General features: G+C 36.0%; 1 protein-coding gene across 1 annotated transcript; it reads left to right on the forward strand.

Annotated features, from left to right (window-relative positions):
- Positions 1-33045: 33045 nt before the first annotated feature.
- On the forward strand, positions 33046-92170 carry LOC145666978 (uncharacterized). Its single transcript, XM_081734638.1, has 15 exons — positions 33046-33093; positions 35854-35936; positions 42933-43048; positions 45299-45357; positions 48442-48606; positions 53371-53540; positions 55656-55871; positions 59323-59421; positions 63174-63333; positions 64598-64738; positions 67972-68144; positions 72646-72847; positions 73656-73845; positions 76965-77103; positions 85718-92170. Exons 3-15 carry the CDS (start codon positions 42958-42960, stop codon positions 89163-89165), a joined length of 5253 nt encoding a protein of 1750 aa, XP_081590764.1. The 5' UTR covers positions 33046-33093; positions 35854-35936; positions 42933-42957; the 3' UTR covers positions 89166-92170.
- The last annotated feature ends 36494 nt before the right edge of the window (positions 92171-128664 follow it).

Raw genomic sequence — 128664 nt, forward strand, 5'->3', positions numbered from 1 at the left:
CTGATGGTTGGTTTACTTGACTGTCATTCATGCAAACCCTACAAAACATGCTGAGCCTTACTTTGAAAAAAAATAAAAGCAATAACTTATATATTGATCCTTCTGGCACTGGCGCAAATCCCGGGGCTTGAGGGAAACATGTCCTTTCAATCTTGAAACTGGAGGGGACTGTCCCCCAGTAATCCGATTTGAATTTTTTTTTTTGGGGGGGGGAGAAATGTGATGATTTGTGTCCGACTGGCACAAAGGAAAATGAGATGAAATTGATGTCCCTTGATGTATAATAAACAGGGTTGCCCCAAAGTAAGTATACACCACTGCAATGATCAAGTATAAAATTCTAGTTTATGGATTTATTTGCTTCGACTGTTCCGGGCTTAAGTTATAAGTAAAACGACGTTAAGAACAAATAATAAAGAAACTAAGTCTACCTGTGTGATAACAATAAGAAATGATATATATATAATGCAGTACGGGACTGTATACGTACTTTTGGGCCACCCTGTACAACAGGTTCACCTCAGAAATCAGATTCATCTGCCGTGATATCAGTCTCATTCGCCCACTCCCCCTAGAATAAGCCTCAAATCTGGTCGCCTCCCTATGTTGAAGACAACTCTGCTCCCGTATCCCTCAGCAGCATTGTTTTTGAACTTCATAAATATTTTGAACATTGTTTTTTTTTTTAAATATGGGAACGATCTTAACCCCCCCCCCAATGTTGAAGACAGATTTGCGTCGATGCTGGGTATATTATGCATAAGGTGTAATTAATTGTTTAAGCATTTTGTGATAATTAAACTTACATTTCGTTTTTTTTTTTTTCTCTCTCTCTCTTCGTAGGATGGTTATATTCACGACATAACAGTAGGATTTAATGTAGATGGAAAAGATTTTGTTCTTGATCTCCAGTTAAATAGGTAAGTTAATTTATTATTATTATTATTATTATTATTATTATTATTATTATTATTATTATTATTATTAATACAGGTAATAATTTCAAACTACTTTACTACCATTTCGTGTTGTTGACAGTGTACGATGTCTACTTATTTTAGGAAAAAATATATATAACATTTTTTTTTGTTTCACTTTTTAAAAAGTGATAACGTTGTAAGCGTAGATGAATGTCCAATGTTCTCATAAATAATACATTTCTTGAATTATACATTTAATTACAAGTTGCATTTACTATTCGACATTCGTACTTATAAATGCATTATTTGATCCTATTCTTTACAATTGCATGTTGCCAACACGCGAAAGTTTTTTTTTTTTTTTTTTTTTTTTGTATAGTTGCATGCAATATTTTGTGTTTTTCATTTGTAAACGAGTTGTGTCCTTGTACACGTAAATCCTACCTTCTGAAGCGAACATTACCAGAGGTCAGGCATTGAGCTGCATTTCCCACAGTTTTACAGGTTTCGTTGTTAAGTCAGTATGTTCTGTCACTAGATAGTAACACCATTAATTATGTGTTGGAAAATGCTGTTTCTTTTTCAACAACAAAATTTTGAAGAGGAATTAAATGCCATATTTTTGACATATCCTATCATTTAAAAATAATAATAATAATAATTGGTACAAGGTTTTATACAAAATTGCTGAGTGGTGGAAATGGTACGAGGTGGATATTAAGCTCCCTCAAGTTACATTTCACAAAGTGTTACGACAGGCCAGATACAGGCTAAAGTTTCAAACTAAGGCAGAAAACTTACCTAGTGTCAGTGGCGGATCTAGAAAGTAAAAAGTGGGGGGGAGGGAGGGCAGCCAGAATGCAGACTATGATAAGTATATCATAAGTTTACAATTGTTCATGGGTCCTGCACAAGTTTCCAACTTGTGGCTAAGCGGTTAGCGTACGCGCCTTTGGCGTTGGAGACCCGGGTTCGATTCCCGGCAGGAGCTCATGTGGTTCGGATTCCACGTCAATCAGTAGGTCCACGTCTCATATAAGCCTTGCTGCTGAAAGGGATGCTAAACTAAAATCAACTCAACTCAATTTCCCAACTTAACTCTCTCCCGATGGATATTATGGGTAGGTTGGACGTTGACATTGTGAATCTCAAGTATTGTTTTACACATTTCATAACATAACATAGATGTAACTGAAGCTATATCTAATGTATCAAAAAAATTCAAAGAATAAAATGCAATGCTTAGTATAAACTTTCGAAAGGCCCTATAACTAATACCTTCAGTTATTGTTGTCTCTCAAAAATCTGGGTGAAGCTAGGGCTCCTCAGCCCCGGGCTAGGTCCGCCATTGCCTAATGTATTAATTCTTACATACAAGAATTAAAGCAGATAAGTTTTCCCCTAGTTTGAAGGGAAAAAGTTTAATTTTTACCGAGCAAGAGCCGCCAGTAGACAGATATTCAAGTATTCAACTTGATGATGCCTCTGCTTCCAACGTCTTTATTCTGGCTTTCTAAAGCGACCAAATAAATATGGTTTATTCAAATACTACTGGAGTCACAGTCATCTACGCTGACTTTTTAAGTTTCTCAATGAGTGCTCAGGCTTTGGCACTAACTTTTTATTTTTTTTTTTTTAAGTAGATCAAATAGAGCAGTAGTTTTCTAATTCTTCCTGTGGCGAAAAAGACTATCAAGGCCCGCTGAAATAAAATGAACTGTGAAATATTTTTAAGTTACAAGAACTTAAAACATACTTTAATTTATTTTAGCTTGATTTCCTAAATTTTATATTGAACAAAATTCTAAACATTAAGATTTTGATTGTTAATTCCAAACGTGTTTAGCAGTGTTGGCCCAAGTACAAAGACAGAAAAATAATAAAATTAAAAAAAAAAATGAAATCCATGAGTTTTTTTTTAAATCACCCTGTATAATCATGCCTTTTGTGCTGTATGGTTGCGAAACATGGTCACTTACTCTCAGGGAAGAACGCAGACTTAAAGTACTTGAGAATAAAATCCTGAGAATAATATTCCGATCCAAAAGGGACGGGAATGGGGAATGGCGGAAATTTCATAACGAGGAAGTGCATAACTTATACCGTTTTCCAAATATTATTGGATCACCAAGTTTAGGAGGCTCAGGTGGGCAGGTCATGTAGTCCATGGAAGAAAGTAAAAGAATGCTTTCAAAAATTTAACTGGAAACCCAATCGGAAAAAATCTGTTAGGAAGACCTGGACGCAAGTGGGAGAACAATATTAAGATAGATCTCGCAGAAATAATAGTACAAATTAGAAACAAACCAGTTTGGCTAAAGACAGAAGTCAATGGAGAGCTTTTGTGAATGCATCATTGAACCTTCAGGTTCTGCAGACCATGGAAATAATTAGTTTTAATTATATGGACAATTTGTTTGGTGAATTATAAACGAACTACTGAGTCGAGGATTTACATTTATGCGTCATGAAATTAAGTGAAATCTTTCAGTTTAACGTCCAACGTGTGACAATCGCCTAGAAGCAATTATTATTACATATGTAAATTATGTACAATCAACTCGATATTAAAATTTGAGTTAGCCAGAACACTTTTTTTTTTTTTTTTTAATGGAACATCTTTACTTTGCGATTCAAGCAGCTTCGATCGCAGGTAACGGAAAGACAACTTTTCTGCACAATAGATCCCGTTTCTTTCTGTCCTCGTGGCCCACACACAGGCTGAGCAATTAACAGGAATTCTTCGAGAAACTGCTAAAACATCCTTTTTACATTGGAATCATTCAGGAACCCTTTAGCTTTGTAAGCATGTCATAAACTCAACCTGAAACGTTACAACGATTTTTTTTTTTAAAGAGAACAACGAAAACCGCCACCACAACAAACCAAGTTGCGAATTTTATTTTTTTTAAAGAAAAGAAAGATCTTTTTGTTTATAGATAGGTACGCGCCCTAACACCGAAAGAAGCTACGGCAGTTGCAATACATTCGTCGAACATTACACACGGCCGCTCTACGCACACACACACACTCTAACAAATATCGACGAACTTATTTTTTTTCTAGTGATCCTTAATTAATAACTATGTGCTAGTGCATCGCCGTCGTGGTGTTTTGTGAGGGGCCTACCAGCTAACATTTCCTATTGATTAATATCGTTCAAACGCTGTAGACTACATTAAGAGGGAGAAGGAGTGCGCCACAGCGGCCGGAATATTGGTGTTCAATTTAACATGGGATCTCAACCAGTTTTTAGGCAAATCACGGTTTCATTTCGTTCTTTCGCAAAAATGTCTCAGTAGCGCACTAAATATGATGCATCTCATTTTAAAGGTGCAATTTGAACGCTGTGCGTGATATTTTCTTCTTATAAATACAGATAATTATAATCCAAATTCCCATAAGAAAATGATCAAAATCAGACGGAAAAGTCTTCTGTTTTTTTACAGTAAGGAAGAGAGCTAAAAACTCCGGACTTTTTTGAGAATGGAGTACAATCTTTGTATTTGTGCGCTACTGTACTATTTTTTCGCTGTTTCCAAAGACATCCATTTCACAATCGATGAGAAATTATATTCTTCATAATTGAATCTACAGAAATCAGAAATCAGATTTTTTCGTGTTCACGTACTTGGCCGTATAACTGCTAGATGGCACTATAGTCATTCCTCATCCCACTTTCCTTCTCAGCGGGAGCCAGTCCTTTTGAAAATCTACTTTGAACTTCTTAACAGAGGCGGGAGGAAGGAAATCATTGTGAAGAATGGGAACTTCAAACACGAGGAATGGCAAAATTTATGACCTCTTTGGTTGATGGTTTCTGTTTCAGCAGTACAGTGTGTTTGTAGATGGTTTCTGTGAGAAGTAATTTGTGTTTGTAGCGATAAAGTCAACCTTTCGACAAAAATTTGTGAAGGAGAAGCCGAACCAAAGTCTTCATTTATCTATTCCAAGAAAGAAATGAAAACTTCCTGCAGGACTAAGAATATACATGCAAGAGAAAAAATAAGATACATTATTATAATCTTTAGGATAGATTAATTCCCGAAATATTCTTTGTTTACCTGTCAAAAAATCAAGAATAATATGGTATAAAGCTCTTTCATCAGCTTCCATCGTACAACATACTAGACACACACATTTATATACATACATACATGTACAAGAGAGCGGGGCCCTAAGTTATAGCTTGTTTAGCTTACAGTAACTCCGGCACTGTAAATAGTATACATATACAGGCGCGGATCCAAGGGTGGCTATAGAGGCTATAGCCCCCCCCTTTGACGCTCAGGTATACACTGATAAAATGGGCTTCAATCCTGTTTACTCTGGATAAAGAGGCAAACTATGGTTTAGCTCCTCCCTTGATCATATCCTGGATCCGCCACTATATACACATGAATTGGTTATAAAATTATATATATAGTGGCGGATCCAGGATATGATCAAGGGAGGAGCTAAACCATAGTTTGCCTCTTTATCCAGAGTAAACAGGATTGAAGCCCATTTTATCAGTGTATACCTGAGCGTCAAAGGGGGGGGGGGGGCTATAGCCTCTATAGCCACCCTTGGATCCGCGCCTGTATATGTATACTATTTACAGTGCCGGAGTTACGTGTAAGCTAAACAAGCTATAGCTTAGGGCCCCGCTCTCTTGGGGGCCCCAAAATCTAAAGAAAAAACTGGATTTCTAAAATATAAGAAAATTTAAAAAAATAAAATAAAATTTATATATACGTAGCAACAGTGCTTCCTGCTGTGTAGCCTACGTTCGTGTAATTAATAGGGATCCTTCTACCAGTCTGCTTCCTAAATTATCTCTAGTTTCTTCATTGCTGTATGTAGGGTGCCTATGTTCATCTGGACACATAAAGGACCCCATTACCTTCAACAGCTTGGGGCCCCACTAAACCTAAATTCCGACTCTGACTATTTATGCATGTTTGCTCCCTATTTTTTCGAAGCAGTGTTTCTTTGATATTGCTTCCAATTCCGGCAGGTTTTACCAAGGGGGGAAGAGTCATTCGAGGCATTCAAACTAGGGACTGGACTACTTGCTTCCAACATTCTGTCCCCCATGTTTCCCGGTCTGAATCAATTGTCTAAAGCCCATAAAACATTCAAATTCATATGTAGATGTTGCTCATCAGTGTCGACACCTAAATATTTCTCAATCAACGGTAGGGGTGTTTGGTATCCTCAATCTGTCTCCCTCTTATTAGCGGAGCGGTAATAATATTCGGTAGTAATTCTTTAAAAAAAAATGCTTTTTAATGTATGTAGTAACGCATAGGAAACTAAATTTTAATATACCCTAGTAGTATAGAAACGTACCATACGGTACCTTACCAAAATAAACACCCTATGCCAAGGACGCAAACATTAACAATAATAAAAAATCATCATAGGTATTCTGCCTTTATTGGCAGGTCACTTGCCGCAGCTGAGAAGCTTCCATGCTCCACGATCCTCCGCTAACCTTTTCGTTTTCGCGTATGATCTTTCTGTTTTAATATCATCCATTAATTGTAGTCTCTTTCGCCCCCTCCCTCTCTTTCCCGCCACCATACCCTCTAGGACGTCCCTCATGATACAATCTCTTCTTAGCCAATGTCCTAACCAGTTTCTCTTCCTCTTCCTAATAATATCTAAAAGTGTTCTTTTCTCACCCACCATTTCTAACACTCTCTCATTCGTTTTCCGCTCGACCCAACTAACTCTTTCCATTCTTCTCCACACCCACATTTCGAAGGCTTCCAGTCGATTTTCGTCACCCTTACGCAATGTCCACGTTTCCGCCCCATACAGCACAACACTCCACACGAAGCATTTTATGAGTCTTTTTCTCAACTCTTTGTTCAAGGTCCCACAAAACAGACTTTTCTTTCTTTTAAAGGCTTCTTTCGCCATTCCTATCCTTGCTTTTATTTCACGTTCGCATTTCATGTCATTACTAAGAACACTACCCAGGTATCGAAAACTATTCACTTGTTCTATTTTCTCCCCTCCTACTTTTATATTTGACACAGACCCCTTCGTTCCAATCACCATGGCTTTTGTCTTTCTAACATTTATTTTCATCCCATATTCTTCAAAGCCCCTTCTCATTTTTCTAACATTTTATTGATTTTCTTTTCAGATTCTGCAACAAGGGCCATATCGTCTGCAAATCTTATGCATCTAATCATTCTACCTCCTACCGAAATGCCATCATCATCATGTAGGCTCTTTTTTACTATCTCTTCTAGATAGACATTAAATAGTGTTGGCGAGAGGCAGCATCCTTGTCGAACGCCCCTTCCAATTGTACTCTCTTCCGTCAGTTCTTCCCCTATTCTAACACTTACTTGTTGGTTCATGTATAAGTTTCTTATGAGTCTTCTATCTTTCCATTCCAACCCTATCTTTGTTAGAACTCCCAACAACAATTCCCAATTCACGCGGTCAAAAGCCTTTTCTAGATCAATAAATACAACATACACCTCTTTCCCTTTTTCTATAAATCTTTCACCGATCACCCTTAATAATCCAATAGCATCTCTTGTGCCCTTGCCTCTTCTGAACCCGAACTGCTCTTCCTCAACATCTTTATTTGTTCTTCCATATAACCTTCTGTTCAGTATTCGGAGCAGAATTTTAGCTGCATGAGATATGAGACTAATAGTTCTATAATCCTCACATCTCTTTGGGTTCGATTTCTTAGCCATCGGTATCATGATCGTTTTCAGAAAGTCTCTTGGCCATTCTCCTGTTTCATATATTTCATTGCATAGTCGCCACAATTCTTTCTTTCCCTTGTCTCCTATATTTTTTATGAATTCAATTGGTATGTTATCTATTCCTGTTGCCTTTCCATTCCTAATCTCAGATATAGCCTTTTCAAACTCATCCCGAAGAATACTAGATCCTTTATCATCCTCGCCTACTTCATTTTCCACTTCAACATTTAGGCTACACGGTCTATCCCTACTCTCATATAAGTCTTCAACGTATTCTTTCCACCTTCCTATGACCTCATTTCTCTCGCTGACTACCTTCCCATTCTTATTTTCTACTGCCATCATGATACTCCCTTGTTTCCTCCGAAATTCCATAGATTTCACCTCCTTGTACATTTCCTCATATTTCCCAACTCTTTCTAATTCTTCTATGTCCTCGCATTTTCTTTTGTAAAACTCTTCCCTCGCTTTGTCTGTTTCTCTTCGTAATTCATTATTTAACTTTCTGTACATCTTTCTGCCCTCTTCTGTATCAACCTGTTTCCACATCTTCCTCTCCCTCATTTTCTGCAACATCTGCTCTGTAACCCATGGTTTCTTAGCAGTTTTGTGTTCGCGGTAACCTACTGCTTCTTCTGCAGCCTGCTGTAAGCAACGTTTAATATGTTCCCACCGTGCGTTACTACCTGCGCCTATCCTTTCCTCGTTTGAACATTTTTCTTCGAATTTTTCAGCGAAACGATTTCTAATTTCCTCGTTTTTCAACTTTTCAGTATTCAACACTTTGTTACCTACTTTTCTTCTGCCTACATTTTTCAGTTGAATATCTACTTCGGCCAGCACAAGATTATGATCAGAGAAAATATCAGCCCCGGGAAGGGTCTTCGCGTTCTTTAAGCTATTCCGATACCTGTCCTGAATTATAACGTAGTCTATCTGATATCTTCCGCCGTCTATTGGCGATTTCCATGTATATCTTCTTCTCTTGTGCTGATTGAACCACGTGTTCCCAATTACTAGTGAATTCTGTCTACAGAAATTCACCAGTCCCTCTCCCCTTTCATTTCTTTCGCCTAAACCATATTTGCCTACGATACTACCTTCCTGTTTTTCTCCCACAACTGCATTGAAATCTCCCATTAGAATTATGCATGCACCCTTCTTCTCCCTATCTATAATTTCTTCTATTTTCTCATAATTTTCCTCTACTTCTTCATTTGCATGCGAAGTCGTCGGTGCATATGTCTGTATCACCACTAGATCCTTCGTTTTCCCTTTAAGTCTTAACATCATAACTCTATCATCAATAAATTCTACTTTCACTACCTTCTCTTTTAAGCGCTTTCCAAGAATTATTCCTACGCCATTATGACCTCCCTTTTCATTACCTGAGTAAAACATTCTATATCCTTCGCTGTTCAATACCCCATTACCTTCCCATCTAACTTCACAAACTCCTACCAAATCTAAATTATTTTGTTTCATTTCTTCTTTAAGATTTTCTAATTTTCCTCCCTGTAACATAGTACGTACGTTCCATGTCCCTATCCTAAATCTTTTGCTCTTCCTTGTCTTTCTTTCTCTGTTTGTCTTCCCCCCATTATTACTTTCTCGTCCAATAGTCCTTCCCAAGCCATCCCCCTCCCGGAGATCCGAATGGGGGGATATTTTACCTCCGGAACTACATTTTGACCTGCGAAAGACCATTGTTCATATGTTCTCTTTTCGCTGCTAGCAAACTAGGGAAAATAGAGTGGTGGTTTCCCGTTGCCTTCCACCCCGCAGTATCCCAGCCGTTAAAGTCACTCTGACCACGCCTGGGACTAATGTCCAAGTTGCCGTACCAATCACTATGATTTCCGCCAACTTGGCTACTGGAGAACTGCTGCCTTCTCCCAGAACACTCTTCGTCTGGCTACTCCATTTAGACCAATTCGGTAGGGGTGGCCCTTCTGGTAGTGAACTACCACCGACACAGCTCTAAATTTCACTGTAGCACGCAATCCTCCCCAAAGACATTCTTTCATTAATCAAGTCGCACTTAAAAGTTAAAAAAAAAAATGTTTATGCGTGACTAAAAAAAAAAAAAAGGATGCGCTCTCATATAGGCTTACAGTTACTTTATAAATTCTTAAAATGACGCGCTCCATTCTTTTTATTTAGTCTTGCATAAACAAAATTATTTTTAACTTTTTAGTGGGAATTTATTAACAAAAGAATGTCTTTAAAAGGTGTCTTATCATTTTTTTTAATTCGTTGGACACCTTTTCCAAATCCTAAAGTGATATGCAACCAGGGATACCAGGGCTGGTTAAAGGCTAGTATTTATTTTAAGATAAGGAAGTTGAAAATAAAAACATATTAAAATTTGCTTTTAAAATAAATAGATATATTGCAAAGTATGAAAGTAAGAATGGAATGTTGTATTGTCACCGGACTTACATCGCTCTGCAACAGTTCTTAGTTCTATGACGTCAGGAAATAAGTTCAATTTATACGAACACTTATTTAATGTTTGAAACAAACACCTGTTACAACCTTGTACACTCATGTCCAAAATGATTGTCGCATATCTATAACTGTCTTCTTGTAAAAATATCATGTAATAATGATTTTGCAGGAGGCTTTTAATACTGATACTATGTGTACAATCGGGAAATATATGTGGTAAATTTCATTGGAAAATACAGTAATTATAAATACGAAGATTAGAATGAGTAAAATAAAATGTTGCTAAATGGACACGAAAGTTTTGTTTTCGTTTTATTGTTCTTATTTACTGTTCTTTTGACATGAAATTTGCCACATACATGTCTTTGCCGATTGTACGCATACTAACATTATAAGAAATACCGGGTGAATTGGTTATAAAATTATATTCCTACAATAACATATTTATAGACATGCGACAATAATTTTGGACATGAGTGACACATCTTTTAATTCTATTGTTAATGAAGTGGTCTATTTCCCCCAATAAAAACCAACATCAAGCAGGGCATGTGCTCCCTCCTGTCCTTCTAAGCCGGCCCCCAAGGCTGAATGTAACATTGCGGCTTTTTCCTGTTATAATAGGAAAAACTCAGGATGGTCAGCAACTGGTATCGAACCCAGGACCATTCGAATGTGAAGGCGAGAGAGAGGGTAAATCTGGTAGTCATATTTTGAAAAGAAAATAAGGAAATGGATTCCACTAAAAAAAATGATTCACATTGTCAATACATTTCAAATCTTTGTCTGGGTTTTCTGCCTTTCAATTCCAAGTTTTTTTTTCTTTTTTAAACCACGAAGGCCCTAAATAAATTAGAATATCGACTCTCCCGTGTTTTTTTTTTTTTTTTAATATTGGCATGGTTCTTTATTTTATATCAGATTCTTCCCGCACTATTCTGTTATTTACCATAGGTAGAATCCTTTGAAAAAGAGACAGGCGACAAGTGCTTTAGTTCTCTATGGTATGTTTGTGACCGTTGTAGATATTTGAGTGGCTCTCTGACACGGAGCTGACGGCTGATATCATGTTGGTCCCTCTTATTTATTTGTTTCTTCAGTTCTGTTTCTCTTTTAGCCAAAAGAAAAGAATTTCACTCTTCTGTCCCATTTACAGCCGTAACCATCCCCCTCCTACGTTGTCCAACTTTGACCACATGCAGGGGAAAATGAAGGAAAAGGACAGGTGCATTTGCTTTGACGGCATTTCAGCGACAACCCCATCTGTTGCCAAAATAAGGAAACACTTTGAACTGCAAAGAGAAACTCTATCTTCGATTTGTCAAGGTCACTTGACTCCCGCCGGCTCTTAATAAATATTTTTCGAATTATTTTTCCTTTAAGAAAAAGTGTTATCAAAAGCAGAAGTGGCGGTGATCGAATTTGTTGATAGTGGCGGTGATCGAACTTGTTGATAGTGGCGGTGATCAAACTTGTTGATAGTGGCGGTGATCGAATTTGTTGATAGTGGCGGTGATCAAACTTGTTGATAGTGGCGGTGATCAAACTCGTTGATAGTGGCGGCGAACGAACTAGTTGATAATCGGTTGCTAAATGTCTGTGCTTCTAGCAACAATAGAAAAGGCTGCACATGTTTTGAATAGACAACATAGTGGAAAGTGTCAGCCAACTCCATAGGAGAACAGAATCAAACATCTACATCCCATGGAAGCCCTAGCATATGCTCTGTGAAGAGGCAAATGAGCGACCAGCCGAGTATCCAGCCCAGGAGATGCACGCGTCGGGATCCAAAGTAAGGACTTCAACCATAGAACTGTGACGGAAGAATGGCCCAGATGGAAAGAAGCAGGAGAAGCTAAGTGCCAGTGCTACATTTTTAACAAGTTTGACGCAAAGAAGAAAGTACGTGCCTGGTAAGAAGCAGTCATAAAAAGAAATGGCGACCAGTTGCGGTGAGAAGGTAGGAAATATAGTTATTTTATTTCTTCCCCATTATGACTCAAGGCCGGACTATTTTGGCAGATGTCATCCGTCGATTTCTTTACTTCGTTCCCCAATCGGGTCGAGACTGTTGGTGTTGTTTGATTCTCCGTTCCCATACGGAATGAACAATTAACGTGCCTTAATTTTCATCCAATAACCACAAATCCAGTTGCATGTCAGTGATCCATTTTATTTTATCGATTTATTCTATTTTATTGAAGAAATATTACATCTTATTGCATAACCTTTTGAGTTCTTAACTCCTCATCATAAACTAAGACTTTCTGTAACATAATTAATGAAGAAAGAGTCAAAATAAGAACCATATTTGTATCGAGTCCTAATATTTAGAATAATATTCATGTCTGTGGAACTGCAAATTTGAGAGTTGCACTTTGAATAAAACATAAATTCAATGTTATTAGTTATTTGATGATAATTGTTTGGATAGGCACTTTGTAAACGGAAACGAATTGTAGTTGCACATCTATAAAGGTTTTTTGTAAAAGCAAGAGTTTCGGCCTATCGGTAGATTAAATAATATACACAAAAGTTAGGATAATTCATAGATAAGTATCTAATTAAGCGACCCATTGAACAGACGGACTCTGATTACTGAAGACAAAAAGTCAACTGATTCAAAATAATGTCCAATTGATATCCCAAGTAATTTGTATCAATCTTATATGTGTATTTTATGGCTTGTTTATATAGTAATTAACATTGATTTTTCTTTGGTAATTTGTTTAGATAAGAATGAATAATGATTTGAATGTTTATATGTATGAATATTTAGCTATATGATATATGTGTATATATATGAATATTAAGATCCACAAGTGCACTTCTATCCTATTGTATCTTTTCTATAATTTCACGTTTCCATTCCCATTCGCTAGCAAGTCATGACTTTTAAAATAAATCAAAATTGTCCAATCATAACTTCTCTACAGTCTTTTCATTTTTTTAATTCTATTTTTTTAAATTCTTCTTTAATAATAATATCTGGAGGTGATAAATAAACTTCAATTTAAGTAATAACATTCTGTTTGCCACTGTTTAGTTATAAGCAGAGAAATTAAAATATCATTTACTGTTAGAAATTATTCAAAAACATATATGATAGCAATTCAGATTAATTGTATTTTTTGAGCCTCAATTGGAAATTAATAAAAAAGGAACTGTTAATCAGAAGTATGAAATGATTCAGGAAATCACATAATTGTATGCTGAGATAAGAAACTAAATTCTCTATTTAACGTTCTCAGGTGGAATCCTTCTGATTCCATAAAAATAATTCAGGTATTGTCATTAACATTTTCAAAAAGCAAACAATGGTATTGATTTCTGTTGAAAAGATTTGTTTTTCTTCTGTTATTTAACTTTTTTTTTTTATTTTATTGTTGACTACTATAAATTGGTATTCCCTCACTAGTAACTACCTTTATTTTTAATTAAAATTTTATTGCTGTTACCAAATTTCTGTGTAACTTTTGTTATTTAAGCAAAGTAGATTTAAATTCCTCACCCCTGCTAGACATAGTAAAAGCATTTTTTTTTTGTTTGTTTGTCTTGACATTACCAGTAATTTGGGAGATGCCTGAACTGACCACCACAGTCATAATTAATTTGAGTTATTTTGAATTATTTCGATTTGATTTATTTCTATTATATCTTTTCAATAAATCTAAAATCTATTGCAGCATTCAGCAATTGAATTTTTATTCAAAAATTCACTTGCCTCTCCAAGTGGTAGTCAGCACAGTCTGTCCCATAAATACTGCATTAGCGAGAAAATTTTCTTTCAGCTTTGCAACGTGTGACCGTTCTGTGGAGGTTGCGTAAAACATGTTTATTTTGTTTTATTTAAATTCTAATTAGCTGCGCAACTACTTTTTCCTAGCGCCCTGGTAATACCGTTTTGGGGGAAAAGTAGGACTTCGAGATCTGTATATCATTAGAAATATTACCTTTAAATTTCTCTACGCTTTGTTAATCGCTAATTAAACATTAGTCTTGTAGTCCTTGAGCCAGACCCCGAAAAATGGGGTGTCTGGTTTCATTTAGAGGGAGTAAATGCCACCCGCATTTCTGAGTAGCTAATATTCTGAACTTTCAGATTTGGCATGATACTTCTCTTAAAGCGGTAGCTTTCAGGGGGTAAACCCCCCCAATTTAGAATCTTACAGACATTTTTTACTTAGCTCAGTGGTCTTTTGGAATACCTATATATCTGTCCACTTTAGTCATAGAACAATGAGTTATACCTCTTTTGATTCGGAATTAAATAGGCTTTAAAGTGATGTAACACACTTACTTATAGTACTGACGAAAGGGAAGTAATAAGGGAAAATGTAAGAAAAATTCCCTAAAAATTCCCTTTTTACAATTTTCTTCTCTTATTACGTGGCAACACTGCATGAGGAGTGAAAAACTCCTATATTTCGGAGTAGCCAATACTGTAAGCTTTCAGATATGGTATAATACTTCACTCTGGGTGGTAGCTTTCAGTTGCTGAAACTCCCTTTTTAGATTCTTAAAGAAAATGGTAACGAAGTTCTGTGGGCTTTCGAAAGAGAAAGATGATCGTGTAGCCCTACCTGGAAATGTTGTGCCTGGTAAATTTACTCAACATGCTTGGGATAACATTGATAGGTTGGAGGAGACCCTGTCTGGAGCGGGAACCACTCATCGTGTGAATGGAATAGCAATACAGTTAGAATCAAAGTCACAAATTAGTAGTGTGGTTACAACAAAAATAGAGTAAAGACAAGACAACGAACCTTTTGTTGGTGCCATGAAAGAGCTAACGCCTTACATTCCTGGGATAAGAGTTGGTCCAGTTGTAATTGGGTATGATGATCCTATTTGTGAAGAGTTCGTTGCAGCGTCAAGGTCTAAGAATTTATTTTGGATTATGTTGCGGTGTATAGATCCCCAGAATCAGCTAATTCCAAGTTGGACTGGATTCAACATCAATCTACTGAGGGATCGTGAAATTCAACCAACAAGCATTAGCTACCTACCAACAATAAATTCGCCAGCAACCAGTATGACTACAATACATGAGATACTAAATCGTTCACTCATCATAAAGAAGCAACTACAACTTCAGTCTTTAGTTCTAACTGTTAGATCAAGCTATTTACTCAAAAGCAAATGAAATTGTATGGAAGAAAACTGAAAAGTACCGGACAATAGTTTTAAATCTTGGAGGATTCCATACTATTTGTAACTTCATGGGCATCATCGGCAGACCATTTCAAGATTCTGGCTTGCCGGAGCTCTTATCCGAATCAGGAACTGTTGCTGAGGGATCCATAATTCGAAGTTTACAAGGGAAGCACTATAACCGTGCTATTCGTATGCACAAGCTAGCATTTGAGTCACTGATGAGAATAATCCTCAATGAATTCCGGTTATGGTTACAGTCCGAGTACATAGATATCTTTCCTGTGCTGAGTCTAACATATCTCAATTGTTCGAGGAAATAGGAGACGCCACTACTAAGCAGTTATCTCGAATTTTGTCAGAACAGTCTTTTGTAACAATTTGGAAAATGTTTGAAGCATATCTGGACCATCTAAGGCACGAAAATGGTGACATATCTTCCTTTTGGATATCCTACGTCGATATGGTAGATGTTCTTTTAATGACAGTTCGCGCAACAAGAGAAGGTAACTGGCCGCTTTATCTGGTAAGTATTCGAAAGATGATCCCGTGGTGTTTTGCATATGACCATCTAAATTATGCACGCTATCTTTCGGTATATTACAATGAAATGTTAGGTCTTGAGAAAAATCATCCAACTGTGTATGAAACATTTCAGAGAGGCGAGTTCTCCGTCCAAATGGGGACAGTCAATCCATTTGGGAAAATTCCTGCAGACCAAGTAATTGAAGAGACTGTCAACAAAGATACCCAAGGGTCTGCTGGAATAATCAAATTTAGCACCAGGCAGGCTGCTGTTGAAAGGTACTATTTAGTTTCAGATGTAAGGGCAGAATTTCTACGTATCCTTAGAGAAGCCATAAATTCTTCGCTAAAAAGTAAAATCACTCATCATGACCTTTCACCATCGAGAATCAAGAAGGATGAAAAAAAAATGTTTCGTCGATGGTTGAGATATTGACGAAGGAATGGACAAATCCTTTCAAGGAATCTAATCTGCTAAATATATCTTCTGGTATGGTGGCTTCTGTAGACATCACAAACGACTTACTTAATGCTTATGAGAAAGGTGAGAAAGCATATAAGAACTTTAAAGAGCAACGCCTCCAGAAAGGTGTGCAGCCAGGGGCATTCCACGCTCCAATGCGTAAGCAAGGATTAAAGACGTTTGCCCATTCAAAGAAAAGTAAAACTATTAAAGTTAAAGGGAGAGACGTTATTCTGAAAGCAGGCAGGGGTATTTTTGCCCAGATGGCTATAATAGCTCAAAAAAGGAATCTGAACGTGAGGGAAGTGCTTGTTTATCCTCTTGGACCATTACCTTGGTCTCTGGCAACGCCACAGGGAACCATTAGGAAAACCGTCAAGTCAAAGCTGATGCATATGTTAAGTAGAAACTGCGAGTCAGAAACAATACCGGAAGAGACTTCATCATACATTGTTGACGAATGAGCCAGGTGCACAAATTAATGGAAGTACCTAAAACATTTGGTTTCATAGCAGAAAAGTTACTTTCAAAAATATTACTTGATTCTGGTCGTTGCCCACGTGTTGATATCATATTTGATACCTATGAAAGTAGGTCTATAAAAAATGCAGAAAGAATGCGGAGGGTCTCTGAGGACAGTATGTATATTCAAAACATCATGGCTGGACATCCAGTCAGAAACTGGAGAAAATTCTTGAGCAACACTAATAACAGATGTGAGCTCATTCACTTTCTGTGGAAAGAGTGGCAGCTTTCAAAGTATACTCAAAAACTGGGTAACAAAATTGTGTTTTTAACATGCGAGAAGGAGTGCTGTCAACTGTCTTCAACATTACCAGTGACAAACATTCCAGAATTATGGTCTTCACAGGAGGAAGCAGACACAAGACTTTTGCTTCATGCGTTTCATGCTCTTAGATCAGGCAGCTCTACCATTATAACCAACAGTGAAGATACAGATGTTGCAGTCAAAGTACTGAGCACCTTTGACGAACTAACAAAGCATGGAGGACATATTTTCCTGAAGAGTGGAACATCTAACCGTCTTTGTTACCACGATATGAACAAGATATATCACGCAAATGGGGAACACATTTGTGCAGCCTTAGCAGGATTTCATACTATCATAGGCTGTGATACAGTGAGTGCTTTTGCTGGTAAGGGAAAGTGTAAAGCTTTTACACTTTTTAAAAACGGAGAGTTTGTACAGGCACTGAAGGAACTGTCAGAAAGTTTTGAACCCAAGAAAGAGACGATGGATATAGTAAAAAAGTTCGTTTGTAGGTTGTATGGTCAAAATGTGAACTCTGTAAATGAATTAAGATACTCGCTGTTCTGTGCAAAGAAAGGTTTAGTTGAATTCCATCTGCTACCACCATGCAAGAAGGCTCTTGAGAAACATATCCAGAGAGCTAACTACCAAGCAACCATTTGGAAGAAGGCACTGGAAGCGAATCTTGACATACCAAGTCCCAATCTTCATGGCTGGAGGACAAACGCATCGGGTGAGCTTGACATCGATTGGATGGATTGTCGGCCTGCACCAGAAGAAGTGATGGAGCTGTTGTCGTGTACGTGTGCTAAGAACTGTGTGCCATCCGATTGTGAGTGCATGAAACATGAATTAAAGTGTACTGATATGTGAAAAATCCAAACATGTGCCAATTATCAAGATGAAGAAATATCTGAATTGTTAGACGAAGTTGTAGACTCAGATGAAGATGAATGAATCAAAATAAAGGATATAAGTATTCAACAAATACTGTGAATATGCAATTGGCTACAAACTATATCATAAGACACGCCTATTTTTCCATGTGATTATTATTTTCATGGCATATTTGAATGATGATCAACATAACTAATGTAATGTAAATAGAATGTTATTTAGATCTTGATATGTGAAGAATATTTCTATTGATGCTGTAAACATTACCATACTGAGTTACGAACTTCTCTTTAACTTACATACCGCCATGATATTTTACAATCAAAATATTTTCAAAGTTAAAACATTATGTTTTCGAAATGTTTATAAAGCATATAGATCTATTCTCTTGCACCATCCAGTTCACTTCAAACATCAAGCAATTTACGAACGGTCTGTAAAAAAAAAACTGAAACTGAAAGACATAACCCCCCTTCCTGCCTCCGCTTCTCTTTCCCTACAGAAACTTTAGAATTTTCTGATCTTTCATGGTCAGTTATTCAATTATATAAAACAAGGATCAGAAAACTTATTACAGTTTTTTTTTTTTTTTTTACATCAACTTTTCTCGAAATCATTACTAAATTTTCTGCCCCTCAAGGACTAAAGAATCTGAAAAGGGGGTTTTATTCCTTGAAAGCTACCGCCTACAGGCAAGTATCATACCATATCTGAAAGCTTATAGTATTGGCTACTCTGAAATATAGGAGTTTTTCACTCCTCATGCAGTGTTGCCACGTAATAAGAGAAGAAAATGGTAAAAAGGGAATTTTTCTTAATTTTTCCCTCATTACTTCCCTTTCGTCAGTACTATTGAAAACTGTGTTAATCATCTAAAAGCCTATATAATTATAAAACTAAAGAGACGTAATTTTTACTTCTGCGATCATAACGAACATAGTTAGAGGAATTTCGAAAGACCACGGGATTTCGTTACCATATTCATTAGAAATCTAAAAAGGGGGTTTTAGCAACTGAAAGCTACCACCCACAGTGAAGTATCATACCATATATGAAAGCTTATAATATTCGCTACTCTGAAATATAGGTGTCCTTTACTCTTCATGCAGTGTTGCCACGCAATAAGAGAAGAAAATGGTAAAAAGGGAATTTTTAGGGAATTTTTCTTAATTTTTCCCTCATTACTTCCCTTTCGTCAGTACTATAGGTAAGTGTGTTACATCACTTTAAAGCCTATTTAATTCCAAATCAAACGAGGTATAACTCATTGTTCTATGACTAAAGTGGACAGATATATAGGTATTTCAAAAGACCACTGAGCTAAGTAAAAAATGTCTGTAAGATTCTAAATTGGGGGGGTTTACCCCCTGAAAGCTACCGCTTTAAGAGAAGTATCATGCCAAATCTGAAAGTTCAGAATATTAGCTACTCAGAAATGCGGGTGGCATTTACTCCCTCGAGATGAAACCAGACACCCCCTCTGGCTCAAGGACTATTGGAGACCTGAGGTTCAAGCCCCGCGGCGTTAACTTCAGCTTTCCATGATTTAGCTTACTATCGCACCGGTGCAATCTTCGGAAACAAACCATCAAGAGCCCAGCCTTGGTAGGCAAATATAAATTTACATATTAATTTATTCAGATCTGGCGAACCCGAGCATAATGCATGTCATTATGATAATTATCACATGTTCATATTCAGGAATCGAGGTCAAATTTACATATCTAATAAATTTGACCAAAACCAACCTTTACAAAACTGGGCGCAACCGAACTAGGACCAAAGTACCCGTTACAAACGACTATGCTCTTTAGGCTAAGGGAGACGGATGATTAAAGGCAAGTGAATGATGATGGAAGAATTGATGGAATGAGAAATAGGAGGAAACAGAAGTGCCTTGAGGAAACCCACTTGCACAATGTTGCCCACTACAAACCTTCATGGCTTGGGATCGAACCATAAACGCCTTACACCAGAGGTGAGCTCTGTATAACCGAGCCATCGTGCTATCAAGAAAACTTTAAGGAGTGAATTATTCAGTGCCTGATTTAGATTTGATGAGGCCCTAAGCTATTGAAACAGGATTCTTTATGCGTCAAGCTTTCTTTTTTCACCGACAAAATGTCGCCATTTTTTAGGTTTGAATAGAGCCTACATGCTATAGAGTTAATTTATGGACCTAATGGATATCTTAAATGGAAACAAGGGCCCATTATGAGCAGGGCTGGGAAACAGAAGCTCCGTTATAAGCGGTGCAAGATAACAGGGGCCTCATTACAAGTGGGGCTGATAAATAAAGCCCTATTACTTGCTTCATAAAAGCCTAGTACATAGCAATACAAAACACCATTGTTGTATGTGCGTTTTATCTTATTTGCTTTTTCTTGTTATTTGAAAATTACATTACAATCAGTTTTTTTCTCTTTAAATTGTTTTGGGCCCCCAAGTGAGTGGGCCCCTAAGCTATAGCTTGTTTACCTTATACGTAAATACGGCACTGCATATAATTGTGTAAAAAGGAAAGTATTATAGTCTACTCTGAATTAGATTAGAGAAACTTTTTTTTTTTTTAATTTTATAGTTTACTAAGTACTATTCATTACATTTTTCTACTTTCTACTTTTCCCCTCTAAAGGTGCTAACCCTGATAAGCAGCCCCGTCTCGCCTTTGCTTGTGACGTCTAGAAAAACAGCGATAACAGCGCCCCTCTTTCTTGGCAGTCCTCAAATTTGATTGGCTGTTACTTGTATAGCACAAGTACGTCTGTATTACATAGCAACAGTCGCAACAGAAACTGTGCAAGATCATGTAAACATTTAATAATAATAATGAAACCTGTGAAAAGCTATTTGCCAGCTACAAAAGAAACAGAAATTCCGCCTTTAATGAAGCAATGAAATAGATTCGAGCCGAAACAAAAGCGTATAAATACACTAGACTAGCGCCAAAGAATAATCGTGCCACACGAACTGGTATAAAAAGGATACATTAACGCAACGAACAATGCTGGAACTATCAGCATTAACGCCATTCCTGTGTGACAATACAAATCATAGATCGGGATAGAATAAAAAGAATCAGAGGTGCCTTGCATAGAATTATTATTACTTTGTCGCAAGTAAAGTGATTGTAATTTGAGCATTTCGGAGTAAAATGATAACATAGTTCTTTCATGATACAATCAGAATGAAGTTCTTTGTGTTTGTGTTGTTCGGTGCGGTTTCTTGTAAAGTTTTTTCATCCAAGTAACTCAATTCCTGCATAAAGAGATAACAAGCTTGTTTTGTTCCCACGTCGCTAATGTACAATATATCCTAACGCTGTTCACACGTTACCACTTTTGTGAATTATTATTTTTTTTCAAAGAAAATCGTGAAATTTCATCAAATGTAGTTAAATCACCGACATGTATGTATTTTGCACGCTTTTTGTTTGAAGTTGGCAAAACTGTGCAGTGACTTACTGGTTTAAAAAAAAAAAAAATGTGCTCATCTCTGGTTAGAGGTGTGCGCGGGCTCCGGCCGTAAAATTTTAAATATACAACTATATTTCTCGGGTCTTTTCGGGCCTAACTTTGTAAATATACTGTACAACGATATTCATTAAACCTTTTTTCTGGAGAACCTTTAAAGCACAACTTCAAAATAAAACCTCTAATTGCTGTAAATAAAAATGTAATTTTGCGTTCATTATTAAATTTTTGTAATTCGGGCTGATTTCTGGCTCATTTGATTATCGCACGATCTCGGTGCGGGCTCGGGCCTAATGGTAAAGCATATTTCGGACTCGGGTGGGGCGTCACATTATAAATTCACGGTCCGGGCCGGGCGTTCGTAAAAATTCCGGCCCGTGCAGAACTCTTCTCTGGTGCGAGAAGTCCGTGATTCCATCCCGGGCCATGTGAATTTCTGGTGGACAATAAATAACGTATCCGTACGTTTCCTCTGCGTTCTCCCTTTTTCTCTCAAATTCTCATTCCACCAATTCTTTAACTTTCATTCACTTTCTTCAATATTCCGTCTCAAGGTATAACAGTGGGACATAACACTAAAAGATTTCATTTTATAATTGGACAAAACCTTACACTATATTCCAAGTAGCAAGAAAACTTTCGGCCAGTTGGCACGTGCTTGGTTTTTCGCTTTCTACGCGTGTCCTTTCAACGCGTGCTTTCATACAATTCACCTTTTCTCGTACTTCCAAGCGATACTGTAGATCCTTCGCAGAGCGTCATTGGCCGTTCATTAGATATTGACTTGCCGACAGCGTAAAATGCTTGCGTCAAGCTTGAATGGAACACTGAATGCAAGGTTACCCCCATGTAACTTCGTTACTGGAATCCAGCGTGCGACATTCTTGCACGCTTTCCAATCAAGCCGGATGCAAGCTTGCCGACTTCAAATGTAAGCTTACAGCAAGCGGTTTGCAAGTTGTCTCTGCTAACAAGGATATAAATAATCATACCTCCTTTTTTTTGTTTTAGGTAATTATTGACTGAGTTATTTCAAAAATAAATTTGTTTGTATGATTATTATTGCATCTGTGAGACTTTTTTTTAATGACAAATATACCAAGTAGTATTTAAAATTTCACTGGATGTGTTCTGTTCCAATTTCGGCTGGGGTTTTTAGCTGTCAATCTCCATTTATTAAAAAAAAAAAATGTCAGTTGCTCCTTATTGTTACAGTGAAATTTACTCTAAATAAAATATTCTTTCAACCATGTAGGAGTACTGAATTCTTTGTTTCATGTTCGCTGTGTATACGAGCTGTCTGCAAGTTGCGCAGATGCATTGCAGCTGTTTGCAATATGCTAGAAGCTGAGTCATGGTATAATTTCTATAAAGTAACCCTCTGCTGATTGCAAATATATGAGTAGGTATGAGTAGGGTTTACATTTTCAGACATAAACTACGTGCTTAGTACTTATTATGTGCCATGCATTAAGAGCCTGACATACTAAAAATAATACAAAATTTACCATTTTTCTTTTGTTTTTTCATAAGTGAAAGGAGATTTTAAAAAATGCAACTTACTACAATCATAATAATGTTATTCTACAACAGACAATATGAACAGAGTTGCCAACAAGTTGATACAAAAAGTAGCTAAATGGGAGATGAAATCACTTCAATTTTGGGTGAAAAGTCGCTAAAAAAAAAATATTCCTGAAATTCCGTCTTTCTTTCTCTCGTGCTCTCTCATCAAGTGTGTGATCATATATGCGATTAATTCAAGCCATAATATATCTACACTAGAAAAGCGTATACATAGAAACGTAAATTAATCATATATAACAAATAATAATTTCACTTTTAGTACAATATATATATATATATATTTTACTTTATGGTCAATTTCACTTCAACGAAATCAAAAATGAGTTTAGAAAAATGAACAAAAGTAAAAGTCTACACAGAAAAAAAATCATATTTCTTATCCCCTTTTACTGAAGTTTCTACAGATAATCACTTGCTATAGGCAATGCATTATTCGTGCCTCTAAACGGAAGCTCTGCAAACTAAAACACATTAAAGTTTGGAGTTGGTCCCCGTTAGAGGACAAGAGATACCAGCAACCAAAGCGGGAATAAGGAGATAAATGCTACGTACTTTGCCAGCTCCTCAACACTTGCGCTGATTCAAATAGGCAAAAGGGAAATAAACATATATCTGAACTAGTCGAGCTAATAGTACTTGTCTACAGGACTAGTTGTTTCGCAGCACGAAAGTCGCTAGATTTGTAACTAAGTCGCCAAATTGTCATTCAAAAATCACCAAAAAAGTCGCTAATCGAAAAAAATATTTTTTGTCGCTATCCTGGAAGTCGAATCCCTAGATTTAGCGACTTTCCCCAAAATTGGCAACACTGAATATGAACCTGAAGAATTTTCAGTATTGTCATCATAGAAATTGCAGTGTTGCCAGAATAACATTTCCCCCAAAATCTAAGTTAAGACAGCGACTAGGGGAACGAACTCAACTGCATTTGATTACGTATCATGTTGTTTTGGAATCCTGTGAACTACTTTTTAAATAATAGTTGTATTTAGCAGTAGCGGATCGTAGTCTGTACAAGCACCGGTTGCAATGTTGCAATATCAAAGGTATGTAGGTACGCGCAAGTGTTCCCCTCCCCCAGCATTCTTGAGTCCTATCCAAGAAATATTCAGGAAATATGAAGAGGAAAGTCTTTTAAGCTCTATTTGTATATTATTGATTAAATTATTTCTCGAATATTAATTTAATATATAAGCTATTTCCTTTTTTTCAAACAACCACTATCAATGTACGTTTATACACTATTTATATACAAAACCTCTAGACTCATGTTATTGGACACGAGATAAATCGAATATATAGTATGTGCTGTAAGCCATGAATGATGGCGTTAATCCGAAAAGAAGAAAAAAAGCAAGAAAATTGCATGCACGCAGTTAAACAAAATTATTTAATTATATAAACTATGCATTATTTTAGAATGGAAGGTCTTTCTTCGATCTTTCGGGCTTCAAATTTTTCTATGACTTTATTAAAATCTGAAATGCTGCTCGCCAAGTTTCTCTGAATAGAAAGAATCGCTACCGCAAATACTTTCCGCTTTATTTTCTTTGGGGTCCAGAAACACCTCTCTCCTCCGACAATACGCATTTTGTTAGCATTTCTTTGTATAAATATACGGAACAAAAAGTCCATTTTCAGGAACCACGTATTTTTTTGTCTGTAAAGAAGCATGAAATCTAAGGTGTTTTCCTTTGAAAATTAAAAAAAAAAAAATAGTTTAACATTCCAGCAAATTAGGCTAAAGAAGACAGATGAGTATTGGAAGTGAATGATTTGATATTAATTTATGCTCTCCGCCGGAAATCGAACACGGAATCATGTGCACGAAGGACACAGAGCTAGGAATTAGACCCGTAGTAAGACATTTTCTTCTTGGAGACTCGATTGACCCCCCTTCCCCCCAGAATAGGATTTTTTTAAAAAATAAATCTTATCCCAAGAATTTTCACCTTTGTATTATAAATGTTAAATAAAATCTATTGACTTCGAACGACCGCCCCCCAAACTTTCAGCCTGGATCCGTCCCTGCTACCACCAGACTTATATTTGTTCTTTGCGAGTTTGTTTTGTGAATAACTTCTTTCTTCCACGCGTCTGTATCTTCCTCACCCTATCAACTGAGTCAAGCGCTGCTAAGCGGAGGAATTCGTAACTATTACAGAAGCTGACCAGTTGCGGAAAAAATGCAACCGTAAGGGACCAATACGGGAAGATAGGAGCGTTGCAAGAATAAATCCACTTCCCCATGTTAAGAGATAGGAGCTCGCTGCCATATGCTCAATGTTACTGCTTCCAGTGGCAACGTTCGCTGCCACTGGAAAGGTAAATCTCTCTCTTTCTTTTCGTTTTTTAATTGACTTTTTTCAGAAATGCATCAATACTGTTTTGCGCTCAAGAGCAAAGGTTTATTTTTTACTGATACACTACTTTAACACTTAAAAATATTTTTAGTATTTAAAAAAATATCCGGTTGCACAACCATGCAACATATAGTACCAGCCGCCACTGGTATTTAGTTTGTAATAAAGAAAATAGTTTTAACATACAGTTATTAAAAGTATTCTGCCAACATAATGTTATTCTGGCAACACTGTAATTTATAGAAGATAGCAAAGCTGAAAATTCTTCAGGTTCATATTTTCTGTTGTAGAATAACATTATCTATGATTGTGGTAAGTCAGGGGTGCCCATAAGGGGGCTATGACGCAAACTGCGTCATTGAAATATTTGGGGGGGTTAAAATCTATATAAATATATTTGAGAGGGTGTAAGAATTAATCGAAAAGATTTTTTTTTTTTCATGGAAGAACACCTACGGATAGGCAACTGAGGGGGGTGCGTCATGGACATGAGGGGGGCACCACTGGGTAAGTTGCATTTCATTATCGCCTTTCACTTACGAAAAACAAGCAAAAGAAAAATGGTAAATTTTGTATTATTTTTAGTATGTTAGGCTCTTAACCTCCATTTTTTATTTGGATTAGTCGCTCGAGCGTCTCAGCTTAGCAACCATGAAATCGCTTTACGATCGATCATTGGTTTAAAATCTTCTACAGTAGGTTTTAGTTACATTTTGCAATATTGTGTACAAGGCAGGAAAAACGCATTGCCTTCCCGCTTGCTGCTGTGGTAATCATCCAAACCAAATAAAATCTCATCATTAGCTCTGGAGAACCGTTTACTGTTTGATTAGACTGTTCATTTTTGTGTGGATAAATTTCTGGTGAACTTCCCTCCTCCCCCTTAATGAGTGTATTTTATATGGTCTCATACATAATTAACTCATTTGAAAATAGAGAGAGAAAAAAAGATCGTCATCTGCTGGGCTTTCTCCAGAGAGAGATAATTGGTAGAAATTAACAGTGTATATCCCTGATCATACACTATTCATTCATTCATGAAATGAAAAGAAATGAAATCTTTTAAGTTGTGCGCCCGATGGTTATGCCGGCTAGTCTAAAGGAGACGGTGATGATGAGAAATGAATGAAATGGTGGAATCATCAAAGTGACTGGAAACGGGAGAACCCTGAGAAAACCAACGCACACGGTGTTTGTCCACTACAAAGCTCACTTGGCGCGAGCTGGGATCGATCCAAAGACCCCATGCACCAAAGGTGAACGCTTTAGCATTGAGCCACCGCGGCCCCATTCATGATTTTGCATCATATAAAATACATTTTCTACAATACTATTATCTTTAACAACAACAACAACAAAAGAGTCCAAAGATGAGAGATATACCGATCAATAGATCTGATTGCGCAGAACAAAATGATATCGTGAGTCAATTCTCATGCGTAATTTTCGAGATCACGGTTCTTTGCAAACCTAAAAAATCATGTACAATATTAAAATCGAACTGATAGTGAGGTATCCACTCATCAAACTTTTCTTTATGGCATTTGTTAGGCGAGATTCCAGCTCGTGCCAAGTGGACTTTGTGGCGGACAAACACCGTGTGCATGGGTGTTCTCGGAATTCTTCCGTTTCTTCCCACTTCATTCTTTCCACCATTGTATTCATTACTTATCATCACCGTCCCCTTTAGCCTCGCCGGCATAATCGTGGGACGTAAAACTTACAGATTTCATTTTATTTTATTTCATTTGTTAGGCGACAGTACACAGTATGGTTAACAAGATATAGTCAACAAATATTATTACGTTTAACTAACTAACAAACTAACTCCATGGCTATGGAACCTGGAGGATCAATACCGCGTTCACAAAAGACTCCTATCCTTAGCCAGCTGAATCCAGTTTCTACTTTGTATTCCAATTTCTGCGAGATCCATCTTACTATTGTCTTTCCATCTGCGCCTAGGTCTTCCTAATGGTCGTTTTCCGATTGGATTTCAAGTTAAAACTTTGAAAGCGTTCCTACTTTTTTCCATCCTGGCTACATGACCTGCCCACCTGAGCCTCCTAGACTTGATGATCCTAACAATGTTTGGTGAACGGTATAAATTATGTAGCTCCTTGTTTTGAAGTTTCCACCATTCCCCATTCCCGTTCCTCTTGGGTCAGAATATTCGTTTGAGGGTTTTCTTCTCAAATACTTTCAATCTGCGTTCTTCTCTCTGAGTAAGCGACGATGTTTCAGAACCATACAGCACAACAGACACGATTATTAGTTTATATATTTTAAGCTTCGAATCCGTGGACAGAATTCGCGACGACAAAAGATTTTAAACTGACGCTTAAATTATATTTCTGTAATTTTATCTAAAGATGATTCGTGTATTAGTCTTTGGAGCAGTAACGTAGCGTGAAGTTTTGAAATGGGTAGGCTGAAATTAGATTCGTAGCTAGAGGGTGGCTAGAAGGGGCCCAATCCCCTGAAACTTGCAATTTTTGTTGTATGTATATACGAGTGTAAAGTGAATTTAAGTTACCCCCCAAAAAGAACTATCCCGCCCTTATTTAAACGATCACGTCCTAGTATTCTGACTATGCTGTAATACTTGATAGAAAAATGCTAATTCATGCAATATATTTTTCATACAATGCACGAAAAAGTATAAGAGTGGTTCTGCTTCATATTTCCCTTACACATACGGTTTACTTATATATGCAATACACATATCACACATGCACTGTTTTACTATTTCAAAGAAACAAATATAAACGGATAGCTATAGGACGATCTTAAGTGTAACTTCCCCAAATCATAGACAAACTTAAACACTTCACCCACAACAACACATATCAGCATACTAATGGAAAACAGTGGACCAGTAGCTCACAGTCAATTGATCATTTTTACAGAAAAAGCAACTTTTAGATTGAAAGTATGAAAAAAAAAAAAAAGAAAAGAAACTATAAATCATCTGAGGTCTCCTTCAGTATCGATCTTCGAAAACCTTGCGGATAGCAACGTAACGCAAAAAATATGTCAATTATCGAAAACTAAAATGTAAATTTTACGCTGTGATAACGCAAACCAGTACGTAATAAGGTCCTTAAAGTATTAATACTATTTATAATAACATAACATTTTTATTCTTTCTCTCTCTCTTTTTTTCTTTCTTTTCTTGGTCAAAACTCGTTACTGGATGTGAGCTTCTAAATTTTTCATAGTCTCTGTTCTATACTTTCTTACTAAACCGCATCCTGTCGCTTTTGTTTCGCCAAACACCCAAAAGGCTAGCCTTTCGTCAACATTCGTCCACTTTCGTTGCATCATGAATTTGTGTATAGCTCAAGAAGTTTTCGTCTGCTGAGGGTGGCGGGAAAGTGATTGTCACCGCCCTATTCTCCTAATTACATGAGAGAAGCGGAAGGCTAGCCGCCGATAGCCTTCAATGGGTTCTTGCAGAAGCTTCGCTTCAACTCGCTTGATGTTTAAACAGCGTATTATAAAATAAATTCATTTTAATAAAATTAATTGTACCAATGTCCAAAAGCAACATTTGAGGCTGATGTATAAATAAATGGATAGGCTAAGCCTTATAGCCTTAATGGACACTACGTCCCTGCTTTGGAGGACATCAAGCTGAATCCAATGACATACCTAACATTTCTCATATGTACAGGGTTATTTGTAAATGATTTTCCCGATTTTAAAATTTAATTTAATAACCCTTTTTTTATTTATTCTCAGTGACATGCAACTTACGTTAAATGAAAGAAAAACTCAAAAAGATTATATATATATATATATATATATATATATATATATATATATATATATATATATATATATATATAGTTATTCCAAGTCAAAGATGCTCATTGTGAGTGTCTTTTGTAATTCGGCGTACATCAGTCTTATAAGTCTAATTCTTGCCACACTTTTTCCAACATCTCAGAGTCAATATATGCAATTACTTCTTGAAATGGTACTCAAAGTTCAGGTAATTTTTTTTAGGTAAGAGTGGCTGTAACACACGGTTTTTAACATAACTCCATTAAAAAAGTAGCACGATGTGATATTTGGCGACAGCAGAAGGGGGGGGGGGGGAAGCAGAAGACCTTCACGACTAGCATGGTCTTTCCGGTGATTTGTCAACCTTCTTGAGTTCAGTTCTGACATCCTGGTGTCAATGTGGAGGTGACTCGTCCTGCTGGAAAATAAAATTTTCCGTGTCCTCTTCAGCTGCGGAAAAATCTGCAGCATGTAAAGGTAGGAAAGTTCGTTTAGAGTGTCCTATTCCAAAAACAGAACCATATAATATGTACGGGTAACTGCACAAAACACATTGACCTTGGAGGAATCATGTAAATGGTCTTCATACACATGGGGATTTTCCAAAGTCCAGATCCTCACATTTTGTTTGTTTACTTTCCCCGAAAGGTGGAAGGTAGCCTGCCTCATCACTAAACACAACTGACTCAATAGGACTCTCTCTTTGCGTAGAACTATCCATCGCAACACAGAACTTATCTGTTATCCGTGTCAGTAGGTTTAAGCGCGTACAACTACTTCAATCGGTATTGATGAAATTTCAAACGTTTTCGCAGAATCTTCTACATTGTTGTCTGCTTCAGGTCCTCGGTTGCAGGATCCGTTGATTTTTGTGAGTTTCTGGCGAAAGTCGCACACATACACATACACACACACACACACGATCAACTACTTCCTCGTCAACTTCTAGCTGCTCCGTTGATTTCCTATTCCAGATACACACTTTTTCTTTAAATTGTCTTTACCACTTCAAATTGCGTGCCTTCGTTCGTAGATCTAACCCGGACTTCGGCGTGAAACGTTGTTGAACACTAACTACAAACTGTTTTAAATGAAATTCTAGAGCACAAAAGTCTTCGTTTTGTGTCATATTGTTTTACCGTCACCCTAGCGGCAGACTGCGTTACTAAACATCAGTTTGGCCAGCCACTAAGGCTTGTTGGACCATATTCAGAGTCACTTTTGCATATGATTAGCGTCATACTAAGGGTCTGACTACTGCATGAAACATAGTCAAACTCTTTAGTACGGCGCTAGTCACGCTGCAGAACGACTGAACACGGCCGTTTGAGATTTTCTTTCATTTGACATAAGTTGCAAGGCATTCTGAATAAATAAATAAATAAATAAATGTGTTATTAAGCTTTGAAATCGGGAAGATCATTTACAATAGCTCTGTAGTTTTCGTGAAAAACGAACTTTTATGGCGCTAAAAGAGTTATTCTGCTTTATATGTAAAAAGTACGCTGTTAACTGGCAGATTTTTTTTTTTTTTTTTCATAACAGTGACACAGATATCCCTAAGGCCTCTATACACTATGACAAAAATCCTAGGAAATATCTTCGGATTTATTTTCGGAAAAATGTTACGACATACCTCGTAGGAAATCCTACCCTTTTGTGCCATATACGTGAAGAGTTTTCCTGTCTGACCGAATGACGTTTTTTTCACTATCATGAAATAGTTGTCTTTAATAAAAGTACAAAATCGATAAATTAATTCCTATGCTATTTGCACATCGTACTGCTATATTGTTAAATTGCACTCCTGTAAAAAAACATATAAATCAGAAGATAAATTAGCAAAACATATCTCTTGTTTGTTTTCACATGTTGTGTTTTCATTTTCTCTCACCTGATGTCGCTTAAATCGAAATTTTAGGAATTTTCTTTCCCAAATAGAGCGTACTCTAAACAACAGAAATCGAATCGTTTAGAACATAGGAAATGACTTGCGATCTGATGCCATACGCGTTGAGATTTTGGTTCTAGGAAAAATCATAAGAGATTTCCTAGGATCTATCCCATAGTGTATTGTTGGCCTAACATATAAGCTATTGACTCTAGGAATAATCGTTAGAGATTTCTTAGGATCTATCCTATAGTTTATAACCAGCCTAACATATAGGCTACATCACACGAAGAGCTGTTTGAACTCTTGCAAACCAGGTGGGGAAAACAAGAAGACAGTTTAATTTGATATCATTGGTTTTGTTACAAGAGCTATTTGCAAATAGGGAACCAGCGCATTTTGCAAATCGGGGAAACGCTCGTGTAGGAAGAACCTAAGGTTTGTCCTGAATAATTTTCAGATATGAAACAACTGCGTTCAGCATCTCGCAGGCAGTGCGTACGTAACTTTATGCTTATTTTAGTGAAATCAACGTTAATTTGCTCGAAGGGAGAAAGCGACCAGAAACACGCAACCGAAGATCTAATGTTGTTGCTTCCAAAGAGACCAAATGTCATCATCTCGAGTAGTTACACATGTTACTATGATTTGAAGGACGTTTTACAAACAAAAGAAAATCTCAACGTGGTTTCCAAATTAGGCCTTTCGGTCATTTGGTAAAACAAACAAGAATAGAAACATATGTTAAATATTGAGTACAGTAAATTTTATGGTGCCTCTTGGTGGGTTCAAAAACACTGGATGAAGTTTGTGAGACAAAAGTTCACTTTTTAGTCTCCATAGTAGGCTTGTAATGAAGAGGAGGAGGTAAGAAGAAGAAGTGATTGAAATTACTGGTAATCGTTCGAGAAAATAACTTAATTGTTAAGAGCTCTTATCAGTGTTGCCAATTTAGCAACTTTGTCACTAGATCCTACGTTTATGTCCTACCGACTTTATATGTTTTGTACAATATATTTCTTTTTCCATTCAATCCGCGAATTACAAAATTTACACATTAATGTTTGGATATCACTTACGTACAAGTGAGTGATACGTTGGCAAATTCACTTGCGCGATCTTGTACCGTCCCCTTTGTATTCACCATGTTTAAAATTATAAACTCTTTTAGCGGACGTATTCCACAAAAATACCTAAGTGAGGATTTCTGCTGTTTTTACAAGACGCTGAATGTTCCAAATTTCACAACTATCAGCTATGAACTTGACACGGAAGGTAGTAGTAATCAAAGTTGCCAGTTGCAAAAGGAAAACATGGCTTGGAAAATTGTACCTTTTATTTCTGTATTTTAACTAGTGGTGGGCACAAAAACCGGTTTTCGGTTTTTCACCGAAACCGGTTATCGGTTTTCTCCAAAACCGGTTCGGTTTTTCACCGGATCCGGTTTCGGTTTTTCCAAAATTTGTTCTATTTCTTGCCAAAATAGTGTTTCGTTGTTCTCCGGAAACCGATTCCGTTTCCACAGAAATAGTTTTGTGTGTTTTCCAAACGTTTTCACTGAAACCAGTTTCGGTGAAAAATCGAACCGGTTTTGGAGAAAACCGAAATATCAGTTTTTGGGTTTCGGTTTTTCTAGATACCGGTTTCCGGTTTTTATAAAACCTGTTTTGCCCATCCCTAATTTTAACAACTGAAATTAACGTTTTAAAAAATTCACAGTTTGTCGCGTTTTGTGGCATATTTCGCTCAAAATGTCAGTTATCGCATTTTGTCCCGACATCAAAATATCTATTTCCTTATTCAATGTGACGTAGTTAGTTGAAAAACCAACTCTCGGCTTTGTCGGAAAACTTTTGTGATTTCGCAACTTGCGAAAAACTCCTGCCCCATCTAAAAGGTGTTTGCTTCTAATTGCAATTCATTTCTGAGAACTTATTTTATCATATAAATTACAAATACATCCGAAAATATTATGGATTTCTTATTTAATATTTTTTATTTTCTGTTTTACAGGGATCTGATTCCAAAAACTTATTTTGAAAAATACCAACACAATGGTCAACATGTAGTCAATAGACCAACAGGAAAGGTAAGTTTAGCTGAGATAATCATATTTTAATATTGCTGTTTTGTTCTTCAACTGTAAATAGAATAAGAGGCGATGGTGAGGGTGGGCCGTGACTCACTCAAAATTAGAGTGATTCACCTTGACAGCGTTAAAATCAGATGGTTTAATGTAGAAATTTTGTATTGGACAATGGTTACGTTAATATAGTCATAATATCCTTATATTGTATTCTATATGACTACTGAAACTGTGTTTATGTTGCATTCTGAATTTTTTCTATTCTTGAGACGAGTTTGTCGTTCTTTTGCCTGCTCCCTTTTCCCAACCTCAAAAGAAAAACTTCATTATGATAATTTTCTTTCGTTACATTTTTATTTCTGGGAGGACATAGCACTTAACTTTGGTGTGAGGGAATCCTGGTTCGTTCTCATGTCGTGTGGTTGTGTTCGTGGCAGCTCCACCTGGTCCGTGCCCTTCCCCCGAATATTTCGTAATTTTTAACATACAGGGTACTTCAAAATGAATATTGGGATTTTAAGGCTTTGTGGTATTTATTACAATTAACTTTGAATTATAAATAATACATCTAATGAAAAAGCAACTCAAACAGCTCTGTTCGCGCGCATGTGTATCCAGTGGTTACTCTGTCTGCCGTTAGAAAGCGCTAGTAGCAAAGATGGCGACTAGTGAGCAGAAAGCTCTTTGAGTTCTACATTTTGCGAAGACTGAATCTGTAGTTACAGTGCAATCCTCTGTGTGGAGAACTTTAAGAAGACGCCTGCGACTATGTCCTTATCGTTTGCAGTTGCTACAAGCTCTAAACCCTACAGACTGCGGCTTACATGCCAACTTTACCAACGAAATGACGATGAAGATTTTCTGGATCGTGTCGTCTTCAGTGATGAATCGACATTTCACCTAAGTGGCGATGTGAACACTCATAATGTTCTCATCTGGGATCAGCAAACCCTCACGAGATAATACAGTTGCAACAAAACGGTCCTGAATTGAATGTGTTTTGTGCCATATCCCAACTGAAAGTTTATGGGCCTTTCTCGCCTATCGACTGGATGTGTGCCGTGTGACGAGTGGTGTTCACATTGAACACTTGTAGGCAAAACGGTTTGAGTTGCACGTTTACTTGATGTATTATTATTTATAATTGTATGTAAAATGTAATAAGTACTAAAAGCTCTTTAAACCACAATATTAATTTTGAAACACCCTGTACATTTATATATTTTGTTTAAAAAAAAAAAACGTATTTAGCAAGAAAATAATTTATGAAGCCTGAAGACTTGATTTTCACTTCATCTGTACTCTTTCTTTCTTTCTTTTTCGTTTTATTTTCTTGGTAATATAGGTGGGGATACGTAATAAGAATTTAATGTCTTCGGGTGTAGAATAACTCTGGTTCAATACTACACAAACGTATTGTTTTATAGTAATGGAGCCCTCTCAAGAAAAAGAAAAAAAATGGATGCACGCCTAGTCTATGGGATAGTTAACTGAATACCTAATAGAAGATATATGAAAATTAACAATATGTAGTCAAATATGTATGTACAAAGCTCTCCCGAGTGCTCTTTCTGTTAAGAAAATTGAAAGATACAGTTCCTTATGAGTATCTGAGGAATTCATATTTTGCATTTTTTCACAGCATAATTGGATATGGGATTTTGCTTTGGGGTAACAGTAGCCAAGCACATGATGTTCTAGTTTTGCAAAAGAAAGCCATCAGGATTATTGTTGGAACACATGATAAAGAACACTGCAAACCACTATTTATCAGGCTTAAGATAATGACAGTAGTTAATGTATATATTTATCAAGTGCTACTTTACACTAAGAAAAACCTGGCAAATATGACACTCAGAGATGAAGTACATACATATAATACTAGATTGTGTAAGAAAATTGATATACCCTTCACTAGATTATCGAAGATCAAAAATAGTTATTTAGTTATAGGACCAAAGCTATTTAATAAACTAACATCCTCCATACAACAGCTGCCATTTAAGGTTTTTAAGAAAAAGTTATATGACTGGTTAATAACGAATCCATTTTACTCAATTCAAGAGTTTAGTGAATGTCAAGACATTGTGTCCTAGTTTGCAGTATCACTTTATTTCAAATATTATTAGGTTGTTCATAATAATATTAACCAATAACTGATTGTCTGTATGTAATGATTATTTTATATATATATTTAATATTAACCAATACTGATTGTCTGTATGTAATGATTATTTTATATATATATATGTAATATTAACGAATAACTGATTGTATGTAATGATTATTTTATATATATCTGTATCTGTATTTTATATATCTGTATCTATATGTATATTTCATTCGGACGTTGTCTATTGCTTGTAAAGCTCAATGACAATAAAATATTCTATTCTATTCTATTTAACTGTTAGAAATTCCTTGTTCCCTGTGCGTAAAAATCATTCTGCAAAAAATATTAGTTACGTACATTTATTTGTAAGGTGCGTATATTAGGACAGGTTTCAGTCGCAAGAGTGTTCTAACAGTCCTAAGCACACCTGTCAAAGTTAACGCTGTTTCCAAGCAAATCTGTATTGGACATGCTGTGAGGCATAGTGTTATAATATAAGGGGGAAATAATATATTTAACCTTGTGGCTTTTTTTTCTGTTGTCACGGTATATTGTGAAATTGTTTAAGGGAAGTTTCTTTTGCATTTTAAAATGTGTAGTTTTGTCTGGCGTGGAAATAATTATATTTAATGATTATGCTGTTGTTACAGGATGCTCAATTGTGCCACTACCAAGGAAGGCTGCGGGGAGTGGACAACTCATGGGCTGCTATCTCAACATGCAATGGCCTTAGGTGAGAAACTAGTTATTTATAACATCACTACATTATGTCTTGATGGTCAGGTCTTATTAGTTGGATCAGTATGCATGCGTATACAAATATTATAAAATGTATATATCCCTTTGCTTTAAGAGGCCACGGTGGCTCAGTGGTAGAGCGCTTACTTCTGGTGCCGTCTGTACACCACGTGAAGAAGTTTGGTTTATATGCCGTGATAATTTCACAACAAATATGGAAACCGGAAGTTGTAGATTTCTACTATTTCCGGTTTTAGTAGAGAGATAAGAGTGGAGATGGACAAATTGTTGAGACGTCTGATTGATTGCAGAGACGCGGTGGCTCAGTGGTAGATCGTTCACCTCTGGTGCGTGGGGTCCCTGATTCGACCCCAGCTCGCGCCAAGTGAACTTTGTGGTGGATAAACACTGTGTGCGTGGGTTTTCTCGGAGTTCTCCCGTTTCCTCCCACTTTCTTCATTCCACCATTTCGTTCATTACTCATCATCACCGTCTCCTTTAGCCTAGTCGAGGAGCGCGGTGGCTCAGTGGTAGACCGTTCACCTCTGGTGCGTGGGGTCTCTGATTCGATCCAGCTCGCGCCAAGTGAGCTTTGTAGTCGACAAACACCGTGTGCATGTTTTTTCTCGGGGTTCTCCTGTTTCTTCTCACTTTCACCATTCCACCATTTTTCATTCATTTCTCATCACCGTCTCCTTTAGCCTACCCGGCATAACCGTGGGACGTAATATCCAAAAAATTCATTTCATTTCAATTGATTGCAGAAAACTGATCCTCTTTATTACCGTTTTTACTCTATAGCGATTAACATTAAAACCGGAAGTTGAAATTCCGATAAGGTTAAGAGAGAAGATAGTACCTATTTTTAGAACGCTAAATTGATCTTAAACAAACCGCTGCTCGCCATCTTTTATCGTTTTTCTTCTATGTAGATTAATATTGAAACCGGAAGTTAAAATTATTCCAATTACTTCCTGTTTTAGTAGAGAATTAAGGACAGAGATATGAATTAAGGACGGATATGATAGATGGGTTGTCCATGAGACGAGGCATTTCTCGTCTTATCTCGAAGACGAGACCGGACTCGAGACGAAATGCTTGACAATTCTTGTCTCACTTGCGAAACGAGACTAAAAGTGTCTCGAATCTCGTAGACCAGTGCTATTCAACCTTTTTTTCTCGCGTACCCCTAGACACAGTTCGCCATCCAATTGTGTACCTCGAAAGCTCCGAAATTAACTTATTAAACTTAATGCACATGTTCTGTTGATCAAAAAAGGGGGTCAAATAGAGACCTAACAAAAAGACAATCAGTGTGTCAATCAAAAGACTATTCACAGGAGGATAAAATACACATCCGTAAACATTAACATGGGAAATTTCAAAACATATGGAAGACATCCAGTTCTTCTGAAGAGGATTTTTCGCTCATCCTCCCTCATAATTCATACACTGAGAACAATGTTAAAAATTTAAAAAAAAAAACTAAAAGTAACTTTAGAACTAACCTATTAATGAGATAACTGAACTTGTTTCCTGGACGCTAACCCTCGATTCTTGTCGAATCTTTGAGAGTGCGAGGATCAGAGCTAATTCTGGATACAAGCAATTTCTGTACTTCGTTTTTATTGATGTTAATGCAGAGAAACCTCGTTCACACAAATATATAGATGGAAATGGAAGAAATTATGAAATAACACTGTTACTAATTTCATTATACTCTTTTCGAGCATAAATACAAGTCACAGAATGACAAGGTAATGAATTTCATTTGCAGTGAACTGTCAGCAGACATTTCCAGCAGACCCCCAAAAGCAGCGTTATGTACCCTCGGAAACATCTTCACGTACCCCCGGTTGAATAGCACTGTCATAGACAATACCAGTTCACTCAAATCTTAAATATCAAGTTCTGTTTTAGTGTTACATAAGTCATAATAAAAAAATATATGAATTGAGAAAGTAATTGTACGAACACAAGGAAGAGTATTTTTCAACGTTTAAAGATACACAAGCCATTATGCGCACAATATACTACAATAATAAATATGGTTTAAATGTTATATCACATCCTTCGTAGATTTCTTTTGTCATGCAAGGTTTCTGATAACTTCTACATTAAACTAGGAAAATAATCAGGGTATAAATTTTGTACACACACTATAAAAGAAGACGAGATTTTTTTGAGACAAGACGAGGAAGCCTTATTTCTCGCCTCGTGGACGACACTAATTACAGGAAACTGCTTATCGCTATCTGTCACCTTTGTAGCTGTATATCGATCAATGTTAAAACCGAAAAATGGTTGATTTCTATTCCTTCCGGTTTGAATATCAATTTTACGGAAGGAACTCGATTCCTGACTTTTGACGATCTATACCCTAGCCAAATTTGGTGGTAACCCACCAAGTAGTTATTGACATTCTTGTCTCCCGGACGGACGGACACACGGACAGATAGGATAAATGTATACAAAAGTTTAGTAAACCGAGCTCTTTATAAGTTATGTTCTCTATTACCAATCATTTTCAATTGGGCGATGCATGTGGTAGGAGCACGCTCTTCTACACAGAGAAATGACGGAGACAAATAGAAGAATAAACAAGTATTGGTGACGACAGATACAAAAATAGATAAGTGTTTGCGGCAACAAATAGAAGAATAGACATGTGTTGGCGGCGACTAATAGAGAAATAGGAAAGCGTTGACGGAGACAAACAGAGAAATAGGCAAGTGTTGACGGTGAGAAATACAGAAATAGTAAAGCGTTGATGGCGACATAGAGAATAGGCAAGAGTTGGCGAAGACAAATAGAAAAATAGCAAACATTGGTGGCAACAAATGGACAATAGGCTAGTGTTGACGCCGACAAATAGAGGAATAGGCAAGTGTTGATGGCGAAAAATAGAGGGATAGGGAACTGTTGGCGGCGACAAATAGAGAAAGAGACAAGTGTTGGCGCCGACAAACAGGAACAGAAACGTGTTAACAGAAAACGTGTGAACAGTTGAAAAGGTTCTTGAGTTTTGACATGGTTTAATAATAATAATCTAACTCTTCTGGTGAGGAAGGAATCGAATACGGATCTCCCGCTCTGAGTGCAATTGCTAACCATACATTCTTGAGGGGAATTTACTAAGACGCATATGTCAGTGTCCGTAGTTTGAAGTTTGATAGCCAATGAGAATGTTTACTTCCGAACAGTACTTTAGAGCTCACTTTAACTAGGAGGTCCCGCATCAGTGCTGGAAAAGGATGTTAATAACCAATTCTTTAATGAATTAGTAAAAAAAGGCGTAAAATCATCAAAGTTCAAAGACAAAAGGAACACAAATCTTATGTTTCATGAGTGATTGTTTTTATGACTACTGACAAAAGGAAAACAATGTAAACCAGCTATACGAGACGCCTATAAAACATCCATATCTAGTGATAATGATCAAATGCTTACCTCTTTAATACATTCTCTTGTTAACATCTTTTGATCTCTTTGATCAGTTAGACTCTTGATTTCTTTGTCTTAGAGAAAGAATACATTGTCTTTTGAGTTACAGGAAATTCGTGTCTGAATTGGTTTATCCGTTGCTCATTTATTAACAAAAAAAAAAAAAAAAAAAAAAAAAAAAAGTTATGCACTTTTGGCATCCGATTTTGTAGTACGTCTTCACTGTTGTTTTGTGTACGTCCATGTAATCCATTTACATGTTCCCTTAGATTGTCTGAAGTTTTATTGCACATTGTCTTCGATTAGAATATTTGTAGTCAGTAAATGATGGAATGTCTCGAACGAATTTCGAAAAAAATTCCACTCAGAGGAGAATAGAATACTTAATCATGTATGGAAGTAAAATGACTCATCACTAGGGCTCGGAAGTTGAAGACCTAAAAATTGCCTTAAAAAGGACCTATAAAAAGACCTTTAAAATATCTTTAAAAAAGGAGCTAAGAACTGGAAAAAACGACGTAAAAATAAGACTCAGTTTAATTAGAATTACATATTTAATGAATATAATGCTCAAGAAATACAAGCTTGTGGTAGGTTCTTCCACAAACTAAAATAAGAAAACTTCCCACCTCCCCTCTTGCTGGAGGACATTGTTACGCCTGGTTTATCTGAGTTGTGATTGTTGCAGATCTGGTCTTGTCATTCCAGTCGTTGAAGAATGTCTTATCATTGGAATTTTGTTTTGTAAAGAAAAGATGTTCAAGAGGTGCTGGTGATTCAAGTTAATGGGGGAAAAAAAAAATCATACATATGAAAAGCTTTAAAGAAGACCAATAAAAAAAACGACCGAAAGAGGCAAAAAAGGACAAATAAAATCCACCATTTTCTGAACATATATTATGTTAAGCCTCGTCTTCAGGCACTCGTGAAAAAGAGGATTTTTCCTCAACTTCCGGGCCCTACTCATCACAAACTTAGAAAACTTAATACAGGAAAGAACTTACATATGTACTTAAAATATTTAGTATTTAAATTGACAATGTCTAGCACAGAATTAAAATAAAGTTTATATAGTATGTTAAGGGACACCGTACTCTAGTGGTTACAGCATTGGACTCACGTTCGCGTGGTCCCGGGTTCGACTCCAGGCCGGTGCTTCCTAATTTTCGGCGTCCACCCAGCGTCGTGAGGCAAACTGGGGAGTCACGTGAATAAAAGACTAGGGCTAGAAAGCTCCCGGTACGCCGGTTAGTCTCAGGACGACGCAGCGCGCTGACCACGTGCTCGTCGCTAGTCAGGACGTAGTTCAGCCGGTCGCTGGTAGATGGCGTTGGAGCGGCTCAGGCCCTCAAATGGGATGTTAAGCCAAGTGGTTTGGTTTTTATATAGTCTGTAATTATAAAATGCACACTATATTTTTTAAATGAGTTTTTCATAAGGTTTTCGGTTGTTTTTAAAGTCATCTTCAAGCAATAAATGAAAATAAAATAAAACATTTAAAAAAGAAACTTATATTTACGAACTATGTGTAACAAATGTACATTTGCAAAGGTACGATTTGAGGGAATGAGCAAACTCAGTGCAACTCCCTGGCTTAACCCTAAGCTTTAGTGCGGTAGATAATAACCCCACCGCAACCCATTTGACGATGGAGTGGGTGAACAGGATACGCCTGATCGCGGAGCAAAAGTCCTGCTAATTAATTACTGGGTGGAACGATTTGTAATGAGCTTAGTACTGTCAGTCATTGCATTTTGAGGGCGGTAGTTAATCACTCTTCTGAAGAAGAGTAATTCGATACAGCTATTATTACACGACCTTCAAGTTATAAGGTTACAAACCTACCTATTGGTTGAGGCAACTCCCCAACAAGAGTCAATTTGACAATATCTAATGACGACACCGAAACGTTAAAGGCAAGTTCACTTCTCTCCAATGACGTCAGGAGGAGTCTAACTTTACTGCTTATCCTATCCCCCTCTACGACCACAGCTCGGTGGAGTGTGACCCAGTCTAGGAGCTTTCTAGAAACCACAAAAGAGTCCTTCTACCCAGGCGTGCTAGATTTGGAAGATTAGTGGGGCTGCGGATGCTCTAATTCTGTGTGGAATACCTCCATGCTTAGGGAGGATGTGCGAGGTTCCTCCATCGGAAAATGTTGACCCTCTTGAAAATATGATAGGTAATTTTGAACGAAAATGGAATGTTCTTTTTTCGATTTTCTTTTCTTTTCTTTCTTTCTTTCTCTTTTTCTTTTTTCTTTCTCTTTTTCTTTCTTTCTTTCTTTCTTTCTTTCTCTTTTTCTTTCTTTCTTTCTTTCTTTCTTTCTTTCTTTCTTTCTTTTTCTTTCTTTCTTTCTTTTTTCTTTTCTTTTCTTTTCTTTTCTAAGTGGAAAATATTCTAGAATGAGAGCATAGCAGCGTAACCAGAAAGGTTCTAGGGTTCTAACCTAGAATGACCAGATTCTGACAAGCGAAAAGGACACATTGATAATGGTATATGATAGCCTATTGCGTCGGCAATACGCATGTCCTTATTTCATTTAACGATAATCTTAAGTTAATCATTTTTTTTAAACGACTTAACTAAAATATTGAATTAATTCAAAACAACTCCGAATACTTTAATGAATGACAAATACAAGATTGATGAAAGAATTAAAAACAAGGCACGAGGGAACTCCTACTTAACTTGGTTGGCATCACTGTCATAACTTGAAATAAGAAATTTGCGTACCGACATGTCGACAAGACCTTCTCAGTAAAAGGAATGTATTGCAAAACAACAGTCTGTTGATTATTTTTCTTCAGAAGTGTGTTGAAAAACACAGCAGTTTATCATTCAGAAAAAGAGTAGACCTACTTGTGATTCGAAATGTTGTGAATAAAGAATGAAACATTAAAATATCGAAAATAAGTTAATTCAGGACATTTCGCAGGATATTTTTTTAAAAAGGACATTTCTCGATTTTATAGCTGTCTTCGCAACACACAGGACAGCTCTTTGAAAAACAGTACTGTACTGTACTCCGAAAATCAGTATGTCTGGTCACCCTATTCTAACGGCCTATCTTAGTTCTCTCCACGACGTTCTGATCTTCCGCGCCACAATTCCAGGATTTCACGTTGTTGTGTTGTTGTTTTTATCCCCAATAAAATTCCTGTTCAAATTTTGTATTCCCCTCTTCGGTGTATGAGAAATTCCTTAAAATGTAGTGTACTTATTGTTGAAAGCATTCGAAAATTCGAGCTCGTAGCTTCCAGAAATCAGTGAATCCATATTTTAAAGGGGAAACATTGCTTAGGAATTCGAACTGGGTTTTGGAACGGATTAACCTCGAATTTCAAAATGTCATTATATACATTATAGATGCACAATACAAACATCATTTTTGAGTCATTTTAACTCTCGATGAAACGTTTCTAACTATTCAAGAAGGTCACTAGAAACAAATCTGTAGGTTAAAGTTGATCAACTCTTGTGGTTAGCACACACAAGTTACTGTATTAAAATATATTTTTCATATTGTGAATGTTTTCTTTTTCAGTGGTGTGATATTTGACGGTGAAGAGATGCATTATTTGGAGAGAGTGCCCCAGATGGGAGACGAGGATCTTCATTACTTTTACAAGCATTCCGATCTGAAGGCCAACTATACTTGCGGTAAGAAGTTCATTGTATTACACATACATACATGAAAATAGTACTTTTAGATAAATAACGCTTTTTAGGATCTTAATAAAACTTGCAATTAGGTACTGATATTATTATTATTATTTATTAATTTTATTATTATTATTATTATTATTATTATTATTATTATTATTATTATTATTATTATTATTATTTTCAATATTATTATTATTATTATTATTATTATTATTATTATTATTATTATTATTATTATTATTATTTGAGGGGTAATCAGAAAGTAAGGTTACAAAGTCTGTAGTGAAACGTATATATATTATATCATACAACCAATACAGCCAACAGATAGTACATACATTAGGTTATTTTTCGATAGTCTCCATATTGGTTGAGGCACTTGCCGTATCGTGGGATGAGTTTGAAGATTCCCTCCTGGTTAAAATCCTGTCCTTCCGTGTTCAGTCAAGTTGTCACAAAGTGTTTCACCTGCTTGTCTGAAGCGAAGCGATAGCCTCCTAGGTGCTCCTTCAAGTACGGGAACAGGTGAAAACCGCTCGGAGCGAGGTCCGGGTTGTAGGAAGGATGGTCTATGATGTCCCACCGAGCTATGTTCAAATCTGTTGATGCCGTGCTGGGTTGGCCACTGCGCTCCTCATCGGTGAACTTGTCTCCACCAGCTGCAAATTTTCAATATTATTCTGCGCCATGCTGACGAGACATTACAGTCTCTCTGTAAACTTCTACCAGCTGCCGGTGAATTTTAGCCGCGGTTACATGTTTCGCCCACAGAAATCGAATAACTGAGCGGACTTCTTCCCAAGAGCAATTTTCCAAACGAGTTGCCATTTGTATGTACCTACAGCTAGCGCCGTAGGCGGCGGGTGGCTGAAACTACACAGTCGCCAACTCTATGTATTACAATTACCGCACACTCCTCATTCCTCTATAACAGACGAAACTTCAGAAATATCAGCCTTGTAACCTTAGTTTCTGATCCTTCCTCGTACGATGTATAGTAATTGGTACAAATATTTCTGTAGTTTTTCAGCATGTGTCCTTAACATGTACGTAATTTCAGTTTTTTTTTTTTTTTAATAAATATTTGTTATTGTCTTGGCTGCGATTTACGGTTTCTTATTCCTTGCATTGGAAGATGCACACAGTTTATTGGAATAACACTGGTTGATTACTTTCAAATTGCTATCCTGCTCGGTGATCGAGTACATGTACGAAAAATGGCTACCATATTATTTGAATAATAAAATAATGTGATCAGAAAAATATGTTATAAAACAGGATAATTTGAGTTATATTTTGAATAAATGAAGTTAAATATAGGGCAAAAAGACGATATTTTAATTCGTAATACTGTAAATTGAAAATTCTTTATGAAATATTTAAACACACATTAAGAGCCTGCCTTAACTAAAAAATAATACAAAATTTACCATGTTTCTTTTGCTTGTTTTTCATAAGTGAAAGGAGATAATGAAATGCAACTTACCACAATCATAGATAATGTTATTCTACAATAGAAAATATGAACCTGAAGAATTTTCAGTGTTGTTATCCATAGAAATTACAGCGTTTCCAGAATAATATTTCCCCCAAAATCTAAGTTAAGGCAGACTAAAGGAACGAACTCAGTTGCATTTGATTACGTATCATATTGTTTTGCGATCCTGTGAACTACTTTTTAAATAACATTATTATTTAATTTTAATAAGTGTATGTTAAAATTATTTCGTTTATTCCATATTAAATACAACCATTATTTAAAAAGTAGTTCACAGGATTCAAAAAAAAAAAAAAAAAGATACGTACTCAAATGCAATTGAGTTCCTTACTCTATAGTAGTCGCTGCCTTAACTTAGATTTTGGGGGAATTCTTATTCTGGCAACACTGTAATTTCTATGGATAGCAACACTGAAAATTCTTCAGGTTCATATTTTTTGTTGTAGAATAACATTCTCTATGATTGTGGTAAGTTGCATTCCATTATCTCCTTTCACTTATGAAAAACAAGCAAAAGAAAAATGGTAAATTTTGTATTATTTTTAGTATGTCAGGGTCTTTAAGGGAAAAGGCACGCCCTAAAGATAATTTCGCAATTCCGAACAGTTTGTTATACTGATATTTGTTATAATATACTGTATTCTTCTTTTTCGAAACATTTTAAACATATTACTTTGTTAACTATTGTCACAATGTGTTTACCATGTAAATCGCACATCTTTTACCAAAAAAATCTTATTTTTCAGGATACTCAGGGATACCACATCATATCTTAGAAAATAAGGAATTTCATAGAATTCTCAGGGTAAGTAGAAACTTACTGTGTAGTCATAAAGTAATGCCTTCCTTGGATTTCTGGATCGGTTCTTATCGTCCAATTCCTCTTCTCTCTCTCTTTCTCTTTCTCTCAGAGAGAGACAGACGCTCGGTGAGTTAATTAGCAAATAATGTGACGTTCTTTGCTCCTCGCATTCACTTCGGCTTTCTTGCATGCTGCCATGCTGTTTATTTTCACAGAAAACGAGTTTTTTTTTATCCTTTTTCTGTAAAGAAAAGAAATAAACTTAAAATTTTTGTTTTCTTTTCAAAGACGTGTTCATTTCTGTCCTGTTTGCATAAGATTGTATAATGTGCTTTTCGTTTATTTAGTCTGAATCCCCATTTACACGCTTATTTTCTTATAGTTGTGCCAAAGAATTTAAAGGGGGTGGGAATTTTAAAAGCAAGAGTATTTGTTTACTTGGTGTTGAGTCTTCCTTTTTCTCTATCGAAACTACTGTATATGAGACGTAGACCTCTAGGTTTAATCTTGCACTCAGTGTCATGGCTGGGGGGTGGAAGCGAGCAGAGCACGGCCCCGAGCGTCGAAGTACGGGGGCGCGAAATTCAAGCGAGAAGAAGGAAAGAAGGAAACAAAAAAAGAGAGAGGAAACTTGGAATATTTTAGATCAACAGCAGTATTTTTAATCTAATATTTAATTTGACCAGGGTCAGAAAATGCATGTGCACATATATAAAGTGGAAGGAAAAAAGTGTTAAGAAAAAGTGGTCAAAATCAAGGAAAAGTAGGGTTTACTTTTTAAAATTTTCTTATCCTTCATGCCAACCATGGTGGCGTTTCGCGGCTGGTCTGTCGACTTCACTCATATGTACGGGGCGCCGTCGTATACTCTCGCCCTGGTCACTGATTTTCCAGGGCACGGCATTGGTTGTACTTTAACCATATTTGTCCTCATCAGGACGTCGAAACTCTGGCTTTGTATTAACTACATTTTGGTTGGTTGATTGGTTTCGCTTTCTTTTCAGCACCGGGACTATGTGGGACGTTGACTTACAGTTTAAGGTGAGATCCAAACCACAGTAATGCAAGTGAAATGAAATCTTTTAGTTTCACGTTTCATGGTTATGCCAGCTAGGCTGAAGGAGACGATGGTGATGAGAAATGAATGAAATGTTGGAATGTAGAAAGTAGGAGAACCCCGAGAAAACTCACGCGCACGGTGTTTGTCGACCACAAAGTCAACATGGCGCGAGCTGGGGTGAAACCAGAGACCCCACGCATCAAAGGTGAACGCACTACCACCGAGCCAACGCGGCCCCCACAGTTATGCGTTCAAACCCCAAGACTCTATTGCTGGGACTCGAACCTGATACTGTGCACCAAATACTGTTTCTACCACGTTTATTGCATTGTCTAAAGTTACTTGGCAATGTGTTCTTTTTCTAAAAAGTTATTAATTTATAAATTAAAAAATTAAAGAAGAAACAAGCTAAGATAAGAAACTGAGCTAAGCTAACGCTCAAACCAGTTGTTCCAATGAAACTAAGGTATACCCTGGGGCGGATTTTGAAGGCAAAAACTGGTAGGGGGTAGCCAGAACCCAGACTATGATAGGTATATCATGAGTTTACTTTAAACTTTCAAAAATATATAAGTAATAGCTTAAATGATTTTTGTTACTCAAAAAACTAGATCCGACGCTGAGTATACCCTAGCACATCTTCATTTGAGTTTATTTCCCCGAAAAGAATACTGTTCATACTAAATACATAGTATCTGAAATTCAGTTCAAAACCTTCACTTAAAAGAAAATATGATGTATCACTATTAAAACCTTTTCAATTCGGTAAGATAAAAAAATCAGGATATTTCTTGTGGACGTTGGCTGCATGTCGGTCCAGACTTCGTGGTACCCTGCTTGCAATTTTCGAATTTAAGAAAAAAAAAAAATAGTTTTAGTTGATGAAATGTAAAATATGTGTTTTTAATCGAACGCAGCTGAGTAACTTTAGAGCCTGACATACTAAAAATAATACAAAAATTTACCAGTTTTCTTTTGCTTGTTTTTTATAAATGAAAGGAGATAATGAAATGCAACTTACCACAATCATAGATAATGTTATTCTAGAACAGAAAATATGAACATGAAGAATTTTTAGTGTTGCAACAATAACATTTCCCCCAAGATCTAAGTTAAGGCAGCAACTAAGAGGAACGAACTCTACTGCATTTCATTACGTATCATATTGTCTTGAAATCCTGTGAACTACTTTTTAAATAACACTTGTATTTAGTTTGTAGTAAACAAAATAGTTTTGACATACTGTTATTAAATTTTAATAATAATGTTATTTAAAAAAGTAGTTGACAGGATACCAAAATAACATGAGACGTAATCAAATGTAGCTGAGTTCGTTCGTCTCTGCCTTAACTTAGATTTTGGGAGAAATGTTATTCCGGCAACACTGTAATTTCCATGGATCGCAATACTGAAAATTCTTCAGGTTCATATTTTCTGTTGTAGAATAACATCATCTATGATTGTGTTAAGTTACATTTCATTATCTCCTTTCACTTATGAATGAACAAGCAAAAGAAAAATGGGTAAATTTTGTATTATTTTTAGTATGTCAGACTCGTAATATCTGTGTTAATATATGTTGATTTATGACGACCAGTGAAGTTAAGAAATCAATCGTTACTTGATATATTTGTAATTTTATTATAATTTATAGTGCACATAAGAAAAGTTTGATTCTGTTCGCTTGTTAGCTAGAGCTTAGTTGTCTTTTCTTAAGATTGGAAATGAATAGTGGTTTCTAAAAATCAGAAGTAAATGATATAAGAACTAAATTTAGCATGTAGTATGGTTGAACATGTGAAAGAATATTCCAGGTGAACATTGTAATCTCACGTCATAGTGCAAGACATATTTTAAAGATACAGAAGTACAGCAATTTAGTAATTTATTTAGAATTACAGTGAATTAGGAAATTGTTAGGAAATTAGGAAATTGTTATTATAATTAGGAAATTGTTAGAAATATGTAATTTGTATTTGAAAGGTAGCAAATAATCTGTATATAACATTTCTCTGTTTTCCTTGCAGTACAAACGCAGTACACAAGTAATTCGTGGTCCATACAATGCCAACAAACAGTCTCGCTATGTAGAGCTTGTTTTGGTGGTTGATAACAAGGAATACAAAGAATTGGGCGAAGATTTACCAAAGGTCCATAATCGATGTAAAGATATTGCTAACATTATTAACGCAGTAAGTAAACTTTTCATCAATGCTAGACTTTTAAAGAAATATTTTCTGTTCAAATTCTCGGGAGAGCTATTTTATGTATAGGCGACAATTCAAGTGAAGTTACGTTCTTAGATTAAGAACACCCTTTAGGCGTTCATGTAAAGGGAACTATTCTAAATTCAATAATAACACGATGAAAGAATTGATGAAGGAAGAAATATCTCGAGAAAATTCAAGAATACGCATGTTACGTCTAGAAACCCCACATTGCAACGCTCGAGACTTCGAATAAAAGGAGATCGTAGATGGACATTTTCTTTTAATCATGCAGAATTGGATCATGCAGGGTTTTTGTATCTTCCTAAACTTTGATTCGTTTATTCTACAGGGGGTTAAAAAAAAAAAAAAAAACTGTCACAATATTTTAGAAAATAGATTCATCACATCAAAATAAGAAAAAAAAAAAGGGCATTTGGGCCTGTGGTCGGAAGTGTATAGTTTCGTAGTTATAGAGTGCCAAAAACGTGAAAAAAATGAAGTTTAAAGATCCATAGTTCCACTACTATAGGACCGATTGTAGTCGGTGTAACATAATTTCAAATCTTCAATGTATATTAAAAACTTCTAAAATTAAAGAGAAAAGAACAAACAGGATGAGGTTCCGTAAACGAACTTTCAAGAAAATGAAAGCTAAAAATGAATGTCCAAATACAATAACAAAATAAGGAACTGCATACAGGTGAAAAGCCAAAAAGCAGGATATATATAAACCATAGAAATGTTAAACAAAGGGGTAAAATTGGGCAGTCCTTTGACAGTCGCTCCATCAGTTAGGACAACTTAGAGTCAACCATCAGAACCTCATCAGGATGGACCTCAGCCTGTACCGCTATAACCTTCTGTAAGTACTTATTAATTATGCCGAGAAACAACCCATAAGAAGTTCGTGCGTGGAGGTCTTCCTCCATGACAGGCAATTTTTTTTTAAAATCTGTAAATTCTATATTATTGTCATGACCTTTTTTATGTACTACATATTATTGTCATAACCTTTTCTATATGTAACTATCTTCATTAAATTATCAAAAATGCATCAAAAATAGTATTATCTTACTACCGAGTATAACAATAAGCAATCTCCCACAATCACTTATTCCAATAGTAAACAAAAACCATCATTTCAAGTTACGAAACATCGGGTCAAGACATTACTGAGGAACTAGTATGTGAACTATCCAAATATCCATCTTTCAGAACCTCCGATACTTGTACAATCATTTTTAGAGAGGCTGTTTGAGGATACTTGATTACTCTCCACCTACGTTTCTAAAAATTGGGTGTACAAGTACTGGAGCATTCTGAAAGATGGATATTTGGATAGTTCACATACCAGTTCTTTAGTGATGTCTTTATCCGATTGCGATAGGTCCCATAGTAGTGGAGCTATGAACTTTTAACCCTTTGGGGATCTTGGCTTTTTGGGCTATTTTTTAGACTTTCAGTCAAGCAACTACTGCATCGTCACTATTTATCCTAGGATCATGGTTCATACCTCATTCTCTTCAGAATAGAGCTGGCTTTCAAGTGGTACCACTTGCATGCTCATACCATATACCAGAAGCGGGAAGAAAATGTCAAAGTGAAAATTTCGGAGGGAAAAATTTTTTCATCGAATTTTGCCCCCCCCCCCTGGACCCCCCCCTGTGTGAACGTAGCCATCTAAAAAAATCTGATAAATAGTACTTGGTATACTGAATGTGTGTGCCAAATTTCAAGTTTCTATCTTGAATAGTAAGGGCGGGAGAAATTTTATCAAAAATTCCCACAATGCCCCAAATTACCACAAAACACTATGATCTCAGGGAAAAAATTTCCTGAGACATCCCTAATTACCCTAGGGACATGTGTCGCCCATATTCTCTTCTGAATAGAACTGCCTTTCAGGCGGTACCATTCGCATGTCTCCATCATGTATCTAAGGTGGGAAATTCCAGAAAATAGGGATTTTTTTGGTCTAAATTTTCCTTTTTTCAACTTTTAGCCCCTCTGGACCCCCCCCCCTGTTTTAACGCAGAAATCTGAAAAAAATCTGTTAAATGCTACTCGGTGGACTGAATGTTTGTGCACAATTTCAATCTTCTAGGTGCAAAAATAAGCCCGCCAAAAAAAATTCAGAAAATTCCCCATGTTACCCTATACAGAAGTACATTTTGAAAAAAATTCACTGAGACGTCCCTAATTACCCTAGAATAATAATTCGACCGTCATTCTCTTCAGAATGGAACTGCCTTTCAGACGGTATGACTCCCGTGTCTCCATCACGTATGTGAAGCGGGAAAATCATGAAAAACGGGATTTTTTGTCTAAAAATCCCTTTTTTCAATTTGTTTTCCTTCTGGACCCCCCCCCCTGTTTTAATGCAGAGATCTGAAAAAATCTGAGAAATACTACTAGGGGGCTGAATGTTTGTGCACAATTTCAATCTTCTAGGTGCAAAAGTAAGCCCGCCAAAAAATATACCCACCATGTCCCATTTTTCCCTATATAGAAGTATATTTTTCAAAAAATCCCTGAGACGTCCCTAATTACCCTAGGATAATAATTCGACCGTCATTCTCTTCAGAATGGAACTGCCTTTCAGACGGTATGACTCACGTGTCCCCATCATGTATGTGAGGCGGGAAAATGACGAGAAACGGGATTTTGGGGGTAAAAATATCCCTTTTTTGACCCCTTTGCCCCTCTGGTTCCCCCTCTGTTTTAGCACTGACATCGGAACAAAAACTACGTGAAAAAATAAGCCCGCCAAAAAATATTGAACATAGGCTTCATAAGGAAAAATTTCTATTTCAAAATTATGACGTCATCACCTCCTATGTCTGGATGCAGGACGGTCTGAAACCATACGTAATGTCTTCTACAATGTATCTGGACTTAAAAAAAAAAAGGACGAAAAAGCTTAAATAGAAGAGAAATAACGCAATGTACCATGAAAAATGCGTTTGCTTCACGTTTTCGGCACCCTTTAACTCCGAAAATATCCACTTTTGAGCACAGATCCGTATCAACTTTTTCTCCTATTTTGATGTGAGAAATCTATTCCCAAAATATTGTGACACATTTTTTTAATACCCTGTATATTTATTGTTAAATTTATATATTTTCTGTATTGTTATCAGTTTGGTATTTGTTTTTTATTGTTATATATTTGTTATTTTTATATATTTATTATTTTATCTCTTATGTTTTTTCTAAGTTACAACATTTTTTCCGTATATTTTACTACATTCATTTTTAAATTTTATTTACGGTATTTCGTGTTGATCGTGACCCGCGACAAATAGCCTCAATACAGACGACTTCATTAAACCTCAATCAACCAATCTCAGACACTCTCTGGCTCATTCTGCACATTTTTCACATTCTTTATTGTTTTAAAGCTATTCTCTAAAAATTAAAAAAAAAAAAAAATGAGGGCGAACTTAGTCGAAGACCCTTATTTCCTGGCGACCCAATTAAATAAAAATGATTTACCTTGTAATTAAATAACAAAATAGATAACACCAATACATAAATAATAGCAATGCATCATTGATTATTGAAATGTAATTAATTCATATCATGTTTATGATATATATTGCAAACTTACGTCCTACTTTGAAATTTCATGTTGAAATCCTATTAACGAGGCTCAAATGAAAGGCAACTGAACGTTACAGAAGTCTCAGGTCATCGACTGTAGTGGTTATAAAGATGTTTGTATGAATTTCTGTTTACACAGAATAATACATACTTTCTATTTCAAGTGTACTCCTTCTGGCGCTGCTGTCGATATGTGATTTCCCGTACCTCCCTCGAAAGAGGAGGGACAAGTTGCTGCGGTCGAGATCTTTCAATTGTTGGATGCGGAGTGAATTATTTGCCACAATGAATTATTTCACGGACTTCGCTGTGCTCTGTCTTGTTAGCCACATTAAGTAGCCTACGATCTGAATGACAAATTAGAAACTCAGCTGAAGTCATTCACTTCCTTTCCCTAAGCAAAGGGAGGATTTCCTCCGTCAGAAGATGGCGGGGGTGGGGCCAAAGTATGTTTCATATATTTTCCGAGGGCACACTTGAAATAGAAAGACTCTACTAAAACGTTTATTATTCTTTCGGATAAACTATGTATAGCTAGACTATTATATATGTATGCAAGGAGTTTGGAACAACGCCGAAAAAATTGGACAATGAATCCTATCTATATAGGCCAACATGGGTGCACAAATACATCATTTCGGAGTTATAGCCCGCCGAAAGTTGGTCGGAACGATATGGAATGTATGCCATTTTCCAGTTTTTGATGTGTCATTATTCGTTTCTAGAAGACCTCATGAATTTTCTTGTATAATTTCAAGCTAATCCTCTCGCTGCCCCTCTTCCACATCCACTGATGCATTAATGGAGTCTAGGCTAAAATAATCACGATGACCTTTTACTCGACCCTTATCCGACATTTTATTCTCTAGATATGACTCTTTATTCAATCGTTTATTCCAGTACACTTCTGCACTCATGTTTGTCTAAAAAAAAAAAAAAAATCATATTTTCCTGTGAAGATTCACTTCCCGGAGTTTTTTAGTGTTGTTTCTTAACACCCTGTATATCGCCTCGAGAATATGATAGTGTTCAGCCACCCTGACATCTTTTATTTTCTATTTATTGTAAAGTCATAAGGTAATATATATGTGGTGAGTTTAGAATTGTCATTGAAAATAATTAATTTTCTTTTTTCATTTGTAGCTGTATGTGCCTCTAAATATATTTATTGCTTTGGTTGGAGTGGTGGTGTGGACGGAAGTGGATGAAATTACGCTGTCTCCCAACGGAGATACTACTCTTACAAACTTCTTGCATTATCGACGGGAAAGGCTTGTCAAGGAACATCCCAATGATAATGCTCAGCTTTTGACGTAAGTTTTACTCACAATAAAACTCATTATGTTTGTTTTTGAGCTTACTAATATAATTTCCAGATACGGGGAAACTAGGAATGGAAACTTCCAAATAACATATTACATCTTTTCAGAGTATGTCTCTTCATGGTTTATTCAGCTTCCCATCCTTTGAAATTGTATAGTGTTAATATTTATTTCAAAATACGCATTGAATTTTACGTAAAGCACATATTTAAGAATAAGAAAGGAAGAGTCCCTCACCACAAAGCATGATTCTTTACAGTACAAACTGAAGAAACCACACAGCTCAGATTCTGGAACAACTGAAGTTCATACAATAAGGTAAAGAGGAACTTACATTATCACATGTGATGAAAAAGACCTGTGTGGCTTCGCATGAGTCGCTAACACTCTCGCCTTCGGTGCGAGCGGTCCCGGGTTCGATTCCCGGTGGGGGCACTTCGTCGAAAAAGTGTAAAAAACTTTTTTTAGGCCAGCCATCCTGAATGAGATTTTTCTGTGTTTTTTTCTCATTCACCCAAGTAAATGCCGGGGTAGTACCGAACTTAACGGTTCCAGTCCGCTTCCTTCCTTCCCTTTGCTCTGATCGCCGAGGGACGTCATCCCTTAAAACGTGACGGGCTAACATGGCCCTAGATGCTGAAAGCCCAGAAATCTAAATCCTAAAAAGACTTGTTCTGTTTCACTTGTGCTTCATACGAGATTCTTCTCGTCCGAACTGGATGCAGGAGTTCTAATCTTTTAAACATATCTTTTTATTCACAAAAACAACTTTTACCTCTAACACGAAACTACGTGACTAGTGCTACTCCTCGGTAATTTGTATTCCATGAAGATTGAATACACTTAACGTTTACTTGTTTTCATTTCGTTTTCGTCATTATGATTCCTTAGAAGCCTGGATTGACAATAGACTTTAAACTTATCAGTGCTCTTTAAATATTTGTCTGTAAGTTTCATTCTTTTCTTTTCTTTTCTTTTTTTTTTTAAATATCATTGTATAAAGAAATCGATGGAAGCTCCTAAAACAGTTATTCTCAAAGAAGCTAAAACTTTAGCAAAACAATACGAATTCCATATTTTCCACAATTATCGACAAAAATTCAACATGTTCTTGCAAAACACAACATATCTGCTTCCAATATGCCCCCAAAAGTTTAGAAAAACATCTTACCGGATTTAAAAGTTACTTTGTTGATCCACTGAATAGGTCAGGTATTTGTCGTGCTCAATGCGAATGTGACTTCTCATATATAAGTCAAACGAAACGCAATATTAACACCCGAATTAAAGAACATGTTATACAATCAAAAAAGTTGCAAGAAGAGAGCATGTCAGGATTGTCACTTCACCTAAAACAACATACACATAATATAAAACAGGTTAATCTGATAGATTCAGGAAAAAACAAAAAACAACGGAAAATTAAAGACTCATTGTTTATTCATAAATATAAACCGACTTTAAATCTGGATTTTGGCAACATTGATAAAATCTGATTACCTACCTTTGATGTATATTTTAGAGCTGACAATAGTGACGTAACATAGACATCGCGCATCCTTCAACTCAGCTTTTTCTTTTGTTCACTGTGCCCTGCTCGTGACCTTTTAGTACCCGTCTCTCACTTTATATTTAATTGATGGTACTATGTATTTCTCTCTTCATATCATATTTCTCTCATCCATTTTTATTCTTGTTATCTTACCACTGAAGACAGAACTATTGTTGTTCCGATTGTGTTTGGAGAATATTTAGTTTTCGCACGGGAGAACTTATTAGTAAGTAACCAATTTTTTGTTAATTTGAATTATCCTCTCATGCGCCAATATAATTTTAGTGGAATGTAGATGTGTAAATTCAAAGAAACATATAATAGTTCTATAATTGTCTTTTCTGTTTCATTTATTAACTTTATATAATAGTTCTATAATTTTCTTTTCTGTTTCATTTATTAACTTTATCACTATATCAAATATAATTAATATTATATTTTTAAATAGAAACAGCTTAGCAGAATTTTATAATTTAAAGTTTTTATTTGTTCTGATTAACAGTTTTAACCCATGACCTATGAATATTTATTTATTTTATATATTTTTTTTTCAGACGAATCCAATTCGAAGGTGGAGTCGTGGGAAAAGCGCTTAAAGGTCCAATTTGTACATATGAATTCTCTGGTGGCGTTAGCATGGATCACAGTAACGTAATTGGCCTCGTGGCCACAACAGTAGCCCATGAACTGGGACACAATTTTGGTATGGAGCATGATTCACAAGATTGTGAGTGCCCTAAGGATCGATGCATCATGGCCCCCTCTTCCAGGTACGTTAAATAAAGCTTTAGCAAGTGTGAAGTGGTTTCCTGTTAATTGATTCACTATTTTATACAAGTAAGGCTCATAGTTAACTTATTTTCACGCCATTTCTGTAAAAGAAAACAGTTACAGTATTTCATTGTATGATATATACAGGGTGTTTCAAAACAACATCGACGTTTGGAACGTGATTCCTGACACCAAGATAAGACAAAAAGTACAGACCAACCTGGGTGCAGAAATCCGTCATTTCGGAGGTATAAGGTGCCGAAAAACATGAAGAAAATGAACTGTAAAGGTCCATAGCTCCAATACTATGGGATCTACCGTAGTTGGGTCAAGGCTTCACTTAGGAACTAATATGTGTGCTATCCAAACATATATGATTCAAAATCCTGCTCTACTCACGCAACAATTTTTAGAAAGGGAGTTTGGCTACGAGCATATAATTTGAAGTACTCATCAACTACCTCTATAAAAACCGTTGCGGAAGTACCGCAGGATTCTGAAACTTGGATATTTGAATAGAGCGCATATTAGTTCCTAAGTGAAGTGTTAACCCGATTACGGTAGGTCCCATAGTTTTGGAGCTATGGACCTTTAAACTTCAATTTTTTTTAAACGTTTTTAGCAGCCTATAACTTCAAAAGGAAGCATTTGCGCACCAGGTTGGTCTATACTTTTTGTCTTATCTCGGTATTAGGAATCACGTCCCAAACGTTGTCGATGTTCTTTTAAAACACCCTGTATATCACTACAATATTTTTACGTATAGCGGTAGTATGTTATAAAAGCATAATACAAAATAACTATTTTAACTGTTTTTTGAAAATTAAAGCATTAATATTACTAGGCCAAGATAACAAAGAATACATATTTCGTCAACGTTAAATGCAATTCATTGTTACTTTATTATGTAATACAATTACATATAGGGGATATGAGACGATTAGAAAATACTGACCCGCTCCGTTATACAAGTGAATATATAGAGGTAATAAAGAAAAAAAGATTTAGCAATTTTTTTTATATTTGACCTGCGGTGCTGTTGGGAGAATTTAATTTGGTTATATCGCAATTGGGTGATGATTTTCACCCACAAAAACGACCTATGCTCTTCTACACCCTTATTGTTTGTTAAATATATTGTACAAGATCAGAAGTACTTACAAAACCTCTAGTCCTGAAAGCCACTTCACACTCCGATTAACATCTCGCCATTACACACAACAACTGAAGTCGTGAATAGTGCCTACAGAAGTACCAGAGAAGGCAGGAACCGACATCTTAGTGGTTAGCATTGGCGTATTTACGGGGGTGGGCTATCGGGCTCAAGCTCCCCGAAATAAATTTGATAGTTTTTCGCATTCCACGTACAATAATAATCCTTCTTCTTACCATTTCCAAGAATTTCACTGACTTTCCATTTTCTTATTCTCTTTGTTCAGAAATAATATTGCATTCGTCAAATTTCATTCCATGTAAGAACTGCGTTCTTTTTTCTTTCTTTCGTTTCTCCTATCATACTTTCGACGGTTGTTAGTTGTGATTTAAGTCGACCGTAGTCAATAACACGAAAACTAAGAGGAGCTGATAAGCGAAACTGGTGTTCCACACCAACTTGCATGAATATCAACATGACGGGACTTTAGTTATTATAGCAAAAGAATATTTATATCGTTTTGTTATAAAGAAAGGTAAATGTTTGAATTAAAGAAAATCTAGAGGAAGGAATAAGTAGTCCGGGTAATTAGGTAGGCCAAGAGGATGCTTCCTTTTTCTTCTATGAATAGAATAAAAGGTTAGATTCACTGCTAAATTTTTGTGTGTATCGTATCACATAAGATTCACCAGTCTGCAATTCTTGCCTTTAAAACTGTAATCAGCATATTTACAGCTTCAACTTGTCTCAACATTTTCTTTCAGGTAAAAACGTACACATAAAACTGAATATTTCCATTTTGTTTTTCTAAAATGAAATCAGTTAAGTTGAAATGAAATTACAAATGTTCAACGTATGTTTGCAGGAGCGTCATTTTAGATTTGCGTGGGGAGGGGGAGCTGGGGTAAGATCCTACACCAACATGCGAGTTTCATGTTTTTTCCTAGTATATTAGTAGACAATCGATTAAAATATATTTAATTCTCAAACTCAATTGGGCAATTGCCCCCCTACTTCTCAATGACTCTTTTGTGTGTTTGTGTTTTAAAGAGTGAAAAGGAAAAATATAAGTGTTTATTCATGTGTTGTGCATATTCCCCACCCCACCTCACCCCCACCCGGAAACAAGGATCTAAATATCCTACTGGTGGTTAGTGTCAAGACCAGTGTTCGAAGTGGGGAAAAAAGCAGAGGCGATATGTTTTATTGCGATTTTGAATCCACATACCCGCGATCTAAATGTTGAAATACAGTAACGGTATGTTGCCTAAAAGATTGCATTTTTATTTACATAATGACTGAAAACCAGTGGAGAGCTTCTCTTTAGTTTCGGGAGGGAGACATGGAGAAACTTTGATCTCTCGCCAATGACTTTCTAAAAAAATATTTAAAAAATATCACCTTCTGTTGTGTTATAGAGAGTTATACACGAAAATGTTCAAAATCCGAGATTTAGAATAACAATTTCCTGCGGGTAAACTCCCGGAGCCCCCACTCGCCTGAGGAGTACTCCAAACTCCTGGAAAATCCGTCTCTCACAACAGATAACCCCTAAATCCGCCCATGTTCAAAACAGACTTTATATGAATTAAAACAAAATGACACTCATACATACGTAAGAAACAATTTAATATGGCACATCAAAATATAAACTAGATGAACTTGTTTGAAGATGCCTCATTTTAAAAACAAAAGGTAGGAAATAGGTAAGAAAAATGTCGCTGTTGTCAACTTAGAAATTATTTTAACATAAGAAATAAAATCTTTACGTGCTAAGCTATTCGTTAATTACTGTGTATAAAAATGGATTTATCAAATGTATTTAACATCTATTCCTCAGTGACGGTATATCTTGGTCACTGAAAAACCAGAGGCGGTATGGTATGCCTTCATCACTGAAAAACCAGAGGCGGTATGGCATACCACCGCATACCGTTTCACTTCGACCATTGGTCAAGATACGTACAGGAGAATCGTTGTGTCATTGTGCTGAGGTTTGTATAATTAAATGAAGTTATGAATATTTGTTTTAATTAAATGAAGTAACTTATTGTATCTAGATAGTCAGCAGCATGGCAGAATAAATATATATATATATATATATATATATATATAGCTATTGAAATTTCCATTGTTCTGATGTCGTTGTGAATTACGGTAATAATATTCAGGTATTGTTAATTGAATGATTAGCTTGAATCTAAAAAGTAATAATATTTTAAATTTGGCGAAATTCGTAAGAATTTAACATTATTGAGGAATATTTGTTTAAAGTTAATTATTTGAAATCTTTTCAGCACTGCCAGTCCGAGTCATTGGAGTTCGTGTAGCTTAGACTATTTGGCTCTGGCCTTTGAACATGGAATGGATTACTGTCTACGGAATAAACCAGAAAGGTAACATTTTAAGATTAGATTTAAGTTAGACTAAAGAAGACTGAATAGATATGGGATAATTGGTGGAATGAAAATGTGGGATGAAGAGAAAACTGACGAACATTGTGTTGTCCACCACACACTCCAATAGTCTGGAACCAAAAACTATGTATACGTTAAAAACAAAATCAGAAATTTACTTTTTCATGTGGTGAAATAAATACCTGATTTAGTTCTTATATCGCCTTACGTCTAGGATTATCACTTTGTACATCTTTCCCATATTGTTGTCCTACAATATGGCTTCTGTTATTTAAAAGATATTTTTTATCCTCCCTTCCCCTCTCCAGTTTTTGTTATCATTATATTATGCGGCAGAGTATATTTTCTCCTTTGTTATTTACTCCTTCTCATAGAGATGAAGTCACAGTTCTGAACATTAGATACGCAGATCGGAAGAATTATCCATTTCTACAGTTGCTGATACGTGACTGCGTATCCCACGCCTTGTTAATTCTTTGATTGTTGTTGCAGTTGTTTCTTCCTGAGTTTTACATGCGGTGCATCAAATGTTTAAGTCTGTAAGTTCGTATATATGTGTTTTAAAGATCTTTTCTATCTCTCTTTTCAAAAAATACGTATTTTCTGAAGATTTTTGAAAATATATATCCAGTGTGGTACATAAATGTGTCTCAGTATTTTGGGAACAGATTTATCACACCAAAATAAGAAAAAAAAAAGTTCGTATGGACCTGTGGCCAAAAGTAGATAGTTTTGGAGTTGTAGGGTGTCGAAAACGTGAAACAAGCTCACAGCTCCACTACTACCGGACCCATCGTAGTCGAGTCAAGACATCACTGAGGAACTGGTATATGAACTGACCAAATATTCATGTTTAAGAATGCTCCAGTACTTGCACAACAATTTTTAGATAGGTAGGTGGAGAGTGACCAAGTACTCCCAAACAGCCTCTCTAAAAATGATTGTGCAAGTACCGGAGGTTCTGAAAGATGAATATTTGGATAGTTCACATCCATCGTAGTTGAAACTACGATAGGTCCCATAATGGTGGAGCCATGAACTTTTAAAAGTGCACTTATTTCACGTTGTCGGCACCCTACAACTCCGAAACTATCCACTTTTGGGCACAGGTCCATATGAACTTTTTTTTTTTTTTTTTCTTAATTTGATGTGATGAATCTGCACCCAAAATATTGTGACACACTTATCACACTCTGTATTATAAATTTGTCAATTTCTGTACCGTATACATTTTCCTTCTAGTTGATTGTGCTGATTTCTAAAGAATGAACTCAGGAAAGGGAATGAATAGGAAAGGCAGCTGTGATAGGAGAACGATGGATCGGTTCCGATAAATACATATGACTCAAAGCTGTTATCCGTTCTCTTAGATTTGCTTTGTTACTGTATGTTGAAAAAGTTGTTAATTTAAGAGGTTCGTTCTTTTAATTGTGGAACATAGTTATGGTGAGAAAACAGTTTTTAGGAATAAAAAAACTCTCTCACAGTTATTTTTGTTTCTATCTCCATTAATTGTTTTATCCGTTAATTTTGCCTTAGTTGGAAATGAAGAACTAATCCTTTTGTATATTACTTCAACACATCACTTTTTAAAGAGATCTAGATGTAGTATACATTATTATTCAACATTAATCAATTATATATGCCAATTATATTTTAGTGAAAGTTGAAATTATGTAAACAGTTAACTTAAATCTGCATTAGTAGTTTAAGAGCCTGACATACTGAAAATAATCCAAAATTTACCATTTTTCTTTTGCTTTTTTTTGTCATATGTGAAAGCAGACAATGAAATGCAACTTACCACAATCATTGATAATGTTATTCTACAATAGAAAATATGAACCTCAAGAATTTTCACTGTAGCCATCCATAGAAACTACAGTGTTGCCAGAATAACATTTCCTCAAAAATTTAAGTTAAGGGAGTGAGTAGAGGAACGAAGTTAATTGCATTTGATTACGTATCATGTCTTGAAATCCTGTAAACTACTTTTTAAATGATAGTTGTATTTAGCTTGTAATAAATAAAATAGTTTTAACATACAATTATTAAAGTTAAATGGTAATATTATCTGAAAAATAGTTCACAGAATTCCAAAACATGATCAAATGCAACTGAGTTCGTTCCTCTAGTCGCTGCCTTAGCTTAGATTTAGGGGGAAATGCTATTCTGGCAACACTGTAATTTCTTTGGATGGCAACACTGAAAATTCTTGTTCATGCGAGAGGTATTTTCTGTTATTTTTAGTATGTCAGGCTCTTAAGCCATCTTTTTCTGGTTTCCAGAATATTTTTCCATAGTAATTTGTTCCAGCTTAAGATGTTCCAGATGTTATATTGTTGTTGTTATAATATCGATTCTTTGTGTAAAGTATTACACTTGTAAAAGTAAAAATTAAAAATAAATAGCCTATCCTTAATGGCTGTACCTATCAATATGCCTTCCTCAACAGCTGTTAGTAGTTGGAAGTTCGTCGGAAAACGAAATACATGGAAGTTCGTTGAGATCGTAATACTGCAAATTATGAACTCGTTAAAATATCAAATTAAACCTTTGATAAAGTGGATACTTTCAAGTATCTAGGATCAGTATCAACAGACCCAGTAGCGTAGTCAGGATGTGTGTTTGGGGGGGGGGGAGTGCTGTTATAGGTACATATAGAAAAATTACAAACAAAAATATATATAAACATACCAATATATAAAAACTTACAAACATCGAAGTACCAAAGTACATTGTCGGACCTCTTTGGGGGGGCGGCCCTTCCGGGCCCCCCTTCCCTACGCCACTGAACAGACCAAAACCATATTCACGAAGAAATGAAATATCGAGTAAAAGCAGGGAATTCATGTTATTATTCAGTTCAAATCTTTTGTCGTCTCTAATTCTGTCAAGGAATTTGGACCTTAAAATATATACAATAATGATGTCTGCTGTGCTCAGTGGCGTATTTACGGGGGGGGGGCTTCCGGGCTTAAGCCCCCCCCCCCGAAATCTTACTTACTATAGTAAAGTATATGAAATATCTTGCAGAATTTTCACATTTTCAGGCAAAGCCCCCCCCCCGAAAGTTAGGAAAGCCCCTCCCGAAACAAAATCGTAAATACGCCACTGGCTGTGCTGTATGCTTGTGAAACATGTTCGCTTACTCGGAGGGGAAAAACGTAAACTGAAATATTTGAGAATAAAATTCTGAGGCGAATATTCGGACCCAAGAGGAAGGAGAATGGTGGAAACTTCGTAACGAGGAACTGCATAATTTGTAACGTTTACTAAACATTGTTAGGGTCATCGAGCCTAGGAGGCTCAGGTGGGCAGGTCATGTAGCCAGAATGGGAGAAAGTAGAAACGCTTTCAAAGTTTTAACTGGGAGATCAATCAGAAAACGACCATTAGGAAGACCTAGGCACAGATAGGAGGATAATATTAAGATGGATCTCACAGAAATAGGGATACAAAATAGAAACTGGATCCAATTGGCTAAGGATGGAAGTCAGTAGAGAGCTTTTGTGAACGCGGTTGAACGTGCGGGTTTTATAGGACATAGTTAGTTAGTCAGTTAGTAATTGGAAGAACTTTTACCTGAATGTCTTGCTGTTATGCACAGTTGAATTTGTAGGGTTAGTTGTTGCTATCAAGAAACTTAATTTCAAATTAGATAAATGTTGTTATTGCTACATTATTTAAATTAATTGTATGATAAATTGAGTTCATATTTGTTTCCACAGGTTGTTTGATAGCCCAGTATGTGGCAATGGTTTCGTGGAGGCTGGTGAACAGTGTGACTGTGGTTTAAAAGATCATTGTGACAATCCTTGTTGTAACGCAACATCTTGCATGCTGTACGCCAATGCATCGTGTGCTACGGGAGAATGTTGTGATCTCAAGGTTAGTTATTTTTTTTTAAATACATAATTCCTCTTTAACATGTTAAAATAAACCTTTCACTTTCAAGTGGAATTTAATATTTAGTACTTTAAAAAGAAAAAAGGTTTATGTCGTGAATATTTAGATTGGTTGATTTTCATTTAATGAAGAAGAAACAGCTGGTTGAACGGTTTATTAAAGTTTTTTTTTTTTTTAATGTTAGATGATGATCTCTCACCTGATTACTAATGTGCTAAAAGGTTGTTGTTGTTAATAATAATAATAATAATAATAATAATAATAATAATAATAATAATAATAATAATAATAATAATAATAAAGAATCCAATTTTTATCAAGGAAAATAATAGTCCCGATTTATCATTAGGATAAATCTAGTGGGCGTTATAAGATTGTAAAGTTATTAGCATCACGCTAGTAGGCCTTATAAGATCGTAATGTTATTAGGATCATGCTAGTTGGCCTCATAAGATTGTAATGTTATTAGAATCACGTTAATGGATCTTATAAAATTGTAATGTTATTAGGATCACGCTAGTGGACCTTATAATATTGTAATGTGATTATAATTACGCTAGCATGCCTTGTAAGATTGTAATGCTATTAGGATCACGCTAATGGGCCTTATAAGATTGTAATGGTATTAGGATCATGCTAGTTGGCCTCATAAGATTGTAATGTTATTGGGATAACGTTAATGGACCTTGTAAGATTGTAATGTTATTAGGATCACGCTAGTGGATCTTGTAAGATTGTAATGTTATTAGGATCACGCTAGTGGACCTTATAATATTGTAATGTTATTAGGATCACTCTAGTGGATCTTAGAAGATTGTAATGTTTTTACGTCCGTCCGTTACTTCACACGATATTGCTTGAACGAAAGCGAATTTTTGAATTCTGATTTTTGCAGTAGATAGCTACTGCTATTATGTCGATCGAGTTCGTTATAGAGTCAGTCCGTTAACATCTTCACAGATAACGATGGCTATTCATATCCCATTTATGTATAACTATATACGTTTAACGTAATGTTAATATGTAACCTTCAAAACATTAAAGAGTTCCGGGTTGCATAAACATGTAGGCAAAATATTTAGATATTCTTATTATAAAGGCAAACCTGTTCATTCATAAAAAGTACGTTTCGCGTGATGCGATTTACTGTCTTTGAGTTCATTTTTCTCTAAATATAATACTGTATCATAAGTAATTATCTCCTTGCAACATTTGTGTATTTATTTCCCGTTTCATTTTATTCCAGACGTGCAGACCCCGTGCTGCTGGCAGTGAGTGTCGTTCAGCCGATCATCAATGTGATCTCCCTGAGTACTGCACAGGACAATCGGAATTTTGTCCAGATGACGTCTTCAAAATAGACGGAGAACCTTGTAACAGAGGAAGTGTATGTATTATCTAAATCTCATTTTCTGTAACTTTAGGTATATATATAACAGGTGTTCTAAAAATGGCTTCCACGGACAACACAGCACCATTTTTAGGTCAAAATAAACCGAAAATACCCTCTCGAGCCTCCTTCAGCCACTATGAGGAATCAAAAGTTTCACTATGTGGCAATGTCGCAGATTAACTTGTTAACTTTTAATCATTAGCATTGCTGTACGGATCCATCAAGCAATTACATAGATTGTTACGTTAATGCGTGGTGCTAATGTCACCTAGAAAGAATCGGTGTAATTATTTGATAGATTGGTAGTTCTATACTATGGTTCTTTATGCGACGTTGCCACATAGTGCAATTTGCGTCCCCTGGCGGGTACCACAAAGATATACATACACTTATATATACATTTTTGTTTTGTTTTCACTAATATAGTATTCTGTGATCCATGAACGCCATTTTGAGAACACCCGCGTACTTAAAACTAATGTAGAAATAGCCTACTTCATTGCAAAAAGTTTTTGTTGAAGAAACGAGAGTTTTGTTATTGATTGAACAGGGTAATAGTTCAGCATCTGAAAGGGGTTGAGCATGCACTGAGAGTGTTAACGTAATTTGACTTTTGATAGTTATTGGGGACACCTAGTATATATATATTGGGGAAGTCGCGCAACTGGACTGTTTTCTAAACCACCTCTATCTGTAAAATGGTTAATGATAGATATATGATTCCAACGACATTTGATATATAAAATTACGTAGTAAATAATTGATCATGAAGTCTAAATTGAATAAATTACATTTTTGTTCGTAAATTATATATATATATTGCATAATAAATATTAACGCTTTACCTTAAATATTTAGTACTAAGTACATGAATTAAAATATTTATTTGCAATAAATTGTTCAGGAAGTGCACATATGGACATTATTGTATGAAAGAGATGTCTGGGACAGCATCAGTAACTGGCCGTCATGTAACTATATGCAAAGCTGGACGGCTATAAGAAAAGCAATATTGTTTATTTTACTTATTTGTTAAATATTACGGATTCAAAATTACTTTTAGCAAATGCATAGGTTGTCCGTATACATAAATAACTTTGTTAAACATAATAAAAATTATGTGGAATTCCCAATAAACGTGACTGACAATTTCAGTCCTCGCGGTGAAACTTCACACACTCCCGTTTTCACATTGTTTGGAGTTCATTCCACGAAACATGGTGTATTTCGATAGATGGTTCCATATCTTTTCCATAGATGGGTTTGTTTATTTCTTATTGTTTATTGTTTAAATATTGTTTATCCATATTGTTTAAATAAATTTATCAGCTAACCTAATTATGTATTTTGAGAGACCTTTGCAGGCAAGAAATCCTTTGATGCAGAAACACTGAAGTTTGGATTTAGCGAAACCACTGTTCTTTAGAGTTTTTAAATAACTTAACCTTTTACTATGCCATTTCACACACTACAGTATTTTTAATACTTTTACACACTATTTTCACAATACATTACATGATACAAGAACTCCCTTGTGGGTAAGCGGTTAGCGTACGCGTCTTTGGCGCGGGAGAGCTGCATTCGATTCCCGGCGGGAGCTCAAGTGGTTCAGATTCTACATTAATCAGTGGGCCCGCGTCTCATATAGCCTTGCTTCTGAATGGGACATTAAACTCAAAATCAACTCATTACATTATAAAATTTCACCTTCATTGTTTTAATGTCGGTTAATTCTTTTTAAACTCTTTAAATGTTTACATTTCATCCTCCGGGTCTGTGTTTTACGAAAGGTTTTTGTTATCATCACACTACTTTGCAGTATGACCCGCATGATGAGTTATAAGAACACCATATGTAAATTTCTTTTGAGCAGTTTTTACAAGTACACAGTTGAATCAAAGTGCTTGATATTGCGGGCAGGTCACCGAAAGAGAACACAGTTTATTGTTTTCTTCTTTGTACTATAGATATTTTCTTAAATCTAATTGCGCAATGGAAGAATTGAGGAAATTTCCGCTTAAAATGTAACTGTGCAACAGACCTTAATCGGCTGTCAGATGTGCATGTCATCTTACTTTATCATTAATAGCAGATGTAGTGGATGTAATGTATGTAACGACTTTCATCGCATGTCCTGATATTTTTTTTTTTCCTTCAAGCTGAAGTACAATGACACAAGCTTGACGCTTCTCCGGTTCTGAATCGACCGTCTGAGGTTTTTTTTTTTTTTTTTTTTTTTTCAATACCTGTCAGCTTTTAGTGTTGTCCCAGAAGCTCAACCCCTTTTAGTTTCTCGGCTATAAATAGTTAACTGAAACTTAAGTACAATATTTATGGCAGAGATTTTTTTTTTTTTTCATTTGAATTATTGATATCTGTTTTCGACAAATGTATTTTTCGGTTTTGAAGGTTTAAGAAAAGAAAATATTGTTTTTTAAAGAAATCTTTGGAAGTATTTATTTGCGTTTTTCTAAGTTCATTTTGCTTCTATCCTAATTCATTTCAAGCTTAACGTGTGATTTCGTCACCGAGGCCATATGGCATGTGGGTTTACAGCTTAAGAGGCCTAATCACTGCGAAATTAAAATACCGCTAACTTTACAGTAATTATGTGATATCTTCAAATAGATAAAAAAAAAAATCGAAATATGGAACAAGAGCGCACTAGACAATGTTATTTTGCATAAAATGCCGTTATCACGAGTCACCTACTAGCTTTCCGTTTGCAGCCATTTAGAAACGCGAAAATAAATGCCGATTTTCTAAATGGCTGCAAATTGAAAGCAGATAAGTGAATCGTGATAACGGTATCTCATGTAAAATAATATTATCTAGCGAGCTCTTGTTCCACTTTTCGATTATATTTTATCTATTTGAAGATATTACATAATTACTGTAAAATTAGCGGTATTTTAATTTCGCCTTGATGGGGCCTCTCAAAAGTCTGAATCATGTGTATTGTCCGAGAATCAAAGCAGGAAATGAAAATGAAGCCTATCAGCTTTACGTCCTTTGGTTATGCCGTGTAGGCTAAAGAAGATAGTGATGACAAGAGTGAATGAAGAAAGTAGGTGGAAACGAAGAACCCCGCGAAAACCTGCTTAACTTGTTTTCAGAGCTGTCACCTTTGTAGTTTTAACAGTTCAACTAAATTTCCAATCTATATATGATGTATGGTCTAATACTTAATTTTCTAATGTGTGTATTCTTATCCCCTTATGTTTCAGGCCTTTTGTTATCATGGCTCGTGTCGCACGCATTCTGATCAGTGTAAGTTGCTGTGGGGTCCATCTGGACAAAACTCGGATAACCAGTGCTACGAAAAGAATACGAATGGGAATCGATACGGGAACTGCGGATACAACCGTGTGAATGACACTTATGTCAAGTGTGATAATGAGTAAGTTTGTACTTGTTTTACTTTTCAATATTGTAAAATAATTATGTGTAGGATAAATATAAAAAAATGTGCTTATCTATATAGTTGTATATATCATTACAACTGACTGGTAGTTGCTACAAGTTCGTTTCTGTGCTATAGAAGTCTACGCAGGGTTGGCCCTAGGCAATTTGCCGCCCCTCCCTTCGTTTTTCCAGAAAGAACAAATCTTGACACCACGATTTCAAGTATGCTACCTCATCATGAACAACGAAAGGGAGAGGAAGTTCACCCGCACTCGGAAAGACCTAGAAACTACAAATATAATCTCGTTGTGTCTGTTTTTTTCCTTTAAATAATAATCTATTATGTTAGTGAAAGATAAAGCAAACACACTACAGAGGAAAGATAGTAATCCTTTTTATAGAATTCAATATTGAGCTTCAGTCTCAATATATCAGTTTGCAATCCCAGTGCAACTAGCTCTTTTATCTTTATTTCTTGATTTTCCTTCTACATCTGTTAAAAAAAAAAGACTTGTTTCCACCTTTAATGATAAGGAACTTGTTTGTGAGAAAGACAAGTCTAGTTTTCATATCAAAACTGTGATAACTAACTAAATGGAACAGGTATTCGGTACTGTTCGAGAATTGGAGTTCTTGTATTTGACAACAATCAAGCAATTCATGCTAGGATTTGTTTGACAATTTGCTTTAACACTGTCCATGTGATCTTAAACTAATGCAACCTAAACATGATTTATGAATGTAGTATTCAAATAGAGGTCCAATGATTTATGAGATTATTAAATTTAACTACCATCATCATGAAGTCTATTTTCAACAAGACTGTATATTTATTTTAAATAATGTAGTTATGACAGATTTTTCCGCCCCGTGCAAATGCACGTGTTGCACATATGGTAGAGCCGGCCCTGGGTCTATGTTGATTTTTCTGCTTTAACGGAAGACTTAACCTTTTTAACGGTGTTCAATACCTAAACTTTTCTTTACAGCCCGTTGATTTATCTGGAAAATTACTTTTTTGTTTTCTTTGAAGTTGAACTGGAATTCTACTCAATCTATTTTACTGATTTCGTCTTTAAATCTATCTAAATCTCCCTTGCTTCGTAAAAATTAAATATTGTTATACGAGGAATGATCAGAAAGTAAGGTTACAAAACCTGCAGTGAAACGTGTATATATTATTTCATACAACCAATACAGCCAACAGATAGTACATACATTAGGTTATTTTTCCACATAGTCTCCATATCAGTTAAGGCACTTGTCGCATCGTGGGATGAGTTTGAAGATTCCCTCCTAGTAAAAATCCTGTCTTTGCGTGTTCGGCCATGTTCTCACGAAGTCAGAAACAAAGCGACGGCCTCCTAGGTGCTCCTTCAAATGCGGGAACAGGTGAAAGTCGCTTGGAGCCAGATCCGGGTTGTAGAAAGGGTGGTCGATGATGTCTCAGCGATGCTGCTTCAACAGCGTGGTGGTCTTCTGGGCTGTATGCGGGCGCGCGTTATTTTGTCTACCAGCCGGAAACTTTCGACACCATTCTGCGACATGCTGACGCGACATTACACTCTCTGTAAACCTCTATCAGCTGCCGGTGAATTTCATCCACGGTTACATGTTTCGCCCACATAAATCGAATAGCTGAGCGGATTTCTTCGCAAGACCAGTTTTCCAAACAAGTCGCCATTTTTGTTTACCTACAACTAGCGCCGTAAGTGGTGAGTGGCTGAAACTGCACAGTTGCCAACTCCATGTATTAAAATTACCGCACACTCCTCATTTCTCTATAACAGATGAAACTCAGAAATATCGGCCTTGTAACCTTAGTTTCTGATCCTCTCTCGTATATAATTTTAATTTGTAATAGTAAATTTATAATGGCAATTCATATTGAAAAAACAACAAGAGTGATTTAACTAGAATTGAAGATATTCGTATCCTCGCTTCACACTTCAGATCTTTACTAGTACTTATACGAAGCAGTTTAGCAGCAGGAATTTAGTAGCTGTTGTAAGCGTGTATTTTAAACAAAAAATAAAGAGTACGTATGACTAAATTGAATTGTATTATGCTTAGACTGTAGTGTTACTTTCTAATAAATTGTATGCAGCAATTAATTTTCTATGTATACAATACCACCGTTCATAGCTGCAGAACTTATTGGGCCTTATGCAGAGTTGTTTTGACGTATTATTAGCGCCATACTAAAGATTTGACTAACACAAGGTTATCAGAAGTGTATTCAGAATCTATGATTAGCACGTAGTAGTTGTCTAAGTTAATCACATGCAACTAATTAATTTAGAGCAGAAGGTACCTTGGTTTAGCCACAAGAACTTACATTATGAGAATACAAAACCAATTAATTACCTGTCTTTCTTTCTTTCCTTTCGCTTCATCGTGTGAGTTCACTATTAAACCGAGTCCTCTATACTAACAGCACTATTTAGAACAGTGAACATTAAAATGAACAGTGAGAGGTGAGTAGAAATTTTCCAGTTTTCTCAGGGACACATGCAACTGATCGATAAATTACCTTATAATTACAATATAATCCTTCTATTGTCGCTAATATTAATTGACTTCCCCTTGTTCGCCGTAAGTACATCCTTCAGAAATGAAAGCGCTAATTATAAATTGTTTTCGTAATTATTTATAAGTTGTTGTGATATCAAACCATAAAGAAAACATTTCGAATTTCGTATTTCGTATATTTTCGTTTTTATAGGCTACGCATGCGCAAGTCTAGATTTCCGTAGTTTCCACATTTACTTTTCTCACTCGAGGTATTGGGGTTATATTAGCTAATTATACCGAAATCAACTTACTAGCTGAACTCCAAACAGACCCTTTCAATACCAAAAACTACACCCTTCTTAGTATAGAGCAAATACGACATTAACTAATAGCGTAACTAAAGGTTGATTAACGAATTTTCTCTAAACACCGCCCATTATGTCAGTAATCTTCTTATAACATAAGAAAGATTCAAGGATCATTTTTTATTAAGACATACGCTCAGGTTAAATACAGAGTATTGGAACTTAATTAGAAGTTTTATTGCAGTATAAAATATACTCAGACCAAACATCTTAGGCTAAAGAATCCGACAGCATCTGAGTACTACACTTTATGGGCCTTATGCAGAGTTTTTCTGACGCGTCATTAGTGCCATACTAAAGAGTTCGTCTAACATATGTATCCTGTAGTAGTCATGTCTTTAGTATGACGCTAATCATACGTCATAACGATTCTGCATAAGAGCCTATTTGTCAGTCTCGCCAGCCATTCAAATACACAGCTAATAACACTTCATTATGCAGATTAAGGCAGTTACCCATTTTATTCTCCACACTCATCCTCTTCGGCTTTGTTACATATTTCTAGGTGTGCAGTAACAGTCCAAATGTAGACACGTTATGCATAACCTTTTTAACATTGAAAGCTTTTTAGGTAAGATCTTACAGAAATTCATTGCAATGCTGCATTGTGCAACGTAAGGATATCCTTTGTACAAATTTATGTGACTAATAGCATTTTTTGGGCGGTATTCAGAGATAATATGTTAATCAGGCGTTGTCAGGTGATTATAGGTAGTGTCATATTAGCTGTGTACTAAGGAGGGTGTACTTTTTGGTATTCAGTAGTCTGCTTGGAGTTCAGCTAATCAGTTGATTTGGGAACGATTAATATAACCCCAATACCTCGGGTAAGAAAAATAAATGATGCAACTGCGAAAATCTAGACGTGCTCATGCGTAGCCTATAAAATGAAAATATATGAAATATGAAATTCGAAATGTTTTCTTTGCGGTTTGGCATCACAACTTATAAAATCGAATTTAATTAACTTACTAATTTTTGAGAGTGTATTTATTATTAGGCAGGAGTAAGTAGACGTCAATATTAGCGGCAATAGAAGTATTGTGTTTTAATTATAAGGGAACATAATTTATCGATCAGTTATATGTATCTCTCAGAAAACTAGAAATTTTCTACTGATCTCTCACTGTTCATTTTAAGAAATAGTTTTGCTATTGTAGAGAACTCGGCTTAATAGCTTTTTCATAGTTAACTCACCCGATGAGGTGCAAGTTAAAAAAGAAAGAAATGCAGGTGAAATTGTCTTTGTATTCTTATAGTGTAAGTGGTTAAACCAGAGTACCCTCTGCTCTAAATTAATTAGTCACATGTGATTAACTTAGTAAACTACTACGTGCTAATCAGTGATTCTGAATATACTTCTGATAACCCTGCGTTAGTCAAACCCGTAGTATGGCGCTAATTACACGTCAAAACGACTCTGCATAAGGCCCTCTAAGTTTATATATTTTAATTAGGTTCATGTTACTTTAAGATAGTTTAGCTTTTGGAATTTAATTAAATCATGGGATTTAATTACAATGGATGTCCAAAATTGTGAAAAAATGCTTTATTGTCTTGGACTTAAGCAAAGAGTCATTGTTAAATTGCTGACTGTATTTTTCTCATGTAAACTAGAAATGTGTTATGTGGAATGCTTCACTGTAAACATCTGAACGAACGCCTTGAGTTTGGAATGGAGTCTGTGGCCACTTTGTCCCATTCATTCATCAATTCTGGAGGAAGCATCATTCCATGTCGAACAGCTATTGTCGACCTTGGTTTGAATGAAAAAGATCCAGGTTTAGCACCAGATGGATCTAGATGCGGCGAAGGAAGGGTAAGTTGAAATTTCTAATTACAATTTTATATACCTTTATTACTTCTCTTCTTCTTCTCTTCCCTCTGTGAGTTTCTTCCATACCGTCTGTAATAATGATAATTGTAAAATTTACTTTCACTTCTTCGGGGTTTAATTAGCAAAATACGTGAAAATGAATTAAAACATTCGTATCCTGTATAACTAAAATCCTTCGTAACCAAATTTCGTGCTTCTGCGTGCAGCGTTTCTAAAGAAATATTTAATTTTAATGAAAATCCTTCACTTTTTCACAAAATCCCATCTTATTTGACTTCTAAATTTTAAGGGAAATATTTGTACAAAAGTTTCAGGTTCGTAGGCTGAATAATGCAAGAAATCTTTTGCGGAAATTTTTTTCACTTACGTTTCTTCCATTAGAGGTTGAATTGTTATTCACATTCGAGGGTTTAAGAAAAAAGGTGCAAAATTTCAAGTTCTAGGGTAATCGGTTTCATACGCAAGATGATGAGTGTCAAAAAATAAATGAGTGAGTCAATGGTTTTACTTTTTTAGGGATATATCATAATAAGCTGAGCGTTGCTAGACTAATCCCGGTAAGAATTGGCTTTTCTGAACATGTATTAGTGTTTAGAAATCAATTTGTTGACTTACAGGAAAACTTTTCTTTTGATGTGTTAAGAATCTAATTTGCAATTCGATTTTTTTTTTAAATTTATTCTGTACCTATACTGTATTTCATCAGATGTTTTCGACGGCCCAGCCTAACTTATGTTTTAGCAGTGATTGTCAATATGTACTACAGCGCCTATTAAAATCATATTTCTAGATGTGTGTGAACCAAAAGTGTATGCCAGTACGAGATCTCCAGATAAGCAAGTGTCCTCACGATTGTAATGGAAACGGAGTATGCAACAGTAAAGGCCACTGCCATTGTGATCTAGGATTTGCTCCGCCATTTTGTGATTATCCTGGAACAGGAGGAAGCGAGGACAGCGGTCCAGCCAGTGATCCGAATGGTAAGCACTGTTCATTTAGTACTTTGATTGCTTGATAGAAAAGATACGTTTTATTTTATTTTTTTAAAAAAAGAAAGAAAGAAATACATTCACTAACCATTTTTTGTTCTTTAAGCTTTCTTTTTCTTCTTTTTTCATTGTGTTTGGTCGATGAAGTCCTTTGCTATACGACAGGGTTTCTCAACTTGAAAGTTGTGAAGATAAGTGGAAGAGATAAATATAATGAGAATTTAATACCGAAAAATATTTTAAATATTATTTTGAATTTTGTTCTGATATGCATATTTTTTATTTTTATACATATTGTTAGAAACAACAAAAAAATAGGTCTACTAAACATTTTCAACAGGTGCAGAGTTGTTTAAAAATTAATTTAAATGAAAGAGGTACGATATGAAACTAGTGAGAACTGCATATTGAAATACCAGAAAACTGCAAATACAACAAAACCTACGTATTGAAATACAATTAAAATTGAAAGCTAATAAAATATCTCAGCATGGTGTGATTTGACTAGTACGGCAATGTCCGGTTCAATCTCCATGATGCACATTATCAAGTCATTTTCAACTGATACGCGATTTGTTGCCTTTGTTTCAATCCTTACCATGAAAAAAAAAAAAAACACTTTCGCATAGGTACGATGTAGCAAATGGAATTATTAGTTTTAAAGAAGCAGATATTAGACCAGAATAGTCTCCTCTCTTCTTCAGCCGGAACTTGTTCAAGTCTTCGTTATATATATATATATATAAAGTTGCAAGGACTTGTCACACGATAATTCTGTTAGTTGGTCAAGAAGTTGTGGGCTTAGATCAGCTACTTTGATCGCCTCTTCAATGAAGGGCTCAATATCCACTATATACAAGAAATGGATTCTACTATTATAGAAATAGATGGATATTATGGAATCTGCGCAACAGGTATATTAAAAATCCCACGCAAGCTTATTACAAAACAGAAATTATAAGTGGTCGCTGGTAAGAGGGTGTGATAAAATGGGGGTCGTGGTAGGAATTAGGTTGAGAACCACTGCTATAGGAATTTAGCACAGGAAAGTTAAAAACCAATGTCGAATATTTGCGTTTTCAATTTTCAAGACGACACACCTAAACATCTGCCTGTGACGTGATCCTGTAATCGGGTGTTGAATACGACATAATGTGGTGGGGTACGGCGTATACTGTGAGAATTGATCTTTGGTGATGACCTATGCACCTGCCAACAGCATCGAATTCAAGTTCAAGTCGGTTCGAAATCGGCGTTAACAATAGGGCTCTCTTTTATAACCTCGGTGCTGTAAAACAAAGCAAAAAACAAAACACACACACACAAAGTTAATATAAGAGGACTGATCAGAAAAGAATGATAATAAGTGAATAAAACATAATTACCTGTACTAATCCTCCAAATGTTGGTGGTATTTTTCAAAATAGTCGCCATTACATGCAAAACACTTGTCCCAACGTTTTTGCCAGTCATCAAAGACACGCTAGAAGTCATTTTTGGATACATTCTTCAAAATCGCCTCCGCAGCTTTCTCCACTGCCCCTGAAAATGCGAAATGCCGTCCCAAGAGGTGTTTCTTCAAAGCTGGGAAAAGAAAAAAAAATCACAAGGAGCTAAATCAGGTCTATATGAAGGATGAGGTTCGCACGTAACGTTGATCTTTTGCAAAATATTCAACAACATTTCTGCACTGTTCTTCGCGTGTCACTTCTATGTTGTCTTAGGCTAAACTGAAACTACGTGTGCTTGAACGGCTACCAAGGTCACATTCCTGACGTCATGGTCTTCAAACTTGCTCGATATATTGGTCACTTCTCCCATTATAACTGACGTGTTTCGTTTTCTGTGTCTTGCTGTTGTATTCATCTCATAAACACTGATGATCAGTCTGGATCAGTCTACGTATTTTGAGCAACAAACCCTGAGAAGAAAAAAGCATAAAAGAATATAAAATCACATTAAAACAAACATGAATACCTTCAAAAGAAGATTCGTCCAAACTTCTTACAGGCTATAAAACATGGCAACCTCCTGTAATGCTTTATTTGAATTACTTTAAGTGATTAAAGTGAATGACAGTGCTTATCCTTTGTACAAGGAAAGTAAACAAGACTCTCCGTTTATGAAACTTTGTGATGATGTAACTTGGATGACCAGTGAAATATTGAATACCATAACCTAAAGAAATGAATGGACGCTTACTTGAATTGTCAAAAACCTACCTAATTAAGTATCACTAACACTGTTTAGACCTTACAGTTTCAAACGGCAGATCTCCTTCATCATCAATGGAGATGATGAACCTTTTGCTGCAAAACATCTCATACAGGAATCGTACCTGTATTATTGTATGTTACCTTCAACTTCTTTAGACTAAACTATCCTGATGATATGGATGAGAACTAGAATCTAATTAGAATATTGGACCTCTGTAGTTTGCCGTAATCCGACAGATGAAACCTAACTCATTCTTTTTCTAATTCGAATGAAATACCTTTCCTTATTCTATTACTAGCGTGTATTACCCGCTTCGCTGGGTTAAAATAAAATAAAAATCGGTAATATGTTCCGTTAGTCAATCAGTTTTTACTATTAATGAAGCGCTCTCTGTTGTCGGTCATTTTCGATCACTTTTATACATATCTCCCCGCTCTTCCTTCCCAAGTTGCGGGGCTGAATTTGGATTTAAACGACATCGGAAGTATGACTGTTCATCTCAGCAATCCCGAAAACTATGGATTCGATACTAATGTCGGTTATTTTCGATCATTTTATATATCTCCACCTTTCACTAAGTTGAACCGTCAAAATGAAATGATAAAAACCATCCCAGACCCGAACCTCTTCTATGTTGAAAATTTGATCGAGATCGGTCAGGTGGTTTAAGAGTTATTAAGTCATAAACATAGTCACTTTCATTTTTATGTATGTAGGTTTCTGATGATCAATTTTGTTGGGCAAAACATTAAGCAACGAATGGGTTGTGTTCATTAATCTGGAATGAGATAAGTTGTACTTTCGAGGATTAATAATTGTTGCAAAAATAATTAATGATTTCAGTGTGTTTTTAATATTTTTTTTTTCTGACTCGTACGTTTATTTTATTGCAGCACGTCGCGAAGTGGTGACAGCCATGTACATAATCTTCTTAGGAATTGTACCGTTTGTAGTGGTGATAGCCTTTGCAACCTACTACACAAGAAGAAACGTCAAACATTGGTGGAAGAAAGCTCCTGATGGCCTCACTCCGTACGTAGACCAATGCTTCTCAGGATTTCGTAGTCTCTGTAGCAAAATTTGTTCCTCATGCTTTGGTGATGGGTTTTGTAATGCTTGGAAGAGCAAGAGCATTGGCTGTGTTAAGAAATTAAAAATACCTTTGCATGATTCAGAAGGGGGACTTCAAATGTGTGTTTGCTGTATGTGTATAAGTAGTAATAAGACGAACAATGCTGTTTCTTGTAGTAATCAGAATAGATGTAATAGTGATAATTGTTTTTCTAATGAAAAAATACCTGAGGTTGCCTTTAGTGACACAAAGACAATGTCCATGGAAGTTACTAGTGTAAAGTTAGAGTCTACCACCAACAGGGATATTGGAAAATACATCCAAATATCTTCTCCTTGTCAAATGGAAAGCCGAAAAGTTGAAGAAGTTCTGCGTTGCAGTGATAGGAATGAAGATGATGACACAGATAGGAAAAAATACAAAGATAAGAAAACGAAAAAGGAAAGCTGGTGGTCGAAAGGTGCTTTCAAAGAAGTCTCTCGTGTTGAGTATTGCGAGGTAGTACCAGCTGAGGAAGTAGCAGCCGTCCAGAGTACTGAGATAAGCCTTAATTTTACGCCAACTAAAGGAGGTGTCAAGACCAAATCATTTGGGAAAGCTTCGTCAAGATTGGTGACTGAAATCGTGTCTTTGTCACCAGTAAGCTCGCCAGAACTTTCTCGGAAAATTCTGACTCCTCGAGACTCTCCAAAGAACTCTCCACGTGCCGCACGAAGGGACAGGAAGCTGGTGTTGACAACACATTCACCTACAAGCTCCTCACTAGAAACCTCGCCCGTAGAAATTCCTTCTGGAGGAGCTCTGCTATGGCCACCACGTTCATTAACGAACTCTCCAGAGTTAAGCCGCAAGAATGTTTCTCCTGCTTGTGGTATGGCTCATTCGTCGTCTTTGGCCTCAAGCCCTACAACAGATTCTAAAATTTCTCTTGGAAGCTTAGTGGATAGATTACGAAATTTGCGCTTTACTCAAAAAACTTCAATTCCAGATAGTGAATACGATGATGTTCTGCAGGAGAAACAAAAAGATCGCTTCTCCGATTCGGATAGTAGTAGTTCTGATGAAAATCCTCAGCGTGTGAAGAGGGTGAGGTTTCCACCATCTCCTCCCCCACAAGCAAACAAACCTCGGTTTCCTGGATCTCCTTATCCAGGAGTTAAACATATCCAAGGGAGAAGCGTAGCTGATAGGAAGGATTTGAGAGACAGCAGCTCTTCCGATTCTGATGAGAAACACAAACATCGTCAGATAAAAAAAATACATCTTCCACCACCACCACCGCCTCCAAAGTCAAATAAACCAAATATTTTTAACACTTGAAACAAATTCTACTTGTTTTGATATAACGAACAGTTTGAAAATTTATTTCATCTCGAGGAATTTTTCTAGTTATTTGCTACCATACAGAGTAGAAATGGTACTTCTTTGGAAATATTTAAACTCCTTTGTGTTGTTTCCTTACAGATAGTTATTCACGCATTTTAAATCAAATTATTAAAAAGATGAGTGAAACACTTCATTGATTTGAGTGCAATGACTTGTTTTATATAGTGTACAGAAAAAAAAAAAAAAAAACTGGAAATAGAGTAATTACCCCTTCGTGTTTAGAAACTCGACGTTCCAACTGTGAGAACTATAAGAGTATAAATTCAGCCAAGTATGTAAGTTATATTAATTAAAGGAAAGAAGGAACACCCAAAAGAGACTTACGTCGTTAATAGGGATGGGAAAAAACCGGTTCTTATAAAAACTGAAATAGTTTTCTAGAGAAACCGACATTTCAGTTTTCTCCAAAACAGATTCAAGTTTTCACTGAAGCTGGTTTCTCCAAACGAGTTTTGGGTGTTTACTAAAACCAGTGAGCGAAGAAGCCAACCGTTTCTTACAGAAAACCGAAACAGTTTTGTGATAGAAAACCGAAACCGGTTTGATAGAAAATGGAACCTGTTTCGAAAAAAGACTGTATTTAAAGGTCCGAGAAACCTTTGTGTGTGTGTGTGTCTGCAGGACTCTCAGATTGTTAACATCTACGGAAAAATTGTTAACTTTAGTTCTTCATGAAGAAATAACTGTAAAAATTGTTTCTACATATACAATCAATGTAAGAAGAGTAGTCTCTTTCCAATTATGAACCTTTACACTAAAAGTGCGAAATGTGTTTATAAAGTGAATTGATCTTAAGGGGAGTAACTTAATCTACTGACAGAATAAATGGTCGAAAACGTGAAGGAAAACTTTTACAGACATGTTTCACTTATCTTTTTAATAATCCTTTATGTTATGTTTCGCTGTAACTGAGGATTTATGTCGAAATTAGTGATAGATTTTTTTTTTTAAGTTAATGAAATGAAAGTGGATATGTAGGGATAAGTATTGTAGTGGTATATATTTCAGTTGTGCATGTAAAGCTTTTTTGCATTCTCTAAAAGCTTCCTTTTACAGGGTGTCTATTGACTTTCATTTTCAAAATTCCAGTATATTCAGTATAATTATCAGAAAAATTCTAATACCTAATACAATGATTTTTTAAAGTTCTTTAGAAATAATCACGCTCTTGATGATTTCATGTTTGTAATTGTTTTACCATCAAGAATATTTTATTTTTAATAAATTTGGTTAGAATTGATTTTTTTGAAATACATTTATTTTTTAACACTTTTAAATTGACTCCCAACTCCCCTCACAGCCCTCCACTCCACCCATTGCGTTAAATTATCTAATTACAAAATGTATACAACTCTTGTTTTGGAAAAAAATTACAATCTGAATGGATACAAAATTGTTTCTAAGACTATTAAAACAATTACAAAAAAAAAAAAAAAAAAAAAAAAGTTGACAAATTTCCAGTTTCATGACTTTTCCAGTATGTGGATGAACATCCCAGTATATTTCCAGTATTTCCAGTATCAGTAGACACCCTGTTTTAATATGAAGCAAATATTAATGATAGAATAAACAATAAGAATATGATTTAGAATTCAAAAGTGAGACAAAGCCTTTTCCGAATGTTATGAAGAAAAAATGTTACTTACTTTACTTTACTCAAATCTTACTTTAAATGGCTTTCTTTCACTTCGTAGTTGAATTATCGAGAAAATTGGACTAAATACTGTTTATTCTAGCTTAACTACAAACTGTATTGTCAATAAAATCTAACCAAAACAAACATTTACTACTAATCGATGTTACTGTTCCGGCAGTATATTACGTGGGTCGTTCAGTATATAAGTTTCCCTAAACTGGAAAATATATTTTGTTTTGAGATACATTTGTAAACTATGCATACATGTGTAAATGGGTCCTTCCTCACCTCTGTCCATTGAGATTCAGGCATTCATCTCATCGTTACACCAATTTGTCCAAACCCTTTATACAGAAAAAAAGGGGGGGGGGGTTGTTTATTAGCACTTACGGGCTTGCAAATGAGTTGATGTAACAAATGATTTCGAGAAAGAAAAAAAAAAAAAAATCGGAACAAAACAGGCCTAAGCCGAAATCTATATTACCATGGTTAGGATAAGTGAACAACCATATCTTTTGATTTCCTTGCAGTATTCTCAAAACGGAAGGAAAATAAAACATTTTAAAATTTCAGTATACTGTGTTGCTATGTGATTACACTGAACTCAAGCTTCCAGAAATTTTATGATACGTTACCAGGTATTCTGTAGTTACAGGTTCCGGACTTTTCTTATAAATTACGTTAATTGATTGTTGGAGTATGAAAAAAATATTAGAATGAACTTCTTCTTCTTATACGAGGCTATTTTGGTTTTTGTATTATTTAAGAACTGCTACATTGCTAACAGAGATATAACTACTTCATGGAATTAGAATTTACATTAAAGAAAAAAAAAAAATGTAATGTCTTTACATAGAGAAAAGTTTGTACTGAACGTATCGTATATTGGACAATTAGTTCTTAAATATTTCAGTAATCGCAATTGTTATAATACAACTCAGTGTACTGCTGTCGTAAAAAAATGTAATTAATATGTTGATAACTGTATATTCATGTTCAAAAATAATGTCAAAAGATTTGTTGACTGTAGGTCAAAGAATGTAACTAAAATGGTATGTTAAAAGGAAAGAAATTTTTATATATATATATATATATATATATAAGTTTTATATATATAACTAATATACAGTGAGTGGTTCATCGGTGCGGGCGAGTTTTTAATATCACTTAAAATATCGAAGTTAAGTAAATGATTTCTACTGTAGGATATGAGCTAGTAGCTTTTTCTTGGGCTAGTAAAATTTTGTTCCTTATTTGCATCCCTGTATATATACAAGAGGCACGTTCCGGAAATGAGTGTACTAGAGTTTTGTGGGTTTCAAAAAATTTATTTAACACGTTCGCTGCTGAGAACGCCCATCGGCGTCCAGTACTGAATTTGGCATATGCGCCGGACGCCTCTCGGCGCTTGTCCCTGCAGCTGATTCACTTTCCCGCCAGCGCTAGTGCAGGTATTTGCGGGAAAGTGAATCAGCTGCAGGGACAAGCGCCGAGAGGCGTCCGGCGCATATGCCAAATTCAGTACTGGACGCCGATGGGCGTTCTCAGCAGCGAACGTGTTAAAACAAAACTTTTACATGGTTACATCAGTGCATATGCGAAATATTTTTCGACGTAGTCACCATCTAGTGAAACCAGGGAGCATTTTTTTAATGCCTTGGTCAAAGAACTTTGCCGCCACCTCTTTTGCCAATTCTTCACCTTCACCTTCACTTCCTCGTCACTTAAAAAATTTCTTCCCACCCATGTTCATCTTCAGGAAGGTGAATAGATGATAGTCTGAAGGTGCCAGGTCAGAGGAATGCTCGAGATGATTCAAAACATCCCATCCGAATGACTCCAAAAGTTGCTTTGTTGCATTGGCCGTATGCGGTGTGGCATTGTCGTGCAGAAGGCAGACTCCTTTCGTCAGCAGTCCCCTCTTCTTGTTCTGAATTGCCCTTCTCAGTTGTTTTGATTTCGTTAAAAACTTCAGGCGAAGATTTTCCGTTCACAACGAGATAACGGATAACACTGCGAATCTCGCACTTGCGGGAGATTTTATAATCTTTTATGGGAGACGTTACTCTGGCCACAGTTTTGGTCGTACTGACGCGTGATTGGGTTTGCTGGAAAGGGTAGGAGCTAAGCTACACGGCAGTATGACCAACATAGCAATAACAAATTCTCTATGCCCGCGAAGGCCCTAGCACACTTATTTTGTGGACGTGCCTCGTATATATATAATATTTACAAGATCATTTCAATTATTTTAAACGTGAGGATACGCACAAGGAAGAAAATTGTTTTGTCTGAAATTGTGCTAATGAATTATTCAGAAAAATAAAATTATAGTAAATGTTTATTCAGTATTATTAGTCTAATTGGAGAACTCAATTTTTAGCAACTGGAAACCCTGAATATATTGTGGTACTGTGTTATAAGTGAATTGGTAATCTGCATTTTAGCTTAATTTTAAGTAATTGTAATTCTCTTCTTGCATGTCCTCTCTTGTTGTTCTGTTTTGCTGTCATGAGACTGATTTCAAAACTCGATCTTGTCAATATTTGCGTTTTTTAAAACTCTGCATCTCATATATGAATATTTGTGTGCTTCTTTGTACATGTGAAGTGTTTTAGTAAAATTGTGTGTAGATAAGTGCTTTTACATGATGCTTTTAGCAAAAGGGATGTATGAGTGGCAAGTTAATTGTGCGTTGCATGTTTTTCTTTTTTTTTTTTTTTTCTTCTCTCACTTTGAAGGTAAAGTACAGAGTATTTCTAAAGCTTTGGTCCGTATTCAAAGTGTTATTGCCTGGAAACGGCTAAACGTATTTGAATAAAATTTGTACAATTCGAAAGAGAAAGTGTTCTAATTCTTACTCATATTACGTTCATACACATCTGCACGATCTTCCGATTTCATAGTGCTGTATTAGCTTTTAAAAAATACGGATTTGTTGTAAAATGCAAAATAATTGTAGTTACATTAAATTTTCAGTTCACAAATATTCAATGTAGCCTCTTCCAACAACATGGCGCACACCAATAGTCGTTACCCTGAGCACTGACGGAAGTTGACAAGTTGACTAATAGTTGGCGGCAGATGTCACTAGTGTGTGGCGCTCCTACACACTAGACTAGATCGAAATCAGAAACGAATTGACAGTTCAAAACCACATGGAAATTTGTGTTGAGACGCCATGTCATGGAGCTACTAAGGTCACCGAGAGACATATATTGTAAAATCACGCTCGATCCTAGCCATATGAGCTAAATACACGGTTCTGATTGGTTGTAGTTATCCGTTTCTCGCCATGTAACATACATATAGCACAAATCAAATGCCAGATAATGTCGGTCCTCGTAGCCGAGCATGCTAGCGAGCGGGCCAATAATAATAATAATAGGCGCTTTTGGCGTGGGTTCAAACCCGGCGCAAGGAAAGGTTTTTTTTTTTTTTTTTAATTTTCGTAACACTTTTATCTTTAAAATAAGATGAAAATAATACCCATTTGCCCTTGTACGTAATATATATAATGCATGAGTTGTGCTTTTCCAGCATTTACCTAGAGATTTCTGATAAGCCTTTGTAAACAATGACGTTATAAACCAACAGGAGAGTAAGAAATGGGGCACTCGCGAAGCGAGGGGTTGTAAGAGGTAGTGGGAAGTTAGAGAGACCATCCGGTCGTAACGTAATGTCACGTGGTAATTAGTACACTTTGCACACACAATTTTATTGATAAAAAAGTGATTTACTTACGTTACGAAACAGTTGAGCGTGAGTCAGCGAGCGAAGAGGGTTAGAAGCCCCACAGGGCTCGTTTTATTCCATTTTTGTCCCAACGGTAATACCACGTGACATTATTTCACACTCCGGTAGTGCAACTTCGATGTAAATCTAACCTCACCTGCTTTCTTGTGACCAACTTTAAAACAGTTGGCTAGGGTGAAAAAAAATGTATGTCACCGAGAGAGTAACCAATCATAAACGTCGTGGTGGTAATTACAAATGAAAGGTGTCTGTCGAAAAGGAATAACATCATTACAATGTTGCCGCCGTATAACACATGTTCAGAAGTGTATGTCAACCGAAGTGGACTGAGTACAACAGAAGCACCAGCGAAATACTCACAGCATGGCAACACATGCTTTTTCAAATGTCAGTTTGTTTCTTATTTTGATCTGACTATAGTGACATCTCTCGCCAACCAAGTGAAACTTGTACACTCTTTCTTTCTAATTGTAGGTGTTTCATTCAAATACGATTAGCCTTTTTTCAACTACAACACCTTGAAATCAGATCAAGGCGAAGACTTTAGACATACCATGTAAAACTAAAACTTTCTTAGCATACATTAAAAAAATAAATAAATAAACTCTTCATCACAACACGTACAATAGATGTTAAATGCAAAATGTACATGCTTACAATTTAATATATAATATAGAATGTTACAAAAATGCGTCATAATATTTTGGAAACAGATTCTTCAAAGTAAGAAAAACAGTTCATATGGACCTGTGCTCAAAAGGGATGATTTCGGAATAATAGGGTGCCAAAAACGTAAAACAACTGAACTTTAAAAGTTCAAAGCTCCACTTTTATTTGACCTATCGTAGTCGGGTCAAGACATCACTGGTATGTAAGCTACCCAATTATCTGCTCCAGTACTTGTACATCAATTTTTAGAAAGGTAGGTTGAGAGCGATCAAGTATTGCCAAATAGCCTCTCTAAAAAATGATTGTGCAAGTACCAGAGGTTCTGAAAGATGGATATTTGGATGGTTTACATACTAGTTCCACAGTAATGTCTTGACCCTACTACGATCGGTCCAATAGTACTGGAACTATGGACTTCTAAAGTTAATTTTTTCCCGTTTACGGCACTTTATAACTACAAAACTATGCACTTCTGACCACACGCCCATATGAACTTTTTTTTTCTTAATTTGATGTAAGGAATCTTGAGACAAATTTTCGTAGCACTCTGTATATATTCGGTTAATTTATACGATGTACATAATGCGCTTTCTTAATGCTTTTGTTGCATAGCATTTTTGCCAGCTTTTTTTTTTTCTTCCTATTGAATATTTAAGCTAATTAACGCTATTTAAGCCAGTACAAATCTGTGTATTGATCACCTCTAAAATTTAATTAGCAAGGATTTCGTGAGTAATCTACTTGTGTGACTTTATAGTCTTAATATTTCGTTCATCGTAGTGCAAGAATGTATCCTGTTATTTGACTTAAGTAATATATCTTAGGGTTTTTTTTTTTTTTTTTATGTATTGAAATTAACAATAAGAATGAATAGTGTATTATTTAATACAAACTTACAAAATTTACAATCCGGATAATTCATTATTATATGTAAGTAAATTCTAGCTTCAATTCAATAGCAAATTAACCCATTTCAGAGAAGATATAACACTTTATAGCACTGTTCCGTTATCCACTATTGCTTCTCTGTAAGATAAAGACTTGTTTCATTGCCATTAGAAGTTGTATATTGCTTCGTATGCTTCCCGCTTTGCTTCTGCTGATGCTTTGATCTTTTAATTTTTCAGGTCAGTGGCTGAGAAGCCTCCTCCCTATCGCAGCAGAGCGCCGTCGTTCTCGAAAGGCGATCGAAACAACGTCCGAGGCCTTGAGATCTCCAACCCACTGCCATCGGATGGTGTGGTTTCAGACGGTGCTGCTATTACCCTGTTACCCAAATCAAGCAGCGACGAACGCAATGGAATTAATTCAGGTTTTGCATCTCCTTCGAGTGACGATAAGTCGTTCACTCCAGCGACAGCCAATACTACAGCACCTGCAGCTCCGTTCCAAAACAACTTTTTCGGACAGTTTAAGGGGTTCAGCATTACTCCATTGTCTACAAAATCAACGTCTGAAAGCACAAACCCTCAGCAGCCCCCACCACCATACACAACAACGGCTGATGCAGTTAGTTATGGTGTATCTGCTTCTGTTATACCCTCAGTGACTCCAATTATGACATCGGCGCCATCAAGACCTGTGATCAGTAGCCCTGTATTAGAGACCACAACTTCTACGGCAAAGGAATTAATATCAAGCGCCGTACCCACCAACAGCAGTGCCTCCAGCACGCAATCGACTACTGTAACTTCTTCTGCACCAAATACAAACAATTCCTTCATTCTGAGAAAGGCACCGGAGGTACCAGTGAACGGCTACTCGAATCCCTCATCAAAAGCAGTTGTGAACCCTAAACCTCGACCAATATCCTCCCCAAATGCTCTGACTGTTACACACGCAGAGAGCGGCTTCCCGGCACCCTCTTCCGCTGAACCTAGTCATGACGAGGCATTAGATCAGAAGGCGAAGGAAGGAGGCGGGGCTGGTAGTTACACTGCTTTGTCCAAGCTCGCCTCCATTCTTCGACCAACTGTGTCTCGCAGCCAGTCACAGAGCCAGGGACCCAAGTTGGAGAAGGGTAAGCAAGGGACCCACTCCCTGCCCCGTAACCATAGCATTAAGGGGATGAAGATAGACCGAGACTCTCTAAGAAATTTAGAAATTTCCAACCCGATCCCTCAGCAAGAGATAGAGATCCCGCAGAAGGCTGTTCCAGTGCGCCCTGCACCTCCTCCTCCTGGCGACTCTACAACCGATTCCTCCACAACAGACAAAGAAAAAGATGTTACATCACCGACAAAACCTGTCATGCGTGCTCAGAGTATGCGAGACGAATCAGTTACCAAGAGACCTCAAATACCGAATTTTGGTTCCATGCGAGCTAAGCGTCCTGTTAGTATTCCCACTGCAAGACCAACTTCTCCTCCTCCTAGACCTCCACCACCCAAACAGAACGCTGGTGGTGTGTCCGGTTACCAAAACCCGAATTTGGACAATTGTTACGATGACTGTATGAACCTAATCGAGGGAACAGCGCCACTCGCAAACATCGATGAGGAAACGTCGCCAACAAGTGGCGACAATATCTACGCCGTGATAGAGGAAAGTCCCGACCGTAGAAGTGAATCAGGGTACTCGTCCCCAATTACAAGTCCTGGAACAGTGAAAGCCTGCTCTCCTCCAAAGTCAGGCTATACCTCTCCCACATTCAATGAATATCAGTCGCCCAAGCCTTTAGAGAATAGTGTCTCTGCTGGTAGTACAGAGTCCGTGGGATTGTTATCAGAAATTGTGTCTGAAATTCAGGCGAGGAACATCGAATCCATCTACACGTCAACACTCGGTAGGAAGAAGAAGAAAGCAGATGAAGAGAAAGGAGAAAAGTCTGAGCCCTCGAAGTCGGATGCAACAAACACATACAATACTCCACAATCAATTCTTTCTCCAACCACTGGAACAACTCCAGTTCTTAGTGGCCTTTTAGATAAAACAAGATCTGTTGCGTCATCTAATAGTTCCTTGGGTACCTACGTCAATGCACCATATACCTCTAGTATATATAGGCCCAGCAGCGGTAGTACTTACAGCAATCTTTCAAGTAAGTCTGCATTGTCTTCTGCTAGCTCTAACAGCTCAACAAATGCTAATCGAATATCATTTTCCAAAGAAAACCCTTCGACCACAAGCGCGTATCTCACCCCGACTCCTTTAGTTACCACTACTCCAAAGACCACAACCTCTACAGTTCCTTCGAACCCACTATCTCCTCCATCAACCGTCACGAAACCTTCTCTGCAGCCAACAAGTACTCCGAGTTCCAATGTGTTTAGCACTTTCAAAGGACCACTGAAGACGATCAGTGCAACACCTTCCACAACAACTTCGTCGCTATTCAATAGTCAAGGTAGCCTGTCACAGCAAACTAAAACAGATACAAAGCCCACAGTGACTTCGAGTTTTACAGGATATAAGCCTTACAGTTCCTCATTAACTAGATCGTCGGGTCCATTATCAAATTTTAGAACCACGAATTCCTTCAGCACGCCTGGAATTGTAAATAAAAATTCGTCTGAGAATGTAGATAAGTCGATTACTACTACGTCGACTACTCCTAGCAGTACTACCGTGACTCCTAGTGTTGCTAACACAGCATCTGCAAAGAATAAAATAGCGCCTATAACACCAGCGAAACCGCTTATATCTAAAGCTATTCCAGCTACTGTACCATCTGTTACACCTTTAACATCTTCCTCTGCGTTAGGTACGCAAAACACGCCCGTAACTACATCGTCTTTGATAGGAACCAAACTTGAAACCAAAGCATCAGACTCAGGAAAGACACCTGTGTCTTCTAAGTCAATCAACACCTCTAAACCTATCGTAACAACAGCAGCACCGAAGGCTACCAGCGCTTTGAAATCCACACCAAGCATCAGCTTTCCCACTAAACCTTCTACCATCAGTAGTAATTCAACAAAAGCAGTTCCTGTGTCCACTAGCTCGGATGTGGATAATGCGAAAGCCCCTGATCTAGTTACAAGCTGTGGAACCAAAGGTCCCGAAGTGTCCAATAATTCAAGTGCCCCGAGCTCCAAAACGAAACCTGATTTAGTGAGTGAGTCAGGAAAAGGGAAGTTACCAGCCGCAGGACAATCTGCAACTAAAACTCCTGTTGTAGGAAGTAGCAAGACTGCAAAATCAGTGAATAATGAAAGTGTAGTGAGTAAGGGACCTGCCAGTGGCGGTGCAGGAGTGACACGGTCTGCTAGTGTAACTAGGCAGCCATTACCGGCTCCGAAACCGGGAGCCAAAACAGTGAATAGTTCTTCGTCATCTGCCAGTGACAGAAGACGAAGCCCGAGCGTTGGACCTCCTTCGGCAGACAACAGTTCGAAGCCAACCGTTACGAAATCAGCGTCGGCCTTGAGTAAAACTCCAGGCAATCGGCCAGCTGTCGCGAGTAAAGTGTCTCACGTAGCTTCGTTGCAGCAGAAGTTTGAAACTGCAGCGGCTACAAACAATAAGACTGTTGGTAAATCAGAGACTGCAAGAGTTCCAAGTGCTAGTGCAAAATCAAGACCTCCCGTCAGTTCGAAACCTGATACCTCGAGGAGTGCTAGTGTCAAGAAGTGAGCACATAGTGCATAATTCTGTCAGTAGACTGAAAAAAAACTGTTGATACGTTTTGTGAAATTAAGAATATAAAAAGAAAAAGGAATCGTTTAGGTACCCTAGCTATGTGCAGTGAGTGAAATTACGTCTCAAGCAAAAGTGCTTTTTGTTTGTATTTACTTCCTTTATATAGCAGAACTGTCAGGAGTATTTTCAAAGTCAGACACAATATCTTTAGAAATTAATGGAAATCACACTATAATTACTAAGAATTGTGTTAATTCTACGTTTTGATAGTTAAGAGTTCATTGAATATTACATATTTTTAATTGTTTATGGTTAAATATTGCTGATATAGTTTGGTTTTACTTCGTTTTTTTTTTTTTTTTTTTTTTTTTTTTTTTTTTTTTTTTTTAAGTTTCGTAATCCTTTGTCTATGAAATAAGCATATCTAAGTTCGAAAGTAAACAATGCATATATGCATTACAAAATTTTCTTGGTTTATAAAATTTATTTTTTTAAAAATGCTCTCGAAATTGTATGTAAAAAAATTCTTTTACCGTAAATTTATATGATTTTTTTTTATCGCGAAGAATTGTCATGTGAAAGTTGTTATAATTCGTCCCTTTTACCGTACGAATTTCACAGACACAGATCAGGCTTCTGTATTTATTTAATAGATATAATTCTAATATTATTACATATCTTCATTATTTATTGGTTGTTTTGTATATAAAAAAGTGAAAAGTTTTAGTTTAATGCAAAATGTTACGTAATATATGTACATTGATATACATTCAAGAATACTTTGAATGAGAAATGATATCTATAAATACATTTGTAGTGAAAGGCTTTCACAACATAAGTGCACAGGAAGAAGTGAGGTGTTAAAACAACAGAAAAATGACTACCACTTTAGCGTGTTACTTGTGTGTTAATTTAACACCAAAGACTTCGCCTTTCGAGTATATCAGAAGTAAGTAGTAATTGTCATTGAGAATTTGAATTGGGTTTTATTGTTTGCAATGAGCAAAACTTTTCGCAGTATATTTGACATCTATGCCAAGTAACGAATAATGTAATATGTTTCGCTGTAATCAGTGACGAAAATAGTTTTGTAAGCCTATGAATTGTCTGACAACAGTTACATAAGTAGCAGTTCTGCCAGCTGTTGTTCTGCCATCCTAGCACATGAGAAAAACAGGTAAAAACAACAGATGACAGACTGCTACTTATGTAACTGTTGTCAGACAATTCATAGGCTTACAAACTTTTTTTTCGTGACCAATTACAGAAAACATAGTACGTTACTCGTCACTTGGCATAAATGTCAAATATACTGCATAAAGGTTTGCTTATAGCAAACCATAAAATCCAATACAAATTCTCACTGACAGTTTGTAGTTATTTCTGATATACTCGGAAGGCAATGTCCTCGGTGTTAAATTAACACACAAGTAACACACTAAAGTGGTAGCCATTTTGTGTTATTTCAATACCTCATTTTTTGCTGTGTACACTTTTATAAAATGTGCTGTATAAAATTTCATAAAGTCTGTCTTATTTTGTCTAAAGCGTATTTTTAAGTACAAAAGAAGCAGAAACAATGATTTATGTATTTCATACGCAAGTCAGTGCTGTATCTGTAACTGTTCAGGATACAATGTTCCTTATTAAAACTTTGAATGAGTTGGATCAATTAGACATAGTTTAGTCTGGATTAAGAAAGCAGAAGAAAATAAAAATTTTCTTAAAAGGTGGAAAAACTGCAGTCGAATTATTCAGTAATTCCGAAGCATAAATCATTTTTCTTTTCTTTCTTTTTTAAATCAAGAGATCCAATACATTTCATTCAACCAAAAATTTTCTTGTTGGCCTTATATCTGGAGAATTACATATAGAGTGTAGCCAAACCCAAACTATCAATTTAACTCAGTATGATAAGCTTCTTCCGTAGAAAATACGAAAACTCGATTTAGGGACCATTCAAAAATTTTGTGGCCCCCTGATCCAAAATCTAATTATTGGTCAAGATCGCAATCTTTTGATGCATTTTTTAAAATTATTCCTAAAATTCTTGGCCAAGATCACAATCATCTTGTACATTTTTTTTTATCATTCCTAAATTTTTTCTAAAGCCTGACTATGTACGGTTTACGTATGTTTCAAGTTATAATGGTCACTGTCCTGAGGTACTCCACCGTGCCATTAGTGGCAACCGAAAAAAAAAAGTCAGTTTAATCCTGAAAATATACTTTAGACAATGTGTACCAAGAAAACTGCTCGAAACCGTACTTGTATTTTTATCATTCACTGCACATTGCTAGTTGAACACGATATTGTTTTTGTTTAAATAGTGAAAATAAAGCAAAAGGACAACTAGAAGAGTCAACAGTGTTGAACCTAGATTTGTAGTAAGTGTCAGTTGTACCCAACATCACAGTTCATTTCTTTTAACCTGTATCTTCTTTCTCTCTCTCTCTCTCTCGCTTGAAACACTGACCTTCATTCAAATTTAATTCTGTGATATAAAACAACCTTTGGCTTCACTTGAAGTTGGAAGGAAATAGCTTAAAAATTATATACAAGAAACATGCATATATACATATATATATATATATGAATATAGTATTTCATGTACACAAATAGATGTAGTGTAAACCAGGAATGAAATGTATCGATGCAGCATCTATTCAGTGCAAGCAAATGTATGATTATAATAATTTATCTGTTCTATTCTTTGTGTACTCTGCTCATAAATATGAAAAGCTCTTTTTAAGTGTTATTATTGTGAGTTTTTGAATGTTTTATTTATTATATTATTATTATTATTATTTTGTAAAGCTGTACAGTACGTATATAAAACAGTATGTAGTTATTTTTCAAAGAATACCATTACGTTTTGTTATATTATTATTGTGTATAAACAAATATTATATGATGTGAGGATAACATCTGAAATATTTTACAATATTCCAATGAATGGAGTTTTTAAACAAAAAAGAAACAGCCTTTATAAATATTTACACATCCTTTTCTTTATTTTATGTAAAACCCATTTTTTTTTTTCAGAAAAAGGGAAAAACATGAGCGTTAAATACTGATCACATGTGTCTAAACTTCTCTTTTCGGCATATTGTGGCTAGCTTTAGCAGTATTATATTTTATAATAAAAAATTTAATAATGAAAACATGCATTATTAAATCACAGTTTTGTTCAATATGTTTGTATATTGATTTTTCATTTTTTTTTTAATATGAACATATTTTCAGAACTTTTTGTATTAGTAATATAGTTTTTCATTTATCGCTGTGTTAATACAAGGGCAGTCAAAAAGTTCTCGGAATGTTGTTGTAGTTTTGGCGTTTGTGATACAATCACAGTTAACTTTTGTACAGTATAGTCCTTACCAGTGGCGTATTTAGGGGGGGCTTCCGGGTTTAACCCCCCCGAAATCTTACTTACTATAGTAAAGTATATGAAATATCTTGCAGAATTTTCACATTTTCAGGCAAAGCCCCCCCGAAAGTTAGCAAAGCCCCACCCCGAAACAAAATCGTAAATACGCCACTGGTCCTTACGTTATCTACTTATGAATGTGTCAAGTGTGAACAGGTCATAACAGGCAGTATACGAGTAGTGTAGCTGTACGGAGGAATGCATGGTGATCAGTTGATGCAATGTCACAGTTCAAACAACGCGCAAACATCAAATTCATGTGCAAATTGGGGGAATCTACTTCAGAGATTTTGATAGCCTTAAAACAGTTTATGGAGGCGATGCTTTAAGGAAAAATTGACCTTTAAAGTTGCCCGTTTCACCACTGTAGAAGATAATCAAAACCAACGTGACGGCTGAACCTCGAAGATACCAAAAGAGTCTTTGTTTCCAGCAATGGCAGAAGCAGTTGAGCAAGTATGGTGTTCCGATGAAGCCTACTTTGAAGGCGATTAATAAATGTGTACTTATATTGTGTCAATAAAGAGCTGCAACAAAATTCTAAGAACTTTTTGACTGACCTGGTATACGATATTCAACAGCAGGGTCCTATAACATTTGATAAATACACCATCTACTTGGAAAGTAACCGATGAGGAACGGCGGAAAAATCAGTTCTTAGCATGGATTTAGTTGATGTGTGTATAATAGTTATTCCGTTTTATGACTTTAACAGTTGAATGTCAAATATTGTGAGACTTCAATGAAATTAATAACATCTACGGTTTTTAGGTTGTAAAAGTCTGCTGCCCGCCTGAGCGTAATTCTTCAAACTTTGCATACTTGTAGAACATCAAAAAATAATCTACACTTTTTTTTTTTTTTTAAATTTCGGCAATGGTACGGGTTTAAGGGTTGAAGCCACCCTTTGGACGGTAGGGGTGATATCCAAGATAGACAGAAAACAATCATTTAATGTAGAGGAAAACATACTGCCAGGGGGTTTTAGAGCAGCTGATGCAGAATCTGAATTCAAAATTACAAAATTCACAATGGCGGATCCAATATGATGATTATAATTACAAACAGTCTGGTTTGAAATGCTCTGTAGTTAGGCAAGAACAATCATAGTTGACAGGGATTACTGCGAGAAGATTGCTGACCGATTTGAAACCCCTTTCTGTACGTACTTTAACGGGATGCTTGATTAAAGTGTGTCTCTGCACCTCTCACTATTAAGGTTGCTTATTTATAGTGAGCCTCTCGTCTCTCACTATTCGGGGTGCTTATTGAAAGCGAGTCATTTCGCCTCTCACTAGTCGGTGTGTTTGTTTAAAGTGAGTCCCCTCGCCTCTCACTACGTCAAAATTTCATATATCTTCAATTGTTATAATTATGAATTTATCGAGAAAATGTTTTACAGTAATGATATTCCGCAAAGAAGTATGTGACGTAGAAACATCGTTTACACCACGCACAATTATAGACTGAAATAGTGTGACGTCACATCCGTCTCGTTGCTATGGTGATCGTAGTTTTATTTTCTAAACATCATGGCCTTAGAACCTAAGTACAAAGCGAAAACATTGACGTGTTAACTTCCGGATTGCAAGCATCAAAGTAAAAGAAACACTTGTATTTGTTTTTAAAAGATTCCAATGAATGAAACTACGAAACATAGAAAAAGCAAGCAATTAGGTAAATAATATGTTAAAATATGACAAGCGTTGAAAGTGAAATGTTTCCCCTGTTATCAAATATTTTGTGATTTATACATTTAGAAGTTATGTTAAGTGTCAAAATATATTTAGCTTATTTATTATCGGATATTAAACTTAAATAATTACTAATTCACAATAACACACTGAGCAAGGCTATGTGATAATATGTAAAAAACAGTATCACGTAACAGTTTCAACACAATAACTGTGTCTTCATCAGACTCAGTTACGTGATACTGTTTTTTACATATTATCACATAGCCTTGATCAGTGTGTTATTGTGAATTAGTACAAAATGGAAACAAGGCCTGATAGAATAGTTTTAAATAATTATGGAAAATTCTTATTTAGTACCATCGGTATCACACATTACATTCCAGACGTGTAGATCTACAAAAATAGTGTTTAAAACTTATGCTGAACCACTCATAACTGGATGTTTCCTTGTTGTTATATTTTTAAGGTAAGTAGGAAATATAAGGAAAGATCCGATGCATGTTAACTGACCAGAAATTGGTCCAAATTGAAAATTCTCAGAGCGCATATGGTTACAAGCTTCTTCTTTTTCTTTCTTTTTTTCTTTTTCTTATTTTTCTTTTTTTTCTTTTTTTTGATTGATTGTTTCTTTATTTTGTAGCCACTGTAACTATGTACTCATATTTTAAACGGTGGGCGTAAAATATTTGAATATACCAATGTAATTAACATCAAGGATTTCAAAGTGGACTATTATTTTTTCTTGCAGACAAATCAAATATTTGTTCTATTTTCATTATGCCGACAGCTCGTCAGTCTGTACCTTACGAGTATTTGCATTGCGTGTAGTTGCTTTTGTTCATTGTGCATTACCTGGTAATGGCGCTGGGATTACTTATGCAATTTCTATCTTATCAGATTACCTAGAGATGTGCCCCCTGTAGAAAAAAGTTCCTTATATGTTTCTTCGTTAATTACTATATTTCACTCGTAAATTTTCTAAATAGTGGACCCATATTCTTAATCTGTATCTTTTCCTGTCAACTTGACTTTGTCCTCAAAATATTCTAAAATTATTATTAAATGTGTGTTCTTATTAACAGTATACTTCATAGTATCCCTATGGCTACATGCGTTTGTTTAGAAAACAACATGGCGATCACTATGGTAACGAGGAGTAAATGATATCACAATTTCAGTCTATTACGGAAATAACTGTAAACAAATCGCAAAATGCTGCTGAATCTTTGAAACAAAATTTTACGGGATTTTCAAACGCATGTTGTTTTTCTTCCAAATAACCGCTTTTGTACCACGCATACCTAATAAGATTTTCAAATCTGAGAGAAAACTGATTATGAATCAGTGATTGAATCTTTATTATATCATTACGAGATGTATGTTATACTTGTAGAGAAGGTCAATGTCAGAAAAATGTCTCAAGAAGTTTTTGCACGGCCTAAAGAACAAAAAATCAAAAGGCTGAATCCTATCAGTTGTTCCTGCAGGAAGGGTTTCTATTTTGAGGTACTCTTTTGTTCTTAAAATAGGTTCATAAGTTGATGAATTGTGATCACTACGCGAATCAAATAACAAAATGGACTTTGCATTAGACGCTGGGAGAAAAACCTCGTGAAACCATGATCCCATAAGACTTGTTAATTTTCCCTAAATTTGATGCTTTCACAAGAACATTTTCAGATTTAGAGAGATTGGTTTGGACTATAGTAAGAGGCTAGGGGACTCACTTTCAATAAGCACCCCGAATAGTGAGAGGCGCGAGGACTCACTATAAATAAGCACCCCCTAATAATGAGAGGCGCAGAAACGCACTTTAAGCCAGCATCCCGTTAAAATACGTACAGAACGAGTTTCAAATCGGTCAGCAATCTTCTCGGAGTAATCTCTGCAAACAATGATTGTTCTTACCTAACTACAGAGCATTTTAAGCGAGAAGAATTTTTGTACTTGTAATCACCATATTGGATTCGCCATTTTGAATTTTGAAATTTTTACGTAAGATTCTGCATCAACTACTCTAACCCCCCCCCCTGACAGCATGTTTTCTTCTGCATTAAATAATTGTTTTCTGTCTATCTTGGAGACCACCCCTACCGTTCAAAGGGTGGTTTCTACCCCCGTACCATTGTAAAAAAAAAAAAAAAGTGTCGATTTCTTTTTTTATGTTCTACAAGTATGCAAAGTATGATTCAAATCGGTGAGTGACACTTCTGTAAGTCTCCTTGAAAAATTCAAGTTGTTAAATATCATCATAATACCTGTTATACGAGGGGGAGTCCGAAAATAAGTTTCCCCTCCCGTTTTCCCCAAGAAAGCGAACAGCAATGGGGGATACAAGACAACAATTGCACGCAAAACACACCCAGACACAAGAGGGTGTCATTCGCCCGCGATCCTGCAGATGGCGTCGCCGCAGCGCCTGCATAAAATGGAGACGAGTCTCTCAGTCTGAGCGTGGTAGCTATGTAGAAAGGCGCGTTTTGACGTCATGGTCAAAGAAGAAAGTGTGAGCGGTTGTCCGCTATGAATGGGCACGTGGCGTATGGGTGATCAGAAATCCGTAACATCTGATGTTCTTTGTTGCATGACAATGCGAGAGCACATTCAGCGACGGCAACGCAAAACCATATTGCAACTCCTGGATGAGAGCACCTTGCCCATGCGCCATGATCCGACTTTCGTCTATTTCCGGTTTTGAAGAAGACTCTCGGCGACAGACGCTTTGGAAGTAATGCTGAAGTCACAGAAGCTGTTCGACGCTTCTTCCGTATGCAGAGCCCTCAATTTTTCCTGGAAGGGTTTTTAAAGCTTATAGACCGGCATGACAAATATCTCAATGTACGTGGTACTTATATGGAAAAATAAAGGTACGTCTGATCTTTAATGTCACATGCTATTTTTGTTTTGCATCCCCATCTTTATCCACAGTCGCTTGGGGAAACTTATTTTCTGTCTCCCCCTCGTACTACACTAAAATTCTGTTAGGTAAGTTGCGTCACAGACAAGGATGGAAATCCTGTCTTAAACTAGTATTTACGCCAATCTCCTAACACTTTGTTATAGTAGAATCGTTGCTTGATGTTGTTTTAGCTCAGAGGCTCAGTCTTCTTCCCTCGTACACAAAACAGCACTCAAATAATGTTAACAACGAACCCTCCCGTTGGCATAATCTTTCAGTGTATTCTTTGGAGCTGCCTTACGTCCCAAAGTTCCCGAAACTACCCTTGCTTGACGATGAGAATCTTATTAGGAGTAATCTTCCAACCATCTTCTCCTTCACGTGTCGTCCACATATGCAGCACTGTAAACATATCAGGGCTTCACTCGTCTAAACACTATCCAGAGTAGCCCCTGGACAAGAAGACCGGCATTCGTGTTCTTAACAAATTGTTTGTGTTTCCCTCACCTCACCTCACTATTGATTTCTTCCTGCCCTGATGATTATGATCACAAGATCATAATGTCCAAGTGGATACCATGATTAGAATGAAATAAGTTGCAATGTAATAAAGTGCTACCTAAAGTAAATGATGTTCCAGTTTTTCTACACATCCCTTAGACCAGCTCCAATCTCCTTGCTGCTCCAATCCTTCCATCTTTCACCCCGGATAGAGGGCGTAACCCTCGCAAGGGAGCTAGCCTTCGGCTTGCTAACAAAAAATCAGTGTTCATTTTGACTGTACTCGGGAAGCACAGTTGTAAATTTAAGAAGATTCTTTCCTTTTTATTATTTAATTTTCGTAGATTAAAAGCAAGTGATTGAATAAAAATCTACGTCCTGCAAACAAATACGAACAAGCGATATAGATTGTTGTATTCCCAAAAATGTGCCAATTCAGACAACTATCAGTTTTACTGACTACCATGTGATTGGCTGAAATAAGGCCTCTTCATTATATTTCATTAAAAAAAATTCTTAATCAAAAAATATCTGAAAGTTAACAGTTCGACAGAAAGTTATTGTTGTCTTTAGCATATATCTTTTTTAAAGAAAACTAACATTCATTATGGAACTACATCCCACTGATTATCTTCTTCTTGCTTTCCGTAGTCTTCCATATAATTTCCTTTGTACCTAAATATTCTGAATGGGTACTAACTAGTGTTTCATGTAGCTGATTAATAATACACTGGTTGGCAATTGCTAACACATTTTCAGTCATAAGTTTTGAGAACACGGCATAAATATATCAGTAGATAGCACAAGTGAACCATTGCATCCAAAAGGAAAAGCAACCGAGCTATGCGAAGTTCCTGCCCATGAACAAACGCCAGACTGAGTCAGAAGGTTGCACTCAATCAGGCACGTAGCCAGGGGAAGGGTCCGGACTCCCCCCCCCCCGCCCCCTTCGAGACCAGAAATGAAAAAAAATAAGGAAGGATGAAACAAAATGAAATGAGAAAAAGAAGGATCAGCGTTAAAAATTTTTAAGAAAAAAAAAAAAACTATAGGAAGCTTTTGGTTACTCTTTCTTATGAGGAAATTTGCATTACTTGCAATACATGGTTGCGAGGTGAGCGATATATCCTGGAAGAGTCAGGAAATTTGAAATTTCTAGAAAAGTTACAGAATTCTCAGAATTTCTGCTACTAGTCAGGGAGATTTCAAGCTTCCGAAAGCATAGTGCCGTTGTGTAACAGCGTGGACATTTTTTTATCATAATTTTTCGTCATCGCATCCTTGCAATATCAAACATGTTATTTCAAAAACAATTTTCTACTGCTCCTTTAACCTGTCATTTGAAACAGACAGTAGTTGACGTAATAATAAAAACAAAAATATATGTGGAAAGAAAGTTCTGTTAACATTTGATTCAAGAGAAAAAGGAACGCAGATATTGCAAAATATTTTACAAGACATTATTGAGTATGTACTTTTTATAATAGTGAATATGTACTTTTTATAATAGTTTGAGGTCATAATGAAAGGAAAATTGTTATATTTGAATAAACAGAGGAAGGATGTAAATATTGTATAATCTTTTTCAATACGTTTTGCTTATAAATTTTACTCGAGATTTCTTCATAGTTTATTGAAATACTTACCAACATGTCCTCACAAACTAATATATGTTGATAGTAAAGTGGTTTAGATTGATCGAGCTCCTGGGCCTTCAGAATTTCATGTCATGCCCCCTCCCTCCCCGTTACGAAATCCTGGCTAAACGAACCAATATATGTTCCAGTAAAATTGTTTAGAATGATCGAGTCCCTGGTGTGATGATCGAGTATTTCATGTCACGACCCCCCCCCCCCTTAATGCAATCTTGGCTACGTGCCTGACTCAATAGACACGGCCAAGCACGATAGCCGCTGTTGTGAGAACAATACAGTAGTGCATGCTAATTGTTTTGTTGGAAAATGGCCCTCAACATAAGTGAATGAAGTCACTGTCTTTTAGGCTAATGTGTCGATGGTCAGCCTCAATTTCAAACATGCCCCCTCTTACAAAAGTTATTCATCTCCCGGTAAATGGCAAGTTGCATTTTCATTTAATATTGGGCGCATAAAGAGTGCACAGACCAAACGGCTAGTCCGATTTAAAAAAATTCCTTCACTTTAGATTGAAAATGTCATATTTGGAGACGGTTTCCCCTCTTAGATTTTGCTGTAATTCTGATAATAACAGTTACCCTATGTCAGGGGACATTTGAGACATCCTGTATACATCGTGGAGCATTAGGTACAGAAATGTTTTAAAGCATTCTTTGATGTTCTTGAAGTGAAGAAGAAAAGTATACCACATATGAAGATCTGAGTATACTTTCAGTGATTTAATGGATATTGTAAAGTGAAATTTATGTAAGTATTTTACTATTTGGAAAGAGGATTTCAATAATCAATTAACATACTAATTCGAACTACACACCACACTTATCGCTGTAAACAACCAATGGAAAATTTAAACATTTCATTCAAGTACGAAAGTTTCGATGAAGGAGGAGGGTTTATCCTGTAAGTATCCTTACTTCTAGATTATCTAGTTAAGATTACTAATAAAACTCCAACTGACCAGAGCAGTATATATATATTTTAAGAGTATATATATATATATAATATATGTGTGTGTTACAGTTTCGGCTATGTAGCATAGCCTTCCTAAAACACATTATGAGAGAAATATTCAATTTTTGACAGCTTAAATATAATCTGAATGGAAGACACGTCCACTTTCTCTTTACAAAATGTAAAATTTTAATTGGTTCTAAAATGGAAATTTTTAGTTAGATGTTGTCACTTTCTCTTTTTGCACACCTATTTATTTGGTCTAGGAATTAATTCGTGCGGGTGGACAAGAGATGGCGCAACGAACGGAGCGTCCCACAGTTCCGTGTATCCACACATGTGTTGCAAACCCCTGTCATTGCGTATCGTTCGTAGTATAGGGCAGTGGATTAAAGCGTCAACAACACCAGTTTGTAGTTAAGTGAACATGGCGCAATTTGTGCCTGATAAAGTGTTTTTGCGGGGTGTCCTGCTGCATTACTTTAACATGCAGAAAAGTGCGACTGAAAGTCATCATATTTTGGTGGAAGTGTATGGTGACCATGCTCTAGCTGAGCGAACGTGTCAGAAGTGGTTTGCACGGTTTAGAAGTGGTGATTTCGGCTTGGCAGACCAAGAGCGAGCTGGACAGCCAAAAAAAATTTCAAGACGAAGAATTGACAGCATTGCTCGAGCAGGATTCGTGTCAAACGCAGGAACAACTTGCAGCAGCATTAGGCGTTGATCAAACAACAGTCTCCAAACGCTTGAAAGCCATGGGAATGATTCAAAAGATGTCACATTGGGTTCCACATGAATTGAAAGACAGAGACGTTGAAAGACGAAAAACCATTTGCGAATTGCTGCTTCAACGACAGAGCAGAAAGGGGTTTCTGCATCGAATTATTACGGGTGATGAGAAGTGGATCCATTACGAGAACCCTAAACGAAAAAAGGCCTGGGTGAAACCAGGTGAACCAGGTCCATCACAACCAAAACGAGATATTCACTGTGCAAAGGTTATGCTGTGCATATGGTGGGATATGAAAGGTGTGGTGTACTATGAGCTGCTGCAACCGGGTGAAACTATGAATGGAGAACGTTATCGACGACAATTAATGCGTTTGAAGCAAGCTCTGGCCAGAACACGACCAGAATGGGAGAACAGACATGATAAACTTATTGTTCAACATTATAACGCTCGCCCACATGTCGCAAAACCGGTCAAAACCTATTTAGAAAATGTCGGATGGGAAGTTTTACCCCACCCGCCGTATTCACCAGACGTTGCTCCTTCGGACTACTACTTGTTCGATTGCATGAACAACGATTTGATTGGACAGCGGTTTACTTCTTCAGAAGATATCGAAACATGGGCCTCTGACTGGATCGCTTCCAAGGATGAGGACTTCTTTCGCCACGGAATCCGTACATTGCCTGACAGATGGGCGAAAGTGGTGGCTAGCGATGGACAATATTTTTCTTAAGGTATTTATGTATTTTGTGTTTGTACTACAGCTTCAATGTGTGCGTACCAACCGCACGAATTAATTCCTAGACCAAATATAACCTTTTACACGTGTTATAAAACTTTTAATTTGTTAAGAACTAAACTCTTAATTAGGTGTTTGTCACTTACACTTTCTGTTCATTATTATCTACCTGCTGTTATCCATTATTACATTTGATTAACATTGTACACCTGTCCTAATAGCTCGTGTTAATCCTTTTAATTATTTCTTTCTATTTTGTCTATCATCTTTTCCCATAATTTATGTATCATAAGTCTACTAGACCAATTCATTAACTTCTTCTTCCCATATTTCTTAATCCACTGGGCTTCTTTCTATTTTCTTATCACATTCCTTTTTCCCCTTTCTAATCCTTTTATTCCTTTCCAATCTATCCCATGTCCCGTTTCTTTAAAGAGGAGGCGTAGCTAGGGTTTTCAGAGCCCGGGGACAAAGTTTTCAAGGCCCCTCCTGGCCTTCTTATGAAAAATATGAGCCATAAGGGGGTCCGTCATGCTTTCCCGGATTTTTTTTAGTTTTACAACATGAAAACCTACATTTCTTAGTATATTTTTAATGGATGAAGAGAAGGAATAAAGTAAAATAATTAAGGCAACAGTGGTAGGCTTTGGAGATACAATTGAATAACAGAGAAGGAAAGAATTAAGAAACAAGAATGCATATAAAAAATAACGCAAAATAATTTCGTACTAAATTATTAGTCATTTATAACATTGCGTAAACTTAAAAACATTACTTTGAATATGATAACCTGAAAAGTTATCAGAAAGTAAAAGAAATAGTTTGATATAATGCTTTAGATGCAACTATGTAAATTCAAAGACAAATTCTCCTTGCCTTCGCTGTTGCAAAGGCCATCTCCGCCCAATGCATTGTTGACTCCCTACTTTCTTGACCGGTGAGTACCAGGGTTGATATGGACATGCACAGAACCAGTATACGAATACGTTGATTTCGATGTCGCAAAGTGAGGTGTGTTCGAACAGGAGTCGAAAAACCGATCGACGGTCCCGGTTGCAATCATTTCTCGGGTCGCCGTGCGCCACTGGAGAGGCTTTCGGTCTATCCTCATCTCCTGACTCTGCTGCGTAATTCTATGACGCACACTACGAGAACCGGCTCAGTAGCACGTATTGTTTACTTGTGGGGGCGCGTATCTCTGGTGACCGACGGGCTCCTCGGGGAATGTGAGTACATGGAGAAGGGACAGACAAGCTAGTTTTCGAATATGGAAACCCCGATGTCGCATTTGAATTTGTTCCAGTGCCAGAGCTCCAAACGGCCAGACACTGCTCATCGTTCTCGGCTATTTCAAACCATACTTCAACTGAGCTTGGTTTGGTTCCAGTTGAAACCCATTCTTGGGCTTAGTTGTCATACCCAGCAGGCCCGTAGCTAGGAGGCACAGTTAAATTTGTTCCCTGACACATACACAAACTAATCTTACCTGATGCATGGGTATAAATAGTCAAGAGCGATCAGCAGTGTCTGGCTGTTTTGGGCCTGACACTGGAATAACTTCAAGTGCGACATCGCGGTTTGCATATTCGGAAACTAGCGTGTGTGCCGTTCTCCCCATACCCACATTGTCGAGAGGCTCGTCGGTCACCGGAGATACGCGCTCCCACAAATAAACAATACGTGATACTGGGCCGGTTCTTGTCATTTCTTGTGAAGATCCTGCTGGATCTTTGTGGTTTTATGGGTAATATACGGCATAGAATTACACAGCAGAGTCAGGAGATGAGGATAGGCCCATATATCTCCACCGAAAGCCTCTCCAGTAGAGTATGGGGACCCGAGACGCGACTACAACACTGTCGGGACCGTCGATCGGTTTTTTTTGCTATCGAGACCAACGTATTCGTGACATACAGAGCCTACCAGTTCTCTACATACCCATATGAACCCTGGTACTCACCGGTCAAGAAAGTAGGGAGTTACTGGAGATGCCCTTTATCGATTAGTTTCTCAATTTATGCTGTTGGTAACCTCCCGCTTCACACTCAGTAAAGCCAAAACTGACAATTTTTCTTGTTTCATGAATGATCTCAGGCAGGACAAGATACATTTTAACTTACTAAAAGACCTTTTACAACTGACAATAGATGTTGAAACAGGAAAACCTAAAGACCCATTCTCAAATTTTGAAATACAATCCTTATACTACACAATGAACAGAACCAGGCCTTGTCGGTGGTGTCGAAAACTTAACATCAGCTTACATCAGAATACATCCCTTGTTTTAAGTTGCATTCGGAAGTCCATTATTTCACTGAACATCTTTAAACCATGCAGACTGTATCATAAAAGTTTCCCATAAAAATGCATCTCTATTTCAAGATATTTTCATCGATTGTGCAATCAGTTCCTTTGTCTGAAAGCAAATCAAAACTACAATCCAGCTTCTTCAAACTGATGAATATGTTTTCCATTTCTTTGTGTATTTTATCATACTTTTCATCAATCGTAGCATTTCATTTTCTATTATGATCCCTACGTCCTTTGCAGCTTCTTCAGACGTTTTCTTTTTCTTCTTCTTCTGCCATCTCTCAACTTGGTCATCAAAATGTATTGTATGGTTCTTTTGCTTCTTCAAGAGAATTCTTTCATATGGCCTATTACTGTTTTCTAGGAAATATCCTTGTAACACCTGAATATTTTGAAGAGCATTTGGAAAGTCATAATGTGATCCTGAAGCCTTTTCTGAATCCGGTCAATTCTGGAAAGTACAGTATTTCAGAACTGGAAAATAACCTGAAACTCAAATGTTAAAATTCGATGTATGAACTTAATTGCGTCACTTCTTGTTTCTGAATTTTCATCCTTATAATCTGGAGTATTTTCCAATGGTTCTATCAAGTTAATCATGTATTGGTTAAATACACACTAGTTATTTGCTGAGCAAAACTATATATAATTATATATTTTTGTTAAAAACTAAACGTATTGGTTTATCAGTTTGTGCTCCGGCATTCCAACATTTTTTTTACTTTGACTTATTTATTTATACATATGTATAGAAGATCCATTCTGTCTTCCTTACAAAAGCACCATTCCTGTCTTTTAAAATGACCTTTGGGGGATCGGGATTTCTTACGAGGGTTTGGGGCTATTGAGGTTTTTTGTCTGAAATCACGATCCAATTTTGGATATTCTCTGTTCATACCCGCATGTTTTCTTTATGCCTCTGAATATATTTCAAAAACGTAAATGACATGCTGTAATGAGAACATTGAGAATTAACCTCCGTATGACAAATAGCTGCAGATAAATACACTACACAAGTTAATTATTGCTATTACATGATTTTCTTAATTTGTTTATCACATATAATGTACCGACGTTCTGTCAACACCTACCACATCTCTGATGTTATATTTTAATCATAATAATTACTTATGTCCTGAAAAGATTATATGAATATATACACAACTGATTTATTTTAATGTAATTATTTTATATTTTAATTCATTGGAGGAAATAGAATTTCATTCAACCCAAACGGGAATCGAACTGGCGAACTTATGATTTTAACTCCCGCACTTTACCATTGAGCTAACATGATCATCCTAGCTCAGCTCCTAACAAAATATAAAGGAATTTTCAAGACAATTGATGTTCATATCCGTTTCAAATGCTGTTTTTTTCTCTCTTTTGTCTTTTTTATTTTACTGTGGAAAAATTCCTTTACATTTTCGTTTTTATTTTACATTTCATTGGAAATGTTCCTTCACATATGGAAATGTTATTTTACTTATGGAAACCTAAATGACAAAACGAGCTTGTGAATATACAGGGTGTTGCAAAACAACACCGACAACGTTTGAGAGGTGATTCCTGATACTAAGACAAAAAGTATAGAACAACCTGGGTGCAAAAATGCTTCCTTTCGGAGTTATACTGTACCGAAAACTGAATAAATTCAGAGGTCCATAGCTGCAATGCTGTGGGACCTACCGTAGTCGGGTCAAGACTTTATTCAGAAACTAGTATATACCCTATCCAAATATCCATGTTTCAGAATTCTGCGGTACTTTCGCAACAGTTTTTATAGAGGTAGTTGGTAAGTACTTCAAATTATATGCCCATAGCCAAACTCGCTCTATAAAAATTGTTGCGTGAGTACCTTAGGATTCTGAAACATGTATTTTTGGATAGCGCACATATTAGTTCCAAAGTGAAGTTTTGACACGACTAAAGTAGATCCCATAGTTTTGAAGCTGTGGACCTTTGAAGTTCATTTTTTCGTATTTTCGGCAGCCTATAACTCCGAAAGGAAGCATTTGTGCACCCAGGTTGGTCTATACTTTTCGTCTTATTTTGGTGTAGGGAATCACCTTCCAAACGTTGTCAGTGTTGTTTTGAAACACACTGTATAGTTTCGTAATATTATATCATTAAGTATTTCAATCAATGTTAGTTTTTTCTACACTTGATAACATTTCAACATGTCTTATTATATTTAAAAGAAGGGAAACACACCTGCACATTTTTTCACGATTGTGAAGGTTGGCTTGGAGATTCGAACCTGGTATCTTTGGTTTACTGCTTTCCGAAGATACTCGAAATTGGACTTTAAAAAAAAAAGCCTCAAAATAGCCATAATCAATGCGCTCATTCTTTTTGGAGCAAGGTGTACGTATATATAAGAAAAATATTTTTTTCTGTGTTCGCGGGAGTAGAATTCATTATTTTGCAGAAGATCGATGTGTTTTTTGTGCCAAAGATAAATTCCTGATTTTTATGGGCTATGTCATATACAAATTTATATTATACTCATTAATTCGATCGTGGATATCGTCGAAATCAGTACAGGAGTTTTAGAGTATTACTAGGTTACTACTGATTTCACCTTAGTGTACATAACAGCATAGAGAATTTTAAAGACATCAATAGTTTTGAATTTATTTTCCACTCTTATTACAAATGCCAAGAGTTTTGTTAATTTAGTTTATAATACAATTTGTACAAAGACCAGGTGAAAAGTTCAAGTTAGAACTACGTCAAAAAGTTAATCAGCTTCCTGTAAAGGAGGATTAACTATTTTAAATTACAGATAAAATTGTTAGCAAAATTTTCTTCGTGTACGAGATGACACTATATTTGTCAGCAGTTAATAACATTTGATTTTATACTGTTAGTTTGGATCATAAGACGAACTGATCACTGTCATAAGATACAAATCGATAGTGTTTAAATAACAATTTATGTGATGGTATTATAGTAGGCAAGTCACTTAGGTATAATAGGAACAACAGGAACCTAAGTAGAACCTTGTGGGACACTAAAAATAAACTATGCAGTGTGGTTATGCTTAAGGTTTACCCTAATTGGGGTACATTGCGAGAGGTTTTGCGTCTTAAACATAACCAACTCCCTCCTATACTCTTGATAGAAGAGAGATATATATATTAATTAATCTACGAAATTCTAGGCGTGAATAAAAGATACAAGCCTCAAATGTGTGATTGATTTTAATGTTTCAGATTAGTTATGTAGTTTTTGTGAATCGGTTTATGTGTAGAGACATTCTTGGCAGTTGAAAGAGTTCTTAAGCACATACCTGAGTTTCTTATTGAAGATATCGTCCCACGACTGTCACTCGAGGTCCACTTTCAGCACAAGTCCTTAATTTGGTTGGGATTGACAAAATAGTAACTCTTCCAAACTTTATCTGATGAAGACTATGATGTTTGGAGTCTGAAGTCAAAATGTGTTTCCAATATCCTAGTTACATCGAGACTGTCAGCGATATATGAATGTCTGGTCACACTCTCTATCTCGGAAATATCATGAGATTATATACTATTTCTTTTGCTAAGGTTGTTACCCAAAGTGACGTAGAACCACGCCATGACCCAGAAAATCGGGTTCATGTACAAGTCGGAATTTGGTTCAGACGAAGAAATCTGTCAACGCAAGATTTACATAATGAGGAAGTTCATTATGTAAGTCAAACTGTCTTCAGCACATAAAACGAATTCAGAGACAAATTACATAATAATTCTTAGCATTTTATTATAGATTTTTGATCTGAATTTATGTGAAGGAATCTTTTCCTTGTTTTGTTCATCTTTAAGAATTAAATTTGAAACCAAAGTACAACACAAATAAAAAGTTTATAACTGGCCGGTTACAGCAGTATGCTGTTTAGATACAGCGTCTCTATAGCATACGTAACGTTTATGTTCGCAGAGATAGGATTCGATAAACGTCATAACTTATATACTGTATATAAAATTAATTGTAATCAATCTGCTCAGAAGAATATCATGATTAACTTTTTATAGTTGAGTTGTTGTGTTTTATATCTTTATGCACCACCAAGATCAAAAAGGATATCACCTGCTATTAACGTGGGTGCACAGATCAGCATACCGTGCCGCACCACACCATCTCGCCTGCAAGAGATGATTAATAACATCAAAACCTATACTGAAGTCGGTACATTGTAAAGTATATACAGTAAAGCCACGGTTATCCGCGAACGGATGATCCACAGTGTGGATTATCCGCGAGTGCGAAAAAAAAATAACCTTGTTACAGTCGCGCTCAATTATTTTTCATAAGCAGTCGCTGCAAACTGACACTTCGCATGCAAATAAGAACTCTATGTTCTAAAACATAAACAAATTGCATTCTAAAAATCTGTATTTCCAACGTAGAGCAAAGATTTCGTCTGTACTCTACATATTTTAAAAACTGTATTGTTTTTTGTACAATAAAACATAGCTTTTATGCTTAAATATTATTTTTCGTTGAGTTGAGTTGATTTTGAGTTTAACGTCCTGTTCAGCAGCGAGGCCATATGAGACGTGGATCTACTGATTAACATGGAATTCATACATGAACTCCCGCCGGAAATCGAACCCGGGTCTCCTACCCCGAAGGCTTTAGTCTTTTTCCATGTTATACGCGGTGCTCCTGCCACCCAATTCCGCGATTAATCGGGGCTTTACTGAATTTTGTTCTTAATTTATGTTATTAAATATTGTGTAAACTCAATAAAGTTAGTTACTGTTGATTTTTATACATATAAAATCAGAAGTGGTAATCTTTCCCCAATAGCTTGGGCACGGCCTCCCTCTCCAAAATATATCATTCTGCCCCCCAAACGTATCTTTCTCCTCAAAAAATGTCAATCTCCAGCTTAATTGTATCATTTTCAATGAAAAACTATTTCCTCGCAATCATTCTCATAGACACAATCTGCGGCCGAAAACTCTCTTCTGATCACCCCCTGTATAAAACCATCTTCTGGAGAAATACTCAGACGCATGTCAGAGAGTGAGAACATTTGTTTCCGTAAAATAATTGCTGGAAGTAACCGTCATCGGTCGACAGTTTTTAACAACCCTGATTATAGAAATTGGGCAGATGTCTGCAAGGTTCCATATGACTGGAAAATTTAAATTATCTTCTATGCTTTTGTAGCATATTGTTTGTAGTGGATATTTTAAGTATTTTTGCAAAGCTTTTGGTAGCAATTGTGGAATTTTGTTTTGTAACATTGGCAATATCATTAAAGAAACGTTTGGGGGTCATGGAATCCCTCGGCATTAATGTATATGTGATGCGTCCAGAACTACAGTGGATTTGGAATGAGTTGGATTTCTTTTTTAGGTTTAAGCATCCACTTCCCCCTCCTGTTACTTATTATTGTACTCTTATTAAACAACAAACTCTACATGCATATTTTGTGTTTTAAATCTCTAAAATTTAAAATTTTAAATCGTTAAAATTTTTAGATAGTTTTTTTTCTTTCTCTTGTTCGACTTACGTAGCCCCAGTTCGGTGGACGAGGCAAATTTTATTGGTGTAGTACCTTCCAATATATACCATACCCTCTCCTCCACCATTCTTGTTTCTATTTATTTTTATTTTTATATAGAACATAAAAAATACACATTTTAGACAATTGAGAATGTCCAGTGATTTATTTTACTTACAATTTCTCTCCGATATTTGAGTTTTTAAAATTTTGATTACCAGCTCTTTCTGTAAAAGTTATTTATTTTTTGTGAAGTTTTTAGTTTTTTACAGTTACAATAACACGAACAGTATATAGCTAAAAGAAAACTTTAACTTGTGAAACATCATTTAAGAAAAGCAACGTTTTGAACTTTTCTACAACTAATATATATATATATATATATATATATATATATATATATATATATATATATATATATATATATATATATATATATAGATAGATAGATAGATAGATAGATATATATAGATATAGATATAGATATATAGATATATATATATATATATATATATAGATAGATAGATAGATATACATACATACATACATACAAAACAGAGTAAGTAAGGTTACCTGAGTAGCCAAAATAGATTATCTACAAAAAAGGTTCAGAGGAAATGTTAACAATAAGATATTCAGAACTTTAAACTTTAATTAACACTTTGACCTTAACACTGCCCAATGCATTTTATTATACAATTCATATGCAAACATAAAATAAAACACAAAAAAATAAACAATTATAGTTCTTGGTATTTCAGAACTAATTTGTAGTTGTAATTTCAGGTGAATATGAGAATTGGTTAGATTTCTTTAGCTTTGTTCCTTCTTCTTTTTGGTCATCATTTTTTCATAATTAAATTTATATTCTTCCGGAGTTCCACGATCACGTGTTTAGTAATAATTTGTAAATAATTTCAGTTTCTTTTATTTGTTAGAGTTTTTAACATACTAAGGTTTCTCAAATTGTTTGTAAACGTAATAAGTTGAATCGAATCTAATATTTCCACATAGCAGCTAATGAAACACCTATCGTGAGGTGCTTTTGCAGATAAGAATAAAATCTCATTAATGGCTGCGTCTCACATATATTAATACTATGGTACTTGAATTGTCTTCATAACCGCAAAAGAGCCAACACTACATAGCCACAGATTTGAATATTTAATAAATCAAGTTGTGCCTATTTCTTCATTCTTTTGTCAGTCTATTAAAAATCAATTGGCATCGGGGGTAATAATTAAATAACTTACTGACCTATTAGGTAGAACCACGCTTTTTTTTTTTTTGTTTGCTTTATGCTATTTCCATCTCCATCTTTTCAAAATTACTTTCATTATCTTTCGTGACCGGATATCAATCACAAAGCAAGGAAATAGAAGCAAATAAGTCTCAAGAACCAGTCAGTTATGGATTTTTGTGTGTATTTCTGCGGTGTTCCAGCAATTGACAAAATGGATTCCGCTTTACTTGTTATTAAGATCCAAATTGTATTGTAAGAGTAAGGTTTTTTAAACTGACACACAATCATAGTCAACGTCTTGCGAATAAAATCAGAAAAATAAACACACTGCTGAACAAGACTGCACTTCTTTAATATAAAAACACTTTTACACGTGACGTTTCGATCTTCTAGCCAAGATCCTCATCAGACGTAGCCAAGATCAGAGTGTACGTCTGATGAGGATCTTGGCTAGAAGATCGAAACGTCACGTGTAAAAGTGTTTTTATATTAAAGAAGTGCAGTCTTGTTCAGCAGTGTGTTTATTTTTCTAAGTTTTTTTTTTAATTTTATTTTTTCTTTCTGTTATTTATTTATTTTAACTTGAAGAGAACGTATACACAATTGCTTGAAAAATCGAACTTACAAATACGGAAGACTCCTGTGTTTCCAAGATTTCGCAGAAAGAGAGAGAGAGGTGTTGTGTTGTTGGACAGCGCATCATCAGATCTTGCAAGTGTAGGGGTTAAAAGTTCAAATACTTTATTACATATACACCTATTTTTGTCTAATTCAAACTACTCGTTGAGCAAAACAATACGTTTATTGTAAAATAATAATAATAATAATAATAATAATAATAATAATAATAATAATAATAATAATAATAATAATAATAATAATAATAATTATAGGTAATAGTTTCACCAACTATTCACTTTGGCTTCATCAGATACTATCTGATGAAGACATCATTGTGGCATCATCAGACACTTTGACTCCATCAGCTAGTGTCTGATGAAGCCACAGTGGATAGTTGGCGAAGCTGTTACACGCTAATATTTTTTTTAATAATAAATTTATTGTTTTGCTCAACGAGTACTTTAAATAAAATTTACGTGTACTAAAAGCAAAGCTTGTATGATGGAAGATATTACCTTCTTTTACATAAATAAGGAAACCTACAATCGAACTGAGAAGATGATGGATAGCAATTAAATTGCTTGTGAGGCGAAACTACCGAATCCTGAATGAATTCAAAGTACTGATCACGAATATTACATTAAAAGAAGTTGATTGCTCTAGTTGCAGAAATATTGACGTTTTGTTTGTGGATAGGTGCTATCGTAAAAATGATATGAAATCTTTATTGAAATGCAATGAAATCTTTCAGTTTTACGTCCCACAGTTATCCCGGCTAGGCTAAAGGAGACAGTGATGATGAGAAATGAATGAAAATGATGGAATGAATAACGTGGGAGGAAACGGAAGAGTCCCGAGGAAATCCACGCACACGGTGTTTGTCCACCACAAAGCTAACTTGGCACTAGCTGGGATCGAACCAAGAACCCCATGCACCAGGGTGAACGCTCTACCATTGAGGTACCGCGGCAACATAAGTACTATCGTGTAATACAATTAATTAATTACATTGTAATAAAAGTACACGTAAGATCATGTACATTTGCGTCATATTGCACCACTCCCACAAATTGATGTCGCGAGACGACGCAAGAAGTGTGTAAGTGAATTCCGTCACAATATCATTCAGTTTATCCATGTTTTGTGAAGCTTACGCAAATAAGTGCATATTGACTCAGTAGTTGTTGTCAAAGCTGTAACAAGTGAATGAGTAGTGTAAATTCAACAGTAGCAATGCCTCGTAATTGTGTTAGTCCGCGGCGAAGTTGCAGTTGCTCTCCAGCAAAAGACCATCAGCGTAATTAGTAGGAAAAACTTAACACTTATATTTCGGTGGCAAGATAGGCGACCAGGACAGAGACTGAGCCCCTTGTGCACTACATCTTTCACAGTGATTTAATGGCAAACGATAGGCAATGCCATTTGTTGCGCCTATGAAACTAGTGAGTGGCTGTTACTTTTGTATAGTGTCATCAGTTTCTGCAGGTATCACTAAGAAAAAGAAGTGACAGTGCAACATCCTAACATATCATCTGCTCTACGACCTGTCTTGCATGGCGGAGGTCTCCCTATTCCAAAATCTCCGACAGAGTTTTCTATCAATTCAGACGAGGAGGATGGCAATGCGTCCGCGAACTCTTCTCAACTGTCAACGTCAGTATGTGGTTGCAATGAAATATCTACACCATATAAATAACCGCGGGTGGACTGATCGATTTTGTTTGCGATTTGGGTCTTTCCTAAAGTAAAGCGGAGACACTGACCTCACACTTCGATAGTGAAATCTTCTCGAAGAAAATATCCGAGTGACTTCAGTTCACAAGGGTGATCAGCAATTCGAATCTACCTTTAGACAAGAAGAAACGTTTGTGTTTTGTTGTGATATTGATAGCCTATTACAAGAACTCGGCACTGCACATGAGCTCGATGAATGACGCCTATTTATAGACACTTCAAGATTGAATCTCAAGGCTGTCTTGCTAAATAAAGGAAACCAGCTTCCATCCATATCTATTGGACACGCTGTCTATATAAAGGAGACTTATAACAATCTAAAGCAGCTATTGGAGAACGTTAGCTACAACAAGTATGGCTGAAAAATCTCCACTGACCTAAAGGTAGTGTTTGTTGATGGGTTTACAAGAGGAATATACAAAGTACTGCTGTTTTCTTTGCCTATGTTACAGTACAGCAAGCGGTTTGCACTACATCAAGAAAGACTGGCCTCCGCGAGCATCTTTTAAGCCTAGAAGAAATGAATGTACAGCACCTACTATTGGCAAAACCGCATAAAATCATCATTCCACCTGTACGCATCAAGCTCTGCCTTGTCAAAAACTTGAAAAAAGCCATTGATAAGAGTGGACCAATATCTCCAAGTGAAAAAAAAAATCCCTCTATTCAGTGAATCAAAAATTAAAGAGGTTTTGTGGGGGCCTCAGATAAAAAAAAGCTCTTCAGAGACTAATAGTTTGAGACAATTTTTCAAAATAAAGAAAAACAGGTTTGGCATGCATTATGTCAAGTAGCAACAAACTTCCCGGGGAATAAGAAGGCCGAAAACTACAAGGATCTGGTTGAGGATATGTTGGTTTCATATGATGATTTCTGCTCAAAAATGTTTCTAAAGATACACTTTCTTGAATCCCACTTGCATTTCTTCCCCTAATAACTGTGGTCAGGTCAGGAATGAGCACGGCGAACGCTTTTTTTTTTTTTTTTTTTTTTTTAGCATATTGCCAAAATGGGGGGATGCGGCACAGGATCGACACGGCACAGGATCGACACGGCATACGACCGACAATTCAGCTCAGAAACCTGTTTCGGTCCTGTGCCGTGTCGATCCTGTGCCGTTTCGGTCCTATGCCGTGTCGATCCTATGCCGTGTCGATCCTGTGCCGTTTTGCTCTCACGCTGCTGCTCTGAAATAATTTAACTTTTAATCATGTGCCTAAAAAAGTAATATTTTTATTATCTGTTTAATCTTTGCTCTTACAAATTATAAACTCCTGTCGATTCTATGCCTGTGCAAGTTATATGCATAGAATACGTACGATCGAAACGGCATAGAGCCGACACGGCATAGGATCGACACGGCACAGGATCGACACGGCATAGGACCGAAACGGCACAGGATCGACACGGCATAGGAACGAAACGGCACAGGATCGACACGGCACAGGATCGACACGGCACAGGATCGACACGGCGCAGGACCGAAACGGCATAGGACCGAAACAACGCACGATCATCCCCACTGCGTAGTATCTATAAAACCAAATATTTATTAGTCATAAAAGCAATCAGAGACCTGTCAATTGATTTTAAAATATAAGAATTATAAGATATTTACTATATGAATATTAATAATTGTGAGTGACAAAAGAATGATAGTGCTAAATGGACAAAATATAATTTCTTGTGTGCTTGGTCAAAAGCATTTCTATATGTATGGAATACTTATATTTATTATTATTATTATTATTATTATTATTATTATTATTATTATTATTATTACGTTTTAACTCGTTTTGAAATCATGGCCTGATTCCACTAGAAAGCGAAAGCCATGAGAAATGTAAGCTAAGTAGTAATATGGAGTACTTTTAATGTTGCTCACTAGAGGAAACATGCTCGCATGTCTTCTCGTCTCGATATCGAGACCACAAGAGACTTTTTTAATAAGAAGCTCAGTTGGGAAGTAATAACTGAGCCGATGGCTCGAGCCGGCTCGCTCGGGGTGAACCATCGGCTCGAGCTGGCTTGGTTGGATGAACCATCTGCTCGGTTCGGCTCATCTGGGCCGAAGGCTCTTGCTGACACGGTTCGGTGAGCTGTTGGCTCGGCTCACTTCTCGGTTCGGGTCCATAGTGAGTGAGCTGTGAGCCCAGCTGCTCAAGTTGTTTACAATTGTAAACCCGGGCCGAACAGTTTTGAAGATATTTGGCCAGTGCCCTATAACTTTTAACAATGTTTGGCTCGAGCCCGAATACTCAACCTAAGCCCTCAACCCAAATTCACAAGCTCGTGAACAATATCCTTGACTCCTAGAATTCACGACTACCGAGGTTAGCAATCAACTAGTTTTTTAGTATTCAAACACAGACCGCGTTTCTTTCATGTTTAAACACAGTGTTGTTATAATTATAATTATAATTATTATTTATTATTATTAATAATAATAATAAAAGTTGTACTAGTAGTAGTACTAGTATCATTGATAACCTATATTGTCTATGCAAGATACTTGAAGAGAATACTCGAAACTACAAACCAGATTTGGTTCGACTCGACCCGAATTCGAGTCGAGTTGGAGGAAATTTTTCGAATCGCGTTCAAAGATGTCTGTTTTTAGTCGAATCGAGTTTCAAAGAATACTCGCTCGTACTCACTCGTGCCCATCGTAGGATGACCACATTCTAACAATCGAAAAGTAGGACACAAGTATAATAGTACTGTATATGATATCTTACTGCGTCGGCAATACGCATATCATTATTTCAATTAATGTTAACCTTAAGTTAATGAACATTTTTGTTAAGAAGAAGCACTGAACAAAATTATTAAAGGAATTAAACACAACTCCAAATGCTTTGATGAATAACAAATTGGTTTATTTTATGAACGTACAGTCAAAGTTCGTGTTGGGCTAAATAATAATAATAATAATAATAATAATAATAATAATAATAATAATAATAATAATAATAATAATAATAATAATAATAATAATAATAATAATAAATTTCGAAGCGTGGTATTATTTTAAGAAATGAAAGAAAATTTAGACCGGCACAAAGGAACTTCTATTTAACTTGGTTAGCATCACTGTCATAAGTTCAATAAGAAACCTTTCCTACTTTACCGATATCTCAACAAGGCCTTCTCAGTAAAAGCGATGTATTGTAAAAAATGGTTTGTTGATTGTTCTCCATCCCTAGTCTTCTGAGGAGTGTTAAAAAACACAGCGGTTCATCATTCAGGAAAAGAGTGTGTTTGATTCAAAATATTGTGAATAAAGAATGAAACATTAAGATATTGCAAATAAATTAACTCTGGACATTTCGCAGGACATTTTAAAGAAGAAGGATATTTCTCGATTTCCTAGACATCTTCGCAACACGCAGGACAGCTCTTTGAAAAACAGTACTGTACTGCGAAAATCAGTACGTCTGGTTACCCTAGCCCATCCCTACGAGTAACGCAGTATGGCATTTTAGCCAATGTTACCTTATATGAAAATATTCATAACTTATAGCTGTCAAGTAAAAATGTGTCCTTGCATTTACATAAAGCAATTCAGAAAGGGCAATAATAATAATAATAATAATAATAATAATAATAATAATAATAATAATAATAATAATAATAATAATAAAAGCGATAGTAATAGTAGTACGGAAAATTGAAGTGATAACATTTGTTCACATATTCTAAGTTTCAGACCTAAAAGTAACGCGTTACTTTCGAAGTAAAGTAACAGTTACTTTTTGGGGGCAAGTAACGCGTTACATTTTAGGAAAAAGTAAAGTAACTTGTAACGCGTTACATTTTTACATGTAACTTACCCAAAACTGTCCATGGGAAAATTGTTCACTGCTCGGGCCAAGATTGTTTCTGACTGTCGACAGATGGATGCCGTTTATGGCAGACCTTTGCCTGAAGTACTGCCCAAAGTTTGTAGTCCAACGGGTTAAGATCCGGGCTGCTAGAAGGCCAATCAGTGGTAGAAATGAAGTGAGGGACGTTCCGCGCCAGCCAGTCCTAAGTTGGTTTCGCTGTGTGGCCTGGAGCGGAATCCTGTTGGAAGGTCCACCTTTCTCCAGGGAACATGGTAGCAGATAGTGGTTACACTATAGGTGTTAGCACTGTGTCCTGGTATACCTTGGCAGATGTTTTAACACCTTGTTCGCAAAAATACAGCTGGGTTGTGCTTGAGTAGCTCACTCCCCACCAAACCATCACTGAGGCAGCATGATGTGTCGGGTGTCATCCAGAAGTCCTAAACGGCAGAACTCCTAAAAATATAGGCACTAGACCTGAATTTTAGTACTTCTGCAGTTTAGAACTTGTGGCACGGTATGATTTTTAGGATTTCTGCCGTTTAGGACTTGTGCCGCGATATGATTTTTAGGACTTCTGGCGTTTAGGACTTCTGCCTTTTAGGACTTGTGCCGTTTAGGTCTTGTGCCTTTTTCATTCACTTGCTTTAGTTCTGAAATTCGCCACCACCCCACGAAATTGCGACGATGCAGCAACTAGTTGGCAATAATGTCACGAACGTAGCTAATTCCAACAATAACAGCTATATTTGTACTACTAAGATTATTATTATCACTATCTGTTCTGCACTTATACGTGAATTACATAATACAACTTATTTCATTCTAAGAATTAATTACATAATTAGTTAAGAAATTCGTTTCTTTCGAATGGAGATACGAGAATCCCAAGACAAATTCCTAAAACAAAAATAAATAAATAAAAAATTGAAAAAATGTTTAAAAAGCATATTTTACCAGACTTCTGAAAGCAAGAAAACATTCAGAATTTCAATATATACTGTGTGGAGCGAATTTTATTAAGAGTAAGACAAAAATCCACCAAAGTTTACTTAATTAAGACAAAAGCTCACTAGACATTTCACGAGTGAACATTAAATACCAACGGTATACATAAAGAACGCAGTAGATTTAAAATTGAACAAAGAACATTTATTATGCAATACATTGGGTGACATTCATAAGTTCTAAACGGCACAAGTCCTAAAAATATAGGCACTAGACCTAAATTTTAGGTCCTGTGCCATTTTTGCAGAAATTACTACATAGTCATTTAGGCGTGTAGCCTGCAATTTTTTCTAGGGGAGCTTGATTTTTATATATTAAAAGCAAATCAAAAGTTTATTTTCAGATTACGAAAGCTTCAATAAGACAATAAATTTATACATATTACACATGTACATAAATACATAATATTATTGTATTTCCAGTTACTTCCTTTTTGAAACCTGGACCTTGACAGAGCGTAAATTTAAAACCACAGCTTGTGGGAAATGTACGAATAAGTTAGTTATAAGAAATCGGAAACTGTTCATGGAAGTCCATTTGTTTGACTGTATTTATCTTCTGTACTCTTATATAAAAGAGTAAAGATGAGTGATTTTTGGGCAAACTACTACAAGTAGAGTCGATAAATTTTAGTTATAAAATATAATTTTCTTATAAAAGCAGTACATAAGAAAGAATTTTTGGAAATAAGTATCGTAAAAAGGGTGGGGTAAGATTTTTTTAAAGGGTAGTGTATCTCGCAAGTTTCTAAAGCTAGTAAAATAAAACTTGGCATATAAGCTTTCCTATTAAAAAAAAAAAACTGAAAATTGAAAATTAAAAATTGAACACATAAAAGGGAAAGAGCAAAGGGAGCACATTTTTTTATGTTCGATTTCCCCATTACTTACTCAGAAAATATGTAAATAAATTAAGGAAGGATTTGTTTAAGCTAGATGCGTGAAACTCGGCATTTGAACTTTTAACAAAAAGTAATAAAATACTATATGTTTCAGCGTCTTGAAAATTACACTTCTAAGCGAAAGGAGGGTCAGTTTCTATAATATTAAAATATCCCACTGCTTATGAGATTTGGGCAGAAAACTCTTTTTCCTTTAGGCCTCGGTTCATCCAGTTAAGCAAACGAGAGTACAAAGTGGCTGATTAATTAGGTTCTTTTAATTATTTTAACATGTTGACGTAGTTTAATTCTTTTAAAACTGTATTCTTTCACATTCTATTATAAACATATTTCATTTGCTGTAATTATTAAACACGTTTAATAAACATAAAACAGACTAACCTCCGGTCCCGGCCAGAATATGTTTTTGGTGTTAAGCCATCATTTGCCGTCCGTAACATAACCTTTGATTTAAACTTCACGTACTATCAAGACTCAAGTCTCAGAAATGTAGCATATATGAAATATACTACTTCTACTACTACTACTATACTACTACTACTACTACTACTACTACTACTACTACTACTACTACTAAATATTAATAATAATAATAATAATAATAATAATAATAATAATAATAATAATAATAATAATAATAATAATAATAATAATAATAATAATATGTACTTCTGAAATACATATGTATCTATGTGTTATTAATTCTTTCATAATCTTGAAAGAAACTTTTGATTTGTTTTTAGTTTGTAAAAATGAAGGCCCTCTAGAAAAACTTGCTGGCTATACCCTGAATGACTATGTATTGGTTTCTGTACACGTATTGTGTTATCACTTACTAGTCTAGTGTTATTTTTAGAACAAGACAATGGTTCTTGTCTTGGAATATTACTAGTTTGGTTTGGTAGTACAGTGATAGAGTGTGACCTATGATTTTATTTCCCTGTAGGGTATGCTATCTGCAATGCAATAAACTGTATATGCTTCTTCTTCCTAACAAGGCTGGGCGATAAGCCCCTGCAATTCCATTACAAATAAGGACGATATTATTTTATAAACCACTTGGTGAACCTTTGTTAATATAACGCTATTAGTTCTTACAACCTTTTGTTAATCTTATTTAACAATTACAAAATGGAATAAGAGAGAAAATATATAATGATGATGATAGTTTATTTACATAAGGTATACATACAACAAAAGGGAATCTGTTGGTCACTACTGTGTATCTGCTAAACCAGGGTCAAACTCTGTGTGTCACAAAGGTTAGTTTAACAGAGTTTAAAATAATAATAGATATTTTGTTTGACTTACAAAGATTATCATATTAGCAAAATGATTTGAAATAACACGCCAGACATAGGATAAGCCTTGGGGTATATCGCTTAGAATTGTTTTAAGAGTAAATATATCATTTATGCATTAAATTTCATTACTGGCTACTTACACGTTTCGGCCTCGTATTGGAAGTCAGCTTCTCGTGTTCTTTTCATATTCCACGATAACTGTTTTAATTGCACACTCCGCCAAATTACCTTTCCGACCTTACAATACTTTCTTGGAAAACTTCGGCTAACATATATCACCAGACGTTTCGAAAACCGACATCCTTTACTTCAGGATACAATGCGTTATTTAGCACTTCACCCAACACCTCACCGTTACTATCATTCTCCACTTTCGCTCCTATAATCTACCACCGTTAGATCCCTCTTTACTTATCATCGCCGATTACGTCATTCATGAACATCTTCCTCTCATTCACCCATCATTTCCAGCACAGTGATTACCATTATTTACTAACATGGGACTCATTCATTTTCATCATTGAATAGAGCAGCCTCTAGGCTAAAGATAAGCTCATTTGTCTAACTAATATCACCCACGTGTTGTCCTGTGTATGCATCTCGCCACATCATTCACGCCCATTACTATATCATACGTATCGTGCATTCTATACCTAATCCTTCGTTATGATCATTAATGTTCTTTCCTTATAATATACTGCCTGATTATTTTCTTATTTATCTTCTTACTAATAACAATCATATATATGTAAAGTAACTTGGCTTCAGTTATCGCATCCTTATTGGTATGCAACCGTGCACATCACATTGCATCAGTTTGAGGGAATATTATTGATGAATTGGCAATGGCTTTCATGTTCTTGACGCTAATCCTTACATTTCCGACGATTTGAACTCACGTTTACTGAGTATGAGTGCATTCTGGGGATTTTTCGTAAAGTGTTTCCACACATTTGAATCACCCTGCTTCACTGTTATGCTCTACCGACACTGCAGATGTCTTTCTAGAGCATTTGAGTACAAATTCGCTATACTTAATACTCAGAACATCACTGTTGTCCGGCATCCATACCTGGCGATTATGCAACCACACACAACGGGCATGGTGTCCGCCATTTTATATTTGTTCCAGATATCGACTTAATACAAACGAATTATTGTTACCTGGTACAAGTCTATCAATTCATATCCATTTAGACCAAGTTTCACTTGGAAGATTATCCGGGACTCCCTACGTTCCTTTGGGGAACCCTTGCGCGTGCATGGTAGGATTGTGAAACATGCAAAATTCAATGGAGCAGGTATGACTTCTTCAGTGAATTTTTTACCCGCCCTCTTTATGTTGGTTAGTTTCCGAACTATTGGCGTCCGAAACTCATTTTTCCACGCTTTGTAGATCTGAAACTATGTCCGATAGCCGAAAGTTCAAGAGAACTTTTTTTCTTGTCTCAGTGGCAGGAGTCACCTCTCAAGAGTTGTAACACTTATTTTGCAACACTCGATATCTATCTATCTATCTATATCTATATCTATCTATCTATCTATCTATCTATATCTATATATCTATATCTATATATATCTATATCTATATATATATATAGTAAGTAAAGATCTAAGGGTTTACTTGTCCCTACCATAAATCCTTCATTGTAACCAGATTCCGGCGTTGCCGCTCTAACTCAGGTAGAACTGTATAAAGCTCTCAGTATGGCTAACCCCATTACGGTTATCATAGTAGCCCGAGCCCGTGCAGACCTATAAACACATTACCCCACAGAAATGAGTGCCATAAGTCCATGCCTTCTAAAGGCTGTTGCGCCATGAATTTAGTTATCATTATTATTATTGCTAATATTAATATGTAATATTAGTAATAGGCTTAATAAAGATTCTGCCTGTTTATGTGCTCTGCTTGTAAGTATATTATTTCTAACTTTAAGATATAGTTATAGAGGTCATTATATAATTGATCAGTTTCTTTCTAATGTGATTCGTCACGTATATAAAAACTGGACAAACTACAAATTAGGATACTATACACAGGAAATTAATAATGATAGCTTTATTACTCAGATATTAACTTGCATACATTAATACATATGAGATTTAGATACTTAATAGAATGCTTTTTAATCATTTCTTTCTTTAAAAATAAAGTTTTAAATTGTCATTATAGACAGATGGCCTGTCGAATATTATTATTATTATTATTATTATTATTATTATTATTATTATTATTATTATTATTATTATTATTATTATTATTATTATTATTATTATTATTATTATTATTATTATAGGACAACAGTGATGGCTTATTGCTTGCAGTGCCCAGTAGTAGTTGTTTCCTTTCATCTTCTCAGTTAGAACTTCAGACTGCAGGTCAAAGTGAGCTTCATGGATCACCTGCAAATGCATCTAAGAAGATAGTGTAGAATCCTTCAGATGATCTCCTGAACATGTATGGTTCTATCCAAAATCTGGAACTAGAAAACTGACAGCTCGGAAAAGGAAGAGATGTGCTATTCTCACAGACACTCTAGAAAAAAGTACTTTCGAAATGAAAAAGAAACATCTAAAAGCAACCGAAAACGTAAAATCATCAGCTGAGAAGAATTTATTCTCAAGTCGTCTGTTTGGTTTCTGAAGAACCGTACGAAGAACAGGATACAGAAGAAGACTAGGTACAGTGTTTATGTTGTGAGAAGTGGTCTCATTGGTCGTGTTCCGAGAGAAATCCGTACTACATCTGTATAGTTTATAGACATTGACTGCCACAGTGAAAATGAGTGAAGCGATGTTCAAGCTGTAGATTTGATAGCATTAAATTTCTGAATCAAGTCCGATTGTTGCAACTTACCCCAGATGATGTTGCAATTTACCCCATGGGTGGGGCAAGTGTCAACAGTCGGACTTAGTTCAAAAAGTGGATGCTATCAAAACTGCCGTTCGATGTTTTGCACTTCTCTTTTTATGGTATGTAGTTAAGGCATGTACCTTTTAGTACACTCAATATAGTTTTTATATCTATAATAATTTTCGAGTAAAAAAACAGACCTGAAAATTGTTGCAACTAGCCCCATCTTCCCCTACAATCACTTTTTCAAAAAAAAAAAAATGTATAAAGCCAGTAAAGCAATTAACATGTAGGTCTATTTTCGAAGATAATATAGGAATTTTTCGTGCTGCTAATTATTTATTTTTAAAAAATCAGATGCTGAAACCAATCGATATAGCGCAGTTTAAGCAATTCAGTTTGTTTTATTTAAAAAGAAAACTCTCTATTTACAAATTTGATTGTTCCTATGTATTAGAGCAGTCTTCGAAAAATCAGTGCCTATTGTATTTCTAAAATATAGCTGGAGCCGCGGTGAGTCAGTGGTAGAGCGTTCACCCCTGGTGCATGGGGTCTCGGGTTCAAACCCTGCTCCCGCCAAGTGAACTTTGTGGTCGATAAACGCCGTGTGCGTGGATATTCTCGGGGTTCTCCCGTTTCCTCCCACTTTCTTCATTCCACCATTTCATTCATTTCTCATAATCACCGTCTCCTTCAGCCTAACCGGCATAACCGTGGGACGTAAAACTCAAAGATTTCATTTCATTTTCTAAAATATAGCTGTATTGATTTATTGGTATATATTTACCTTCAGTTTGTTTGAGAGAAAATTATTACGTTTCTCTAGTAAATACGTTTACATAGTTTAGCTATTGACGTTACTAAACAAATTTGTTTTTTTTAATACATAAAATGGCGCCCGTATATATATAGGGTATAACTTAATTAATATAACAAACGTCGTTAGGTGATTCCTGACACCGAAATAAAACAAAAACTATACAACAACCTGGGTGTAACACCCGAAAATTTGTCGGAAAAATGTATAAACCGCCATAACTCATGAACAAAACGTCGGATTGAAGTCGGACAAAAGAATGTCCATTGTTTTTAGTCGTAGATTCGATTAGTGTACAGTGACGATGCAAGGATGACTTCCAAAGAAACTGGAGTATTCCTTTGAGTATTTTATCAAACGTTGAATGAAGAAATGATCAATCAAGTACAAGATTTAACATTAAAAAATAATAGTGCATCGTTCAAGTTAGAAGAACACTCAGAATTCGAAAGAAAGAGAGATACACATGTGTGATTCATCTATTTTGTCTCAGTACATAATGACGTCTCGGAAGAAGATTTTAAATGGAACGAAGTCTTTAACGTATCACACTTATATCTTCTAGGCTAATGGTAACGGATGATAAATGAACGGCTTCCTGTCCAAGAGTGTGTGAAAAAGGAAAAATAACTTTGATCCAGATTAGGTTTAAAACGACTGTGCATAGGACAGTCAGGCGGCATGTAAATAAATATAACATCGAAAAATGCAAAGATCATATGTGATGAACAAGTGTACAAGGAATTCTCCACATGACCCAGGGATTCCAAATATTGTGTGAATAGATATGGGGCAAAAGTAAGCTGCATTAAACGGTTTCTTCCTCGTAGTATGTAATTCCGTGGAATATGGTACTTCTGTGCACAGAAGCAACAAAAGTGGAGAAACAAGGGATGTTGTACACGTTGCATAACGATACCAAGAAGTGCGCTGGAATAGTATACTTGATTTATCCGTTAGATGAATCTTCTCCCAGGAATACTTTTGATGGCGTTTTCCCCTTCCTTCGAGTTGGCAAACCTCAACTTTTCCTTGAGCTATGAAAAACTTCATTGCTATTGTGAATATACCAAAATACTATCCTAGTGTAGACCACTTACATTTTGATTTTATCATTGCCGGAGAAATTTTCTCAAAGGAAGCTCGTTGAAAGTACATTTTAAAAAAAGGATAGTCTTTTTTCGACATTCTAATGTACATACCTTAGAGCTGTATGGAATACCTACACGGAGGAATACCTACGGAACTATCGTCCCTTGTGTGCCAATTGCGAGTGGCTTACAGAAGGCTGTCTTGAAGTTTTATTGTGGAATGGCTTCAGTTAGCATGGATGAGTTGTAATAAGCATCTACGCAACTTGTGAGTGATATACATAGTCAGATGCTCTACTGTTACACGTGTAATTGCTGTATAACAGGATGGGAAATGTTGTGTTCAACGGTAGAGGGTTGTGTCCAGGTATTTAAGGTCGTGTAAAAGTGTAGACGTTGGTGTTTAAGTAAAATTGATTGTGTTAACCTGTACACGCCTGCGCGATGGAAGATTACCCTGTCCACGAGTTGGCAGATATGCAACTCATTTATGGAGTAGCAAAGGGCAATAGCCCAGAAGTGAGGCGTTTATATCGTGACCGTCGCCCTCAAAAGAGAGTAACTTTCCTTGTATTTTTCCACGCCTCCATATTCGACTTCGAGAGAGGGGTCCCTTCGGTTTCTCGTACGTGAAATCGGAGGAAATAGCCCCATATGGACAGCTGAACTTGAAGACAGCGTACGTCGAATGATCAAAACCGTCTTGAAACTATCATGTGTATGGCGTAAAAACCCACATGCAACTCTAGTAAACGATCAGCAGCAGAAATTTGGCGTGGTGTGGTGGATAATTTTGTGGTAGGAACTTATTTCTTATCGGTCTGCCTGTGTGGGAGTACGTATCTTTTATTTTTACGTAATTTTCTCCCAAAATTGATAGAACATGTGCCCTTGAAGATAAGACAGCAGATGTGATTTCAGTATGATAGTACACCTGCACATTTTGACAGGAATATGCAGACTTACCTAAATGAAACATTCCCAGATTGGGAGAGAAAAACCTGTGTTATGACAACCTCGTTCATTCTACCTCACGCTGCTTGATTTTTTATTTCGGGGATACGTATGAAACTCCGGCCACGACAGTCGAAGAACTTGTAGCTCGATGTAATATAGCTGCGGCAATCATCTACGAAATTTCAGATGTGCTTGATCACACGCGGAAAAATTTGCTTCGCCGATGTCATCTTTGCAATGCAGTCAACGGTCGACAATATCAGACTGTGAACTGTTATTCTTCATAGCTGTCTCGTGTACACATACTGCATTGCACAAATACTGTACAAGGTACCTCTGAGTATTTCAGTTATCCTACCTTCTCCGAAACAGAATAAATCGATAATTTGAAATTGTATTTCTTTCTTTCCTTGTGCAACACGCGCAAAACCTTGAGTATCGTCGAGTTTCATTCCTTCTGTACTCGTAGTTATTATCTTCCACGAATTTACGCATTACGGGGAGGAAATCTTTTAATCTAGCTTACTTTGGCTCAAATTATATTCACATAATTTGTGGGAATCACTGTTGTTATGTGAAGAATCCCTTATACTCTAGTTCATCGTACATGATCTTTTGCCCCTGACTGTCTTATGCACAGTCGTTATAAACCTACTCTGGATCAAAGTTATTTTTTTCTCATTTTTACACACTCTTAAGTTGAACAGGAAGCCGTTGATTGATCATCCGTTACTATTGGCATAGAAGTTATAATTATGATAAGCTAAAGACTTCGTTTCATTTAAATTCTTCTTCCGAGTCCAGGAATCACCTCCAGACGTTCATTACATTAATGAAGTTACACACTATATATATAATGATAAAAAATAATACCGATATTAGTGTCGATGAAATAGTATTTGGAGTCACTCAGACGAACAGTAACACTCCCGATGCAGTTTAAATCCATACTCAGATTCCATTGCCCTTTATGCTCAAAATGAAACTATTCTCCCCGTGCGAAGAACGGGTATTCTGTTAATAATTTATTATTAAACATCACACCATAAAATACAAAGTGTATCACGTAATGTACACGTTATACTGTTACTTCTTAATGTATAAATGGAGGATGAAGGACTATTATTGGATCAAAAGATCCAATATATTTCAGACAATAAATTTCTTGTAGGCTTTATATCTGGAGAACAACATATAGTGTACCCAAACCTAAACTATGACTGAACTCAGTATTATGTGCTTAGTGCCTGAATAAAACGAAAGCTCGATTTAGAGGCCATTCAAAAATTCTGTTGCCCTTGATCCAAAAAATCTAATATATTTCATTCAATAAAAAAAAAAAAATCTTGTACGTCTTACATCTGAAGAACTACATATAGTGCAGCCAAACCAAAACTATCACTTAACTCAGCATGATGTGCTTATTCCGAAAGTAATACGAAACATTGATTTAGGGACCGTCCAAACGTTTGTAGCCCCTGATCCAAAAAGTCCAATATATTTCATTCAATCAATAATTTTATTGTATGTCTTATATATGGAGAACTACATATAGTGTAACCCAACCCAAGATATCACTTAACTCAGTGAGATATGCTTATTGCGTAAAAAATATGAAAAGTCGATTTAGGGACCGTCCAAAAATTTTGTGGCCCGTTATAAAAAAAATCCAAAATATTTAATTAATCGAAATTTTTCTTGTACTCCTTATACCTGGAAAACTACATATCTGGAGAAAACTCGATTTAGAGACCGTTCGAATATTTTATGGTAACTGATCCAAAAATTAATATTAGCCAAGATCATAATACTTTGATCCATTTTTTAGATCATTCCTAAAATTCTTGTTTTTATCCAATCTTTCTTTTAAACAGTATCACTCTCTTTGTTCTCAATTTGAAATTTATCAAGCAATTATAAAGCATTGCTTATTATCCAATTTGTATTCGGTGTAGAGCTTCAATTTTCTCAAAGTTTCAAATAATATAATAAAATATGATTTACTATCGGAATTCGTGTCAGGTATTATTATTACTTTTATTGGTGTTTTCCTTTCTTTCAATTGTTAAAACAAGAAACTACCTTGCACTGTCGTAAAATATGTGCTCTTTTCCAATAGCATAATAAGTGCTCATATAATTTTGAACTTTAAAATTAAGGATTGAATCAGTACAAGAAGTACAATTTGGATAACGAATGACTTATAATTGATGTTTAGTGGCGTACTGAAGTAAAGGGATTAAGGACTTTGAAACTCCCCTTGAGCAAGGTATTATGCAAAATTAAGCACGTTTATCATATTAGCACGTTTATATATATAAACACTTGATATATTTTATAAACTTGTGTTCCTAAAGCCCCTGAACCCCCTAAACATTTGCGTAGAGTACTGATTGTGTTTCTCTTATTATTTTAACCGTTTTATGCTTTGAACGAAATTTGAAGTGCAGGAACCCTGTGAAGGTGACCACCTTTACTATAAAAATTTCTTTAATGGTTCTTAGTTTTTCTTCAAAACAATCAATAACGAACGAAAAATAAATGATTGAGTTTGATTTTAAATCGAAATTTGAAATACCACCAAAAAGTTGGCCCACCCAACCTTATTTTGTAAATGACTCTTAATAATTTTCAAAACAAACTATTTCCTCTTCAAACCAATCAATAAGAAAGGAAAACATGTTATTAGCTTGAGTATTGAATCGATATTTA

This window comes from Thermobia domestica, chromosome 12 (genome assembly GCF_964235325.1).
Source record: "Thermobia domestica chromosome 12, izTheDome1.hap1.1, whole genome shotgun sequence".
In the NCBI taxonomy this organism is placed as follows: Eukaryota; Metazoa; Arthropoda; class Insecta; order Zygentoma; family Lepismatidae; genus Thermobia; species Thermobia domestica.

Coding starts and splice junctions, on each gene's coding strand:
- LOC145666978 (XM_081734638.1), top strand. CDS start 42,958: ATGCATTATTTGGAGAGAGTGCCCCAGATGGGAGACGAGGATCTTCAT. Junction 45,358..48,441: donor AATTTCATAGAATTCTCAGG/GTAAGTAGAAAC, acceptor TTTTCCTTGCAG/TACAAACGCAGTACACAAGT. Junction 63,334..64,597: donor GAGAATGTTGTGATCTCAAG/GTTAGTTATTTT, acceptor ATTTTATTCCAG/ACGTGCAGACCCCGTGCTGC.